This window comes from Mustela nivalis, assembly GCF_964662115.1.
Source record: "Mustela nivalis genome assembly, chromosome: 10".
Lineage (NCBI taxonomy): Eukaryota > Metazoa > Chordata > Mammalia > Carnivora > Mustelidae > Mustela > Mustela nivalis.
The window spans coordinates 29,691,439-29,795,589 of record NC_139029.1 but is presented as its reverse complement, the minus strand read 5'-3'; the positions used below and the strand labels follow the sequence as shown (position 1 = coordinate 29,795,589).

General features: G+C 44.7%; 3 protein-coding genes across 5 annotated transcripts; 1 reads left to right on the top strand and 2 right to left on the bottom strand.

The window, feature by feature from the left end:
• Positions 1 to 28,471: 28,471 nt before the first annotated feature.
• Positions 28,472 to 44,182, top strand: COL9A2 (collagen type IX alpha 2 chain). 2 transcript variants are annotated; one of them, XM_082686130.1, is made up of 33 exons: positions 28,473 to 28,743; positions 28,833 to 29,065; positions 30,264 to 30,338; positions 31,643 to 31,678; positions 31,763 to 31,825; positions 33,237 to 33,290; positions 33,404 to 33,439; positions 33,543 to 33,566; positions 33,848 to 33,901; positions 34,202 to 34,255; positions 34,361 to 34,408; positions 34,615 to 34,671; positions 34,785 to 34,838; positions 35,120 to 35,173; positions 35,540 to 35,593; positions 35,691 to 35,744; positions 35,862 to 35,915; positions 37,047 to 37,100; positions 37,532 to 37,585; positions 37,817 to 37,870; positions 38,776 to 38,820; positions 39,162 to 39,215; positions 39,862 to 39,915; positions 40,208 to 40,261; positions 40,348 to 40,419; positions 40,678 to 40,713; positions 40,816 to 40,860; positions 40,956 to 40,988; positions 41,150 to 41,296; positions 41,547 to 41,601; positions 41,908 to 42,096; positions 42,882 to 42,959; positions 43,389 to 44,182. In XM_082686130.1, exons 2-33 carry the CDS (start codon positions 28,994 to 28,996, stop codon positions 43,586 to 43,588), a joined length of 2,067 nt encoding a protein of 688 aa, XP_082542256.1. In that variant the 5' UTR covers positions 28,473 to 28,743; positions 28,833 to 28,993; the 3' UTR covers positions 43,589 to 44,182. The 2 variants fall into 2 exon arrangements, with proteins under 2 accessions (XP_082542257.1, XP_082542256.1); XM_082686131.1 differs by lacking the exon at positions 34,361 to 34,408 and having other exon boundaries at positions 28,472 to 29,065.
• A 5,956-nt stretch (positions 44,183 to 50,138) lies between these two features.
• On the bottom strand, positions 50,139 to 93,127 carry ZMPSTE24 (zinc metallopeptidase STE24). Of its 2 annotated transcripts, XM_082687063.1 has the most exons (10): positions 92,640 to 93,127; positions 90,477 to 90,623; positions 82,056 to 82,142; positions 79,281 to 79,397; positions 78,372 to 78,524; positions 76,947 to 77,088; positions 70,995 to 71,179; positions 58,327 to 58,431; positions 54,867 to 55,010; positions 50,139 to 51,863 (listed from the first exon to the last, which is right to left on the bottom strand). In XM_082687063.1, the coding sequence occupies exons 1-10, from the start codon at positions 92,760 to 92,762 to the stop codon at positions 51,639 to 51,641; spliced, it is 1,428 nt and encodes a 475-aa protein (XP_082543189.1). In that variant the 5' UTR covers positions 92,763 to 93,127; the 3' UTR covers positions 50,139 to 51,638. The 2 variants fall into 2 exon arrangements, with proteins under 2 accessions (XP_082543189.1, XP_082543190.1); XM_082687064.1 differs by lacking the exon at positions 54,867 to 55,010 and having other exon boundaries at positions 92,640 to 93,095.
• A 7,664-nt stretch (positions 93,128 to 100,791) lies between these two features.
• On the bottom strand, positions 100,792 to 103,819 carry TMCO2 (transmembrane and coiled-coil domains 2). Its single transcript, XM_082687078.1, has 2 exons — positions 103,481 to 103,819; positions 100,792 to 101,186 (listed from the first exon to the last, which is right to left on the bottom strand). The coding sequence occupies exons 1-2, from the start codon at positions 103,724 to 103,726 to the stop codon at positions 100,875 to 100,877; spliced, it is 558 nt and encodes a 185-aa protein (XP_082543204.1). The 5' UTR covers positions 103,727 to 103,819; the 3' UTR covers positions 100,792 to 100,874.
• Between the last annotated feature and the right edge of the window lie 332 nt (positions 103,820 to 104,151).

The window sequence follows — 104,151 nt, the reverse complement described above, 5'->3', positions numbered from 1 at the left end:
ATATTTATCGTTCTTATGTAACCTGAGGGTTGCAGCTACTCCAAAGTCATCCGTTTATTCTTTTCTTCAACAACCAAATGCAAGGCTAAACCCCCTAATCCAGGATAAGGGGGACAGCACGTCCTCCCCAAGTTTTCAGAGGATTCTGGTTACCTCTTGCTGCTCCCACTGAATTCTGGGTTCCTCTGTTCATTAGATTTCCTGCCGTCTTTAGACATTGTTTACCTGGTGCCTGGATACTTTCTTTCATTTCTTAAATCCTCCCCAAACAGCGCAGTTTTGTGCAGCGGACTTTCACTGAAGGTTATTTGGAGGGTTGTGGTGAAGAGGAATGGTGATTACAGCAAAACACACAATAGAGAACTACTTGATTGACTAACATCAGTGTTCGGGGACTCCTGGATGGCTCAGTCAGTTAAGTGGCTGCCTTCGTTTAGGTCATGATCCCAGGATCCCGGGATCCAGTCTGGCATGGGACTCCTTGCTCAATGGGGAACCTGCTTCCCCTCTGCTTTCTGCTCCCCCTGCTTGTGCTCTCTCTCTCTCCTAAATAAATGAATAAATCTTTTAAAAAATAAAACTAAAAAATATAAACATCCCCAAACCACCCTCACTACACAGAACTCCTCCACAAAAGTCCTTTTCTTGGAGCACCTGGGTGGCTCAGTTGGTTAAGTAGCTGACTTTTGATTTCAGCTCAGGTCATGATCTCAAGAGTCCTGAGATCAGCCCAACATGGGGCTCTGCTGTTTCTCTTTCTGCCCTTGCCCTCATTCACCCTCTCTCACTGTCTATCTCTAAAATAAATAAATCTTTAAAAAAAAAAAGTCCTTTTCTTTGGGGATTCACCTGCTCCCTGGAAATGTTTTCATTCATTCATTTGTTCACTCAACAAATTGTTACTGAGAAACTCCTAAGTCTCAGGCACTGGGAAAGGGAACAACATAATCTAATTAATGGTTTTAAAAAGCTTACTCTGGCTGCCAGGGGAAGAATGGATCAGGGAAACTGATTAAGACCAGATGCTCATAGTTCTCTCCAGTGAAAACTTCCCCTCCGTCTTTACTTTTTCCCAAGCCCAGGTTTCCCTCAAAACTTTCATCTCACCAGGGGAAAACCAAAATTTTCTATCACTTTGTTAATCAAAATTATTTAATCCTCTGGTCTAAATCTCTTCCCTTCTTGTCATGCCTCAGAGACTTGACTTTCGTAAACACATAAGTTCATTAAGGTATTTTTCCTAAACAAAATCGTGGTTATTTTTCTAGAAGGAATTCTGCATTTCTCTTGAGCTAATTTTCTCAACCTGCAACCAGTTTGTAATCATTTTTCTTACTTTAACTTATTTAATGTTTCTGACTTAAACACGTGTTTTATAAATGAACAAACTGAGACTTAAACTAATGATCTAGTGAGTAGTAGAGCTGGGATTTTTAATTCAAATGTCTGTAATTTCAGAGCCATAGAACTGTCAGGTTTTGCTTATGTTATTTTTATAACCCTCAGAAAAACCCACTAAGAAAGGTATTACCATAATCATATTTCAAGAAATGATGAAACGGAGGCTCAAGCTGATGGAATGGAGGCTCAAGATTATTCAGTTAATTGTAGTAAATGTGCCTTAGTTTAATCCTCCTCATCTCCATCCCTTCACTATGCAAATAGACTTCCTGCCTTAGTTTAACCCTAGTTCAATTCGATTTTTCACTCTACTCTCTGGAGAGAGCTTTCTCAGTAGCAAATCTGATCAAATCATACCCTCCTGTTTAAAAATCCTTTAGTGACTCTCCATCACCTCTGACTGTGCCTCTCAAATTTTCCCATCTAGTGACAGACTCCATAGTCCTGTTACAGGACCAAAATGACTGGGTTTAAGTATTCATTCAACTTCACCTTTATTGTCTGTGTGACTTTGATCAAGTTACTTAATCTCTCTGTACCTCAGTTATTTCATCTATAAAAGGAGATGATGATGATATTAATGGGACATATTTCATAGAATTGTTATGAGGCTTAACTGAGTTAATGCCTGTAATATATTTAGAACAGCTCTTGCTGCAAAGTGAGTGATAGACTATTAATTCTCTTCAGTAAATATTACTGACTTTCTGCCTTCTGGCCACATGGTAGAATTTTATTTCTTGGCCCTCTTATGTGGTCAGTGAGTTTAAGCAGAAAGGACATGTGTCACTTCACACCCAAATCACTCATTTGCTACTTTGAGACTCTCCTGATTCTCTTTCCCTCTGTCATGGCAACCATCAACGTTCAAAATGGTGGTTTTTCTTAGTTCAGAATGCCATAATGATAGACTTGGTGGGCTATAAACAACAGAATGTATTTCTCAAAATTCTAGAGACTGGAAGGCCAAGATCAATGTAGCAAATGATTTCATGTCTGGTGAAAGCCCACTTCCTAGTGCATAGGCTGTCAATGTCCATAGCCTGACACTCTTGGAAGAGCCTTGATTTTCCATTGCTGATGGAGCCCACTATGAGAAAGCTGGTATCTGTGTCAACAGTGCTATTTCTTAATGTTCATAGCACCAGGACTCTTCCGGATTCCAGGCAATCCCTTGCCGAGGATTGAATGGCCTCTCCCCAACTCTGTGTCACACATTGTAGTTTTGGTCCTAGATGACTCGTGTGCCATCTCACAGTCTTTGTTAAAGACAGCTTGGCTGGCTTTTGAACCTCTCCCTCTAATCTAGGGCCTCAGGCCCTACACCAGGGACCAGAGGAGCCTGATGGGAACAGACTCCAGACCATACCAACCTATCACTTTCTTCAAAAGAGTTTGTGCCCCCTACTCCAACCAAATATCTCCCTCTTCCCTCCTCACCCTTAGTTTTACAGTATCATCGCCCATTACCATCAACCAGCACAGATTCTGGGAGAGGGAGGAGGCAGAGTTGTCTATAGTAGTGCCCGAATCCCAGCCTCACTCCCCACCATGGCAATCTTGCTGTGTTGTCCACAGGTGCCTAATAATGAGCAGACATCACACATGAGCACTCGCATTGAAGCTATGTACTGATGCAGGAGAGTGGGCACCTACATTTATATTTCTGGCCTTTTCAGGGCCTTCAAGGGACTGAGGAAGTGTACCCGATCTGGGCCTACTCTGGGGACCCTGTTGTATAATGAGAGAAACTCACCCCTCACCACAATGGAGAATGCTGGGGGAAAAGACAAGATCTTAAGTTTCCAGGAAGGCAAAAACAAGCTACATGAAAAGGATCAGGAATCAGAATGGCACAGAGTTCTCAACAGCCACTCTGAAGCCAGGAGACAATGGAACATTGCCTTTAAAATTCTGAGGAAAACAAGAGTCACCAACCCAGAATTCCACATGAGCCACACCATTTCTCTAGAGGCAATGTGTTGAGTAGAGACAGTTTTAGATACACTAGATTTCAAACTTTTACCTCCTGTGCTGGCTGTGCTCTGTTGCCCCTCTACTTCCATTCCACTCTTCTGGAAGCTCTGTGCCCCCAGAGGCAACCTCTGGGTAAGACATCCACTGGCTTCTGATTTGGTTTCAGCCAATGGGAGGCATGACTGGGAAGTCAGAGGCAGAGGTGGGGAGAGGTAGAGCTATTTTCTCTGCTCGCTCCCTGCTGACAGAAACATCGCATCCCTAAATGACAGCTAGAGTCCTGTGAGTGTGGCGTTCTCCTACAGCCGAGGCTGTTCTGGGAATACCCTCTCCTCTCACCCTTTCAGGCTTTGGGGATAACAGCTTTTTTGCTGTTGCTAGCCCCAACGTACATCGTGCTGTTTGTTGGCGTTTTTAACCTTGCCAATACTTTTTAAAATGGTCCTTTCTTTAGGGTCACCTGGGTGGCTCTGTCAGTTAAGTATCTGACTCTTGATTTCAGCTGAGGTCTTAGTATCAGAGCCGTGAATTCAAGCCCTGCATTGGGCTCCATACTGGGCATGGAGACTACTTTAAAAAAAGAAAAAATCCTGGGGCCCCTGGGTGGTTCAGATGGTTAAGCATCTGCCTTAGGCTCTGGTCATGATCCTAGGGTCCTGGGATCCAGCCCCGCATCAGGGTCCCTGCTCAGCTCCCTCTGGCTCTGCCCTCTCTCCCTGATGTGCTCGCTCCCTCTCTCTGTCAAATAAATAATAAAATCTTTAAAAAAAAAAAAAAAGACCCTTTCTGCAAACTCTTCAATTTCCTCTTTAGTATCAAGCTACATGCTTCCTCTTGGAACTCTAACCAGGTCACCTCCCCTGCATATCAGAGTAAACAAAACAAAACAAAACAAAAAAGGAAAACATCAAATCCAGAAAACAGAGCACTTAACACAGGAAAAGACAAAGGTCATTCCCAGTGTGCTGGTGAGGGGAGGTTCCTGGGTGATGGTTCCGCAGAATGCCTACTCCTGCTTGGACCTGCAGGGCAGAAACTTTAAAACAGATGGCGCCAAGAAAATTGAAACATATAGGTGAGCCGATATGCTGGAACTAAAAGGAAGGTCTCTCTGTCAGAGGATACGTGGATGGATTCATCAGAGATTCATAAAAATGAAGCGAATAAAAATATGGGGTGATTATTGACAAGTCTAACCAAAAAAGAGGTGTAATTAAGGTTCATCTGCCAATACTATTTAGTCATAACATCACAGACCTCAAGCGCTAATGTAACAACATAAATGTTGTTACCTGACGTTGGGAAAATGTGGGAGAGGACATTTATGGCACGGTAAGAGGGGAGGATATACAAAAAGGAATCTGAATTCTTATCTTCCAGAGCAGAAAGTGAATAAAGACAAAAAGGTAGGTAATGGTAGTATAAGCATGTCATTTAGGTAAATCTGTAAATTCCAGAAGAAGCATTACAAAAGTTGAGAATGTCTGCCTTGGAGGAGTAGGCATCAGGATGGGTTAAGTGTGGGGCAGGGCACTATCATGTGTCATTATAAACGTTGTATAACTACTTGACTTCTTAACTATGTACAAGTTATACTTCGACTTAAAAAATTTTAATTGGCCCTAGCATTTTTAAAACCCCACAATCTTACCTTTATCAAAGCTCAGTGTTGCTAAGAGAGGTTTCAAACTACTTCCTGTTGAGGCAGTTTTGACTCCATGCTAAGTTAGCCCAGGATGAGTATTCCTCTGGATTTTTCTCTCCTTTTGCCTGCTCCGCAGTGCCCACCTCCCTGAAAGTTCTGAATGCTTTTGAATGTACATCTTGAGAAACCCAACTAACCATAGCTTCAATAAATAGTGACTTTTTGGAGCACCTGGGTGGCTCAGTGGGTTAAACCTCTGCCTTTGGCTCAGGTCATGATCTCAGGGTCCTGGGATGGAGTCCCACATCAGGCTCTCTGGTTGGCAGGGAGCCTGCTTTCTCCTCTCCCTCTCTCTCTCTCTCTCTCTGACTGCCTCTCTGCCTACTTGTGATCTCTGTCAAATAAATAAATAAATAAAATATTTTTAAAAATAATAATAATAAATAGTGACTTTTTGACAGAACAAGAAATCCAGAAGCAGGATTTGGTTTTGTTTTGTTTTTACATTTATTCAGCTTTCTGATAAGGCCATCAGCATCCAGACTCTATTATCCTGTTTTGCCATCATTAGCCTGTGGAATTTTTATCCACATGTTCAGGGGATCTCAAAGTGTGTTCACAGCCTAACAGCAGCAACATCACCTGGAAATTTGTTAGAAGTGCTTATTCCCAGGCCTACACTAGACGTAGAAACCAGAAACTCTGGGGGTAAGGCATAGCAGTCTATTTATTAAGAAGCCCTCTGGATGATACCAATGCACCCTCAAGTTTGAGAACCACTTCTCATGCATATTGCCTTATGGTCACAAAATAGTTGCCACTGCTCCAAACATCACAACATCTTTGAAGGCAGGAAGAAGAGAAAAGGAATGTCTCCAATCTGGATGTTCCTTTTATCAGGAAAATAAAACTTCTAAAAATTCTTAGGACTCCTGGGCCAGAACTAGGTTTCATGGTTCAATATGTAACTACAGAGGCAACCAGGAAAGCATGTATCTAGCTTTCCAGCCCCTCCAGTGGGAGGCAGCAGGAGAGAAAGAGCTGGGAATGGCTGTGGCCGGCCAGAAGATAACGTCTGCCACAGGGCCTGTGGCGGTCAGAGCCACAGATAACATCATTCCTGACTTGCACCTGGGAAAGCAGCAAGATTGATCTTAACACTGATCTGCAAGAATAGACTTAGAACTTCCAAATTCTTCAGATAGGAGAATCCAAGGCAGAAATCTCATTCTTACTGATGTTATCAGTCTCTCATGGAATAGTGGTTCTGGTCATAATTCATTTTGTCGAAAGCCTCCCTTTCCAACAGAAATGACCAGGGGAGAGAACGATGGAGAAGAGAGGACAGAAAAACCTGTCTTGCCACATTGGCTTAAAGAAAAACTTTTTACATTCTAACATGGAGATTTGACGTTGTGGTTACTTTGCTATCATTGGCCAAATGACCCATCAAAATGCCCCATTTTCATATCCATCACACAAAAAAAGAAGTGCTTAACTCTTCCTTAATAGAGTTAATCACAGTTTCCAGGCAATCAGGGAGAACATGTCAGGCAGGGAAATTAGCATGCATGAAAGTGCAGAAGTGAGAAAGGAGAATTGCAAATTGTTAGAGAGGATGTATGTGACGGGCATCAAGAGAAGCTGGAGAAGGAGCAGAGGTCAGATCACAAAGGGCCTTGTGTGCTGTGCTGAGGAGGTTAGACTCCACACTCTTCCTAGTATCTTTAAGGGTCAGAGAGTATCTTTATCTGGGTCCACAAATGGACTTTGGCACTTTGTCAATGCTCTGCAATCATATGACAAGTTTCTTGGCTGTGTGGGTATGTGTACTTTTCTGAGGAGTGGGTGCTAGATTTGCAAAGACATGTGTAACTCAGACTAATTTAGGAATCACTTCTTTAAGAAGTCAAAGAATTAGTCATTATTTTTTTTTTATCACCGGAATAAATTCAGACTCTAGATTCTAGATCCAGGTTAACTAGAAAAGGACAGACCTCACACTAGAACCAGGATTCCATTTTCCCATCCAGAGCCCTTTCTTTGCAATTTCTGCAATGGACAATTTCCAACAAGTGTCAAGAGAGGGACAGATTCTCCTCCAGTATGGGAGAAATGCTTCCCAGGTCACAGAGTTCCTCCTCTCTCCAAAAACCTCTCAGTCCTGACACTGTCACTATACCCATACAACGAGAAATGAAGGAATGGGACACCTGTGAAAAAGATCTACCAGCTTTCCTTCATAGCTGGGACACTCCAGAAAGGCACTCCAGGAAGGCACCAGATAATGGAACCAGAGTACCTTTTTCCAAGGGGAGTGGGATGAGTGCAAGAGAATTTGTTCATGATTTGCCCTTGTGGTTCCTGGTAAAGTGTGGGATCATTGGGTCTGCTCCCAACCTTGAGTCTTCAGAGGTCTCAACTCTGGAGGCTTGCAATCATTTTTCGTAATGAGTGGGCAATCATGGTGGGTGGGGCAGAATATTATCACTTAGTTTTCTTAACTCAGAAAGAAATTTCTTTACAAAAATCACAATGAACAACAGAACTTTAAAAACATTTGTTTCAGAAGAGGACACAGAAATGTCCTTCACATGGCTAAGCCTGCTCACCAATGATGTTATTTGGGTTCTTTGGGATTAATTCCCGAGTTTTATGTTCTTAGCCCTTTGGGTACCACACATTGGAAATATTCATCCAAGTAGACTCAAAAGACCTCAACAGTTAGTGCCCTTGATTAGGTAAGGACTTCCCTAGACCCAGCTAGTCGGGACCCCACTTACCCAAACATGTGATCCAACTAGTGCCTAAACAGGAAGTGGCCCAGATTCGCAAACTATTGCAAAGATTCAGTTTTGCACCAAGAATACCATCTTCCTCTTGGTTTTGTCTCTTACCAGAAAGAGACAAGTCAGCCCACTTTCCTCTATTCCCAAAGTCCTCACTGGTTCCTGGGTCTCTTCTGGTCATGCTCTTACGGTGTCATGGGGCAGGGACCTCAGGTTTGCTCACTGCCCTTTGTTCCCTTTGCTAATCTCCAACATGGTGTGATGGGTCGGATCTGAGTCCCGTGTATCTGGCACTGATGCACCCTGAGGCACGGCTGGTTCTGTTTGGGTACCTTGCTGATCCCTGCCGAAGGTCATGGCTGAGGAAACCACTGATTTCTCTGCTGGGTCAACTGGCCTGGTCTCTGGTACTAACGATGTATAGCTAGCTATTGGCTTCATCCTGTGGCTCATTCAGTAAATTCAGAGCACCTAGCTAGGCTACCATTTCATGGCTTTTTGAGACTGGGATCCCATGGACACATACCTGCTTGTCTTCACTAGAGCAAGATTCACGCCCCAACACAGCCTCTTAGAGGGCTAGAGAGTCCACCCCACCAACTTCAACTCTATGGAATGGTTGGCGACAACACTTGTCTTCTTTCTGACTTATCAGCCCTTTGCTTTCCAACAGCTCCCTACAAGCTACCATGTTGGGAAAGGTTCTCCTGTTAGTGGCCTGAGAATGGAGGGGGGGAGGGTGCTTGAACTGCAGAAAAAGAACATGAGGATTAGAAACCATAAAGTGCACTCCACTTACTCGCTGTGTGACCTCAGACAAGATATTTAACTTCTGTGAGCCTCAGTGTCCTCCTCCCTACCATGGGATTAAAAGAGTAGTTACAAAAATTTGAAAGAATGTATGAGATGGATCTGGGATATTGTGGGTGTTTAACAAATGATGCCTGTCTTTATCTTAACTATGAGCACTGGGCTATTTTGACCTCCACTTTATCACTGAAGTCATAAAATCTTATGCATTAAATAACATAGCAGCAACATCAACAACGAAAAGCAGAAATAATGATCTCAGAAAAGGTCACAGAAACGCAATTGAGAGAAAATTTTATAAATTAAAAGTCCCAATAGAAAAACAGGCTAGGGGATATGAGCAGGCACTTTGATGAAAGAAAAACAAAATGACGGGGCGCCTGAGTGGCTCGATTGTTAGGCATCTGCCTTCAGCTGAGGTCATGATCCTGGGGTCCTGGGATTCAGCCCCACTTTGGGCTCCCTGCTCAGCAGGAAGCCTGCTTCTCCCTCTTCCACTCCCCCTGCGTGTGTTCCCTCTCTCACTATCTCTCTCTCTGTCAAATAAATAAATAAAATCTTAAAAAAGAGAGAGAAAGAAAAGAAAACAAAATGATCAATAAATAAAAAGTTTGCTCTTACTAGAAAGAAATACAAATTAATGGAATAATAAAATCAGTTTCATCTGTCATTTTGGCAAAGGTTTTAAAATTACAATACCCTCTTATGGGCTGGAAAGTAGAAAACCAGTAATCTTATATATTGCTGGAGGGGCATGTGCCTTTTTTTTGTTGTTTTTTAAGATTTTATTTATTTGACAGACAGAGATCACAAGTAGACAGAGAGGCAGGCAGAGAGAGGAGGAAGCAGGCTCTCCACTGAGCAGAGGGCCCAATGCGGAGCTCGATCCCTGGACCCTGGGATCATGACCTGTGCCAAAGGCAGAGAGGCTTTAACCCACTGAGCCACCCAGGTGCCCCACAGGCATCAGGCATGTGACTTATTAACCCAATTCTGGGGAACAATTCATGAATATATGTTAGATATCTTAGAATAATGCATATCCATGATGATTCTGGTTTCAGGAATTTATCCTAAAGCAATAAATATAGCTAAATGCAAGGATACTCTTTAAGCACTATTTATAATACTGAAAAATTGGAAACACACCAAAATCAATTTTTAAAAGGACTATCTGGAGGTTACCACCACAGTTTCCTAAGGATAAAAACTATAGTAGAATTCACATTGCCAAAAGAATGAAATCTGTATGTTAAAAAAACAAAAATTATGTTTAAAAGCAAGCAACAAGCTTGTTTTTGAATATGCACCACAAAATTGGCAAAATAAGATCCTACCACTACAAATAAAAAAGCCTCCAATAGAAAAAAGACAAAGAATTATCTGAAGGCAATTCACAGAAAAAGTATAAATGGCTAATAAACATAAGAAAAATATTTAGCTTTATTAAGAGAAATGCACCAAGTCAGCAAAAGAAGTTTAATTATAATACTCAGTGTTGTTAAGGTATATAGGGAACTACATATTTTCCACTAACTGTTGTTGGAAGTTTAAACTGGCTTAAAAATTTTTTCTGGAAAACTTACAGCAGTATATTAAATAGCTTTAAAAAAATCACCCTTGGGGCAAATAAAACATTATAAGTTAATTAAAATAAAGTAAAAAAAATAAACATGTAATATTAAAGATTAAAATTGTTGCCCAGCAATTCCACTCCTAAGTATATATATCATTAAGAAAATGAAAATATAAAAAACAGATCAGACCACGTGCTCCAATTCTAGCACTATGCGAAGGAAATGATCCCCCAAATCCATTAATAATTATGTTTTGTAACTTTCTTCACAGCATTATTCACAGTTTTGTGAATGTAGAGGCTAGTTAAGTAATGTGTTTCTGTAGGGGTGTAGGAAGAGGGCAAGGAGGAGATCAGTTGAATTGATCTCATCTAGTTCCTCATGCATATTCTAGTAGATACCACAGATAGATATAAAAATGATTTCAGGATAGTCTGTGTGGCTCAGGCGTTAAGCATCCTTCAGCTTGGGTCATGATCTCCGGGTCCCGGGATTGAGCCCTATGTCAGGCTCCCTACTCAGCAGGGAGCCTGCTTCTCCCTCTGCCTGCCTCTGTCCTACTTGTATTCTTTCTCACTCTCAAATAAATGCATGTAAATGAATCATTTTTAAAAATGATTCAAAAAGTATGACATACAGTGTGAAGACTATTTTTCTTTTTAAAAAATTTTTAAAAGATTGTATTTCTTTATTTGACAGAAAGAGAGCACAAGCAGGGGGAGCAGCAAGCAGAGGGAGAAGCAGTCTCCCCGCAGAGCAGGAAGTCCATGGACCTGATCCCAGTAACCTGCAATCATGACCTGAGCCAACAGCAACTGCTTAACAACTGAGCCACCCAGGCGCCCCTGAAGACTATTTTTCTAATAGGATATTTAAGAGGAGGGAAAAACTGACTTCACACTTTTCCCTACCTCTGCCCTCCAGCCAGATGCAATTTCAGTTCTTCTAAGGGTCAGGATTCTCCTCCCTTCTGGGCCTCAATTTGCTATCTTCCTGCCTGGAAGACCACACCTTACTTCACACCCCTCATCCTTACCTCATCTCTCCTCTGCCCTTGGCCAGCTCCCATGCAGATCTAGACCCCAAATAATAAGCAGAAACCCTGGAAACATAAATACTGGTTGTATTAAAAAAGAAAAAGAAAAAAAAAAGTCAAACTCCTTTCAAGAGAACTGTGTATAATTGTTGAGTGTACATGTAGGGCTTGAGACTCCAAGACTTTGCTCAAGTAACCACTGAAGGTGATGCAAACACACGCACAAAAGATTTTATTTATTTGAGAGAGAGAGAGAGCAAGTAAGCATGAGCAAGGCAAGTGGCAGAGGAAGAGGAGAAACAGAGTCCCACTGAGCAGAGAGCCTGATGTGGGGCTCCAGCCCAGGACTCAGAGATCATGATCTAAGCTGAAAGAAGACACTTAACCAAATGATCTACCCAGGCACCCCACAGAACTTCTAAAGAAGATGGGTGAGGGGCTCTTGGGTCGCTGTCAGTTAAATGTCTGCCTTTGGCTCAGGTCATGATCCCAGGGTCCTGGGGTCAAGCCCTGCATTGGCCTTCCTGCTTGGCCGGGAGCCTCCTGCTCCCTTCTCCTACTCTCCCTGCTTTTGTGTTCTCTCTCTCTCCTTCTCTCACAAATAAATAAATAAATAAACTCTTTTAAAAAAAGGATAAAGAGGGTGGGTAGGTCTAGTCAGTTGCAGAACATTTGTTTTGCAAGTTTGGGGCCAGAGCTGAATTGCTTAGGATATAATAAGAGAGAAAGAGAACACTTCCCCCAAAGATCTTCTTTTCCAACCTTTTTTTTTATAGTATTCATCCTCTCTGCTAAATAAATTTAGAATAAATGTTTAAAGACTATTGGCTTGAGTGATGCCAAATTAATATCCTGCTCCAGACACTCAAGGAAATGTCCATCATGTTTCTGCTTATCTGCACAGTACTGCCAAAACATCACTTTCATTGTTGCAGGCTCAGTACTGAGCACTCTAAAAAAAGCTTATAGAATGAATAAGTAATGGGATGCAGTCAAATGGAGACATGACTGGTTCTTTCAGAGAGATTTAATAGGAAACTTGGGACCTGAAAAAGAAGTCTGTGACATAAGCTTATTTTGTAAACTGGAGTGTTCCACTCTCAGCCAGCTGCTTCCTGCTGGGGGGGTGGGGGTTGGAGGGGTGGGGGTAGTCAGCATGACCTGGTAGAAATAGCCTAGAGCTGAGTGAGATTCAAAAAAGCGGATTTCTTTCTTCTTTTAAAATTTAATTCCAGTACAGTTAACATACAGTGTTAAGTTAGTTTCAGGTGTACAGTATAGTGATTCAACAATTCCATACATTAGGGCTCATCACGATAAGTGTCCTCTTCATTCCCTTCGCCTATTTCACCCGTCTCCCCCACCCACCTCCCCTCTGGTAACCCTTGGTTTGCTCCCTCTAGTTAAGAGTCTTGATTTTTGATTCATCTCTTTTTTTCTTTGTTCATGTGTTTTGTTTCTTAAATTCCATGTGCAAATGAAATCATACAGTATTTGTCTTTCTCTGACTTATTTCACTTAGCATAATACCCTCTAGATTCATTCATGTCATTGCAAATGGCAAGATTGCATTCTTTTGATGGATGAGTAATATTCCATTGTGTGTGTCTGTGTGTCTGCATGTTTGTGTGTCTGCATGTATGCACACACATACATACCACATCTTCTTTATCCATTCAACTATCAGTGGACACTTGGGTTGCCTCCATATTTTGGCTATTGTAAATAATACTGCAATAACATAGGGGTGCATATATCTTTTCAAATTAGTGTTTTCATATTCTTTGGGTAAATAGCCAGTAGTAGAATTACTGGATCAAATGGTAGTTCTATTGTTAATTTTTGAGGCATCACCATACTGTTTTCCACAGTGTCTGCACCAGTTTACATTCCCACCAAAAGGTTCCTTTTTCTTCATATATGCACCAATTCTTGTTGCTTCTCATGTTGTTGATTTCAACCATTCTGACAGGTGTAAGGTGATACCTCACTGTGATTTTGATTTGCATTTCCCTGATGATGAGTAATGTCGAGCATCTTTTCATGTGTCTGTTGGTCATCTGTATGTCTTGTCTGGAAAAATATGTGTTCATATCTTTTGCCCATTTTTTAATTGGATTATTTGGGGGGTTTGGTGTTGAGTTGTATAAATTTGTCATATATTTTGGGTACTAACACTTTACCTGATATGCCATTTGCAAATATCTTTTCCCGTTCAGTAAGTTGTCTTTTAGTTTTATTCATTATTTCCTTTACTCTACAGAAGCTTTTCATTTGGCGTGGCTCCAATAGTTTATATTTGCTTTTGCTTCCCTTGCCTCAGGAGGCATATCTAGAAAAATGTTGCTACAGCCAATGTCAGAGAAATTACTGCCTGTGCTCTCTTCTAGGATTTTTATAGTTTCAGGTTTCACATTTAGGTCTTTAATCCATGTTAAGTTTGTTTTTGTGTATGGTGTAAGAAAGTGGTCCGGTTCCATTCTTTTGCATGTAGCTATCCAGTTTCCCCAAAACAATTTAAAGAGACCTTCTTTTTTTTTTTAAAGATTTTATTTATTTATTTGACAGACAGAGACCACAAGTAGGCAGTGATGCAAAGTGGGGGTGGGAGAGGGGAGGCAGGCTCCCTGCTGAGCAGAGAGCCCGATGTGGGGCTCAATCCCAGGACCCTGGGATCATGACCTGAGCTGAAGACAGAGCCTTTAACACACTGAGCCACCCAGGCGCCCCAAAATACCTTCTTTTTCCCATTGCATATTCTTGCCTCCTTTGTGATAAACTGGCCATATGATCATGGGCTTACTTATTGTCCCTGCTTTTCTATTGATCTATGTGTCTATCTTCGTGCCTGTATCATCCTGTTCTGATTTCTACAGCTTTGTAGTATATCTCGCAATCTAGGATTGTGGTACCTCCAGTTTTGTTCTTTTTCAAGGTTGCCTTGGCTATTTGGGGCCTTTTGTGGTTTCATACAAATTTTAGGATTATTTGTCCTGGTCTTGTGAAAAATGTTATTGGTATTTTGATAGGGATTGCATTAAATGTATAGATTGCTGGAGCCCTGGGTGGCTCAGTCTGTTAGGCGGCTGACTCTTGATTTTGCCTCAGGTCACAATGTCAGGGTTGTGAGATGGAGCCAAGGCCCTCATCAGGCTCCACACTCAGCGTGGAATCTCCTTGTCCCTCTCCCTCCACTCCTCCCCCACTCATGCTTTCTCAATCTCTAGAACAAATAAAATCTTTTTTTTTAATGTGTAAATTACTTTGGGTAGTACAGACATTTTAACAATATTTGTTTTCCCAATCCATGATCATGGAATGTCTTCCCATTGATGTGTATCATCTTCAAACTCTTTTGTCAGGGCTTTATAGTTTTCAGAGTTTAGTTCTTTTACCTCTTTGGTCAAGTTTATCAAGAAAGCTGAGGGGGGGGCGCCTGGGTGGCTCGGTGGGTTAAAGCCTCTGCCTTCGGCTCAGGTCATGATCCCAGGGTCCTGGGATCGAGCCCCACGTCAGGCTCTCTGCTCCACAGGGAGCCTGCTTCCTCCTCTCTCTCTCTCTGCCTGCCTCTCTGCCTACTTGTGATTTCTCTCTCTGTGTCAAATAAATAAAATCTAAAAAAAAAAAAAGAGAAAGAAAGCTGAGAGGGGACGTTTTTTAAGAGGTGGGAATATGAATGCTAATGCAAAGTAAAGCAAATAAGCACAACCTTTCAAGTCCCTTTCCAGCAACAGAAAGGAAAATCCTCCTTGACTAATCTGGAGTGTGACAGCAGAAGGTCACCGTGTTGTCTCCTGAGCTAGGAATGAGCTGAAACCAGCACCGTCATTAGTGAGTGGTCTGGCCCGCAGCTCAGCCTTCTCGCTTCTGCCACTCCCATTCACAGCTCAGATGGCTCCCCACTAGCATGATGATTGCCTTCAACACCTCTGCCAAAGTCCTTGAGCAATGAGGATTTTGTCCTGCCATTAGACCTCACAGAACGGAAAGCATGAACTGGGAGGAATCCTGCCCATTAACGTCTCAAAGCAAACACCCATGAAGAGCCTCTCTCATAGTGGACCTGGGTTGGGCCCCCGAGGACGTAGCAAAGAAGCAGACACAGCCCTGCCCTCATGGCATTTGCGGTCTACCAGAGGAGGCTGAGAAGTTCATGGTCATGCCAATGCCATACAGTACACCCTGATGGGGAAAGTGCTGGAGCATGTTGCAGAGGAGGGAGGGGGGGGTCACACAACCCAGGGAAGGTTTCTGGAAAAGGATGAAGCCTAAACTCAACCCAAAGAACAATAAGAGTGAGCTAGCTGAACCATGACCTTGATAGCATGGTGGAAACTGTGAGGCTGCCAGCAGGCAGTGTGGCTGCAATGCAGGGTGCGTGGGGCAGGAGGGAGGGAAAGATGAGAGGCAGTGTTTAACAGCAAGAACAACCAGATCACAAAAGTTGCTCTAGATCAGCCAAGGTAGGAATTTGGTCTGTATCCCGAAGTCCATAGGGAGTCATCACAAGTTTTAAAACAGGAGACAAATATGACTGAGTCTGTTCAGTGAGATCACACTGGCTAACATTTGGAGGGTGCAGTGGGCAGAACAGTGCTCCATCAGATGTCCACATCCCAATTCCTGGAACCAGTGCATATGTTCCATGACAAGGCAGAAGCGGCTTTGCAGGGGTGATTACATTAAGGCTCTTGAGAAGAGGAGACTGCCCAGGATCAATGAGCTGGGCTCAATGTAACCACAAGCATCGTGACAGGGGAGGAGGGAGGAAGAAGAGAGATGCAGAGGAGATTTTGTGATGGAAGACAAAGATGTATGGTTGCTGGCTTTGGAGATGGCAAAGGGGGCCACAAGCCAAGGGATGTGGGAAGACTTTAGAAGTTAGAAAGAGAAACAAAATAGACTCCCCCTAGAGTCTTCAGAAAGGAAGGCAGACCTGCTCATATTTTTATTTTATCCCAGTTTGAAAGAACTATGGATGTTAAAGGATGTTAAGGCACTGCCCATAAGAGCTAAGAAGGAAATGAGGAACATGTTATTGGAAACCCATTTCACGGTAGCAAGCCTCGAATTGCATGTCTGCTGTCATGTGGAAAGCAGAATTTATGGACAACGAACTTGGGTATTTTGCTGAGAAGATTCCAAACAAAGCCTTTAAGAGTGTGGCCTGGCTTCTTGAGGCTGGCAGTAAGCCGGAGGGGACAGAGGTACACTGAGAAAAGAACCATCAGACCAAAACGAACCGGGGCTTGGTGCTGTGGAGAAATTCGCAGCCTATCTAGATCAGAAATTATATTAATATGAAGAGAGTCACTGTCAGGAAAAGGGTATTCTAGAGAAAAAGCTGAGGGTGTGCCTGGGCCACCTTTTGTTAGCATCTCTGAAAGATGTGAAGGTCCAAGTAGGTGGTCACGTAAAAAGGCTTTTTGAAGAGCTTTAGCGTGTGACTCCTAGACCACATCAGCGGTCTCGATGGAAGCCAAGAGCAGAAATGGAATCATCCAGAGAGCGTCTTGTGAAGGAGCCTCTGGTGGGAGGGAGCGAATCCCTGAGACACACACGAGAGACCCACCGGGTTCTTGAGACTTTTACACTGGGTGAAACTGGGGGCACCTGGACTGAAAGGGACGGAGAGAGTCTGAAATAAAAGAAGGCAGCAGGACTCCCCAAATTCTGCAGGCAGGAGACAGGTTGATAAAACGGTCCAGCTGAAAGCAGGTGCTGTCTTTCATGAGAAAGAAAAAAAAAAAATGACTCAGAGAGCTGAGCCTTAAACTACAGAGAATTATCTTAGGACTTGAAGCCTAATGGAGCTTGACCAGCCTAATTTTGAAATTACATGAGACCCAGGACTCCTTTATTTCTTCCCTTTGCTCTCTGTTGCTACAGGAATGTCTCTGACCCTGGCCATATGCAGGTCCTGACATTCTATTCTGGGAGAAAGAAGTTGTTTCTAGTTTCTTGGGTCCACACAGAGAGAGGAGCTCTACCTCAGCATAGACCACACTGAGTCTCACTGTCTACCTAATAGAGATGATATTGATGATGAGACCCGGGAAAGAGAGCTGATGAGGTTGGTTTTGGACTTTGAGTTGATGCTTTAATGGGCTGAGACTTTGAGACAATTTTGGGAACTCTTTGGAACGAGGTAAGTGTATTTTGCATGCAGGAGAGACATGAATATTTGGGGGTCAGAGAGAAGACTGCGGCAGGAGAATAGGAGCCCTCCAAGGATGTCCATACCTTAATCCCCAGAATTGTGAATTTGTTAGATTACACTGCAAGGGGGTCTTTGTAGATATAATCAAGTTAAGGATCTTGTGAGGGAGAGATTACACTAGATTAAATGAGTGGTCCAGTGCAAACCCAGGAGTCCTTAAAAGTGGAAGAGGAAAGCAGAAAAGTAGAGGGAGCTCCAACCAGGGGAGAATGATAAGAGAGGTGTAACTTTTTTGCTTTAAAGATAGAGGAAGGGAGTCATAAATCAAGGAATGTGGGAGGCCTCTAAAAGGTAACAGTGTTAGGAAATGGACTCTCTCCTAGAGCTTCCAGAAGGGAACACAAGAAGCAAAGAAGCCTACAGTCAAATTCAGAGGCAGCTGCAATGAGCAAAAGATGATGGTGTCCAGGCTGAGGCAGAGGCAGGGGGAGAGAGAAGAGGAAGAATGAGATAAACATACATGAGTATAGTGAGTGGAGCATGGTGATAAAGCCGGGGGAGGAAAGAGGGTAGAGTCAAGGCTGACACCCATATTTTTGATGTAAGCAATAGGGCAGAGAAACCATTGGCTGTGCAGGCCAGACAGGAAGAAGAATGGGTTTGGGAGCCAACAGATAATTTCATTTTGAACGTATCAACTGCCTATGGTACATCCAAGAGGCTGTTGGATAAGCGGGTCTGAGGCTCTACAGAAGACACAGAAGTGATAGTAAAAGTCAGAGGAGGGGGTAAGATGGCCCAGGAAGAACATGGGGAATAAGAGAAGGACAGGACAGGATGCTTCGGAGTGGTAAGTGAGGGTGTGCAGAGAAAGGAAACCTACAAAGGAACATCAGAAGGAACAGCCAGAGAGGTAGGAGGAAAACTAGGAGAAAATAGTTCTTGGGAGCCAGCATCACAGTCTGTCAGTGTTGCACCAGCACTGGGAGAGAATCGGATGGAACAAATAGGGGGTCAGGTGGAACCAGGAGCAGTGTTGGGCAGCTTAGAGGAGTTTGGAGGAGCTCTGCTCCAGTGCAAGAAGAGAATACAGAGGTTGGCACTTTCTGCCCAGGCATATGACAGCAGCTGGAGTCCACAGTGAGCAAACCTACTTAGGACTGGAGCTTAGCCTAGAATGGGCACCAGGTTCCCTTCCAGGAAAGGATTCTAGCAGGGAAGGGGGATCAAGTCACCTACCCTGTGTTCTAAACACTAGCCTTGTACCTTGCCTTTGCTTACAAAGTTCCTTCTGCCTAAAGTAAATATCCAAAGCTTGCTTGGCACTGTGCTAAGCGTTTCCGGGACATCAAGAGGCATTGGTGTTTTCCCCCATCTTGCCCGTGAGGAAACGGAGACTCAAAGAAGTGAAGGGACTAGTCCAAGGTCACACAATTCGTATGCAGTCGGATCAGGACCCAAGGCTAGCCGAATACAAACTCTAAGCTCTAATTCCCCCAAAGCTATGATCGCTCCCTCCTTGAGTTCCCACCGTGTTTTATTTTCTTCTCTCCCCATTTCACGTCCCCGCGAATTTTTCTCCCTGAGAAAGAGGCTTTTTTCCAACTTGTCAAGTTGTCGGCACTGTGTGCTGCAGCAGCGAGCCACTAGGTGGCGCCAGAGTATCAGGTAGCCTGATTTCCTGCAGACCAGGAGTTGGACTACCTGAAGAATAGGAACCCCGGTCTGGGCGAGGCGGGGACGGTAAAGGGGGGGGCGGGGCGGTGGACAAGGGAGCCCGGCCTTTTCTTCTTGCTCTCCACGCCCACCCTCCTCCCTATCAGAGCTGGGGAGAAAAGAGCAGGAAATCCGAAGGTTAGAGATTAGAGGTCTGAGGATCGTACACTGGAGTGACCCAATTGAAGACCAGCAATTCAATCGAGGACCAGCAAAATAAAAGCTTGTAGCAAGCTTGTGGCTGGGACTGGATTTCAGCCCCCCTATCCTCTCTGTCATCCGTTTTCGCACAGAGCCCAAATTGCTGTGATCATTGGGGGGAAGGGTGGGGAGGAGGAAAAGCACATAATTGGTACTTACCATGAGCCAGAAATGGTGGAAATACAACTGGATGCCCTTGGGAAAACCATTTGTTTCTCTAAGCCTTAGACTTTACATAAAATGGGGATAGTCACGAGACCTACTTCACTGAGTGTTGTGAGGACTTAGCAACAAACCCCACAGAACGGACTAGTACAATGTCCTATAACAGGTGCTCAATAAGTATGATTATAAATATAAAATAATTATAATCATTTAACTATGTAGATGATACATTTTATTAGCAGCAATTAGTAGTTCCAAAGGGCACCTGGCTGTCTCAGTCTGTGGAGCATGGGACTTTTGATCTCGGAGTTGCAAGTTCAAGTCCCACATTGAGCGTAGAGCTTACTTAAAAATAAATGAATAAATAAAATCTTTGCAATAATTAGTAGCTCCTAGCTACCCTTTTTATGATTATGTCAATTTGATCATTTCCTCACACTATAGACCTGATACATAGCAGGTCCTTGGGAAATATTAGTGGAATAAAACATTTTAAAAATGAATTTCAATCCCATTCTCTGGGCCGTAGAGTTTGTAGAGTCTGGAAAGGCTTTCTGGAGGTGGAGTCTTTAAGGACTAGCTAAGGACAGTGCCTAGAGACAGACAGAAAAAAAGACAGGGAATGAGGAAGGAAAGAAAGAAAGAAATGAAATGAGGGAGAAAGAAAGAAAGGAAGGAAAGGAAAGAGATAAGAATGAAAGAAAAGCTCAAGGTGGTTTTGAGTTTCACTAAGGATCTCTGAGAAGGGACTGCAAACAGGATCCCTAGCAAAATGCTTAGTAGAGAGTTGGTATCAATATATTCTAGGTCCCCTTAGTCCTCCAGATTTCCCCAAATACAGCCCCCAGCACACTTCTTTCTTACTTGAGCCCCTGTCTCCCAGTGTGAGCGCTGTCAAGGCAGAAACTGTATCTATATTACTCAAAAGTATACATACCTTATACAAAGCAGATGTTCACTAAATAGTTGTTTAATTGTTAAACAGGGCTGAATTCCAGTTCTGGTCATGGTGCAGTAAATTGTCAAAATACGTAACAAAAAACTGTAAAGTGACCAAAAGCAACCATGAACTGGGGGAGGATTCAACATTTTAAAGAAGAGAACCACATTAGATATGGTCCACATTTATATGGATTTTCTGCTAATGGGGATAACTTAGTCTTCACAGAACAGACAAGCTAAAAATCAAGTAAAAAGCTAGGATTCTATTGGTTTGATGAATCAGAAGACAGAGTTCAGGGTTGCCACAGTGGATAAAAGATCGAGGGAAAAACCCCAGATACAAAAAAGCCACAAGGAGAGATGGCCAAAAATCTATCCATCAGCTAACTCCCTTTGAATTCATGGTTAACCTCTGAGCTGCACATGCACAGACAAGATTCCAAATAACCCATGTGGAAATCAGTGATTGGAAGGATCAAGGAACTGAGCCAAGATTTCAGCTACTGCCTAATGCAAGGAAGACAGTTTGGAGCTTAAGTTATGTCAATGTAGAAGTGCTTGGTAAACACCCAGGGCATTCTGTTAAAGTCCCAGAAGGGTGATACCTTAGGAGAAAATTCTATATCGTGTAACTAAAAGATATACCCAAGGGTTAGGAGCAAAGCGAAAAGTAGAATTACCCTAAAAATGAGTAAAATTCAGCATACACAAGTTCAAGATAATCCACCAGTAAATTGACTGTTGGCTGAAAAAACATTGGACACTCTCCAGAGGACTATAACACAATTCAGAGTTTCTACAACACATCATTTGTGCCCAATATACAATAAAAACTAAGAGGCTTGCTAAATGAGCAAACAAACAAACAAAAAAAAAACAGGAAAATGTGAGGTCAAATACAAAAGTACGTCAATAGAAACAGAGCCATAGACAACCCCCAGATATTGAGATTAGTAACCAAGGACTTAAAAATAACCAGAAAAATATGGTTAAATACAACCTAGAAGAAAAGCAAAATTCAAAGCAAGAACAATGAAGTAATCAACAAAGATAACAAGAGAAATAAAATTGAAAGCAGAAAACAATAGAGAAAATCAAGGAAATTAGGAACTAATCTTTTGCGTGAACAGACATTTCTGCAAAGAAGACATCCAGATGGCCAACAGACACATGAAAAAGTGCTCAACATCACTCGGCATCAGGGAAATACAAATCAAAACCACAATGAGATACCACCTCACACCAGTCAGAATGGCTAAAATTAACAAGTCAGGAAATGACAGATGTTGGCAAGGATGCAGAGAAAGGGGAACACACCTATACTGTTGGTGGGAATGCAAGCTGGTACAGCCACTCTGGAAAACAGTATGGAAGTTCCTCAAAAAATTGAAAATAGAGCTACCCTGTGACCAGCAATCGCACTACTGAGTATTTATTCTGAAGATACAAATGTAAAAAAAGGGGTGGGGGGTGCCTGGGTGGCTCAGTGGTTGAAGCCTCTGCCTTTGGCTCAGGTCATGATCTCAGGGTCCTGGGATCAAACCCTGCATCGGACTCTCTGCTCAGCAGGGAGCCTGCTTCCTCCTCTTTCTCTCCCTGCCTCTCTGCCTACTTGTGATCTCTCTTTCTCTGTGTCAAATAAATAAATAAATAAATAATCTTAAAAAAAAAAAAGATACAAACGTAGTGATCTGAAGGGACACATGCGCCTAAACGTTCATAGCAGTAATATCCACTATAGCCAAACTATGGAAAGAGCCTAGATGTCTATCAAAGGATGAATGGATAAAGAAGAGGTGGTATATATATATATAATGGAATACTATGCAGCCATCAAAAAACCCAAGTCTTGCCATTTGCAAGGACATGGATGAACTAGAGGGTATTATGTTAAGTGAAATAAGTTCAATCAGAGAAAGACAATTTTCATATGATCTCTCTGATATGAGGAATTTAAGAAGCAGGGCGGGGGGTCATGGGGGATAGGGAGGGAAAATATGTAACAAGATGGGATTAGGAGGGAGACAAATCATAAGAGACTCTTAATCTCAGGAAACAAACTGAGGGTTGCGGGGGGGGCGGTGGGAGGGATGGGGTGTCTGGGTTATGGACATTGGAAGGGATGTGCTATGGTGAGTGAAGTGAATTGTGTAAGACTGATGATTCACAGATCTGTAATCCTCGGGCAAACAATACATTACATGCTAATTTAAAAAATACAATACCACTCACAATCACTTAGAAATTGCATATTTAAAGATTTTATTTATTTATTTGACAGAGATCACAAGTAGGCTGAGAGGCAGGCAGAGAGAGAGAGGGAAGCAAGCTCCCCGCTGAGCAGAGAGCCTGATGCGGAGCTCGATCCCAGGACCCTGAGATCATGACCTGAGCCGAAGGCAGTGGCTTAATCCACTGAGCCACCCAGGTGTCCCAGAAATTGCATATTTATAATATATAACAAAACTACAGAGCTACTATCTGAACCCATGCAGTACATGTTTGCTGGAAACCACGATGCGTGGGGACCATGCTGTTACCTCCTGATTCGGTTATTGCTCTGTAGTTATGTAAGATGCTATGATTGAGAGAAACTGGGTACAGGGAACATGTGACCTTTCTGTACTATTGTTGAGGTTCCCTGTGAGTTTGTAATTCTTCAAAATAAAAAAGGTTTTGAAATCTTTAAAAAGAAAACCTCACAATTTTTTGCATGAGGAATTAGGGCTTAAATGGGCAATTCTTCTATCCCCTGTGGTGTTTGCTCAGGCCCTCAGGCGCACTTAGCAGGTGATCTGTCTGGTCTGGAAGGTTCAAAATGCCTGGTGGTTTGGTGTGGACAGCTGGAAGGCTGGGCTCAGCGGGGCCTCTCTCTCTGTGTGGTCTCCCCAGCAGGGGGTCAGACTTCTTACACTGCAACTCAGGGATCCCAGGGATATTGATTTTAATATCTCAGAGATGAGGCCTTCTAAATGAGACCAAAGCCCCAGGGATGGCCTTGAGAATATCGCTGACATGGAGTGGAGGAGACAGTCACTAGAAAAGAGGCGGTTAGGGGCGCCTGGGTGGCTCAGTCAGCTGAGTGCCCGACTCTTGGTTTTGGCTCAGGTCATGATCTCAGTGTTGTGAACTGAACCTCATGTTTGTCTCCGGGCTGGGTGTGGAGCCTGCTTGGGATTCATTCTCTCTCTCTCTCTCCCTTTGCCTCTATCCCCGCTGTCTCTCTCTCTCTCTCTCTCTCTCTCTCTCTCTCTCTCCCTCTCAAGAAAGAAAGAAAGAAAGAAAGAGAATAAGGGAGGTAAAGAAAGAAAAGAAGGAGGTGGTTAAGGCACTGGGAATCGAAGGTGTTGGAGTCATTCGAGAAGATAATGAAGAACCCCAAATGGCAGGACTCTGAGAGGAGGGGAAGGTGTGACCCAAGTGCCCGCATCATTAGTGAGTGAGGAAAAGTGACCCACAACCTTGAGACTGAGAGTCGCACTCTCCACCAACTGAGCCAGCCAGGTCCCCCTAGATTTTCTAACTTTACAGCATCCTTACTTTCCTGCTATGAAACCAACTTGGTCATAATGTATCTTTCAATAGATTGCTATATTCAGTCTGCTAATACTTTACATGACTTTTCCATCTGTGTTCATAAGACAGATTGGCCACTAATACCCTTTTTCGTACTTCCCATCACTGGTTTGAAAATCAAAGTTATATTAGTCCCACAAAATGAGCTTGAGTGTTGTATTCTTTCATTATCTCAAAGCTTGTAGAAGATTCAAATTAGATATTCTATTAAATGTTTGCTAGAGGTATGCCTGGGTGGCTCAGTCAGTTAAGTGTCTGTCTTCACCTCAGGTCATGATCTTGGGGTTTGGGGATTGAGCCCTACATCGGGCTCCTCCCTTAGCCCAGAGCCTTCTTCTCCTTCTCCCTCTGCCCCTCCACCCTGCTGGTGCTCTCTCTCGCTCGCTCTTTCTCTCTCTCTCTCTCTCTCTCGCTCTAGCTCAAATAAATAAATAAAATCTTAAAAAAAATAAAAGTTTGCTAGAGCTTGCCCTATTGACTTGTAAGACTTCTTTATAAGCCATCCATATTAGTTCTTTGTCTGGTAATATATATTATAAATATTTCCTTTCTGTCTTTTAATTTTCCCCATACTTATTTATTATAAAGACATGTTTAAAGGTTATGGAGTCAAACTTCAGCATCCTTTAATGGTTTTGTGTATTGCTCAGGAAAGTTTTTCCTACCACAAATTTATTTTTATTGATTTATTTTAACTACAAAATTAAAAAAAAAAACACTTTCCTCCAGGTTTTAATAGTTTGTTATCATTATATTTAGGTCCCTAATTAATTTATCCAGGAATATGTTTTTGTATACTAATATAGAAATTTAACTTGAAAATTTTTTTAAAAGATTTTATTTATTTATTTGACAGACAGAGATCACAAGTAGGCAGAGATGCAGGCAGGGAGAGATGGAGAAGCAGGCTCCCTGCTGAGCAGAGAGCCCCTTGTGGGACTCGATCCCAGGACCCCCGGGATCATGACACGAGCTGAAGGCAGAGACTTTAACCCACTGAGCCACCCAGGCACCCTTAACTTGAATTTTTAAAAAATCTTTTATTTATTTATTTGAGAGAGAGAGAGAGCATGAGTACAAGGAGAGGGAGAGGGACAAGCAGACTCAGTGCTGAGAGGGAGACTAACGTGGGGCTTGATCCCAGGACTCTGGGATCATGACCTGAGCCAAAGGTAGATGCTTACTTCACTGACTGAGACACCCAGGTGTCCCATAACTTGAATTTTTTTCTGATTATGTATTCAACTGCGTTAACATGAACTGACTGGGCTACTCTTTCCTCAGTGACATTTATTTATTTATTTATTTAGTTAGTTAGTTAGTTAGTTTTTAAGTAAGCTCCATGCCCAGTGTAGAACCCAAAATGGGGCTTAAACTCACAATCCTGAGATCAAGACCTGAGCTGAGATCAAGAGTCATAGGCTTGGGGCACCTGGATGGCTCAGTGGGTTAAGCCTCTGCCTTCGGCTCAGGTCATGATCTCAGGGTCCTGGGATCAAGCCCAGGACCGGGAGCCTGCTTCTGCTCCTCTCTCTCTGCTTGCCTCTCTGCCTACTTGTGATCTCTCTCTCTCTGTGTCAAATCAATAAATAAAATCTAAAAGGAAAAAAAAAAGAGTCAGAGGCTTAATTGACTGAGCCCCCTAGGTTCCCTTCCTCAATGACTTCAAATTTAACCTTTATCATAAACTAAATATATACACCTTTCTCATAAATTAAACATGATAAGTGTGTGTGTGTGGTCTTTCTCTTTTTTTGTTTTTTAAGAAAAAATCTAATCTTGGGCTGATAAAACACTATTTGGATCACTCCCTTATAGTATGTTTTGATCTGTGGTGGGGAAAAACATTTCTCTTTTGCTTTTTCAAATTTTCTTGACTATTTCATGTCGTTTCTCTCCTATAATACCTACCCAACATGGGGCTTGAACTCACAACCCCAAGATCAAAAGTTGCATGCTCCACCAACTGAGCCAGCCAGGTGTCCCAGGTTAATCTGACATCTTTGCAACATTGAGTCTTCCTATCCAGGAATATGGGTATATAACTTTCCATTTATTCAGGTTCTCCCTGCCCCTTAAGAGCTATATAGGACTGGCCCAACCTCTAGTCCATGATTTGTGGGTCCAAAGCCCTCCCTACTATTTCTCTTGATCAGCCCCTGCTTTGAGTTTCACTTTCCACTGAAATGGTTCAGGTTCTAAGCCCAAGTGTGATAGGTTACATTATCCAAAGGTGGCTGCATCGGTATATGTTCTATCCCACTCCCCCACACACATATACTCCACGCTCCTCTTGAGATGTTTTTACATTTTTTTAAAAAAATTATTTTATTTGATAGAGAGAGTGCGCGTTTGTATGCAGGAGACCCAGGGAGAGAAAGAGAGAGACAGAGCAGGGGGAGTGGCAGGCAGAGAGAGAAGGAGAAGCAGCCACCCCACTAAGCAGGGAGCTGGATGTGATGTGGGACTCCATCCCAGGACCCTGGGATCATGACCTGAGTGGAAGATAGACGCCTAGACACCTAACCAACCCAGCCACCCAGGTGCCCCAAAATGTTGTTACGTTGATACTGATTCATCAGGAGGTAGAGTCTCTGTTGCCTCCCCTTGAAACTGGGCAACCCCTTGAAATGGCCTGGACCAAAAGAATGTGGTGACATTGATGCTGTGTGACTTCAGTCCTCAGAAGCAATTCTGCTATGGTCTGGTGTTTCCCTCTCTCTTTGAACCGCAGTTTTGGAAGTTCGGCTACCTTGATGCTGCCATGCTAGAGAGACCCTATGGAAAGCCCACAAACAGATAAAGGAGAGAGCATCCCAAGAAATCCCAGCTGTTCCAGCTCCAGCTGTTGGAGGCTTCCTAGTCCAGACATCAGACACACGAGTGAAGAAGCCTTCTAGACGAGCCAAGCCCAGCCACCATCTGGCTGCAACCTCGTAACAGACCTTGATCAACAGAGACATTCCTGAATTCCTGCTCCAAGAAATTGCTGCTTTGAGCCACTATGCTTTTCAGAGTTCCTCCTATGCAGCAATAGACAACTAATACACTCATGTGTGCTATCCAGATGTAAGGAGCATCACCTTTCCATAATTTACGCACAGACACAGAAGAAAGCCTACTCCCATGAGGCTCTCGTGTGTTTAGCCCACAAAGAGATGAAGAAATGAGCAATGTAAAAATCAACAACTTTGGCCACCCTATTTCAGAGAAGTCCCTTCCACCTGTTACCCTCCCACGTGGGGCAACACCCACCATCGCTCCCCAACTCCTCTCATCTTCCTATAAACTCCAAATTCCTCCTCATTCTGTTAAGCAGAGCAATCAAGTTCTCTCAAGCCCCCTTTTTCCCAGCTCAGCTCCAGGAACTCCTCTCAAAGCCCAGCGCCCTCTGTTCACGTGCTGCGTGGGACTGTACTTTCCTAGGTTCCTGAGGGTTTTCTCCTTGTCTATTTTGGCTGATCTTCTGGCTTTCTCCCCCACACTGGGTACAGGGCTGGTAAACACAGTGTCCTCCATAAATCATAATGAAAGTGGGGTGCCTGGGTGGCTCAATCTGTTAAGTATCTGCCTTCAGCTCAGGTCATGATCCCAGAGTCCTAGGATGGAGCCCCCTCCCCATGGGCTTCCCACTGAGCGGGAAGCCTGGTTCTCTCTCTCCCACTCACCTTGCTTGTGTTCCCGCTCTCGCTGTGTGTCTCTGTCAAATAAATAAAATCTTTTTTAAAAATCATAATGAAAGCTAAAATTTATGAAACACCTACTATATGCTTCAGCAAAGCTAACTACTTCATAAGGCATGATCTCATCCAATCTTCACAAAAACCCTGTAAGGTGGGGACTATCATTATCCCCTTTTACAGAGGAGGAAACAGACACTATCCAGTTTTAGGTGCCTGTGGTCTTAGTGACAAATTCCAAAGCACTTTACCAATATCGCTTAAGTGAATGAAAAGGAATTCTTAGAGACTGGGAGAGAGGAGATGCTGGGCAGGTGGGCTTTGGAAACTCTGAATAGGGGGATGGTGGTTTCATGAAGGTCACACACACACCCCGAGCCCCGCGAGAGAAAACCAGGCCGTAGAGACTCCGGGGCCTAAAGAAGTTGCCGAGAAGCGACAGGAGAAGGAGGAGGGCTGGACCGTGGGGGCCTGGGCAGGGAAGGCTTCACGGAGAGAATGGCCAAGGGCAGCTCCAGGAGCAACGAAAACACAGTGCTTCAGGGGGCACTGAAGAGGGGCTGGGCCTCACCGGTGGCCTCCAAGAAGACTGAAATCCCAACCTGGGGGAAGCAGGAAGGAGAGAGGGAGATGAGGGAGTTTGGAGGTAGGGCACAGACAACTCCACTATGGAGTTGGCGGTGAAGCAAGAAGGAAGAGGTGGATGGGGGTGTTCCCGGGATGGCCGATCCAGGAAGGGCTTGCGTGGGTTTTCACACGGAAGAGGCCTGATGGTCTGTGGAATTGGGCGAGGTGGGTGGAGGCCTCTGCTCCAAGGTCTGTAGGACCGAAGACTCGCTCTCGGACGCCTGGGCCCTGGAGGAGAGACGACGGACCCAGGCCGGGGCTCTCGGACAGAAGTGGCTGAGGACGGCTCAAGTGATCGGGCGCGGGCTGCGGGTCAGCGGGAAGGTGCCGGGCCCTGGAGGTCAGGCTGGAGGGAGACCTCGGACGGCCCTGCGCCTCCTCCCAGAGAAACCGGACCACGGTCTCAGTCCTGCGCCCCGGCGGCTCCTCGGACCGCAGAGGGTGGGCGCCGGCGGCGGGAGGGAGCGGGGCGGAGCTGGGCGCAGGGCGCCGGCCGCCCACCTCCGGCCCTCCTCCCCTGGCGCTCTCAGGTGACAGACCCCGCGGCCCCCGCCGCGCCCCGCCCCGCCGCATATTCTGGCCGCCCGGCCTGCCCAGTCGGAGAGCAGCCAGCGCCGCCGCGCCGGGAGCCTCTGCGGGCCGGTACGAGCGTGGACCTGGGCACCCGTCCTCCGCGACCCTGCTGCCCGCCATGGCCGCCGCGGCCGCTCCCCGCAGCCTCCTGCTGCTCCTCCAGGTGCTCGGGCTCGCCCTGGCGCAGATGGTAAGTCCCGCGGCCGTCCCTGCGCGGGAGCCGGGGTGCCGGGAGTGGGGTTTAGGGTGAGGGACCCAGGAAGGCTGGTGAAGGGCTCGGCCTGTCTCCCCGCTCGCCTGGCAGGCACCCCCCGACCTCGGCTGGGCGCAGCCCCGAGGCGCCCGTCCCCTCCCTGGGTGCGCATGCAGGGCGCGCCCGGGTGCCGCGAAAGGAGGCAGACGAGCCGGGGAGCCGGAGGGACCCTGTCCGCCGACGCTCGGCCCAGCCTGGGACACGCAGCGTGGCCAGGAGCTGGATGGAGCCCGGTCCTGGCAGCCCCGAGAGCCCAGGTGGCGGGGGAGACAATGGTGCCCATTCACGGGGCTCCGGAGCCTCCGCCCCGCCTCCTCTCGGGGGGCGCCGGCTCCAGCCAGACGCCGCTTGGGCCGGGCTGCTGCCCCTCGGCCCCGCTCCGGCTCCCGCCCCAGTCGCGCTGCCGAGAGTCGCCGGGGGGTTGGGGGGCCTAATGGGCCGGGGGCACGACGGGGCTGGGCGCGGGCTCCAGGCTGGCACTTCTCGCCCAGGAGGGCGAGGGCACCTGGCGGGCGCAGACCCCCTGCCTGGATCGGGCTGGTCCCCGCTAGAGGACAATCCAGGGGAGGACGGAGGAACGGTGCTGGGAGAGGGGTGCTCTGAGGGGAAGGGAGAACACACTTCCCTTCCCAAGTCCCCTCTCCTTGCGCCTCCCCCCCCTTTCCTTTCGGGTTTACCCGCACTGGGGAGGGGTACCTGTTTTTCACCTAAAAAAAAATAACACGAGCAACCCTTGATTGGAGCCAACCGTCTGCTGGGCACCGCCTCCCCTGCCAGCCGTGACTCCTTGCGCCATCAGCATCTCCAGCTCTTCCCCACCGCACGACGCGAGGGCAAGAGGTCCCGTGGAAGGAGGCGGGCGTCCCCAGCCCGGAGTCCCGGCTCCACCGCTTACTCTCCGCGATCATTCCTAATCTTTCTGAGCCTGTGTCCTCAACTGCAAACTGGGGCTCGTCCTAGTATCCGCACCCCCGGTTCTGAGCATTCCGTAAGATGAATATACTTCGGGGTGCACAGTGCGGGATACAGCAGGTTCTCAGTTCAAAGAAGGACGCAGCTTTTTCCCGGGGAGGCTCACTGCTGGGACGCCCGGCTCCCTGCACAGTCTGAGGGCTGCACCCCTGTGTGTTTTCAGAGAGGTCCGCCCGGAGAACCGGGGCCCCCGGGCCCCCCAGGGCCGCCGGGAGTGCCTGGATCTGACGGCATCGACGTGAGTCTCTAACCTGGGACGGGAGGGGGAGGGAAGCTGCGGACAAAGGGAAACTTTGTGAGCCCGGGGGTGGGGGTGGGGGGCTGGAAGCCGCGGCGGTGGGGTCGGTGCCTGCAGATGCAGCGCCCCCCTGTGGTGAGTAGGCGGCGCTGGCCTGCGCCACAAGGAGCCCGTTTGTTCTTGGAAAACCTCAAACCAGCCCTGAGATGAGGAGCCCGGAGCCCGTTATAGCCGCCCGCGGACAAGGAGCTGCTGTTACCGTCTGCCCGCCGGAGCTCCCAGCGATCCCTTATCCGCCACCCCTACTCTCCCGTCTTTTTTGGGACGGGAGACGCCTTAACATCTCGCTCTGCCCCCTGGCACATCCGGATGCTTCTTCAGGGTGGCTTGGAAGCCTTGGTCAGACCGCTGACCAGCCGAAGCTAGACTCCTGTCTCTCCCTTTGCATTTTTCTCCCCGATTTAGAACCAGCAGGCCTTGTTTGTTCCCTGCTCTCCCTAGCATGGGGAGGGTTAAATGCCTCATTCAGGAGGCTCCCCCGGGAGGCCAGCTCCATGTTTACCCGTCTGGACAGACTTCTATTTAACCTGGTGCGGGCCCCCCTTCCCCCCCAACACAGGGCGCTGGGTCCCGGCCAGGCACTCTGGCTGTTGCAGACCCTGGACGGCTAGAAGGCCTCTCTGCGGTGGACTGGGCCTCCACAGGCCATGTCTATCTGCCACCATGAGTCCTTTGTCGCTGGAGGAGGACATCCTGCCTGCCTTGGGAACAAACTGAATCGGCCCCCTGCGCAGGCCCTCTCCGTCCTTGTCTTTGCCCCCGTCTCTTCTTTTCCTGACCCCAATCCAAAAAAGAGGGGCTGCCCACCCAGCTCTCCTCCCCTTCATGTTTTTCGAAAGTCCCAAATTTCTCCCACATTTGACCAAATCCAAGAGGCACCTACTCTCTGAGGTAACTTGGAGCCGGCAGCCCTCTCTGCAGGCCTGTCACTGGCACCTCAGCGACACCTGTGTGCCTGTAACCCGCAAGCCTGTGGACAACCTCCTCTCCGACCTGGCTGCAGGTGGTCTCAATCCACCTAGGATTGGGGGTTTTTTAGTTTTGTTTGTTTTTTGTTTTTGTTTTGAGGGAAAGGAAGGTATTAAAATTTTTTAAAATTTAAAAAAAAAAAGCAAGGCTGAGGGGACCGGGGCAGAAGAAAAGAGGGTGAGGAGAGCAGCATGTGGGAAGAGCCAGGGCCTATATGTGTCCATTGGCCGTAGCACGAGCCACAGCGGGCTGTCTGACCAACTTGTATCTTTCAGGGTGACAAGGGGCCCCCGGGGAAAGCTGGCCCTCCGGTGAGTGCTTTTTCACCTTTGACCTTTGACCCTTCCAGTTCTTGGCCTCCTCTGGCTGATATGTGGCCCACCTCTGTCTTTAAGGGACCTAAGGGAGAGCCTGGCAAAGCGGGGCCAGATGGGCCTGACGGGAAGCCTGGGATTGATGTGAGTACCTGAGTGTCGGCTAAAGCACGTTTGGGGGACGCCTATGTGGCTCAGTGGGTTAAAGCCTCTGCCTTTGGCTCCGGGTCATGATCTCAGGGTCCTGGGATCAAGCCCCACACTGAGCTCTCTGCTCAGCAGGGAGCTCAGTGCCCACCTCTCTGCCTGCCTCTCTGCCTACTTATGCTCTCTCTGTCAAATAAATAAATAAAACTTTTACTAAATAAATAAATAAATAAAGCAGGTTTGGGCTCCACTCACTGACTTCCAGAGCCCCATCCAGGCATCTTCCCTGCTCTCCTGTGCAGAGCAGGACAGCAGGATGGAGACTGTAGAGCTATGAGTTCCCTTCACCTTTTTATGACCCATGACTTCACGGCTACCCCAGAAGCATGAGTCATGGGCACATGGGGGCCCAAAGAGGGGTTTCTGTTCACCTGTAGCCGATTTAGTCGGATGGAGCTGGCCTTTCTTTCCCCCTTCCCTGCCTTACCCTGCCCCCTCGCAGCCCCAGGAGCAACTCAGGAAAGGAAGATTATTGGCTGATACCACAGAATTCCCAGGGCCTCCAAGGTCATGAGCTTCTGGACACAGCCAGGACCGTTGGGACAGTCATCTGATTGAGGAATACACTTGGGTCCATCACTAAAAGATGGGAGGGAAAAGAGATCCCATGAAGTGCCTTTGTCCTGCTGTCTCAAGAGGGGTCACAGGGGCTATGAGCAGCCCCATGGCCTCTCCCGATTTTCCCAACCCTGCAAAAATTAAAAAGTACATGGCCTTGGGCGTCTGGGTGGTTCAGTGGGTTAAGCCTCTGCCTTTGGCTCAGGTCATGATCTCAGGGTCCTGGGATCGAGCCCTGCATCGGTCTCTCTGCTCAGCAGGGACCCTGCTTCCCCCCCCCCCCCCGCCTGTCTTTCTGCCTAATAAATATCTCTCTATCAAATAAATAAATAAAATCTTTAAAAAACAAAACAAAACAAAACATGGCCTTCCACTAGCACAATGGTTCTCACATGTATGCAGACAGGTGAACATGATTAACCCATTCTGCAGATGTGAACAATAAGGTTCAGGAAACGTTGCCAAGGGCAGATGTCAAGAAATGGCCCATCCAGATCTACATCTAGGTCTTCCAGGCTCCTAAACTGGGAGGTGTGAAGCCTATGCAGATAAATCTTTGGGCCTTGGTTTCTCATCTTTTGAAAAAGGGTAATCGTTCTGCCTGCTTGCCTCCCAGAGTTGCTGTGGGAACGGGGGGAAGAGAAAACAAGGTGTTGAGGCCCCTCGTCCTTCATGGAGTGGGGTAAAAGGCAGCTTGGTCCCACCCAGGAGTGATCTCAGGCCCTGGCTTGTCCCATGTTTCAGGGGTCAGGTTTGCCCTTCACTGTTCTACCTTCTTCTTCTTCCTCAGGGTCTAACTGGAGCCAAGGGGGAGCCTGGCCCCATGGGGATCCCTGGAGTCAAGGTTAGTGGCCTGCTGGGGGCTTGGCTTGGGCAGTCTTAGGGAGGGTCTATAGTTAAGAGGAGGGGGTGACACAGGAGACCCCAGCCTCTGAACCTCTCCCATTGCTCTTTCAGGGCCAGCCCGGTCTCCCAGGTCCCCCTGGTCTACCAGTGAGTGTAATCTGCAAGGGTTTCAAGGAACCCTTGTGGGGGGGGGGGGCAGGGGGACTTGCAGAAGGAGCCATGAACCTAATCTCCTTTCCTTCTGTTCCAGGGCCCTGGCTTTGCTGGACCTCCTGTAAGTCCTCTTGGATAGGGCAGGGCCCCTGGGACTCTTGGGGAAGGAAACAGAAGGGCTTTGGGGGGACTGGCCATCCAGGGGAGGGGCCAGCACACTGTGATGGTGTCAGGAATGGGCAGACGTGCCCGAGAACTCTGGGCCAGCCACACACGTCCTGTCTGCAGGCCCTGGAGTTCTCTGGGCTTGGTTGCAAAGTAAAAGTGGGGAAGGGGCTTATCGTTGTGTCGGGGTGGGCTAACCCTCCGAGGCAGCCTGGCCAGTGATGCCTCTGCTCTTAGGGGCCACCCGGACCTGTTGGCCTCCCAGGCGAGATTGGAGTCACAGGCCCTAAGGTGAGCCCCAGCCACCCCTCTGCTCACTCCGCCTCCTGCCCTTTAACTCCAAGCTGGCAAGCTGGGTAGTCTCACCAGTAGCTCCTGGGCCTCCTTCTGGCCAGCAGAGGGGTCTGAGCCCACACGCCTCTAGGTCTTTCAGGGAAACCAAGGGCTGGGGCCATCCCAGATCACAGAAAGTGACCTGGAGGATAGGGTTAGCAGGGACCTGGGGGTGGGGGGTGGAGGGAAGATGGGGAAGGGAGAATGCGGGAATGGCAGAGCCAGGTGGGAATATGAGTTGGCCCCTCTTGCTTCCAGGGGGATCCTGGGCCAGAGGGGCCATCGGGGCCCCCGGGGCCACCCGGCAAACCGGTAAGTGTCCTCAAACTTCCCACGTGGGTAAGAACAAGGGTCTCTGGCACAAACCCGGGGTGGGAAGATTCGGGTCGGGCTCCATCTTCATACATCTCCTCTCAGGGCCGACCTGGAACCATCCAGGGCCTGGAAGGCAGCGCGGAATTCTTGGTGAGGAGGCTGTGGGGCGGGGCTCATGGGAGGAAGGGGTGGGTCCTCTTCCGAGGTAGAGTCGGGGCGCTGCGGAGGGGCTGCGGCACAGAGGTTCCACCAAGTCGGGTGAGAGGAAGATCTGGGAGTTGGCAAGCTGGGGCAGCACTGCCCAGCCGACCTGAGCAGGCCGGTGAGCACAGAACCCGGTGGGATTTTCTTTCCAGTGTCCAACCAACTGTCCGGCGGGGGTGAAAGGCCCCCCAGGGCTGCAGGGAGTGAAGGTAAGCCACTGGCGGGAGTCTTTGTGGGGGGCAGAGCAGGTGTTTGGTCTTTGTGGGGGGCAGAGCAGGTGTTTGGGAGGGGACCCCACATGGACTTCCCTCCTTCCCTCCAGGGGCATCCTGGCAAACGTGGGGTTCTGGGAGATCCTGGCCGCCAGGGGAAGCCGGTGAGTGTGTAGAAGAGGACCTAACCAGAGTCTGCCTTCCCTTCTTCCTCCCTTCTCCTTCCCCTGTGAGTCTCTGGGGACTGAGCTTTGAGCTGAGAGGCAGGAGGCCTATGTTCCAGGTCCTTTTGCCCCAGGCAAATGTCCTTTCTGTCCCAAGGGCCTACATGGGTTCTAGGGTCCTTCCTGTCTGCTTTTTCTGGGAAGGGGATGGTATCTTTGGTTGTCTGTATGTTTGTCTCTCCATCTGCCTGCCTGTCTGATCACTCATTCCCGCCCCATAGGGTCCCAAAGGAGATGTGGGTGCCTCCGGAGAGCAAGGCATCCCTGGACCGCCGGTAAGGAACACTTCCCTCCGGCCCTCCCCTCTCCATCCCAGGAGATCTTAGTGGAGCCATTCCCAGGGTCTGGCCTCCAACCTGTAGAAGAAACACCTGTGTCCAGTTGGCATGTCTCCCGGTGGGGAGGGAACTAAGGCTTTCAGCCAGAAGACCCAGCCAAGGTCCTGGCTTTACCACTGCCCCCCACCCCAGTGACCCTGGTGAGCCCCTCCCCCATTGCTGAGCCTCAGGGTCCCCTCTCTGAGATAAGGACTATGCTGCCTGCCTCCTAGGGGCATTGTGAAGATCAGGGGTGGGGATCAAAGAAGATATGGTGAAGTGGGCCTTGAAATTGCCATTGCTGTCATTCTTCTGTCTTGACAGGGTCCCCAGGGCATCAGGGGCTACCCGGGCATGGAGGGACCCAAAGGAGAGACGGTAAGTAAGTAGGGCATGGAATGCAAGGGTTGTCACGACCAGCGCTCTGGCCTCTGGGGTCAAGCCTGGACTGACTGTGACCCTTTCCTCTCCCCAGGGTCCTCGTGGGTACAAAGGCATGGTGGGCTCCATTGGTGCCTCTGGGTCACCAGTAAGTATCCTCTTGCTCCTGCACACATACCTCCTCCTGCTGGAGCTCCTGGGGCTGCAAAGGGAATGTGGCTCCCCGGAGCCCATGTGATCTAAATTCGTTTGTCCTTCTTGCCAGGGTGAGGAAGGTCCACGGGGGCCACCAGGCCGAGCAGGGGAGAAGGGCGATGTGGTAAGTACTCAGCAACCCGTTGTCCAGTCAGGGGCCCTAGAGAGTCCTGGGAGAGGCTCAGCTCCCCCGCAGGGCTCATGTGTGAGTGGGTGTGTGCATTAGCCTGTGTGTCTTTGAGGCTGCATGTGTGCGAGTCTGTGCTACTCTGTGTCTGTGTGGCTGCATGAGTGTGTGTGCAAGCATTACTCTGTGTGTCTGTGCAGGTGAGTGACCAGTGTGGGGCAGGAGCCTCTGTGCTAGGGGCCCAGTCACCCCACCAGCCCCCACTCCTGCAAGCCCAGCCTGTGCTGATCAAACTCACTTTGGGAGAAGCCATGGGATCCCGTCCCAAGCTCGTAGCGACCAGACAATGAAATTCCAGCGAATCAGCCATGGGGCTAATGGGATTTGGTCCACATCCCAATTCTCTTAACTTTTTTTTTTTTTAATTAATATACTTCATTCCTGAGAAGTTTTGAGTTTATAGAAAAATTGAGCAGAAAGTAGCCTTTTTATTTATTATGGAACTTTTTAACATACTTAAAAGTAGAGATTTATATAATGAACCTCCATATTCTTGTCTCCCCAAATTGACATTTTGCCACCACTGTTGCTCATATTTTCAAGCAAATTCCTTAATATCATGTCATTTATCCCTAAATACTTCTGTATGCCTCTCTTAAAAACAAGGACTTTTCCTCCTATAATGCCAGTATCTTTATTATCATACCAACAACATTATCAATGGTTCCTTAATATCAGCAAATAACCAGTCTGTATCCCGTGTTTCCCAGGTACCTCAAAAATGTCTTTTCATGGTTCTTGTTCAAATCAAGACCCAAACAAAGTCCACGCATTGTATTTAGTTGTTGTATTTCTTCAATAAGTGGTGCTCAGAGCTCAGGTGAGGGAGGTCTCAGTGAGCACTGGATTCTTCCCCTGCACTGCCCATCCTGGCCTAGGCCCAGGTCCATCAGCTCAGCACTGACCTCGACTCCCTCCCAGGCCTCTCTCCTCCAGCCCCTGCAGTGTGGGTTATTCCAAGAGGGATCCTGGGACCTGGAGGTCACTCTTTTCAGCTGCTTCCCTCTCTGAACAGGCAAATGGGGGTTCAGCATCCTGAAGGTGACCTCATTTCTATCTACTTTGCAGGGCAGCCAAGGTGTTCAAGGACCCCAGGGAATAACGGGCCCAAAGGGAGCAACTGTAAGTGGCCTGGGCCTATCCAGACAGAGAGCAGGGTCAGCTCTGTCCAAGCTCTTAGAGGATGAGGAGCCTGGGACTGTAGACTGAACTCTTTTGCAGGCGGGCTGCTCTATGACCTTGGGAAATGTCCTCTTGCTGTGCCTTACTTCTTTCACCTGTAAATAGGGCATGCGGTGATGTAGTAGAGGTTTGGGGAAGCTTGTGGCCATCTGGAACACCTATCACCCACACAGAGGAAGGACTGTGGTCCATTCCCCAAAATCCTCTTCCCTTTTCTGCTCCCTTCTCCCAGTTGGCTGGTGGGGGTTCTCGAGATAACCAGACCCACTTCTGACCTGCACACAGCAGCTGTCACAGAGGGATCCGGCTGGGCAGCCTGACCCCAGGCATCTCCTCACTGTGAGTCTCCCTTTAACTTTTCTTCTGAGCAGGGCCCTCCAGGCATCGACGGCAAGGACGGGACCCCAGGCACACCTGGCATGAAGGTAGGTGTGGAGACTGCTGGTTGGTTGTGGAGGGTCAGGGCCCCTCCCGGCTCAGGCCCTGAGTCTCATCACACGGATCCCAGAGACCTAGGAGACTGAGATCCTCAAGTGTGTCACTGACACATCCCTCCTCATCTCTGGGCCTCAGTTTCCCTACTTGCACTTGGGTTGAAGCCATGGACTCTCTAGCTGGAGCTTTCATTTGTGCCTCTGGTTCTCTGTCTCTCCCAGGGCAGTGCAGGACAGGCGGGGCGGCCGGGAAACCAAGGCCACCAGGGCCTAGCGGTGAGTGTGGGGTGGAGCACCGGGGGCTGCCCCATGGGCAACTTGCTTCTCCTCCTCCATGTTGCCCACTTCCCCATGGTGGGATGAGTGGCTGATGAGGCGGAAATCCACAAACCCAGGGTCCTTGCTGTCGTCCCTTGTCCCTACCTAGCCCAGGCCTCATCACCACCTCTGTGGCCTCTGGCCTGGCTTAGGCCTCTTCATTTGGACAGTTGCTCCAGCCTTCTCCTGGACCCTTCTAGTTCTCCATGTTGGCTGCTTCCTGCTCCAGCACCTTCCATGGCCCTCTTTGCCTCCAGGAGAGTCATTCCATCCAGTCATCCAAGAAGTAGTTACTGAGTCCCCAAACCACAATGCTTGTCCTCATAGCTCATCTTCACATTCAAGGACCACCACAATCTGACCCCACCCTTGCCTTCCATCCTCATCAGCCACTGTGCCTCTGTGTCCTCTCCTTTCCCCACACGGCCTTGCCTTTTCTACCCCCACGCCTTCAGGCCTTTGCGGGTGCCTCTGCCTGGAATGCCCTTCCCCATCTCTCTCGGCCTTCCACCTCCATTGCACACCTTCTGGGAGCCCAGTCCGTGGGAGCCCCCCTCCCTCCCTGCTGGGGGTATTGAGGCCAACGCCAGATATCACGCCCAGGTGCAGACTATGTTCCCATATCGCATGTGCCTGTGAGTGCGGGGTGTTCCTCTTTGCCCCATAGACTATAGGCTCCCGTGTACACAGGGCTCAGGGCATGGTCAAATTTGTGATGCCATGGCTGGGCCTTCTGCTGTTTGGTTTCAACAGACAAGCACTGAAGAAGTGGGGGAATCTGGATTGGGGGTGGAAGGTAAAGCAGCAGGTGCCTGGGGCTCCCCAATGCCGGGGGAGAAACTGATATCAACTTCTTTCTCCAGGGTGTGCCGGGCCAGCCCGGGACAAAAGGAGGTCCAGGAGACAAGGTAAGGTGACTCCAAGCTGGGGACAGATTTGGCTTCATATCAGCAAGGGAGCCTGCAGGCAGGGTCCAGGGGTAATGGCTAAAAGACTGCAAGACCCGGGCCTCACCCCAGGTTCAAAGGCATGGCCTGGACACAAATCCCTCGGGCCTAACCACCTCCCTCCTGCTGCTTCCCCCCAACCTCTGTGGAGACAGGATGGCATGGACCCACCAAGAATACTTTCTACCCAAGTCATGTGGTTCTAGATTCTGTTTAGTGTTGAACAGCCTTCTCCAAGGTCAAGGGCTTGACTGTCCCTGCTCCCTCCCCCAGACTCACCTTAAACCTGTGTTTTTCTGCAGGGTGAACCAGGCCAGCAGGGCCTCCCTGGATTCTCTGGTCCTCCTGGGAAGGAGGTAAGTGTTCTTCCCCTGACACAGGGCTCTTGCTTTGATCCCCCTCCCAGGCCTGAAGACCCTGCACCAGCATGGGGGCCTGAGTGAGAGTGTGGGTGAAGCCCTAGTTTTGGGGGTGATCAGGAAGCTAGTCTGGGTTGTGCCACTGACCCACTGACCCACTGATCCAGGGACACTCCCTTTTCCTCTCCGGGTCTTTGTTTCTCTATGTACAATGCAGTGATGGTGGGGATTGCTTCTGCCCCGTATGGGCATGATCTGTTCAGACAGCCAAGCTGACTGGGGCGAAGAATCCAGCAGAGTCATTCATTCATTCATTCTTTCCATAAACATTCACCAAATCCCCGCAACATTTTAGATGCTGAGATAGTCTCCTACTCAGACAGAGCTTTCGGTTTGGTGAAAAAGATCTTAAATATATGATCACATGATGACTGACTACAACTGTGTGGGGTCCTACTGAAGGAAAAGTACGGGGACCCTAAGAACAGGGGATAAGGGATGGCTTCCCTGAGGAAGTGAGTTAGCTGAGACCCAGGTTGGATACGGGGTTAGTTAGGCTGCCGTGGAACCCAGCAGGTTCCATGGCGGTGGGGGGGGGGGGGCGGGGCACCAGGCTTGCTCATTCCCAATTTCTGTCCCCCAGGGAGAGCCAGGACCTCAAGGAGAAATCGGACCCCGAGGCATCATAGGGCAGAAGGTAACAGTGGTTCCCCCTCCCCCAGGGGCCTTTGCAGCAGTTGGCACTACTAGACCCAGGATCTGGGTCCCCTCAATGGCTCCAGCACCTGCCTAGTCCTGCCCAGCCTATGTGAGGCCTTCCCACAAGGGCCCCAGTCTGCTGGTCTGTGAAGTGGAGCAAGGGACCTCTGTGCTGGGAGGATGGGAATGGAGGGCATCCTGGCCAGCAGGGGCTGGGGGCTGGAGAGGGGGTGGAGGAGGGGGGTGCCCCTGCTGAAAGTCCTTGGATCATCCTTTTCTTTCTGTTTCAGGGTGACCAGGGTGAGAGAGGGCCTGTGGGGCAGCCGGGCCCTCAAGGACGGCAGGTTAGTGGAGGCCAGCTGTGAGGGGCAGTGGGGAGCAGGTCTGGGCACCTCATTTGATTTCCTGCTCTGGATTCTTTTCTCCTCAGGGACCCAAAGGGGAGCAAGGCCCCCCCGGAATTCCAGGGCCCCAAGGCTTGCCAGGCATCAAGGGAGACAAGGTACCAAACGGGGTTGGAAAATACCTGAAAAGAAGCCCCAAGTCCTGAGAGGGAGGTGGGGGGGTGGGGGAGAGAGGGCATGGGGCTGGTAGGTACTTCCTGAGCCCTCCAGGGCTAGAGCGGGTCCCGCGCAGCCCTGCGGGAGCGAGGCAGAGCTGCAGAGGGCTGTGGCCAGGACCGGGGTTTGCGGGAACCCCAGTGGGCAGCGGTCCGGGGAGAGGGGAACTCAGCAAGTCCCTGACTCCCCGCTTGCTGCAGGGCTCCCCAGGGAAGACCGGACCCCGCGGCAGCGTGGTGAGTACCAGCGCCTCCCTTACCCACATCCCGGGAGGCGTGTGGGGCGGCGGCGGCGGGCAGGGGTCCCCGGTACCCTGACTCGCTGTGCTTCCTTTGCAGGGCGACCCGGGGGTGGCCGGCCTCCGGGGAGAGAAAGGCGAGAAGGTGAGCCGGCTGCGCCGGGACGGGCGGCGGGACGGGGGCAGGGGGCGGGCCCCAGGGCTTCCGCGGGTCGTGACAGAGCTGCCTTGTGTCTGCAGGGCGAGTCTGGCGAGCCGGGGCCCAAGGGACAGGTGAGTCCAGCCCCTGTCCCGCAGCCTCTCCTTACCCCCGCCGCCGCTGTTTCTGACCAGCTCCCCTCCCCGCCAACCCCCCTCCCCGCCAACCTCCACTCCCCCGCACCGGCGGTCTCATCCCTGCTATGGACCCCCCCACCCCCAACCCCCTTCCGCAGCAAGGAGTCCGCGGAGAACCCGGCTACCCGGGCCCCAGCGGGGATGCGGGCGCCCCAGGGGTGCAGGGCTACCCCGGGCCCCCCGGCCCTCGAGGACTGGTTGGAGACCGAGGCCTGCCCGGACTGCCCGGAAGACAGGGAGTGGCGGTGAGTGGGCCCGGCCGAGCGGGGAGCCCGTGGGGGGAATCCCTTTGCGGGTCCTGCTGATCCCCCAAAGGCCGGGAGTTTCTGGAGCCAGCTGGCTTCCCCGAGGCCGGTTCCAGGCTCCACAATGGGCAGGCTGGGGGCGGGAGGGGGTGCGGCAGGAGGGATTTCAGTCCGATGCTGCATGGACTTCCGGTGGGAGCATGGGGGGCCAGCCAGGGGCTTCTTCCTGGAAGGCCTTGTCCGCCCGCAGGGTCGAGATGCCAGCGACCAGCACATTGTGACCGTGATGATGAAGATGATGCAAGGTGAGAGGGCGCGGCAACCCCTCCTCTTCCCAATCCAAGTCCGAGCAGTGCCACCCTTCAGCAGCTTCTCCGAGTGGTCTTGCCCAAGGGGCTGCAGGCCCGGGTACTCATTCCAGCTTTGCTTCGAGAGGCCGGGATCCTCTGTACATCTCCGGCCTCCCTGGATCTTTCCGCAGACCGTGGAGGAAGGGGAGATGAAACACACAGCTTTTGCCTCTGCACATCCAGGGGCTGGGCCTAGGGATGCTCTGTTTCACGGAGCTGACCCCCATGCCACAGACCTCTCATCTCCCTCCCCTCCTCCAGAGCAACTGGCAGAGGTCGCTGTGAGTGCCAAGCGGGAGGCCCTGGGTGCAGTCGGGATGGTGGGTCCTCCAGGACCCCCTGGGCCTCCTGGGTATCCAGGCAAGCAGGGACCCCATGGGCACCCTGGCCCTCGGGGTGTCCCTGGCATCGTGGGAGCCGTGGGTCAGATTGGCAACACAGGGCCCAAGGGTGAGTGCTGTTCTGTGGTGGGAGTGGGGGCTGGGCGGTGTGGACTAGGCCAAGGCTGGTTGGGTTGGGTTATGGGTTATGTGGACTGATGGCTCGGCCTCTTGTTTTCTCTTTCATCATCCCCCGTCTCAGGATGAGGTACACTTTCCCCCATTCCCACAGCAAAGTTTTCCAGAAGTCCTATGTGACTCCTGGGCTTGCTTTCTCAGTAGCAAATTGATGGAAATGAATGTATTATTTTATAACCTGGGTTTTTTTTGGGGGGGGGGGGTTGTTTTGTTACAGATCTGCTTAGTGGTGCCCCATAAACATCATTCTGTGCCTCTGGAAGCCCAGAGGCAGGTCAGCAATGTAGTGAAGCAAGCAAACTCGAATCACAAGACAGCTATCTGTCTAGACTCTACTACTTTGTCCTTGTAGACTTGGACAATTTACCTGATAATCTCCCTGAACCTTAGATTTATCACCTGTAAAATGGGGGATTTAATAACAACCACCTCATAGCATTGTCCTGAGGATTACATGTGGGGGTAATTTATGTAGAGTTGGCACATAGTAAATGCTATGGTTATTATTAGATGCTTTCCTGTAATGAACTTGATTGGCTGTCGCCTTCCATCCTGCCTGGACCTTCCTTTATTTAACTGCAGACATTTCCAACTTTCCCCTAGTATAAACTAGCACAAATCAGGAATAATTGCTATATGAAATAGAAATGAAATAGCAACCAAAGTAGGAAAAAAACATTCTCCAGTTCTGAAAAATGACCGCTTCTTTCTTGACAGGAAAGCGCGGAGAGAAGGGTGACCAGGGAGAGATGGGGCGCGGGCACCCTGGGATGCCAGGGCCCCCGGGGATCCCAGGTAAGACTTTGACCCTGCCTAGCAGCCCTGGCCCTCAGCTCTGGGATTCCTGACCCGCAGACGCCTGGGTCTCTGCCATGGAGGCCTTCTGCTTGGCCATCTCAGTCCCATGCCTCCAGCTTTGGCGTTCCTTTGAGGCACCCGAGGAGCACTGGGTGGGGTCTGGCTGGGAACTGGAGCACTGAGATGCTGAGGAATTCCTGGCTTGCACCAAAATCTGCTTCATGGAGGAAAATGAGAAGGCATTTGCTCCCCAAACTCACTGAATGGGAGTTGGGAGTGATGGACAATGTCATGCGACTCTCAGACCCTGTGTCTAGGCCTCAATCTCGATCTCATCCGGTCCCCACCGCCCTGAAAAACGGGACTTGGAATCCTATGGCTGAGACAGGAGAAGGCCTTGATGTCTTGGTCTTCTCCCTTTTACAGGACTCCCTGGCCGGCCCGGCCAGGCAATCAACGGCAAGGATGGAGCTCGAGGGTCCCCAGGGGCTGCGGGAGAAGCAGGCCGGCCAGGCCTGCCAGGCCCCGTGGGGCTGCCAGGCTTCTGTGAGCCTGCAGCCTGCCTTGGAGCCTCAGCCTATGCCTCCGCACGCCTCACGGAGCCTGGATCCATCAAAGGGCCATGAGCACGAGGCCAGGATAGAGCCTGGCGGGCATCCCGGGGGGAAAGGACTGGGTTCCCTCTGGGTGGACATGCATCCCAGCCCTCAGACCAGGAAGCCAGCCTCCCCAGGACCTTCCATCTTGGACCCTGGGGTTCTGAGAAAAAGGAAATTCTAGAATCTGGGGGAAGGGAAGGGAGGGCATTGAAATGAGAAGGTGAGGCCAACAGACAGGGCAAGTGTCACGGGAGAGTCCCAGCTCCAAAGGGATGGGTGGCTTTCCTTCCCAGAGCCCAACTCAGAAGTTACCAAAACAAATGTCTCCTTAATCTTGCCATCCTCCAGTGGCCGTCCTCTTTGGGGTGGGTGTACTGAGGTCTCTGACGGTCGCTGATCCCACCTCCTTCCCCTGGACTTGCTGGGTGACTGCTGGTGGGTGACTACCCTGAGGTGGCTGTCCTGAAGCCAGCCCCACTACTTCCTCCCTGCCTCCCTCCCATCTGAGTATTTAAACACCCATCCCCCTTCTCTTCCTGGCATGACCCCCTCCCACCCACCCACCCTGAATCCATCCGGGCCTTTCTGTAAATAAAAGCCCCTGACTTGGGTACAAACTAGGATGGGAGTTGCTGGGCTTCAATCCTGGTGGACCCAGGGTGGTGGGCTGTCACTGGGCCACCATTGTCTGGGCGGGATGGTCAGGGGCTCCTCAAGGGGAGACATGTACCTTCCTCTGGGAACACCCTGAACTGTGAGCTTGAGGACAGCATGCTGCCTTTGAGGAAGGTCTGTGGGAAGGACCTGGGCTGGAGTCAGGATGTGACCTGCTGTGTAACTTTGGCAGATCCCTTCACAGCCTTGGTATGGCTCCGCAGGGACTCAGCCGTGTCCCAGTAGGACACACCCAGAGTCTTGCCAGGGCCCAGCACACAGAAGGTCCTCCTGAGACCCAGCATGCACCATACACTGGCCCTGGGGAGGAGCTGGTTGTGCAAGACTCAAAGACTTGGTTTTTGCCTTCAGGGGTTCGCAGGTCTGTGGGACCTGGATGATAGCAGAAGTGACATGCATTCACGCCACTCTCGCTCGGGGCGTCTAGGGGAGACTGGCTTAGATCTGATGGGTACCCCTGCACACACTCCCACATATAGCTTTGTAGGCCATCAAAGCTGCTCGGAGCAGCAGGAGGGGCAGGCAATGGCAGGATGGGCACCTCGGACTCATGCAAGGATGGGAACTTTTCCTATTCAGGGAGTAACCAGCCCTCATGCGCCTATTACTGATTCGGGCATTTGTTCCCAAAGGAAGCATTCTGCAGGTCTCAGCCCCTCCTGAAGGCATAGGACTCCAGTCTAAGATCCAACCATTTGACGGAGTCCAGGCTCTCCTACACCTCACCTTAAACTCGGCACTAGGTCCCCAGCCAAGCTGGGACACCCTTCTCCAAACAGCAGGACAAAGAACTCCTCTCACTAGCCCACCCCGAGTTGTCCCTCCCCTGCCCCCCACACCCACACCCACACAAACACATGTGACATCTTAGTCCGCTTACCCCAACTGAGGGACAAACAGGAAAGATAAGCTGAGGCAGAGGTGGCCTCAGTCTCAATGCTTGGAGAAATCTTGTATCACAGCATCCCAGGCCGCCCCCCCACCACGTCCCCCAGGAGGCCCACTTTCACCGTGGCTACTGGAGCAGGCTCAGGGGAGGAAGGGAAGAGGGTGGGAGTAGCAGGGAGGCAATTTGTACCTGGTGGGGAGGAGGGACCCCCTTCCTAGGCGGAGTCACGTCGCTGCGGGAAGCCTTGGGCTTAGCCAGTGTACCCCTTGAGGTGTCCTCAAGTGCTGGCCCTGGGCTTTCCGTGGGTTTCTCTGCAACTTTTCAGAAATCAGGTCCACTGGAGGATTTGATTTTGAATCTTAGGCAGAGTTATACCTCATTCCTACGACTCGGGCATCAAAAAGGGCTGAAAGGGGGCTGAGGATTCCTAGGCACCAGTGCCTGATAGCCTTTCTAAGACTTCCTGGAGGCTGAATTTCCCCAAGGAAAATTCCATGTCCTTAGTCTGATGCACAAGACTCTGCTAAGCCTCTCTGACCTCATGTCTACACTGCACTCCAGCCATGCCAGCGCCCGGGCAGCTCCTCACACAGGTTATGCCCCTGCTGGGATTGCTTTTCCCCACAATCCCTTCCCTGCCAGTGTCCTCACTGCAGGTCTTTACTCTGGAGTGACCTTCTCATCCCCACCCTGATATCCCAGATTCCCTTCCCGGGCTTTAGTCTCTCCCCTTTGTACTTGTCACTATTCAACAACATCATGGAAGCTCCGTAGGGCAGTAATTTGGTCCCTTGTTTGCTGCTCCATTCCCCGGCACCTAAAACTGCTTGGTGTGAGGAGCTAATCACAGGGTGATTATAGCAGGGAACCATGTATGGTATAATTAAAGCTTGCTAAGAACTTAAGGGTACACACACACACACATACACACACATACACACACAAACAGAAAAAGCACCTGAAAAGAAAAAAAGTTTCAAAACTGAAATCAAAACCAAACAAAAAGACGCCTGGCATTTGGTCTCAGCTTATGTGAGGCTGAGGCATGCTCCAAGATGGCACTTCTTTCATCATCAAGAAGGAATCTCCCCAACTGAACCAAGAGACAAAGTCTAGTGTAACAAAAATGAAGTAGGAACTCAACTCCCCTGTTTGCAATTAGGAAAAGGGGGATTCAGGATGCCTAACAGAGCATTGCATCAAGTCAGCCCAGTTCCCTCCAAAGGTTCAGCAGCTTCTCCTCCATCATGTAGCCTGTGAGGACTCAAGGTCCCAAACTTGCCCCTGGCAGAGCTCCAGGAGCCTGGAAGTTGGGATTTTGTTTCAAGTAACTTAGTAAATCACTAATCTTCCAACCCAAATGGCCAGCATCCAACCCATGCTGCTAAAATCAACAGTGACCAGGGCTTTCAGCCAGAGCTCTGGTGTTTTACTGACACACAGGGTCTCGGGGTGGCTGCTGGGTATTTTGGCACTTTCTGAAGTGGGCATCTATCTGGTGGAACCCGATGGGCTCAGAAGCAGACGAGGTCCTCTGCCAAGTAAAGCACTGCATAAGAACAGCAGAGCAGCAGAGAGGCTATGCTTAACCAGAGGTTAAGCTTAAGTATCTGCAGAAGGGCAGAGATATTCCCAGGATAAATGGTGACCTTGTTTCTCATCCACAGGACAAGGACCCACACAGCCAGCTGCTTTGGTTTCTGGGCCTGTCATGTCACCCATGAGGTCACAAAGTCTAGTGGGTCTAGCTCTAGGTGGATTAGGAGAAATCTGTCCTATGTCCCTTTGCCTACCCTATCTGATAAAGACAACATACGCAACCTGTCCCAAACCGAAGACTCCCCTGCCACCAAACCGCTTCTTCACCATACCCTATCTCAGTAACTAGTTCTACCATCTACCAGGTGTCCAGACCTGAAACCTGGGTCATCTTTAACTCCTTTGGCTTTCACCCCATCACTAATTCATCGCCAACCAGGTCGATCTCTCCTTTCCACTCATTTGTTCAGCAAATATCCCTTTATTCCACAAATACTGCTGTCTCCCCAGCTTGAACATAGGCTCTATGAAGACAGGGTGTTTTTGTCTGTTTTGCTCACTGCTGGATTGCTGGATCCTCTGCGCCTTCAATGATATACAGTATTTAGCAGGAACTTAATACCTATTAAACGAGTATTATTTGGGAAAATATCTGCTTTATTATGGCACACATGCCCCTTGGGCCTGGCCCATCTTCCTGTGCAGGCTCATTTCATCTAACTTCTTACAATTCCTAAAATGCCCCATGTTCTGATGTTTTTACAACTGCTGTTCCCTGGAATACCACTTCCGCCCTTTTTTAGTGGATTCCTACTCCTCTTTCAAAACTTGGATCATGTCCTTTGGTGAGCCTCTCCTCCTTCCCAACTGTCAGCTCGGTTAGGCACTTTTTTTGCTACTTGTGCTTATTTGCATCATAGCAATTATGCTAAATTATTAACAGTAACTATTACTATTACCCACTTACTGAGCTTTTATGATCAGATATCGTGCTAAAGCACCCTGCCAACGTGATCTCATTCTGTCCTCACAGCAACCCTGTGACACAGGTGTTATCCCCACCTATCATGTTAAAAAACACAGTAACTCTCTCAACCCCACTTCTACCTACTGCTACCATCCCATAGTTTTGCTCTTTTATGGGAACAGAGTGTTGTCTGATTTGGCTACTAGCTTTCCACACTGTCCTTCTCAGACTGCTTTGCTGACTTCTCATCTCCCCCGTACACGAAGGTCAGAAGGCTACATGGCTTGTCCTTGGACTCTTGTTCTCTCACTCCTCCTGTGATCTCCTTCAGTTTCATGGCTTTAAATTCCACCCCTACGTCCCTGACCTAGACTTCACCTCTTAAATCAATCCATTTCTCCAAGCGCCTCCTCAACATCTCCCCTGAGAGTCTGGTAGGCAAATCAAACTTAAGCGGTCCGCAGTGTGAGTCCCCACCTGCCCCTCCAGAATGCCCGTCTCCTTCCACCTTCCCCAGCTGTTATTGGCAATTCCGTGCTTTCAGTTACTGAGGCTAAGTACACTGGAATCATCCTCTATTTTTTTTTTCCTCACGCCCCGTATCTGCTCCATCAGCAAATCCTGTTGGCTCAGCCTTGAAGATACATCCAGAATCCAACCACTTCTCACCACCTCCCCGACTACAACCCAGGCACCATTTTTAGTGCTTGCCAGAAGTATTGCAGAGAGCCTCTTAACTAGTCCTCTGGTGGCACCCTCGTTCCTCAACAGAGCAAGCATAGTGATCCTGTTAAAACAGAGATTAGATCCTATCACTTCTTGGCCCCAAACCCTTTGATGCTTTCCTCTGCATTCTAAGAAAAGCCGGAGTTCTTACAATGGCCTACAAGACCCTGTAAAATTTGCCTCATCCCTACCTCTGATTGTATCTCCCACTATTTCTGTCTAGTACATTCCATCCCAGCTGCTCTGGCCTTCTGGGGTTTCTCAAACACACCAGATTCACTCTTACTTGTCAAGCCTTTATACTTGCTATTCCCTCTTCCTGGAATGCTCTTTCCCCAAATACCTGCTTCCTGCAAATCACCTACTCACTTCCATCAGGTCTTCTTTGTTTGGACATTATCTCTAGCAACATCTTATGATCACTGTATTTTATTTTTTTTTTTTAAAGATTTTATTTATTTATTTGACAGAGATCACAAGTAGGCAGAGGCAGGCAGAGAGAGAGAGAAGGAAGCAGGCTCCCTGCTGAGCAGAGAGCCCGATGCGGGACTCGATCCCAGGACCCTGAGATCATGACCTGAGCTGAAGGCAGCGGCTTAACCCACTGAGCCACCCAGGTGCCCCTGATCACTGTATTTTAAATTGCAACTCCTGGTGTGCCAGGGGGGCTTGCTTGGCATCCGATTAAGCATCCGATTCTTAGTTTCAGCTCAGGTCATGATCTCAGGGTTGTCAGATCGAGCTCCACATTGTGCTGTACGCTGACTATGGAGTCTGCTTGAAATTCTTTCTCTTCTGTCCCTTCCTCTGCCTACATGCCAAAATACCAAAATACCTTTATAAAAAAATCTTTAAAACATTTTTAAATAAATTCTTTAAAAAAATAATTGCAACTCCCACTCCCCACACATATGCACACCTGTAAAAGGCTCTTCTTTTCCTCCAAAACATGTATCACTGTTTAATATCTATTATATACATATTCTATTGCCTATCTCCTCCACACTAGAATGTAAACTCCATGAGGGAATAATTCTTCTATCATCTATTTACTAGCATATCCCCCAGCACTGAGAGAACACACCTTGGTACAGAGCAGGAACTCGGTATTTGCTAAGTAACATGTGGAGAACTGAAGGCTCAGTCGTGTTTTCTTTGCACAGCACCTAGGACAGAACGTAAGGCTCTCAGGTAGTACTTAGTAAACTTCCTGCTAGTGATGAGAAAACACTCAAAACAGTCAAAGCAACACAGTGCATATACGTGCAGAAGAATCCAAAGGACTGATGAAGAAGACCAAACGGAAAAAGGCTTCCTCGGGGAGGGGAATGCCACACAAAGGATTAAGGATGACAGTGAGACTATAAAGGCCAAGGGCAAGCTGGCACCATCAGTGGAACTAAAATTATTGACTTAATCCTAGGAACTCTATTCCTATCCTAAACAGAGGTAAGGTTTACTAGAAGCTCTCAGACTTCTGCAAAGGGCCAAGATAGACAAAAGCAGCGTATACTCTACCTTCGATTCGGAGATCAACACGCTGAGGTCGTGCCATTTTACCTGAGGCCTGGATCTACTTTGTCCTGCCCCTGCACATGCAGCGAGTATCGGTACAGCGAGTATCGGAGCGGCTGAGGCACGGGTGGCGCTAACGTCACTCAGTGGTGGGGCTGCTGCTTCCTACTCTTCATGACTAGCCCTCAGCCCTTCCAGGGTAATAAACATACATCTAGGCCACAAATGACACACAATTTTGTCAAATCAAAGACAAAGTCCATCAATCTGCATTGGCAATTTTTAATGTTTCACTTGTGCAGAACTGAAATTTGTATTTAAAGGCACAGAAGGAAGGAAAGGCAGTTATCACAGCGTGAATTCATGGATAAAGGATGCTGGATAAAAGCAAAAGACTGCTCCTCTTTAGCTTTAGGAAAATAAATAATGCAGTACTAAACTAGACCTTTATTTTTATTGTATTTCCATGTAAAGACATTACCTAGTATGAGCTGAGTAAAAGACTTTCTGGCCAGATACCAAAGTGCAGTTGATTCCACTTTGGAATAAATGCCCAGAAGGGAAACACTACCAGAGAGTGGGAGCTCTAGGCAAAGTCAGTTCTCATTCAGAAAATGGACAGAGATTTGAAGCAGTCAAACACACAGCTCTGAAAACTGGAAATCTTTCATGATACTTGTTTTGAAAATAAAAATTAGCTGCATATCAAGAACTGTAATTTTCAAAAATGGAATCAGGCCTGATTAAATAGTACTTATGACCTCCTGATAAAAATTACAAAAATAAAAACCAAATCTCTTCTGTCCTTGAAAGAGATATAAAACTATATTTTTTCCTGAAATACCTTAAGAGAAACATCAGTATTTCACCCTTAGGTCTCTTAACATTTCCTTTCTTCTTCTTTCCACATTCTGGCACTTTAAAAATAGCAAAACCTGTTCAATAGGGCAATTTCTGCTAAGTGAAAGGATGTACTGTTTTTGAATAAAAGAGTATAAATGAGGAAAAAGCTGAAGGTTCTGAAAAATACTAGTTTACCCTAACGGGATCATATCCACCTTGTAGAAATAAAGATAAAGACTGATATTTTCCTAAAAACAAAAACAAAACCCAGTGATTTAAAACATTCTAAACATAATTTATAATTTCAAAGTAGTATTAGAAGCTCCTGATCAGTGTGAAGCAAGAGAGGGAACCCAGAAATTTGGTAGAACAGTAGAACGTATTCCTCACTGCTTTCATTTAATTAACACCAGCCTTACCGATTATTTTCTTCCTTATTTAAAACATTGATTGGCCACGTTAGATCACAATAGCATGAAAGCAAAAAGAAATCTCAACTTAAGTATGAGCACAATGATTTGGGACCACTGTCTCTGCCTCACACAGAGGATGCTGAGGAGGTGTTCCTCTTTTCAACATATGCCCCTAAACACATTATATGCAGATTCCATATAAGTGTGAAAATAAAACAAGTTTTGTATTTTCTCAAGTAATTTTAAAAGTTGATGGTAAATTAGATGCTAAAGATAAAATCATGCCTTTTAAAAACATTAAGCCTCAAAATTTCTTCTGGTGTTTTTTTTTTTAAGAAATGGATTATTAAAATCATTTTTTGACATGAGATAGTAAATGTATTTAAATCTGGGTTTTTCTGTACTTAATAATTTTCCTTTTAAAAAAAATGTTTAAAAACATCAAGAGCTGGAACATGCTGCCAGGACAGAAATAATCAGAAATGTCTTCAGCCGCAGACCCTGGGCACCTCAGTCTTGTTTTGAGTTTTCCAAAGCTTGAAGCCTCTCCAGTAGTGGAGGGTGAGAGTAATGCCACATTGAAAAAAGCCAGTCCGAAACAGGGAATCCCAAGTTATCTTTGTTTAGTTTGATTAAAGCAGAATATAAGTCTTTAGCTTTCCCAAGTTTCTTGGCAAATGCATCAGCTTGGAACTCAAATCTGCGGCTTAGGACGGTCAGGCAGAAAGAGAGAACCTGAAAAAGTAAACAGAAGAGTTTTAACCACTGCCCCCGATGGCGGCATGAGCAAGGCTGCAGGGGAGGTTAGCTCAGGATAAGCACAGCAGCAGGCCCAAAGAAAGATCACTCATATTTAAGGAATCTGAGGTGGGGAATTATTAATTGAGCTCCCCCAACCCACACACAAGCAAACAGACCAGTAACAGATATATATCCCAATGAATGTGATTCTGACAAACACACACATGAATTTTTAAGAATCTGCCATGTGCCAGCCACTGAGGGAGGCACTGTACATATTCCCCAACGACCCCACATGGTCATTACTCTTACTGCTGTTTCACAGATGAGGAAGGTGACATTCAGAGGAGTGAAGTAACTTAGTGGAAGTCACAGAGCTAGAAGGTGCTGGCACTGAGAGTCTCGGTGGCTCCACCGACCACGCATACTGCCTTCCTCAGTGTCAGCGTTAAGTCGTGGTGATTTCCATTCAGACTCTTTCTTTCTCTATTGAAAACATATTTTTGCTCACTAATTCCACATAAGAGGCTACAGCCTCCAATGACAACCTCAAAATTGAGTTTTCTACAGTGTCCTGAGCTATGGCAGCATTGCTAGAATATGTATCCAATCACTGAAGATGAATGACCATTACAAAGGAGTCAAATTTCATTTGAAAATACAAATTTCTAGGAAAAAAACAATTTCTTTGTACACTGAAGAACTTCAGGATGAATGACGTGAATTCTAGTTCTTACCTTGAAATACTTCAGCATTAAAACAAAAAATAAGTCTCTTATTTGTACCTCTCACTGCTACTAGCAGATAGAGAGCTTCAAAATAAAGTCTGGGAGATCCTAATACCTTCTTAAACATATATAAAGCTATTATCTGAATTCTGCCTACAATTTCTTTCTACATCTTGAATGCTTTTTTAGGACAGGATCATTATGTGGTTGGTCCCTATCGACCTATCTGATCTCTTATTAAACATGTAAGTAAAAACATAAGAAGATACTATACCTGCACCTTCTTGCTTTGCTATAGGCTTCCAGACTCTTAATAGGGCAATTTTCCCAACTTTCCCAGGAAAACAGCTCTTTCCTATCATGCCTCTTTTTTTTCTTTTAAAGAAAAAATGTCATATTGGGTTCTTTTTTAAAATTTTATTTATTTACTTGTCGGGGTGGGGGCACATGCAGGGGTAGTGGAGGCCCAGGGAGAAGTGGGTTCCTCGCTCAGTGAGAAGCCCAATGCAGGACTCAATCCCAGACCCCTGGGATCATGGACTGAGCCACCCAGGCGTCCCTCCTATCATGCTTTCTTAAACACTGACATTAAGGATACGTTTTTTTGTTTAAGTATCTAGTCCTTTTGAAACAAATCTTCTGGGCTAAGTAAGGTTTTTTAAGCAGTTGCTAGCATCTCTGCAGATTAATCACACTTCCAATTACTCTAATACCCAACATTTATTTAGGTGGTTTTGAAGTGAACTCAACCACTCAATATAAGGAAGCAACAGCAAACAAAAACCCTCTGCACAGCCGCATTAGCTGCCACAAAGGATAACCACTAATACTGTGCACACCTCTACTTCGAATAGGACCCTTCAAATCAGGCCAGATCTAGTAACTGCTACTTCATGAGTCTGATGATCTGGTTTTCCCATCTACGGTAGGTTAAGGATGAAAACTAGAAAAGGATGACAATAGGCAAAGTCACATTGAACAGTACTGGATTATCAGCCTGACAGTAAGGAAGAGACAAAAAAAGTTAAATAAACAGCATAACTGCTCAAAAAGCAAAGTAGTGGGGGGTCATTTAGTATACATAGCTCACTGTCCCAAGGCATGCCTGAACTGTGACAGAAGACAGAAATGGTAGACAGAACATTAAAAAGTGTTCTCTCAGGGCACCTGCCTGGCTCACTCGGTGTAGCATGCAACTCTTGATCTCGGGGTTGTGAGCTCAAGCCCCACATTGGGTATAGAGGTCACTTAAAAATAAAATCTTAAAAAAAAAAAAAGTGTCTCTAACCTCTTTAAGCAGTAACAAACTGCATAAGGAATTTTTATAAATATTTTCAGTAAAAAAAAATTAAAAAAAGATTTTAAAGGTAGTAAATCTCAGTGCTCTGGAAAACTTTTAAAATTTAAAATTTAGTTTATGTGGACAATGCTACGCAAATATGATCTATTCCTCTCTATTTTTCTTTCCAAACTTTTCCCCCTCTGTAATGGAGAAACAGGATACATTTGGTTTATCTCAAAATCTTTATAATCTGTCTCAAAGAAAGAATCGTTCTGAATGGAGACATCTCAAAATCCCCAATATTATTTCTTGGCTTAATGATTTCTTGGCTTAATTTGGCTTAATTTATCAAATATCATACATGTTGTCACTATAAGATTTGTTAATACACAGTCGCATCAATCCATGCCTTACCACCTGCATAGAGTCCCCCTACTGAGCAATCTGAGTAGTGGTTCTTAAAATCTACTTATCATCATACACCCAATTTTGATTTAAAGGGCCTGTGGTGGGACCCCCATGGCTGTTCTGAAGTGGGCAGTCAGAGAACAGACCAGAGGAACAGTGTCATACAGCCTCCCAGACCTAGCCATATATATACTCAACTATCACTGTTCCATTCCCTCACACACAGAACATGTTCTGCCAAGCATGCCCCAATATGTGATTGAGGGCATAGCATTCCAATAGTTAATCTCCATCTACCAAGTCTCGGAGATATAGGTTAGATCAAGGTTTCTACCACCACAGTCTAGTCCTCCACTCCCCTGCCCCTGCTCCGCCCACTAATAGTATGCAAGCATTTGTTCATTTGGGCTTGGCTTTTTCTGCTACTTTCTTAGATCCACCAGTCAGTCAAGGGACTAAAACACTTTGTTTCATCTACTTGTTAACACTATAGCTTTCTTTATTTCTTTCACTATCCTAAAGGTACTAGATTTGAAATGCAAGGGTATATGTGAGATAATTTTAACGATTATACATTACCTCATTATAAGGTGAAAAGATAAACTGGAAGATGATCAATAATCCAATGAGAGTGGGCTGGCTGGTATGAAAACCAAATGCAGCAAAAAGCTCCTTTCGACCAATTAATACGGCAAACAAGAAGAAACAGAGGAAAGAATTCATCTAGAAAGAAAGACACAAAATTTCTAACTACATGATAAGGCTAATTTCACTGTGGCATCAGAAGCATGAAAAAACTAGAATCAGACGTCAGGGTGTGATTCTAAGAATGGTGTTAGTGTAATCACAGAAAAACTTATTCTCGAAAGATAAAGTAAAACTTCCCCAAATGTCAAAGCTGTATAGTTTTCTATAAGAACAGGCGTAAGTGGAGCCTCCTATGACTGAGGGTTTGAAGTGGCCAATAGCAACTGAGTATCTTCTTTCTGTAGAAAATTGAAGGGATAGAATGGATTCTGGCTTTGTTTGCACTAAATCATAATCAGACACAAGGCCTTCCACCTCACCTTGATATGGAAGCTGCAAAAAAACAAGATTCTTGAATCTTGAATACTGTTTTTTTATTTTTAAAGATTTTATTTATTTGTTAGAGAGAGAGCACAAGCAGGGAGAGCAGCAGGCAGAGCAGGCAGAGGGAGAAGCAGGCTCCCCACTGAGCAGGGAGCCTGATGTGGGACTTGAACCTGGGATCATGACCTGAACTGAAGGCAGATGCTTAACTGACTGAGCCACCAGGCATCCCACCTTGAATACTCTTTAGGATCACTGGAGCTGTACTGAGTAGTTAGGTGCAAGAAAAAAGTGTAGCCGTATCTTTAACAATAAACGAGAGGAAAAAAAAAATCAAAAGTCTGCACCAAAATATGAGTAAAGGGGTACTGGAGTAAGGTTGGAGAACAAATACCATTCTTCCCCTTGGCAGGTCAGGGTCTTGAAGGCCAGAGGTACCATATGTGAATATGCTGCTCCAAACCATTTGCCCGATGACCCCAAAGCTATCAGCTAAGAGTGCAGCTAGGCACAAGGTTCACCAGCTGGCCCAGGGAGGAGTGCAAGCAGATCCATTCAGTCCTGGTAACTCAGTGGAGCCAACATGACAAGCTCCAACAGAAAACTTCATGCACAGGGAAGGCCCCTACGATTATAAGCTATGCGTGCCATTTATGTCAGTAACTACCTGCCTTTTGAAAAACAACTTTGCTTTGCTACTGGGCCCATCCAGAGACTGATTCCTGACCATCGGACACTACCATCCTGCATTCTGAGCTGCCCCTCCTGAACTGACCCAACTATAGCCAGGAAACTGCTCCGCCCTGAAGCACTCCAACATCAGGCTAAGTGGTATACATGCAAGTAGGAATGAAGGATGCCACGAAGAGAGAAGTTAAATGAGCAAGTGGCTCATAGTCCCAGTATCCCAACTCCTGCCACTCTTCACCCCTCCATCAACCCTTACTCATGGGGAACCCCCTATGATCATTAATTGAGGATAAAAAATATGAGCACATTTTACAAATAATACAATATGCTGGCACTGGCTGAAAGGGGACTGCTGTGGCATTACAGAATCACTTGGGGCTTGTCTGGAAAACAGCGGTGAAGGAAATACTCTCAGTGAGGGAAATTTTAAGTAGTTTATCTAAATTTTAGGTAGTCTGGAAGGATAGAAGGTCTGACCTAAGACTATATAAGCACTGGCAAATAATGGTATGGCTGAATGATCAAGGCCTTGGAATGAACTCCAGGATGGCTATTAAGATCTGGAAAAGAGGTATGTGGAAAAAGTTCCAAAATTATCCCAGAGTACGATAATACTTTGGCCCAAAGTGGATGTTCACTAAAAGAATCCACAGTAGGGGGCGCCTGGATGGCTCAGTGGGTTAAAGCCTCTGCCTTCAGCTCAGGTCATGACCCCGGGGTTCTGGGATCAAGCCTCACATCGGGCTCTCTGCTCAGAAGGGAGCCTGCGTCCCCCCTCTCTCTCTGCCTACTTGTGATCTCTGTCAAATAAATATACAAAATCTTTAAAAAAAAAAAAAAAAGAATCCACAGTAAAGGAGACTGTCAATAAGGTACAGAAGATACCCGCTCTGTGGATGTTAATCGGCTTCTCTCCCCAGCCACTCTAGGACTTGGTCAAGGAGCTCTTGAACAAAGTGGCCAAGATGCCAGGGCTGGAGTCAGTGCATTAGTCAACAACCCAGACATCTCCCCACTGGCTTTTGCTGAGTGCACAGTCTATTAGAAGGGGCAGTCAACTCCACCCTGGATCAGGCATCACACAACACAGACCAGCCTACTACCTCGAGGTAGCCTGATTCCACTGCACCCCTTCCTTTATGAAAACAGCACTGATTTTCCTCTTTAGACCAAATACTTAAACTTGGATTTAGACTTATTTACTGTCTTACTTATTGCTATCTATCCACACAACTAGCCTCAAGCCACAGATTCATTTTTCTACTGAAAGATGCAAGGCAACAGAAGGGCCCACAGAGGCTCACAAGCCTTCTCATGCAGACCGTCACCAGAACCGGTGGGCCTTTAGAAAAGTACGAAGACCCACTTCTGATCCTTATATAGTTCCTCAGTATGGTGATTGGACAGTTACGCTGTTGTGTGATATCTGCCTCCCTCAAATCTTGTTACCTTGGCACATTACCCCTCTGACAGGAAAACAAAACAAAAACAAACACCCACTTCAGACTGGGTTTAAGGCCACATCTGCTCAGAAGCCGTCAACAGGATATAGTGCTATTTTGCCCAAAGCCTGACAACTGTGGTAACTGCTGCTTTACAGCTGATTTAGACCCCAGAGGAGGAATGTTATAGGAACTGTTACTTTCTTCTCTATAGCCACTACAGGTCTCTTCAATAGTGGCTTGTAAATGAGAAAGAAAGTTTAAAAAGAAAGCATTTTAATTAACGTCCAGCTTATCAAGGCACACGGCTTTTGATCTTCGCAGTTCCTAGAGCTGAGTGACTCCGGAGGTGGCCACAATGGTGGCAACAGCAATAAACACTCACACGGTCCTTACTGCTTCCACACACTACTCCAAACTCTTTACATGCCTTAGCTCATTTATTCTCACATCAGTCAAGATGTAAGACTGGGACGGAGACAGAGAGAGCTTAAGGAACTTGCCTGAGGTCACAGGTAGTAAGTCAGGGAGCTGTGGGATGAAGCCACCTTTCCACCAGACCACCTCTCCTGCCTGCCATACCTCCCCTTCGTTGACTATCATGCCATAAAAAGAGAACTGTCAGGGTGCCTGGGTGGCTCAGTGGGTTAAGCCTCTGCCTTCAGCTCGGGTCATGATCTCAGGGTCCTGGCATCGAGCCCTGCATCGGGCTCTCTGCTCAGTGGAGAGCCTGCTTCCCCCTCTCTCTGCCTGCCTCTCTGACTACTTGTGATCTCTGTCAAATAAATAAATAAAACCTTAAAAAAAAAAAAAAGAGAACTGTCACTACCACTTACCTGGCTGATAATGATATTTTTGACTGTGTGTCCCAACTTCCAGTGCCCCAGTTCATGGCCAAGTACAGCAAGCACCTCCTCATTTTTACATCCTTGTTTCTTATTCTAAATCAAAGAACGCATTGAAAATAAATTAACAACCTTCGAAAAGTTTATGACTTTTAACCCAGTAAGAGGCCTTCTTAAATTCTAACTAACTTAAGAAAACAATCAGACCTTTATGTAAAAACTTCTCATCCACTTAGTAAAACATTCTCTGAATCACTCCATGGTAGACACTGGGTTAAACATTGGAGAAAGAATCATGAACAAGACAGATATTCCCTGATTTCATGAAGCTTACAGTCTAATTTGGATTAGGAAAAAAAAACGCTAAAAGTATAAATATCAATAGACAATATTTAAATAAATCATGACAAAGTTATATGACAGCCATATTGTTTCCAAAATTATGTTCTGACATGGGGAATGGTTTATTAGGTGAAGAAAGCATGATACAAAACCAAAAATAATGATTCCAATTAAAACTAAAAATAATGATTCTAAATGTAAAATAAAAACACAAATACAGAAAACAAGCTGGATGTTTATCAAATGTTAACAGCAGCTTTTTCTATAAGATATAATTATAGTGATGTTTAACTGTTCTGAATCTTTCCTATATTCCAAATTACCTACAAATAAGCACGTATCACTTATGATATCCCCCCCAATACACCATGAATTGCCCTTTAAAAAACTGAGACTTCCAAGTTAAGATGGCAGAAAGAACATTCACAATTCGCAACTAATGTGACTCCTTCCAAAATCCCCCATAAAACTACAGTCAAGGGAATTTTTTAAAAAGATATTAACCCGCATGGAAGGGGAAAACATGAAAGGTGACTACAGCAACATTCTGGAAGCAGGAAAGCAGATGGGCTTATGAACAGACTTAGCAGATAAAGAAAGCTGACTCACAAGGCAGCAGTAGACCAAACAGAACCAGCCTGATTTACACCACACAGTATGCAAAGGGCTTGTGAACTAACAATACTAGGTACTTCTGGAACTGGGAGAAAAGGGGAAGGCCCTACAATAAAAATTGGGTACAAGAGGCTTCAGAAGTGGTTAAAGCTCCAGATTCCTTCTTCAACTCCACACCAAAAGGGAACTGCTCCTCCCTCATTGTGGCAAGAGCCCAAACATTTATTTTCTCTGGACAGGGCTAAAGAAGAGAACCTTTCAAACAAGGGTTGGGGATAGTGGGGGGCTAGAGTGCACTAGCAACAGACTATGTATCTTGTCAGCTGTAGGCAGGGTATGCTGAATTCTGACAACCCTCTCTCCTGACCCAGTCTTCTCCCTGCACCTGGCTCCCAGAACATTACCCTCCAGGCAGAAGATCAAAAGAGTACTCCCTGGGAACTCTGACCACTCCACCAGGAAAGGCTGGAGGATAATAACACCAGGTGTTGTCCAGCCAAGAAGCCCACCCAGGCCAGCCTATAGCAAAGCCCAAAGTGAACACGCCTTATCGACAAGCTCAGAGATTCCAATCAAGTTTTTAATCCCATTCTCCTACTAAGGAGTAGACAACCAAGAATTACTAGATATATGAGGGAAGTTGTTAAGATGGGAGATCCAGAAAAAGAGCAGTATGGAAGAAATAGACATTATATAAGGAGAAAATTTTAATTTTTTCGAAATCCTTCAAGACATATGAAGACTGGGCCAGGAAAGGTGAAAAAAATAAGTACAAAAATTGCTAACATTTATTAAACAATAACTACATAGACCCTCTGTGCTAAATACTTAATTATCTCATTTATACACCACAACCGCCATATGACATAATTCTTATTATTTCCACTTTATGGTTGAGAAAATCTAGGCACTGAGAAGTTAACTAATTTTCCTCTGGCCACACAGCCAAAGTCTGGCATTTGAAGCCAGGCAGTCTGGTGCCAGAGACCTGTGCTTTCAACTTCTACACAACTACGGATGTAAAAGGAAATTATTCAACATTCATTAATCAAATACAGTAATTTTAGTTGACACATGTGTAACCGCTTGCATATTATTACAGTACCACAAAATAATTAAACATAAATGGCAGATGGTCCTATTAATGATGAAATACATTTACTAAGCCACAAAAAATTGTTTATAAACTTCTCAGATTCAATGTAAATAGTGGCAATACACAATGAACAATGTAATCTTTCACACACTCACACATGTACACACACATAATCACTCATCAACACAAACATACACACATACCCACCACTAGATGCTAGCTTCTGGCAATGTTAGTAACTAAATAGTCTGAAAAACTCTCAGATATCTAAAAATGCTTATTAACAGGTTACAAATATCTCTTTAAAATTTTTTTTAAAGGGCGCCTGGGTGGCTCAGTGGGTTAAGCCGCTGCCTTCGGCTCAGGTCATGATCTCAGGGTCCTGGGATCGAGTCCCACATCGGGCTCTGCTCAGCGGGGAGCCTGCTTCCTCCTCTCTCTCTCCTGCCTCTCTGCCTACTTGTGATCTCTCTCTGTCAAATAAATAAATAAAATCTTTAAAAAAAAATTTTTTTTTAAAGATTTTATTTACTCATTTATTGGAGAGAAAGAGAGAGAAAGTGTGCACACAAGTTGGGGGGGGGGGGGCAGAGGGAAAGGGAGAAACAGGTTCCCAGCTGAGTAGAGAGCCCCACATGGGCTCAATCCCAGGACTCTGAGACCATGACCTAGCCAAAATCTGCCACTTAACTGTCTGAGTCACCCAGTAGCCCCATAAATATCCTTTTAGACATATAGTTTAGTTCATTAGAAAGTAAGGGAAAGTCAAAGGTGAGGAGTTGAAATTGAGATCCTTTGCACAAATCCATGAAGAACTACACTCTGAGTCAGATCACGTGAGCTAGAAAAAAATACGGTGGCAAAATCATCCAAACGTGTCAAGTCTTACATAAAATGGGGGAAAAAAGCACTTCTGATTAAAAATCATGGGGCGGGGGCGCCTGGGTGGCTCAGTGGGTTAAGCCGCTGCCTTCGCTCGGGTCATGATCTCAGGGTCCTGGGATCGAGTCCCGCATCCGGCTCCCTGCTCAGCAGGGAGCCTGCTTCCTCCTCTCTCTCTGCCTGTCTCTCTGCCTACTTGTGATCTCTCTCTGTCAAAAAAAAAAAAAAAAAAAAAATCTTTAAAAAAAAAATCATGGGGCGCCTGGGTGGCTCAGTGGGTTAAAGCCTCTGCCTTTGGCTCAGGTCACGATCCCAGAGTCCTGGGATCGCATCAGGCTCTCTACTCAGCAGGGAGCCTGCTTCCCTTCCCCTCTCTCTGCCTGCCTCTCTGCCTACTTGTAATCTCTGTCAAATAAATAAATAAAATATATATATTTTTTAAATCAAAATCAAAATCATGGGTCAACTAGGTGGCTCAGAGGGTTAAGCCTCTGCCTTTGGCTCAGGTAGTGGTCTCAAGGTTCTGGGATCGAGTCCCGCATCAGGCTCTCTGCTTGGCAGGGAGCCTGCTTACCCCTCTCTCTCTGCCTGCCTCTCTGCCTACTTGTAATCTCTCTCTCTGTGTCAAATAAATAAATAAAATCTTGAAAAAAATCAAATCAAAATCAAAATCATGATTGGTATGGTCCAGAAACATCCCAAGGTGACAGATTAAAGTACTTCTGGTTTGGTAGCACTGGGGACAAATGACAGAAGCAAATGCAAATCCTCTAAATGAGGACTGCACCCTAAACTCAGACCCCTCAGGATTCCTAAAGATTAAAATCAGTGACGCATTTTGAGCTCAAAATAAAAACTGCCAAAGACTTCAAAAAATGATGGAACAATGAGTAAGAGCAGAAAAAATAAAGAGCATCATTAGCTCCACAGGACTTTAGATAATGGAACTATTAGATACAAAATACTTTTAAAAGCACCCGGGTCGCTCAGTCGGTTAAGAACATGAATAAGAGGGGCGCCTGGGTGGCTCAGTGGGTTAAAGCCTCTGCCTTTGGCTCAGGTCATGATCCCAGAGTCCTGGGATCGAGCCCCACGTCGGGCTCTCTGCTCAGCGGGGAGCCTGCTTCCTCCTCTCTCTCTGCCTGCTTCTCTGCCTGCTTGTGATCTTTGTCTGTCAAATAAATAAATAAAATCTTAAAAAAAAAAAAAAAAAGAACATGAATAAGAATAGGAGATATCCATAAACAACCAAACTGATTTGAAAAAGAAACAAACAGAGCTTTAAAATTAAAACACAATGGGCTGGTTAAAGAATGGAATAAATATACCCAGAGAAAGAATCAGTGCACTGGAATGTAGAGACCAAAAGACGGAAAATATAAAAGAGTGATTACCATTTGTGGAAGACAGAATGAGCTATGTATGTATCATTCATGTAAATGGATATGGATGTAACATTCACCTAACTGGAATTCCAGAAAGACAGACTGGTGAGAATGGGAAAGAGGCAACACTTGAATGTGTAATTGGCTTAGAATTCTCAAAACTTCAGGAAAGATCTAAGTTGTTCGATATAGGAACAACAATACATCCCAAGTAGGACTGAGATAAAGAAGTCCGTACCTACAGAACATGAAAATCAAAGAGAAATCTTAAGAACAACCACACAGAGCTATAAAGAAATGACAATAAGCCCAGAGGAGATGTTTTCAACAGGAACAAAGTAAGCTACAACGTAATGGAATGGCATCCTTTTTTTTTTTTTTTTTTTTAATTTATTTGAGAAAGAGAGTGAGCACAAGCAAGGGAAGGCCAGAGAGAAGAGAGAAGTAGACTGATGTGGGGCTCTATCCCAGGACCCTGGGATTATGACCTGAGTCGAAAGCAGATGCTTGGCCAACTGAGCCACGCAGGCGCCCTAGAATGGCACCTTTTTTTTTTTTTTTTTTTTTTTTTTTTGGTCAGAGAAAGAGCAAGCACGGGCAGACAGAGTGGCAGACAGAGGCAGAGGGAGAAGCAGGCTCCCTGCCAAGCAAGGAGCCTGATGCGGGACTCGATCCCAGGACGCTGGGATCATGACCTGAGCTGAAGGCAGCCGCTTAACCAACTGAGCCACCCAGGAGTCCCTAGAATGGCATCTTTAAAGTGCTAAGATGGTGGTTAAGTGCCCACCTTTAGCTCAAGTCGTGATCTCAGTGTTCTGGATCAAACCCCAGGTGGGGCTCCCTGCTCAGCTGGGAGTCTGCTCCTCCCTCTCCTTTTTCCCCTCCCTCTATTTGTGCTCTCTCTCACTATCTCTCTCTCTCTAATAAATAAATACTTAAAAATAAAAATAAAGTGCTAAGATAACTCAATAAGAGAGTCTTGAATTGACATTCAAGAATGAGAATGAAATAAAAACAAAACCCAGAAATGTCCAAATGTCCAAAAACAAAACCCAGAAATGTTTTAGCAACATATACTTCTAGAAAAAGTAAAGTTATGTCTAAAAGGAAGGTGTAAGATGAATAAGGAATGATAAGCAAAGAAACAGGTAAGCATAGGGATAAGTCTAAATAATGACTGTATAAAATAATAATGCTAATTTGTGGGGTAAAAATTAATCAAAACTAAAACACAAGATGAAAGGAATAATTGGGTTAAAGTGTGTATGGTCCCTGGTTTGGTTAGGTAGCAGTGAAGATACTAGAGATTTTAAGATTTTAAGTTATATATTTTAAGATATTTAAATTGTAAATTAAGTTAAGCTAAATTTTTAACAGCAGTCATTGAAAGAACAATCATACAACAACCTTCCAACCTGAATAACAACTCAATATATTTTTTTTAAAAACCCTGATACAGCTCTAAAAAAAAAAAAAGCAGGAAGGTGTACGTGTATATGTTTGGGATTAGGGTGGGGGTATGGAAAGGACAGAAGAAAAGGGCATAAAATAGTATGGTAGAAATAACCCCAAACATATCAGTAATTACAATATATATAAATAAACTAAGATTAAAAAAAAAAAGATAGTGACTCTCAGTTTGGATTTAAAAACAACCATAAGGGGTCGCCCGGGTGGCTCAGTCGGTTAAGCGTCTGACTTTGGCTCAGGTTATCTCAGGGTCCTGGGATAGATAGAGCCCATGTGGGGCTCCCCAATCAGCGGGGAATCTGCTTGTCCCTCTCCCTCTGCCCTTCCCCACACTCATGCTCTGTCTCTCTGATAAATAAATAAAATCTTCAAAAGATAAATAAATAAAAATAAAAACAACCGTAAAAACAAAACCTATGTATATGCCCTGTATATGGCATCTAAGACAGAGGACGGTAAGGTGGGAAGTAAAAGGATGAATGAGATTGTGGTGGATGGCTGTACAACATGACGAATATACTAAAAACCACGGCACTGTACATTTAAAAATAGTAAGTTTTACCTCAATATTTTTTTTTAAGTAAATGGATGACATCTAGCACACTTTAGCCAAAAGAAGATTGGTGTAGCTATATTAACATCAGACAAAATCAACTTAAAAGACGACTCAAGGGGTGCCTGGCTGGCTCAGTTGGTGGAGCATGGGACTCTTGATCTTGGGGTGATAAGTTCAAGCCCAATGTTGAGGGTAGAAATTACTTAAAAATAAAATTGTAAAAAAAAAGATGACTTAACAGCATTATTAAAGAAGGTCACTACAGAATGGTCAAAAGTTCAATTTATCAGGAAGATGCATTAATTCTGAATTTATATGTACCTAATACTATTTCTTTGGAATATATCAGTTCTGACAAATCTATTAATAGAGGATGTTAACATACCTCTCTCAATAACTGAAATGTAAAGCAAATAAAGTATCAAAGAGATACAAAGATTGGAACCAAATAATAAACAAGCTGATCTACTGACATACACAGTATATTGCAACAAAGAATTGGAGAATATGCATCCTAGGAAAGTGAAGGCTAAGGGTTTTGAAATAAACAGCAGCTACTTAAAAGGGTACAAAAAAAGTACAAAAAAGTACAAAAAAAACAGATGAATATGGAAACTGATTTTGTTTTATACAATTCAGAAAAATGTAACCTAATGGGAACACAAAGGGCCACATTTATTCTACCACTTTCCCCCTCCCCAATTCCTCTGGGTAGATACATGAGAAAGAGGATAAACAGATTTGTAAGATAGTATTGACATTTATTATCTCTTTTCTTTTCAAATATTAGAATTTAGGTCAGAGCACATCTGGTAGGCGAAGAAAAGAATGAGAAAACTGACCTAGTTCTTTAAAAGGCAGAGAGACACATGTGTACCTGTACCTCCAGGGCTGTTAAGCAAGAGTACCAATTTTAAGCACCAATTAACAGACATCTATTCTAAGGGGGAAACAAAGAGTGAGAATTCACATATGAAGATATTCACAGAATTATTAAGATAATATTAAGATATTCATAATATTATATTAAGATAATATTAAGATATTCACAGAGTATTTTTAACAGCCAAAAACTGGAAACAATCCATACATCCAGTAGGAGAATGATAAAAAAAATGATAATTTATAAAGATGAGAAATACATAGTAAGATACTTATGGTCAGCTGAATTATTCATGTTTTCTAACTTTTCTATTGCTTTCATAATAAGCAAAAATGTGGCTGTTTGGTTTAATAGTAATAATAATGGTAATAGCTCCCATTCCATAATGGCCTATGTGCAGACACTGGATGTATTAGGCATTTTACATGCAGCTCACTATTCTCCACTACAGTAAGGCAGCTATCAGTAGCCTCACTGTAGATAAGGTAGCACGGTGCACAGACTGTTTTCACTAGCTGCCAGCTTCCCGATATGAACTATGAATTCTTTCACAGAACCAGCTCTCTGCTAGATAGCACAGGCCTCTGTGTCCTAGCATGAGGCTGGTTTTAGGACACTATTAGAAAGTACACAGAGTCACAAAGATTTGGAATGACGACAGCTTAATAAAAAAGGGTCACTTCCCACACAAAGAAGACTTGCTTCCTTGTGATAGATTCTTGGACAAAATTAGATTTCCTTTACTTCCCAAACTAACTTCAAGTAATGGAATAAAGAGAACTATCACACATCTTCTACTTTTCTCTATCACTTTCTTTTTCACAAGATTTACCCACTGACTTGTTTGATCCCAATACCACCAAACTGGGGGAGGGGTATTATCTTCATTTTAGAGATGAAGAAAAGGAAGCTGACAAATTTAAAATGTCTTGCTTCAGATCATCTTGCTAGTGATTAGTGGGTAAATCCCGACCCCACATCCCTGGGACCTGTGCCTTTTCTATTACTCTTATTAACTGGGAACACTACACATAACCCTAGTACTTGCTGGGACATACTTCTTTTCTTCCCCAAAAGGGCAGCTTTTCTATAGTTTTATTTTCCCTTTTACTCAAACTACTTTCGAGACAGGTTGCTCCAAACATTGTCTGTCTCCAGAAGGATAAAATGCCAGAGTTAAGTTTTGTCAGAATCTTTTAAAATGTTAATAACCAATACAGAACCATTCACCAAAATGTTACTAGCTCTCTCTGAGAGGAGGGATTTCAGATCACTTAGTTTTCCTTCTTTAGACTTCTGTTAAAAATGAAATGCTGGGACGCTTGGGTGGCTCAGTTGGTTGAGCAGCTGCCTTCGGCTCAGGTCATGATCCCAGTGTCCTGGGATCAAGTCCCACATGGGGCCCCTTGCTCAGTGGGGAACCTGCTTCTCCCTCTGCCTCTGCCTGCCGGTCTGCCTGCCTGTGCTCTCTCTGACAAATAAATAAATAAATAAAATCTTAAAAAAAAAGAAAAAAGGAAAAAAAAGAAATGCTTCATTTTCTCTCCCTCATCCAGATTGAAAACCATCTTTGCAGCCTCCCACCCCACTGCACTGTACACAGGAGGCGTTCAGTAGCAGGTGACTAAACCACTGTTTCCTAAACTTCTGCTACATCTGTGTGCTCTCTGTGTGATTATTTACTCAATAGCTTTCTTTAAACCAATTCACTTCTTTAAAACTTGGCCTTGTCCTAAATGGCCATATTCATGAAATCGCTGTATGCTAGTTCTATCTCTGTCCTAATGTACCTTAATAAATATACAGCTTTTCAAATTTAAAATACTGCTATGCTACCTAAAACAGAGCTATGGCACATGCACTGGAAAGCACTACAGTTAATGAGTGTTGAGTCCAATTTGTTGTTGTTGTTTTTATGAAATTTTTTATTTCAATTCCAGTATAGTTAGCATACAGTGTTATGTTAGTTTGTGTACAATGTAGTGATTCAACACTTCCATACAACACCGAATACTCACCACAAGTGTGTCCCTAAATCCCCATCACCTATTTCACCCATCCCCCTGCCCACCTCCCCTCTGGCAACTATGAGTTTGTTCTCTATCGTTAAGAGTTGGCTTCTTGCTTTGTCTTTTTTTTCTCCTTGCTTGTTTGTTTTGTTTGTTAAATGCCACATATGAGCAAAATCATATGCTATTTGTCTTTCTCTGTGTTGAGTCAGTCTTTGACTTCCTTCATTCCCCATAACAGCAATCATCAGGTACTTTAAATCCATTTTTTACCATGAGTCCTGCACTTATTCTGATTCTCACTCTAGTGCAGACCCTCATTATCTTTTTTTTTTTTTTTAAAGATTTTATTTATTTATTTGACAGAGAGAGAGATCACAAGTAGACGGAGAGGCAGGCAGAGAGAGAGAGGAGGAAGCAGGCTCCCTGCTGAGCAAAGAGCCCAATGTGGGACTCGATCCCAGGACCCTGAGATCATGACCTGAGCCGAAGGCAGCGGCTTAACCCACTGAGCCACCCAGGCGCCCCAACCCTCATTATCTTGATTACCTTAATGCAATAGGCCCCTAGAAGTCACCCTGCCTCCAGTCTGCTCATCCTGTATGCTGCCACTAAACTGTAATCTTCCTAAAGAAAGCTTTGGCTCCTACCCAAATCAATCTAACCCTTCCAGGCCACTGGAAACCGCTTGATGTCTTCAGGAAGAATTTTACAAACTGATCCTAGGCTACCTTTCTATCTCCATCTATAAAAATCCATATAATTATTAGTCTTAGGAGAGCTACCATGTTGTTTTGTTTTGTTTTAAATCTCTATAGTTTTATTCATTCCATACCTTCAACCCGAAAAGCCCCATTCCCAGTCAAAATTCTACTTAGGCCAGTATCTTCTCTTTTAAGAAAACTGTCTGTTAGAATTCTCAGTAATTTCTTAACTTCTAAAGGCCACACTATTACAGTCACTTTTACCACACCCTGCTTTCATTTATGGGCTATTTGTATTCATGGCTAGTCTCCCCTACTACAGGTTCTTCAGGGCAGGATATGTCTAATGTATCTTTGTTATGTAATCTATATCCAGATGCTAAAAATTTGTAGTTAATCAATGAAATTAAGCAGGCTTTTCAAGTCAGCAAAATAACTCAAACTCCACTCAAAACACTTCTAAAGACTATCTAATCTTTTGTAGGATTTAAGCCAAAGAATAATGTTCCCCTAGATACTAAAGGTCAGTAATTTCATTACATTGTTTGGAATGGACCACTACCTAACATCATTGTTTGACTATGATGTTATCTGCCCCCATCCCCACACCCCTGAATGTAGTTACCTCTTAAGCAGCCTGACTTGCTCAACTTACATGATTCCGCCATGCTGCCTCTGGGTTACCCTTTCTGGACTTCAGTTTTCCTACTGATAAGATGACCTTAAGAATCTCTTCCTAGCTTAAAATCGGATGCTTATTCAGACCAAAGTGACTTTTATTCCATCATCCTAACTGGCAGGATAACCCCACTTCAAAAACAAGCAAAATCAAAGCAGTTAGCCCTCTCCCAATGCTTAATCCCTTCACAGACTCTTGCCTCCTGTACATATTTATGATAGGTTAGGCACTTTACTTGACTATTTTTTTTAACATCAAAATGGATGTTCAAAAGATAATAATTATTTTCTGGTAGTTAAAATGTATAAAATGGAGTACAAGGTATTTCCCCTATACTGTTTCATTTACCTCCCAACCCTAAAAGGCAGGCATCTATAGCCCAGTATTTCTCAACCAGGAATGACCTTGCCCCACAAACCCTACCCTATCCCCCACCAGGGCCATCTGGCAATGTCTGGAGATATTTTTGGTTGTAACAATTGTCGGGGGTAGGGAAGGTTGATACTGGCATGTAGTGGGGAAAGACCAGGGATACTGCTATACATCCCTATGATGCACAAGATACCCTCCCACAACAAAAATTACCTGGCCCAAAATGTCAACAGTGCCAAGGTGAGAAACCCTGTTAGTATCACCCTTTAGTTAAGAAATCCAGGGGCACCTGGGTGGCTCAGTGGGTTAAAGCCTCTGCCTTCGGCTCAGATCATGATCCCAGGGCCCTGGGATCGAGCCCCGCATGGGGCTCTCTGCTCATCAGGGAGCCTGCTTTCTCCCCCCCCCCTCTCTCTGCCTGCCTCTCTGCCTACTTGTGATCTCTCTCTGTCAAATAAATAAATAAAAATCTTTAAAAATAAAATTGTTTAAAAAAAGAAATCCAGGGGCGCCTGAGTGGCTCAGTGGGTTAAGCTGCTGCCTTCGGCTCAGGTCATGATCTCAGGGTCCTGGGATAGAGCCCCACATCGGGCTCTCGGCTCAGCAAAGAGCCTGCTTTCTCCTCTCTCTCTGCCTGCCTCTCTGCCTGCTTGTCATCTCTCTCTGTCAAATAAATAAATAAAATCTTTAAAAAAAAAAGAAAAAAGAAAGAAATCCAGAACAGAGCTTAACCCAGAGTTACATAAACTCAAAATCATCTCTGAATGACACCAAAGCCAATAGTACATTCCCATACATATACAAATACTGGCAGCTGTCTCTGATTAAATCTGGGTTGTTTCTTATCACTATCCCTTCTCCCCCATTTAGTCTTGATACTTGAGATCTTGCTTATCAGCCTCAGCTCACCTCATCCAGGAAAGAAATCAGAAAAAGTTTCTGAGACTTAAGTCAGATTTAAGAAATGTCTTCTCAAAAAAGAAAAAAATAATAAAAGTCTTCTCTTGTGCTCCCGCTGCATCCGGGATACACAGCTTCACTGTTACAATTATCATATTGTACTGGGCTTCTTCTCTTTATACCATAAGCTCCTTGAGAGTGAAGTTTCCCTCTTATTCTTACACTTCCAGTGCCAGGCAAAGTGTCTCAGCACAAAATGTGTTTCATATATATTTGTCAAACAAACAAAAGAAAACTGATCACACACTATACAGTGTACCCAAGGACACACAGCTACTAAATGACAGAACCAGGATTCAAATCCAAGTCTCTCCAGTGCCAAAGCCTATCATTAGCGTGTCTCAATGAGCTAAAAATCAAATGTTTATCTTCTCTTTATCCTGCTTGGGAGAATTCTCTGAACATAAATATATAAGGAATATATATGATGTCCCTGTTTTAAAGATAGCTTATAGTCATAAGAATTTTCCTATCTTCTGCTTCCAAGTTTCATGTGTATGTTCTGCAAAAGCTTGCAAGGTAGTTAGCATATAATAATAGTGATAATCTCTCCCAAATACCAGAATTATAAAGGGGCCATGGGATTCTTATCTGACAGTCTCCTTGAATTTACCGCTCACTACATAGAAACTGGTGTTATTTTGAGTTGTCATAGGAACTGTTTAGAAAAACGAAGCCAGGGTCTCTTAGGAAAAGAAGAACTCACTTTAACTTTAGCTTTTATTTCTTCACTGTCCCCTTCTCCATCTTTGCGGGGTTCCATGCCAGACTCCTCCAGGATGTCTTTGTTTAGTACAGAATACTCTTCTAGTAGAGTGTCAAACAAAACTATTCGCTTGTTCTTGAAGAAGCCATAAAAATAAGCATTGCTGTGGGAAGAGCGTTTAGATCCTAAGGAAAAGACAGTTCAAAGCATGGAAAATAATTAAAAAGTTTGGGGTTCTTTGGAGAGACTCCTAGAAATTGCATTACCGGAAAGGACATTAACATTTTCAAACTGTTTAATACCTGAAAAAACTGTTATCAACATAAATCACCACCTGCAGTGGAGAGCGTCTGCTTCCCTAAAGTTTTGCAAACAAATACTTGTGCTCGTCGCAGCTTTATAGCAATAAGTAAATAAGTCTAAATATCCAATAGTAGTGGAATGATTAAATTATGGTAGAGCTATGAAATGGAATTTTAACCAGCCAGAAATAAAGCAATACTTCTGAAGAATCTTAACAAGACAGGAAAAAGCTCACCAATATACTGTGGAGGATATAAAACATATATATATGTAGTTTTATTATTGTCATGGAAAAAAAGTATATGTAAATAGAAAAGCATAAGGTCTATAAAGACATATTTCAAAATAGTGAAGTGTTTACCACTGGCTTCTAGAACTATGGATTTTGTTCCCTCCTTTATACTTTTCAAGGCTTTTAAAAATAAGTATACTTACTTCTATTAGAAAAAGTTAAAGCTATTTTTAAAAAGACTGAGGAAAAAAACATACCTAACAGTATATGGCTAACAAGAGCTTAACTGTGGTTAATTTTTTAATTTGCTTCTTTATATTTTTCTTTATTTTCTAAATGTTCTACACTGTGCAGGGACCTGTGTGGTTAAGAGCAGACTTTGGGTTCAAATCTTGGCTCTGCCATGTAGTAGTTGTGTAAATGTAAGAAACTTCCTTAACTTCCTTGATCTTTTTTTACCAGTTTATGACATGAGGCTAATCTCTACCTGACTGAGCTGTATTAAAGATTACATGATAAATTCTAAGCGAATCAATCCATATACTGCCTGATCCACAAACTATTACTATTACTTATACACATTTTTTTTAAATAAATGATAAAACATTTGTTTTTCTTGAGAACTTGAGATATCTCACAGAAAATACATATTCTATATCTACTCATACTTCTAATATAAATTATGGTTAGCAGTAGGTTTAAAATACATATTCTACATATATAGCAGTATGCTTGAAGTATGTTTAGAATTTAGGAAGGCTTTAATAAGTAGTAGTTTATTTATTTTATTACTATCTCATTTTTTGGTTTCATTGCCTAGAAGAGCCAAACATGTGGTCCAATTCTGACAGTGGTATAGGACCTCAGTATCTGGAGTATCAGGTGTCATCAGAGGTCTTACAGTTCTCTCTTATTTCTCTCTTCTCCGATTCTAATTTTTAAGTACAAGTATTTCTTAAAAGCTGCCTTAAGTTATTTATGGAAACAGGCAAACTGTATACTTACAAACAAAATAAAGTTAATGTCTTAATATCTCCCACTGGTCCAAATTTCTCAAAGTGTAGCCCAAGGAATACTTATACGAGAATCATCTAGGGGCACTTGTTAAAAGTAGATACTAAAACACCTGGGAATGGAGCCCAAGATTCTGTCTTTGAACAAACTTACAGTCACTAAAGCTTATAGGAGTCCCTGCCCTATACCATAAGCATTTTGTATCACTGTGCTGGCATATAATATATATTCAATGAGCGTTTACAGAACGGGTTGATGAGGTCACTTGAAGTAATATACTTAAGAACTCTGAAAACCAATGTAAGGCATTGCCATCTATGTCTTTCTGTTTAATGATGTCTTACCTTCACCTCTCAGCAGCACTTGACACAGCTCCCGCTTCGAAAGACTTTCTTCTCCTATCTCGAAAGAAATACCACTTTCTCCTGGACTTCCTACCTCCGTGGTCTCTCCTCCTCAGCCACCATTACTGGCTCTTCCTTTCCTGTTGACTCCAACCTGAAGCCCCTTCTCTTCTCTAAATGCCCCCAACCATGGCATTAAACAGCATCTGTGTCAGATGCTTTCCTATCAATATTCTGGCCCTAACCTCTCCCTAGAACTCCAGGTTCATATATCCAGCTGCCTATCTGCCTTCCCTACATCTCCACAGGGATGTCTGTAATGCAGATTTGTTGTTTATATTCCTGTGTGTGTATGCCTGTGTGTGTGCTTTTCCCCTGCCTAGTGTCAAATTCTCCTTTCAGTGTACAGAGACTTTCTCACCATGTAAGTGTTGTGGGAGACTCCTGGCAACTGGCCCACGCCCTGGCTCAGTCAATCAGATACATGCACCCACTGGGGACTCTGAAGATTGAGCTAATTACGCAAAGAAGCAGGGCAGTGAGAAATTAATGCCATGGGTGCTAGTGGTAGGATGTTAAGAGAGCAAACTGCCAATTTCGACAGCAGGAGGCAACAGCAGGGTTGTCAGCAGACTGGTTCTACAGTGAGATTCTGAGCTCCGACTCTCCCTGGGAATAGCCCACTTTCCAAGCTTGTAAACTTAACCTTCCTGATGATTTTGTGAGCTATCAAAGATTGTCTCGATAAGAAATCTTCCTGCTTCACATGGGGGCTTAAGTGGGTAGGAGAAGAATAAATGAAACAAGATGGGATTGGGAGGGAGACAAACCATAAGTGACTCTTAATCTCACAAAACAAACTGAGGGTTGCTGGGGGGAGGGGGGTTGGGAGAAGGGGGGGTTATGGACATTGGGGAGGGTATGTGCTTTGGTGAGTGCTGTGAAGTGTGTAAACCTGGCGATTCACAGACCTGTACCCCTGGGGATAAAAATATATGTTTATAAAAAATTAAAAATTAAAAAAAAAGAAAGAAATCTTCCTGCTTCGATCAGCCATAGTTGGCTCACTGCTTACTCGGAGTTAACCACTGCTTGAGGAACTCTAATACAGTGTTCAACAGATACCTCAACATGTAACAGAACTTAATCCCCCCACCCCCATACCTGCTCTTCACTCAGTTTTCCCATCTCTGTAAACCACCATTTATCCAGCTGCTCAGGTCAAAAATCTAGGTCATTACCCTTAATGCCTCTGTTTCCCCAATTCCTTCACAGGTAATCTGTGAGTAAATTTCTTCAACTCTCCCTCTGAACCAGATCCCCAGTGCATCTACTTCTCTGCATAGATTACTACTGTAATATCCTAATCTAAGCCGCCTGATCTCTGCACTGACCATGGCCACAGCCTCCGAACAGCTCGTTGGCTGCCACTCTAGCCCTCCCACTACAATCTCTTCTCCAGAGAGCAACCCACAGTATTTAAAAACTACAAACCAGACCATGTCACTAAAACCTTCAACGGCTCCCTCCCCCCACCCCCAATTTACAATAAGACCCAAGCTCTTCTCCTGATTCACCAAGGCCTATGTGTTCTGACTCCTGCCTGTGTCTCACACTTCGTGTCCTCACACCCTCCTGCTGTGCTATAGCCACACTCGGCTTTCTTTTGTTTCCTGCTTTCTTTTGTTTCCTGCCGACACAAAGCTCTAGAAGGTCTTCCCACTGATCTCAGCATGGATGGCTTCTTCCTTTAGGCGTCAGCTCAAATTCATTTGTTCAGAGAGCTCTTGCCTGATGACCCAATCTAAAGTATCTCTCTACTCAGTCATCCTTGATCACATCACACTAGTTTCATTCTCTGCACAACACTTGCTATCTGATAATTTTTTAGAATATAATGTTGGTTTTTCACGACAATATCCCTATCAACTTACAGATCCATAATGTATGTTGTTATTATTAGTAATAACAATCATTCAAAATATTTCTAAGCATTATTACTATTGTTTTTAAAATTACATTACAGACCAGTAAACTCATGTTTAGCAAAGGTAAGCTACCAAAGTCACAACAGGTAACTTGTGATAAAACCAGGATAAAAGCCTATTGACCCCACAGCCTCACCTCTGAAATGCTACCTTCCAACTACTCAATGTTTTTTTCTTTTTTTTTTTTTTTTTGAAGAAAAAACGAGCTCTGGCCAGTTTTACTAAAGAAAAAGCCTTGTATGACTCACTTTTCACCAGTCTGTCCTGGCATGCTTCTAATGATATGAGAATCACTTAGAGCAATGACAGGCAGGGTGCATACTCCACGGTACTTCCCATTTTCTAAGCCCAATTCAGTAGTACTACTGCCACTGTAGTGATGGACACCAGTTCTGACCAATATGGCATAATATTCTATGTGAGGTTTCCTCAAGGCTGGCGGTTTCACTTTGCCATGTCTGATCATTATCAGAGTCTGCTTGCACCCCAGCACATACTTTCCACTCTTCATAATGATTTGGAGCACAAAGATCAAATCCAGTGGCTTTTTTGTCTTCCTGCCTTAAGTGTGGGCTGGCCCTGAAAGATGGTCAGGGAGCGATGAATAAAAGGCTAAATCCTGATATTCCATAAAGTACCAGCTCATGTTATAATTCTCCATAAAGCCTTCCCTATTTCATCTAAAACCACATGGCACTGACAGTATATATTACACATCTTATCAATTACCTCTATTGTGATATCATTAGCTGTCGTTTCATATTATCTGATTATCCCTTAAGTGATAAGCAACTTAGGTTGCCCCATCAGTAAAAGTCCCTAAAAGACAGTCCTACTGTACTGATTGATAGACTTCTAGTTTACTATTAACTAAAAGCAGTGACCTCAGGGCCTAAAAAATAGTAGGAATTGTCATTCTACCATTTCTGCCAGATATGTCCCAACTGTGCCATTAGCTGGGCTGTTACCTCAGAACCACTAGATGTCTGAGACTTCTATACTCTTCTAGTCACTGTTAATTCATTCTTTCCCATTGTGGCCATCTCTATTCTCCCCAATCCCATGATTACTTCTCAGTTTCTACTCCTTCATCCAATACAGCTGTTTCTCTGGTGATATTTTTTTGTTGTTGTTGTTGTTTTTTAGTTTAGAGAGGGGATGGACAAACTATTGTTTGCAGGCCAGATCTACTCTGCTACTTATTTTTATAAATGAAGTTTTATTAGAACACAGCCATGCTCATTTGTTTATGTATTATCTGTGACTGCTTCTGTACTCTAAAGGAAGGGTTGAACAGCTGTGACAGAGACAGACCATGTGGCCCACAAAGTCTAAAGTATTTATAGACTAGACCTTTACAGAAAATGTTTGCCAAAGCACGGGTTAGGGGACACAAAACTGAAACCTGGAGGGTGAAGGGATTCATTAAAGATTCCACAGGTGCTAAGTGGCAGAGGCAGAACCAGTCTCACGCATTTACGTGGATTTTAATTTATGGATTCTGAAAGTCATGGTATCATACAACAGTTTTACTCTACATCTTTTTGGGCTTGAGACTTTAGTAGTCTTATGTAAGCTAACATATAGCTTAACTCTCAAAAGCAATTATCATAAAAGCAGAAAATAACTGATCTGAAGTCCAATGGTACTACATTTTTGGTAATGTGCAAGTGAAATCAGACGCCTCCAGAACACTGAAAGCTTTGCTGGATGAGACAAAGCCAGTAACATTGGTTTTCTTTATGAGCCCCCAAACTAGTGCTAAATGGAACCTGACTATGCAAAAGTCCAGCTTAATTACCTGAGGGGGCCAGGCAGGTAACGTTAAGTTCATAAATCAGTCCAATATACAAGATATAAGAAGGAGTGAGGAAGGCCTTAGCCAAACAACACTGTAATACAGCCAACCAAACACAGCTGTAGGCAACAGCAGGATTGTTATTAGGCTACCAATTTCTATCCCTGAAGTATGCCACCAATTCCTAGAAATCTGGCTTTTTAAAGCCCAAATATAAAACCCTAACAAATCAAATCACTTGAATAAAACTTCCTTACCCCCGGGTAGCCTTACCTTCAACAACATACACCTTAGTCAAAGGGAAGTCAATACTCTTTGCCATTACTTCAATTTCTTGTTTAAGCTTTCCCTCAGGCAGAGGTGTGAATTTGTCAAATAAAGGGGCAATATAATCAGCATAAATTGTGACAAGCACCTGAAAAATAAATGTCAGAACAACCTATGAATATGTTCTTAAAGAAAAACTGCTATTTATATAGATTATATTAAAACAACTGTGTGATCCAGCCTTGAGAACATGGATCTTTTCTTATTTGCTCTGGTATTCCCAGCCCCAAATAATACCAGATAGCAAGTGCTCAAAATCTGTTTGTTAAATCAAATCAAAATGAGTAGTCTCTATGTGGTAATAGCTCAAAAGTCAAATGATCCATTCAAAACTATCTTGGGAATTTCTGACACTTCATAATCCCATCATAACTTAGAATTCTGCCTTTGAGAGTAATCATGAGAGACCTGCAGTCTTTGCTAGAAAATAATTACGAGAGCTTGACTGTGTGCTGTTATTTGGTTGGTCTGCTAAAATTAATTACCTGCACTGCACAACTATCCATTGTGTTTGAAGCAGCACTTCTTTAAGCATTTCTAGAGCATTTCCTCTGTTCTCTTTCCTCTTAATTCATTTGCCATACACAGATGTGTATAAATCCAACTAGCACCTGTTTTCAGAGCTCAATCCCACCAGTGGAAAGTGAAGCAGTGAGTATCACGGCAATTCAGACTAAAGTAAACCCCATCATCAGGAGCTGAAGAGCTAACAGATGCTATTTTCTGGAGGCTGTGAACAGACCATTTTCATTGTGTCGTAGTGTGTGTTGTGAAGTGGTTTACAATATGGTAGAGAGAAGAGGCAAAGATGTGAGGAAGGGAAGATGGGGAGTGAGGGGACAAGGGAGAGAGGGAAGGAGAGAAAAGAGAGAAAGGAAGGGAGAAGGGAACAGAGAAGAAGGGGTAAAGAAGGGAGAAAGGAGGAGAGGAAAGGCAGGGGCAAGAGGGCAGAAAAAAATCAGGTAAGTTTATAGTATCTTTTTCTCATCCCTCTCAAATCTAGTCTCTTCAGAATATCCACAATGTTTAGGCATGGGAGCTCAATGAAGAGTCATTACACGATCAAACTCAGTCATCCATTCTAGTGACAACTCACAAATGTACAGCCCAAAACGGCCTGACAACTGGACCATTAACAATAACTAATAACCAGCTTCTAGGATCTGAGTCAGCATAAGAAGAAAATCTACGGTCAGAGTCAGCTCTCCTAGTTCTATACCCAAAAGCAGAAACCAAGAGGGAAATTTATATGACCACTTATTTATATTTCATTTGCTTCCTAAGAACTGTTCACATGCTAATGAAGATTAAATCAGCATTATCTCACCAAGGAAATTTTATAAAAGAAAACAAAACAAAGATTTTACTCACCAGAGAAACAACTAATGTGAATAGCCAGGCATATATAAAAAAATAGTCGCCCCCAATTTTAATAATGTAAAGTAGAAGTGAAGACACAGGCAATAAAATGCACTGAGTCACAACAAATTTCTTGACTGCATCTTTCATGAAGAATCCCAAAGTCTGAAAAAAGAAAAGATCACAAGAAACTGAGAAAAGAAAACCTGAAAAATAAAGTATATGCAAAGGATACATTATTAAAGCAATTTTAAAAGTTAAAAGGTAGTGAGTCTATATAATAGGTCACTAGGGGTAGCCTAAGACCATAAGTAAATGTCTGTCAGAGTTGGGTTTTGGAGGGGAGAAGGAGAGGGGAATGGGTGAGCCTGGTGTTGGGTATCAAGGAGGGCACGTATTGCATGGAGCACTGGGTGTGGTGAATAAACAGTGATCTTGGAACACTTAAAAAAATAATAAAATTAAGATGTTAAAAAAAAGAAAAGCAAGTGTCTGGCATTTTATAGTTCAAGATACACCATTTCAACATTAGCAGAAAAACACTAAACTTTAGTACTAGAAGAGCTTAGGGCAAGACTTCAAGCTATCATCTTTACCATATTTGCAGTTCCTTTTCCCTCAGTTAATTCTTGCTCCAAAATAGCAAATTATGGGGGCACCTGGGTTGCTCTGGATTTCAGCTCAGGTTATAATCTCAGGGTCATGGGATGGAGTCCCAAGTCGGAATCTGCACCCAGTGATGGGTCTGCTTGGGATTCTCTCTCCCTCCCTCTTCCTCTGCCCCTCCCCCTGCTCTCTCAAATAAATAAATAAATCCTTAAAAAATAAAATAGCAAATTATGTTTAATTATTACTAGGAGAGGGAAAAATGCACAAAAAGTCTTTATGTTTAAAAGAGAACATATGTGTTCTCTAGTTTACCTGCTGATTGAAACCATGTTTTTCTTCTATCACAAAGGTATTATAAAGACTCCATGGCAAACCAGTCAATGCACTGAAAAGTGTAGCCAACAGGAGAAACACCAAGGACTGAGTGATCTAAACACAGGAAGAAATAAACGGCAGTTTTTATAGTGTAATACTAATTCATTCTTCAAATGAATAATTAGTGAACAAATGAAAAATACATCTCAAGCCATGTGCTTGATTCTATGGGTAATACAAGGTCTGACAACATCATCTCTACTCTCCAAGTTGACTTGCGAGAGAAGGAAGCAATAAAACAATGTCTCTTTTATTATACAGGCACTATGTGAAAGTTACCTAAAGCTACAGAAACAAAGAACTAAAAAATGAGAGACAATCACATACACTGGTGAATTCAAGCAAGGCTTACTAGGGCTAAGAAGACCCAGGATGCCACTGTGAAGAAATAAGTAAATTAATGGGACAGGAGAGACAAGGAAAGGAGGAGAAATGTGTTCCACTTTGCAAAATAAGCACTCTATAAGAGGAAGAGGACACGATGACAGGCTTTGGGAAAAGGCCTGGATAAGGCAGAAAAATTTATCCCAGAGCATCAAAAAAAAGCTGGACTGGGGCAGGTGGGGTGGGGTGTCCTAAAGTTTTCACAAGAAGCCAAAGACCAATAGAGAAAATTACCGTCAAGAACTACTTCAAGTGCCTTCACGATAGATCCTCAGGAAATCAAAAGCCAAGAACTGCCTCATTTCTCTTTCCAAACTTTTCCTAGGATAGTAGAGGAAATGGGATACTTAGTATGAAGGGAGCTGGGGGAGGGAGAAAGAGGGATGAGATAAATAGAATCCTTGCTCTCTCCCTCTCACCAGATGGTGTAAAATGGAATTCTTTTAAGGTAAATGTGAGTGTACTACACACCACCAAAACACATTTGATTTGGTAACAAAGATGCAGCCAATGTAAGTTTCTAATCAGAGGAAGAAGGGAGAGGGGATGAGAAAGGAAGATTTGTCTGGCTGTAACATGCAGGGTGGTTCATTTCAGCACTGCTCCCAAACAGGTAATGGGGGAAAAAATTCAAAAAGAGATTCTAGGACCTTCCTCAAAACTACTGAATCGGAATTCCATCCCCCAAAAATGCAATCATTATGACTTTATGAATACTTATTTTCTCACATAACATTTCATAAAAATTTTCCATATCAATATATAGTTATTTCTTCCTTATTAACAGCTCTAGAGTATTCCATTGCATAAGTGGACACCTAGGCTACTTCCATGATAGCAGTCATTCTAATACTACAGTGACCACTTTATACATGTGTCTGTGCACTCATTCTTCATGAATTAAAAAAAGTTAAATATCTGTATCAAACTTTTTGAAGACACTGGTGACACAGCAGTAAAGAAAATATATAGGGTCTCTGTCCCCTTAGAGCTTAAAATTCTTAATAAAAAATAAATAAACAAGGCTTTTACGTATAAATAAAAAATAAGGTAACTGCAGAGAGCGTTGAGTACTTTTATATAGAAAATAACGTGATGTGTGTCACTGAAGAGTGACAGCAGAATTGTTACTCTAGATGGAGTGGTCAGGGAGGGTCTCTCTGAGAAAGAGACATTTAAGAAGAGAAATGCATAAGGAGTCAGTCATGATGTTTACATGAAACCACCTTAAATAATTTCTGAAACAATGGGGTGCCTGGCTGGCTCTATTAGTACTCTCAGGGTTGTGAGTACAAGACCCACACTGGGGGTAGAGATTACTTTAAAAAAATAAAATCTTTACAAATTTCTGAAACAGGGCAGAGAATATGTAAGTAAACCACAATGCCACATAGAACAGACCAGGACAAGAGTCAATGAAGATACAGAGATATCCCAGGAAGAAGAGGACTTCAAAGGATCTGGCTGCTTTAGAAAAAGGTATATGGAAACGGGACACAGGAGGAGTTGAATTAAACCCAAGATACCTTATACATGTAGAAAAGAGCCATCGTTTAAAGTAAATAATCAGGAAAGAGGGAAGAGACTTGGCAATTTCCAAGAAAAAGTCGGGAGACAGTGTCCTCTCATCCACCACGGGTGGGGAGTCTCACACTTAATGCTTTGCCCAGTAAATGGAGCTTCTGTAAGACTGGGTAGTCACCTCAACCAGCTCCATGGAGATTCTGAAGTTACACTCTCTGTCCTTGTATGAAGTTATCTCTAAGTGATTATGGTACAGAGTATCTGCTTAGCGGGTTCAACAAAATTCAGGTTTCTCCTTTCACTGCAAGGAGTTGTCCCTGAGAAATGGCTACCTAACCGGGGACCACCATTTCCTAGTTCCCTTCCATCTGAGACTAAATTACTGGTTTGCCAACAAAACGTGAATGCAAAGGATACTTCAGAGACAAGGGAGTTAAGAAGAGGATGTTCTTTCCCCACCCCCTCATTCCAGCTGCCTGCTGGATGCAGAGAACTGTGGGGCACTCAAGGGACTGCAGGGCAGTAAGATGAAGAGAGACCAGGTCCCTGACATAGAAAATGTCACCTGATGACCAAAATATACTCACACTAAGCTATTATGTGATTGAGAAATAAACTATTGTGATAAGCCACTGGAATTCTGGAGTTTGCTACAATAAGCAGCATTATCCTAACAGAGTATGTGTGGACACGGACTGTACAAACAGAGAAGCAAGCCTAAAGTCAGAGCCAAAAAATTAACTTTCACGTAAAGCTAGCCAAGCAAAAAGTCTCTAAAAATATATATGCTAATGAATCACATACCTCATATTCTGGTCCAAAGCCAGCATAGCCACAGAATCGTCCAGAAAGTCTCCAGAGATAAGGAATTCCTCCAAAAAGAAGAATAAGCTATAAAACAAGACATACTTTGGTTACATTTGAACAGAATAGAAACTATGAGATGAGAGCATTTTATAAAGAAAATAAGAAAAAATAATTATCTCTACAGAAAAAAAAGAGATCTATCTTATTTAGGATAAACTATGCATTTAGATGAATACAAACCAACAGAGATACTAGGTTTAGACCTGTAATGATTTTTGCCTGTACATTTTATTTTATTTTTTTAAAGACTTATTTATAGGGGCATCTAGGTGGCTGAGTCATTAAAGATCTGCCTTCAGCTCAGGTCATGATCTCAGGGTTCTGGGATCAAGCTCCAAGTCTAGCTCCCTGCTCAGGGGGGAGCCTGCTTCTCCCTCTCCCTCTGCCCCACTTGTATTCCTTCTCTCACAGTCTCTCTCTCTCTTTCTCTCTGTGTCAAATAAATAAATAAAATCTTTGGGGAAAAAAAAATTTATTTATTTATTTGAACAAGAGAGCATGAGTGTCTCAGAGGTGGGGTGCAGAGGAAGAGAAAGAATCTCAAGCAGACTCCCCACTGAGCATGGAGCCGGACCTCACGTCCCTGAGATCATGACCTGAGCCGAAACCAACAGTCAGACACGAAACCACCAGTCAGACACCCAACCAACTGTGCCACCCAGGTGCCCCTTGCCTGTACATTTTATATGGATAAATTATGGCATGTGAATTATATCTCTATAAAGCTGCAAGGAAAAAAAAAAAACTTGCCGAAGACCACAACAAAGGCCTTCTGAATGAGGAAAGAGGCTTAGAGAAAAGGTAAGCAATTTTTCCAGAATGTCACACCTAATGAGTAACATAAATGGGATGTGAACCAGGCTATGTGGCTACCTAACTGGCTTTTCCTTGAAAGGAAATAGTCCCCATCAATCAGGACAAAGTATTCATATCAGTGTAAGTGGACAGTCAGGTCCACTTACCAAACTGAGAGACAGAATGGGGTATCTGTGCTTTCCCCAGGTAATGAAAAGGGAATCCTAAGGTAGGAATCAGGAATTCATAGGAGACCCCCTTTTTGGCACCACCCTTTGTCTTGGGCAGATAAAGTAAATAAAGACATTCACCAAATCACTATGTCATTCGGGGCGCCTGGATGGCTCAGTGGGTTAAAGCCTCTGCCTTTGGCTCAGGTCGTGGTCGAGGGTCCTGGGATTGAGCCCCGCATCAGGCTCTCTGCTCAGTGGGGAACCTGCTTCCTCCTCTCTCTCTCTCTGCCTCCTTCTCTGCCTACATGTGATCTCTCTGTCAAGTAAATGAATAAAATCTTAAAAAAAAAAATCACGTCATTCGAATGAGTGAGCTGGTCTTAAAATCTGAAGAGAATACATGCTTATAAAATAAAACTTCCCCCAACAGATATTAAATTTATGGAACTCAAAAGGATCAATTATTTTTCCTTTCTGTGGAGCCTCAGGAACACAACGATCACACTCCTTGGTTAGAAGCACAGTTTTCTCACTGGTTCACACATGGTTCCTTGTGGTTTTTGAGGAGTTCTGGCACTTATTATATATCTCATGGGTAGGCGTCCAATGTACTTTCCATTTTTATGTATATATCCATAAATACTATGGTGGTTTATATATGCTTTTTAAGACTATATATAAATGACATCATATTGTATTTATCATTCTACAACTTGCTTTTTATACTCTACAAATTTTTAGATCCAGCCATCGTGATCTGTAACTTTATTCAGTAAATATACATTTTTTGTTTGTTTGTTTGTTTGACAGAGACAGAGTGAGAAAGGGAACACAAGCAGGAGGAGCAGGAGAGAGAGAAGCAGGGTTCCCGCAGGGCAGGGAGCCTGATGCGGGGCTCTATCCCACATGACCTGAGCCGAAGGCAGACATTTAACAACTAAACCACCCAGGTGCCCCCTTTATTCAGTAGATTATCAGCCTGTGCTTTCTCTACAGTGTTTATACCAAATTACACTCTCATCAGCAGTACCTGATGGTTCCTGTTCCCCATAATCTCAAACATCTTTTAGATGTTTTCCTGTATGCTGGCTTGGTTTAATACCATGGGTCTTAAATATGGTATCTGAGAAGCAGCAGCAGCATCACCAGGGAATGCGTTAGAAATGCAAATTCTCAGGCTCCACCCCAGAACCACCGAATAAGAAAACGAAGTGGAGCCCAGCAGTCTCTAGGTAAAATGATGTACACCGAAGTCTGAAAATCATTGGTTTAATAACTTGCTGTCTTAAAGGCTTCCTTAACCCTATGTCCAGCTGTTTCCACTTTTCTTCACCCAACTCAATCTTGGATATAAACCCTGTTTTCCCAAAAGACATGCTTTGGCACCACTGTATGGTATAAGCTCCACTTGTTGAACTAATTGACTTGAGACACTTCTTTCATCCTATTCTCAAAACTAATAAATAATGCAAAATTAAGGATTTATAAATCTCCTAGTGAAAGGTTGAAACACCTATTATTAAAAGCCCAGCTTTTAAGTATGCATCAAGGGTAGCTTTAATATGAACTGTGCGTGCATCTATGAATGCTTTTGGAAACTGCTGTTGCAAGCCTTGTTCAGTATGCGCTGGGGAATGAAATATAAAGCCCAGTGAACAGTAAACTTTCTTCCTATTGATAATCTCACTGAGCATGCTGCTGGGGCTGTCTCAGAACAGAACTAATGAACCCAACAAAAACAAGTCCAGTACCTTTTAAATACACGATTTCACTAGTCTTAAAAAGCAGGCATGGCATACAGTCATCTCTACTTTCTAGAAGAGACAACTGAAACTCAGGGAGGTTAAAGTCACTGCTATGTACTGAGCACTGTACTAACTGCTTCATTTACATTGTCTCACTCATCTAGTCCTTGCCACAAATCATGTGAGACATAGTTTAAGATGGATCAACTTTTCATCTTTTTTTTTTTTAAGATTTTATTTGACAGAGAAAGAGCACAAGCAGGGGAACAGCAGAGGGACAGGGGGAAGCAGGCTCCCCACTGAACAAGGAGCCCAATGTTGGGTTCAATCCCAGGACCCTGGGATCATGAATAGAGCCAAAAGCAGACGCTTAACAGACTGAGCCACCCAGGTGCCCTTCACCTTCTCATGTTAAAGAGGGAAAAAATGAATTTCAAAAAGTCTAAGGTGCTCACTCAAAAATGTGCAGAAATTGGAGAAGCAACAATTTGAACTTTTCTACACTGCCCTCCTTGACTGCCCAGCCATTCCACTTCCTGACGGGTCTTCACCGACATCTGTGGGGTATTAGGAAAAGTCTATCTCAGAAAGGCTGGCCATCCTCTCTGTGGGTGCTCTGTCACATTTGTGTGAACAGCGGCACCTGTAATTGGTCACAGAAGACCTCTGCTTATATTCTCTCAGGTAGAAAAAAGGAGGCAAAAAAAAAAGTCTAAATTAATCTTTGTACTTGTTCTTTATGATAAAAACCTATTAATTTTAATCAATACAAAACAGGAATTAATGAACCTCCTTTCAAACAGAACAGGATTTCAAAGTAACACAAAATGCTTCCTGTCAAATGACAAATATAGCTATGAATTCTCCAAGAATAAATGCAGCACATTTAGGATGTAGTCCCTGGAGTTTTAATAGTTTCTCCAGGGTGCCTGAGTGGCTCAGTTGGTTAAGCACCCAACTCTTGGTTTCAGCTCAGCTCATGATCTCAGAGTTGTGGGCTCAGCAGGGAGTCAGCTTGAGGATTCTCTCCCTCTCTCTCTGCCCCTCCCACAGCTCTCTCTCTAAAATAAATAAATTTTAAAAGAAGAATGGTTTCTTCAATGTAATTTTAAAGACTCAGAAGAGGGGTGCCTGGGTGGCTCAGTGGGTTAAAGCCTCTGCCTTCGGCTCAGGTCATGATCCCAGGGTCCTGGGCTCAAGCCCCACATCGGGCTCTCTCTGCTCAAGGAGGAGCCTGCTCCCCTCTCTCTCTCTACCTGCCTCTCTGCCTACCTGTGATCCCTGTGTATCAAATTGGAAGAAAGAAAAAAAAGACTCAGAAGAGCAAAGTTTGAAAACCAGTTCTCCCACTTATTAATGTCACTTGGCCAGTAAATGGACCAGTCATTTAATTTCTGAGTCTCTGCTTTCTCGTCCATAAAATGGGACTAACAATGCCTATACTTTCTACCTCCAAGCACTCTTGTAATATCAAACAAAATAATAAATATAAAAACAATATATGAAGTGAAAATCACTACTACCCATATGATGGTGATGATGGTGACAATTACTGTCCCCAGCTTTAGCCCAGTACTAAACCAGTACTGCTTCTGGTTTGAGCCACAGAACACTATGAAGCTCTCATTCTATTTGTGTTCTCCCTGCTTCTGTCCTCTCTTAGAACAAACTAAGCCATCCCCATGCTCACCAACCAAGCCATTGCCCATCTTTCCTGAACTGTTTACTAGTGACAACCAAGGAGACTGACAAAATATTCTGTCTTTTTTTCTTATAATGAACCTGTGATGCATAAGACAAAGAATTTCACAGAATCAAACATTAGTGAGGAAAGAGGATGATGTCTAAATTCACCACCTCTACTTCCATGTCTCTCTAAAGGCTGATTATCTACTTGGATAATCTTGAATTTATCTGAAGCCTATCTTGAAGAAATGCTTCAGATAAATTAAACGAAGCCAAATATAATCCACAATAAAGCTACTTTTCCTGGCTTGGTTGGAAAACATCAGGTTTCAATACCAATCTTTCAATGTCTCAGTAACTAAACCAGGCTTGTACTAGTAAAATATAATTAAAAAATCAATATTGGGAGGAAAAAATCAACACTGAAAAGATTAATTACTAGTAATTGCTATGTATGCTAAAAACCAAAGCAATTTTTTTAGATCATTTACTAATTTTCCTAAAATACCAAGATTCAACTCTACTTCTTAACTCTTTGCAACTTTTCATCACCCTGAGGAAATGGGAAAGTCTTCTAATATTTGGTCCTAACCATACTAGTTCATAACTGTCAGAAAATTTTGTAACTAGCTAGATAATATTTTCATCACTTAACAAAGCCATGAACAGCTGGTTTCTTCTCTTTAACTAACAAAACAGTCGTGATAGCCAATCTCATCTATTTTCAATAGGAGTCTTTCTCTTAGTGTTACTGGGAGATCTAAGAAAAGTTCTGGAGGAAAAGTGATGATAATCATGATCCTGATGATAAAAATAATATTACCCAACATTTACAGACCACTTACAATAATCAGGCACTGTTCTAATCATCTTACATATATTAACTCATTTAATCCTCTCAACAACACTATGAATAAGGAATTATTACCACACAATTTTTTTTTAAGATTTTATTTATTTATTTGTCAGAGAGAGAGAGCACAAGCAGGGGGGAGTGGCAGGCAGAGGGAGAGGCAGGCTTCCTGCCAGGCAAGGAACCTGACGCAAGGATCTTGGAATCATGACCTAAGCTGGAGGCAGACCACCCAGGGGCCCCACTACCACACAAATTTAACAGATGAGAAAACTGAGGCACAGAAGTGGTGACTTGCTTGAGGTCCCATAGCTAGTGCGGAAGAACTGAGATTCAAACTCAAGCCACCTGAATTCAGAGTCTGCTCTTAACCTCTGCACCATGCGCTTTCAATTATTCTTAGAGATGGAAAACCAAGAACTGGCTTTTGGGAACGGAAAAAAATCTTACTCATTTTATTCATAAAGCACAAATACACATACATATAGCTCAGAAACAGATACACAATATATCTGTGGTATCAAAATTTCATGGAGGGATGATTAAGAAAAAAATATCCTAGGGTACCTGGCTGGCTCAGCTGGTAGAGCGCATCCAACCCTCAATCTCAGGGTCGTGAGTTTGTTAAGTCTGATGTTGGGCATGGAGCCTACTTAAAGAAAAAAAAAGTCTAAAAATATACAGGGCCAGGGGCCAGAGTTGATCATGAAAAAAAAAAACCGAGAACACTGCTCTACACTACAGAGCTTTTCTTCTTTTAGCATGGGGGTAAGACCGGGTCTGTTTTACTAAGTAAAAATGAACGGTCACTTCTTTCACTCAATAAATATGGATTAAATGCTTATTTTCTGCCAGGCACTAAGTACCAAAAGATTACAAAACCTTAAAGCATCCTTTCTTTAAGGAACTCCCAGCCTGTCAACTGAACAGGAAAATTCAATACAATGTGGTAAGTACTCTGATAGGAATAATGATAGGATGCTATCTTATTCAGTCCTGAGGGACAGGGGAAGTTTCAAACTGTTTCTTAGAAGAGATACATCTCAGCTGGAACCTAATGGGAAGAGTGAGGATTAATCAGCCTCTAGTGAGAGTGAACTTAAAGATGCTGGAAAATACCAGCATGTGAAAAGAGTTAAAGTCATAGGAAACCAAGCTGGGTTTGAGACGGACAAAATAAAAAGATGAAGCTGAGGGGCGCCTGGGTGGCTCAGTGGGTTAAGCCGCTGCCTTCGGCTCAGGTCATGATCTCAAGGTCCTGGGATCGAGTCCCGCATCGGGCTCTCTGCTCAGCAGGGAGCCTGCTTCCTCCTCTCTCTCTCTGCCTGCCTCTCTGCCTACTTGTGATCTCTGTCTGTCAAATAAATAAATAAAATCTTTAAAAAAAAAAAAAAAAAGATGAAGTTGAAGCAAGCAATGGCCAGGTCAAAAAGGACCTCAAAAATCCATACAAAGAAATATGAGCTTCACCCTGAAGGAAACAGTGATAGGTTTAATATAAGAGAATAAGATGATCAGAAAACTGTGCTTCAGAATTCCTTTGGCTGCAATGTGGAGGACAGTTAAGAGTTGAGGCAGGAAGATGGGGCGCCTCTGCCTTCGGCTCAGGTCATGATCCCAGAGTCCTGGGATCAAGCCCCATATCGGGCTCTCTGCAGGGAGCCTGCTTCCCTCTCTCTCTCTCTGCCAGCCTCTCTACCTACCTGTGATCTCTCTCTGTCAAATAAATAAATAAAATCTTAAAAAAAAAAAAAAAGAGGCAGGAAGGGTTGCCCTTCTCAATGGGGAGTTGGCTTCTCCCTCTCCCTCTGCCCCCCCCCTTGTGCTTATGCACATTTTCTCTCTCTCAAATAAATAAGTCTTTAAAAAAAAATTGCTAAAAAAAAAAAAGAGAGAGAGGCAAGAAGGGGATGTCTGGATGGCTCAGTCAGTTAAGTGTCTGCATTTGGGGACGCCTGGGTGGCTCAGTTGGACGACTGCCTTCGGCTCAGGTCATGATCCTGGAGTCCCGGGACCGAGTCCCGCATTGGGCTCCCAGCTCCATGGGGAGTCTGCTTCTCTCTCTGACCTTCTCCTCGTTCATGCTCTCTCTCACTGTCTCTCTCTCAAGTAAATAAATAAAATCTTTAAAAAAAAAAAAAAAGTGTCTGCATTTGGCTCAGGTCTCGATCCTGGGGTCCTGGGATGGAGCCCTGGGTCAGACTCCCTGCTCAGCGGGAAATCTGCCGCTCCCCCTGCTTATGCTCTCTCTCTCTCTCAAATAAATGAATAAAATCTTAAAAAAAAAAAAAAAGAAAAGAAAAGAAAGAAACTATTATGAGGGGCATCTGACAGGCTCAGTTGGTGATCAAGTGACACTTGATCTTGGGGTAGTGAGTTTGAGCGCCATGATGGGTAAAGAGCTTACTTAAATATTTTTTTAAAAAGAGAGACAGAAACAGGAGGAAGGGCTGCTACTTTAAGAAAAAAAAAAAAAAAAAAAAGAGGGTGAGCCAGTTCAGCACCTGCCTTTGGCTTGGGTTATGATCCCAGGGTTCTGAGATCAAGCCCCGCACTGGGCTCCTTGCACAGCAGGGAGCCTGCTTCTCCCTCTCCCTCTCAAATAAAGAAAAAAAAAAAAGGCAGCAGGAAGACAAGGAGGGACTGCTACAAGAATAACTTAACAAGGGATGCCTGGGTGGCTCAGCTTTTTGAGAATCTACCTTCTGTTCAGGTCATGATCCTGGAGCACCAGGATTGAGTCCCACATCGGGCTCCCAGCTCAGCAGGGAGCTTGCCTCTCCCTCAGCTGCTCCCCCTGCTTGTGCTCTCTGTCAAATAAAGAAAATCTTAAAAAAAAGAAAAAGGATAACTTAACAATATCATGTCATTTTTCATGCCTGACCTATGACAGTTATCACACACCACAGTTTTCAGCTCCCTTACAATTACGTTTCAGCGTCTTTTGCTCTACACCCATTACTATTGATAACGAAGATTAAGAAAGCATTCTGGGATTTATAGGTACAGTACCCTCTTTTGTGTCACAACAATACAAGATGAAAACAAACATTACAAAGTATTAAACAATACGATAGATTATCTCTCCAAGAAGTAAATTACTCACAGTGCCTTCAATCTCTGAATAGAGTCCTGACCAGAAGCTGAAAGTACTTTTATCCAGCTGATACAGTCGGGACTTCTCAAAGGTTTCTGAATCCATGATCTGCCCTAACTCCGGTGGTACATGAGTTGTTGTTTTATATATCCGTCTCTGAAATATTTTGAAGAAAACACTCAGACAGTCAAATCAACTCATTTTTTATTACAGCAGTCATTTATGATCAAATACTGAGTGGTTTATAGCATTTATTGTCACTGAAGCCTACTGAATTTGCTTTATATACACAAAAATATTTCATTTAATCAAGTGCATTGACCACTAAAACAACTGATTCAGGAAAGTAAAAGCAGAATGAGAAGTTGAGGCTAGCTCTCTAGGTAAAATTAAAATCAGGGCTGTCATTACACTTCAGTATGCATATGTGAACCAGAACGGTACAGGGCAAAGGGTTCCACTCACTCCAAGCAAAACATACCTCCTATATAATTTAGAAAACAAATTCATGGAAAGGAGAAGGAAGCAAATATGCCAGCCATAAGTATTAACAGATATTGTAACTAGTTATTAAACATGGTCCTAGAAACCAAATTAAGGGAAATTTGAGGAATGACAAATAGAAACAGACCAGGTCTTCAAGAAAGACAAACTTTATAATTACACTAAATTCTAGACAGCAATTCCAGCCCATGGGACATAATACAGGGCACAGAAACTAAGCAATATAATGGATTGCATCTCCCGCAATGGTTTCATGACACATGGCTTCTCTATACATTATTGGGCACTTTACCAAACCCTCAATAAAAGGCATTACATTAAAGCATAAGAGAGTAAAGGAGACATTAATGAAAAGTAGTTACTGTAATTGGGCTTATCATTAAAGTAAGACATAAGTTCAATAACCCATCCCCAATTCTAACAGTATATACTGTGTTTTTACTTTATGCAAAGGATCTTCTTAAGCCCTCAAGATTCTGGACTAATGAATTAGCCAATCGTATCTGCGTCAGAGAATCTAGTGCTACACTCTTGGGCGAGGGGCACCTGGCTGGCTCAGCTGGTAGAGCATGTGACTCTTGATCCTGGGGTCTTAAGTTCCATCCTGGTGTTGGGCACAGAGATCAATTTTAAAAAGACAAACAAAATGACTCAAAATATTATCTAAAAATAAATAAATAAAGATTCTGGCCTAAAAGAAGAGATCAAGATACAGCTCTTGATGAAGAACTAAAAATTTCAATTTAAAGACTCACACAGAATGTAATCCGAGAAGAAATTTGCAGAGGAAAATGGCTGTAATGCTCAAAAAAAAAAAAAAAAAAAAAAAAAGAGTGCCAGCAGTTAAAAAGAGGAAGGCTCTCATAAAATAACCATCACGGTTGACACAATTCAATGACAACACAGAAGAGGGTAGGTAAAGGACATCAGCAGTAAGAGATGGCAATAAAGCAGACAAACTTAAAATCTCATTTAGAAGTTCAGATCTCTAACCCAGCGAGCAGTTCATTATGATTATCTCCAGAAATTTATTAAGTAATATTCACTTCCAATATTAGAACTGCTTTACAGTTCTAATCGCTTAAGCCATGATAAAGACGTTTTAAGTAAAACAAGAAAACACTGCTCTTTGGGCAAAACAACATACTGTATCCTTTTTTTTTTTTTTTTTTTTTCTTTTAAGAAAAAAAGTTCCGGAAAGGCTGTTGAAGTCTTTATAAATTTTCAGAAAATGGTTTCCCAACCCCGTGGTTGAGCATGGTTACACGAATGTCATGGGGAAGTTGTGATTCTAAAAATTTTGCCTCTTCCTTTTGAAGGCACATGCGTCGCTGCCAAAGTTAAAGGAGGTTAAGTCCGGGCCCGTGGGCCCTAAGATAGCTGTGGGCCAGGCACAGCCCAAGTCTGACCAGGCGTCAGCCCTGCCTTCGCTTTCATCGGGCCCTGGGAGGCCTGGGTCCCAGGATCACGTTGCGGAAAACCTCCCAGAGCACAAGAGACCCTCATGGCCAAGCCTGCCCTCGGGGCCAAGTCAGGAGGCCTCGCAGGGACCCACGGGGTCGAAGCGGGTGCTGGGGCCGCAGCAATCCCCCAAGGACCCGGGGTCGAGATCGACGCTGGCCCGGGCTGCCCAGGTGTCGGGGTCGGGTGGGCCCTGTCTAGGCTCACCTGCCGCTGTGCTAGGAAGCTTTCCCAAAGATACACTGTCCAGGAGAAGAGCAGCACGGCCCCGAAGATACGCTTCTCAGCCGGCATCTCCCACATCGCGTCCAGCGACGCCCACATCCCCATGGCCACCCGGTTCCGCCGGCTCCTTCAGCGTGCACCAGTGCCACACCGTCACCAGTCCCCTCAGAGCGTCCCCGCAGTGCCACAGCGATATCCGTCCCTTCCGAGCGCCCCTACACCGACACCCGCCTCCATCCCACCCCCTCCGCGCACCCCGCAGTGTTACACCAACACTCTGCCCCGTGGCGGCGCCCCCAGGGCCTCCTACTTTCGGCCGGAAAAGGACAATCGCGCCTTCCCCACTTCCGGCCCGAGGCCGGCGGGAGTCCCTGTGGAGAGTTCCGGCCTCAGCCAGTCCCGGCTCGGCGGCGTGCTGCGATCGCGCTGAGCTGCGTTACACCAGCTTTCTTCCCCTGCCCTCCCTCGCCCTCCCGGTGCCGGCCGAGGGGGTTCCGGCCTTCCTCCTGGGGCCGGCAGGGCGGTGGAGCTCTCGCTTTCTCTCGGGCGGCTGGCGCATCCGGGCGGGGGCTCGCCCTGGCTTAGCCCGCCAAGGCGAGTCCGCTGGTAGTCCGGACTCGGCGGGGGCTGACACAGACCCGGCCACCGCCGCTCCGGCCCTGACGCGGCTGGAAAGCACGATCCGTGCCCACGCCCGGGAGACCTGAGAGCCAAAGGGATACCTAATGGCGGGAATAGGGACTAAAAGGTCAGGCTTTTGGACCCCACTGGTGTGTTCCGAGTGCAGGTCTGTGGGGGAGTACGCGGTAGTGACCAGATGTTCATTTAAAGGCGTCGCCTTTGCTCCTCCCAACCCCAGGTGAAGGTGGGGGTGGCATTTTGCCTGAGTGTGTGTTCTGGAGCAAACCGGGAAAACAGGTTAAAAACACCTAAACTGAAAGGGCCTTGCCTTCTCTAAGGACAAACCCATGTTAAAGCCCAGGGCCCTGTTTATCTTGGAATTGGAAAGTGAAATGGGGTGACGGGAACACCTGTTAACACATTTATTTGACTTGAAAAGGGAAAAATTTTTCTCACCAAAGAAAAGCCTAATTTGGTTAATTGGTTTGTCGAAGAGACTGGCAGTTGCTAATTTGCATAATTATTATTTGCAATAAATTGAGCTAAATCTGCAGCTGCAACTAAAATATATTTAAATTACAGTAATATTGTAATGCGAAAGATGGTTGAAATTAACATGTCCAACTTCCCGACGCTTCCTAAATGCCTCTAAGAGAAAGTAATCAGTATAATTAAAAATCACTTGAGAAAGTGAAGGACTCTAATGACAGGATAACATTCTTTTTCTAGACAGATTGTTTCCGTTTTGGTTTTTGGTTTTTTGCCTTCAACAGAATTAGTAGTAGACCTAATTGACCTGTCAGCGAATGAAGGAGAGCTATTTGACTTTTGGCTTACCACTCAGAAGGAAACCAAAGAATTGATTGGCATTTCTTTTTTTTCTTTTTAACTTTTTTAAAAACTTTTATTTATTTATTTATTTATTTGACAGAGATCACAAGTAGGCAGAAAGGCAGACAGAAAGAGGAGGAAGCAGACTCCCCTTGAGCAGAGAACCCCATGTGGGGCTTGATCTCAGGACCCTGAGATCACGACCCAAGCTGAAGGCAGAGGCTTTAACCCACTGAGCCACCCAGGCGCCCCTTGATTGGCATTTCTACAACAAAATTACCAGCATTCCCATTTACTTATGTGAGTAGTATTTCTTGGCACTGTGTCTACGGAAAGGGAAAACTGAAACTGAACCCTGTTCATCTAACCTAAGAAATAGTCATTTTAGATACATTCATTAATTGGTGGGGAGGTCCCATCCATCTCACTGAGAGAGCATTTACAGTAGAACTTTACCTTTTATATTTGTGTATTATCAAAACTAATAATTGTATCATTTTGAGCAGGTGTATATTAAAGATAATAGTAATGACTACTCAATTCGCAAGAATTCTGATACTCAGAGCTATGCAATGACAGGAAAAAATTTTAAATTCCCTTAATACATATTTTTATCAGGAATAAGCAATCAATAAAAAGTCTTTGAAACATAAAAATTCTTACCTTTGGATAACATGGGGGAGTAGAAAATAATATAATTTAGAGATGATGAAAGAACAATACAGAATTACCAAATGTTAAAGAGTTCATTTGTGTCATTTTAAATGGATGATGATGGTCATTGTTATGTAGAGTCTGTTGCCTACATTATAAAAAGTGATTTAAAAGTTTTATCTCGGGACGCCTGGGTGGCTCAGTTGGTTAAGCAGCTGCCTTTGGCTCAGGTCATGATCCCAGCGTCTTGGGATCGAGTCCCACATCGGGCTCCTAGCTCAGCCGGGAGCCTGCTTCTCCCTCTGCCTCTGCCTGCCATTCTGTCTGCCTGTGCTCGCTCTCTCCCCCTCTCTCTCTCTGATAAATAAATAAAATTTAAAAAAAAAAAAAGTTTTATCTCAAATTGTCATTTACCGTTTGCCAGAGTTTACATTTATTGCAACTATTTAAATTTACGATGGGGCACCTGGGTGGCTTCAGTGGGTTAAAGCCTCTGCCTTCAGCTCAGGTCATGATCCCAGAGTCCTGGAATCGAGCCCCACCCGGCTCTCTGTTCAGCAGGAAGCCTGCTTCCCTCTTTCTCTCTGCCTGCCTCTCTGCCTACCTGTGATCTCTGTCTGTCAAATAAATAAATAAAATCTTTTTTAAAAAAATAAAATAAATTTACGATGAAAAAAAATTTTTTTTTAATTTTTAGAGAGGGAAAGAGTGCACACACATGTGCAAGTGTGCATGAGTGGGAGTGCCAGGGCTGGGGAGAAGAGGGAGAGAGAGAATCCCAAGCAGGCTCCGTGTCCAGCGGGGCTCCATGCTCACAACCCTGAGGTCATGACCTGAGCTGAAAGCAAGAGTTGGAGGCTTAACCCAATGAGCCATCCAGCTGCCCTTATGATGAAAATTTTTAAATATCAACGTAAAAATATGAGGGGATAAACATTTTTTCAAAATTCTCTCTCCCTAGTGTGTCGTTGCCATGCCCTCTTTGGTCTTCTTGTCTTCATCTATCTGGGTCCCTCCAGCTCCATCCTGCTGCAGTTGTCCAAAAGCCTCAAACTGTGGCTAAGAGCACAGATTTAGAATGAGGCTGGTTGAATGACAGTCACAGTTGCACCAAGTATCAGCAAGCTACTTATCCTCTCTGTGCATCAGTTTCTCATCAGTAAAATGAGAATAATAGTATTTACCACCGGGGCACCTGGGTGGCTCAGAAGGTTAAGCCTCTGCCTCCGCCTCAGGTCATGATCTCAGGGTCCTGGGATCGAGCCCCACATTGGGCTCCCTGCTCAGCGGCGAGCCTGCTTCCCCCTCTCTCTCTGCCTACCTCTCTGCCTAATAAATAAATATAATATAAATATAATCTTTAAAACAATAGTACTTACCACCTCCTATTGTGAGGAAAAAATGAGAAAAATCATATATAGCTTTTGGCAATGTGTCTGGCTCTATAAAGACTAGCTACTAGCTCCCTGTAATGGGAGAAACGTGTCACAGTGTTATCTGTCACCATGTCTGAAGAGAGAAGGGAAGAGGGAGCTGGTAAGAAGTTTCTAAAAGTGAAGACTGGAATTATCTCGTTCACTCCGTGAATGATGAATATTTGCTAAGTACCAGGCATTGTTCTGGGTTCCTGGGATATAGCAGTGAACTAGACATGAACTTTGTCTCCTGAAGTTTACATTCTTAGTGGGCTGGGTAGATGGAGGGGAAGATGGATAATATGCAAATACATAAAAGTGGAGGTGATAGGTGCTGGGCAGAAAAGGCAGGGAAAGGGGAATACACCATGTTGGCATGAGGGGCACCTTGTTTATATAAAATAGTCAAGGAAGGGGTGCCTGAGTGGCTCAGTCTGTTGGCCATCCAACTCTTGATTTCAGCTCGGGGTGGTGGTATCAAGTCCCGTATTGGGCTCCAGGCTCAGTGAGGAGTCTGCTTGGTATTCTCTCTTTCCTTCTGGTCCTCGCCCTGCTCTCACTCTCTCGCTCAAATAAATAAATAAATAAATAAAATATATTTTTTTAAATAGTTTAAAATAATCAAGGAAGGGTGCCTGGGTGGCTCAGTGGGTTAAAGCCTCTGCCTTTGGCTCAGGTCATGATCCCAGGGTCCTGGGATCGAGCCCCACATCAGGCTCTCTGCTCAGCAGGGAGCCTGCTTCCCCCTCTCTCTCTGCCTGCCTCTCTGCCTACCTGTGATCTCTGTCAAATAAATAAATAAAAGATTTTTTTAAATAGTCAAGGCAGACCTCTCAGATTGACATTGGAGCATAAACCCAAAGAAAGAGAAGAAGCCACATGGGTGTGTGGGCAAAGTGTGCCACAGAGAATAGCAAATAAAGGCCCTAAGGCCAGACAAGGTTAGCATATTTGAGGAGTAAGAGGGTGTGGAAAGAGGAGAGTAAGAAGGAGGGGGAGGGCAGATCACGTCAACATGCACAATCCTTCAGTTCAACATGCACAATCCTTCAGTTAAGAGCTTGACTTTTACTCAGAGTGAAATAAGAAGCCATTGGAAGGTTTTGAGCAGAGAAGTAATATCTCTTTGCTCACTGGGTGGAGAATAAATTGAATGGGGACAGAGACGGAAGCAGGGAGTCCAATTAAGGGGCCATTTTGAGAATCCGGTTGAGAAATGAGGGGGGTTTTGCCTAAGGTGGTATCAGTGGAAGGAGAAGTAGGGAAAGTGATCATTTGTTCCCCTGTGCAGAAAGATAGTGTTTGGGGGCGCCTGCATGACTCAGTGGGTTAAAGCCTCTGCCTTCAGCTTGGGTCATGATTCCAGGATCCTGGGATCAAGCCTCACATCGGGCTCTCTGCTCATCAGGGAGCCTGCTTCCCCCTCTCTCTGTGCCTGCCTCTCTGCCTACTTGTGATCTCTGCCAAATAAATAAAATCTTTATAATAAAAAAAAGAAAGATAGTGTTTGTAAATAGAAGGGCTGATGTGTGTGAAGATCGAAATGGGAGACTCAAAACAGGTTATTGGCAGGGCTTTGCCAGAAGAGACCGACTGAATTTGGAGGATAAGGACTCTCCTCTGTAGAGTGGTGGACGCTGGTGTAGGATAGTTCATCTACTCCATCCAACTTGAAGGTTAAAGTAGCTCCCAAGCCCTTTCTCCATTTTGCCTTAATTCTCTTCTTACCACGTGTCCGAATTTCCTTAACTGATGCCTTGTACCTAAGTGCTTCGGTCTTAAGAATGATCCACCCCCCCACGCTGGGAATGAATACTCCGTGTCAATCTCTTGTGATTGTGGTGTGAATTACACACCCTTTCTGGGGAGCTGAGAACCAGAAACAAGGTGGCTCCCTCAGTTTCTACCACCACAGTGCCTCCTCAGAGAAGCAGCCAGCCTGTTCTGTCTTCTACATCTAGTTCATTCTGTTCTGTCTCCCACACAGAATACCGTATCTATGTTACTCCCCTGTCTAAAAGCCTACAGTGATCCATTTCCAACAATATGGTATGACCTTTAAGTGCCTTCATTATCTGACATCAGTCTATTGTCTAGGCCCTTCTTCTGACACTTCCCTTTGAAATACCCCAGAAACGTAACTAAGACAAGATGACTGGAACTATAAGGGAAGACACTGAAATGTAGACAGGGCAAAAAGTGAGACACTTCAACTTGTCCAAATTTCTTTTAATTTTTTTCAGAGTAATCTCTACACCCAACGTGGGGCACAAACTCATGACCCTGAGATCAAGAATCACATGTGCCACTGACTGAGCCAGCCAGGCGCCCTGAGAAACTGACTTTAAAAGATTGCGTGGCACTCCTTCAGCGGCAGAGTTCACAAACTTCTCACCTACACTCCAGATAACGCACATTGTCGGTAACTTCCATCTGTTCTGTTCAGCACATCATGAATTAGAGCTGATTGGAGGATAAGATCAGTGTCTTACCCTGAAGCCAAAATTCTTTGTTGTAGTTTAGGAGATAGCCAGGGCTTCAGCCACCCTGAAATTCTTCTGTTCTCCAGCCAAGCCACCCTCTTTTTTATGTCTCCAAGGTAATTCCTGAAGCACGAATGCCTTCCATTTCATTGTCTGCCCATGTAATCCTTTACAGGACTACTTTGTGTCACTTCCTGGTCCTACTCTGTATTCACTGACCGTTGTTTACACTGAGTACACTATAGTACACAGAGGTTGCATTTTGATACTAGTACACTGGACAAAAATTATGATCAAAATTATCCTCATAATCCCTTAGGAAGATGGCACCAGGGAGATTGTTATATTGTCTCCTGTTGGATTGCATAGTCACTTTTTCTTCAGCATGGCAATAAATCACTGCTTCTTTCTTTGCACAAATGAAATATTTCATTTGGCTGTCAGATAGTTACAAAGTATTTCAATGACTGTATAATCACATTTACTGTGGCAAAAATGCGCACAGTATAAGGCTTGTGGACTCTGAGACGCACCCACTGAGGGGATGGTCTATGGACATCCGCCCCGCCCCTTGCCCCGCCCCATCAGAGTACACACTCATCAAGTGAAACATCAGGTAGGTACCTCCCTGCCTCCCCAAGCTGGGATTCACAAAGGAGAATTCAGCTAAGTTCAAGATGATGTGATCCCACTGTATTATATATAACTCCTTGTTCTGAAAATACCTGCCCAACCAGCCAAACTGGGTGTTCCTGAAGCACAAAGGCCAGATTCCCAAGGACTATCATAATGCTTAGCCCAGAGTAAGTATCAATAAAAGTTGGATAAAAGTAAAGTGGCCCTTAGGTCCATCCCATCCTTGTCTATCTCTGGGTAATTAATGCAGACAGACTCATAGGCCACATATTTCCCCTTAGGCTGAAGGCCAGCACAAAACTGGCCTACCTGTACAGGACAGTACACAGCATTGCCCTTCAACAGCAAAAAATAAAGAGGAACATTTGTTATCATTAAAAATTTTGCTGTTTTTATTATTTTTCTGTTTTTATTATATCTATTTTGCTGTTTTTATTATATCTAATCCAACCTCTTCAGCATGGAGCTCAAGGCCATATTCTCTGCCCACTTTTCCTTTTTTTCCCATGGATTCCAGTTTGGCTCTCCTTTTCCATATGGATGTTTATGGCCTCCAGCCTACTGAGTAGCGTGATTATCTCTTGAGACTTTTTTTAAAGATTTTATTTATTTGACAGACAGAGATCACAAGTAGGCAGAGAGGCAGGCAGAGAAAGATGGGGAAGCAGGCTCCCTGATGAGCAGAGAACCTGATGCAGGCCTTGATCCCAGGACCTTGAGATCATGACCTGAGCCAAAGGCAGAGGCTTTAACCCCCTGAGCAACCCAGGTGCCCCTGAGACTTTTTTTTTTTTTTTGTCAGAGAGAGAGGTAGAGTGAGTGCAAGCACAAGCAGACAGAGTGGCAGGCAGAGGCAGAGGGAGAAGCAGGCTCCCTGCAGAGCAAGGAGCCCGATGTGGGACTCGATCCCAGAACGCTGGGATCATGACCTGAGCCGAAGGCAGCTGCTTAACCAACTGAGCCACCCAGGCGTCCCAAGAGACTTTTTTTTTTTTAATGATAACAATTGTTCCTCTTTATTTTTTTAAAGGATTTTATTTATTTATTTGACAAAGAGAGATCACAAGTAGGCCGAGAGGCAGGCAGAGAGCTCAGGGGAGCAGGCTCCCTGCTGAGCAGAGAGCCTGATGAGGGAACTCGATCCCAGGACCCTGAGATCATGACCCAAGCTGAAGGCAGAAGGTTAACCCACTGAGCCACCCAGGCGCCCCTCTCTGATACATTTTTAAGATTGTACTTATTTGAGAGAAAGAGTGAGCGAGCGAGAGAGAACACAAGATGGAGGAGGGCCAGAGGGAGAAGCAGACTCCCCGCTGAGCAGGGAGCCGGATGTGGGACTTGATCCCTGGACCCTGGGATCATGACCTGATCCCAAGGGAGAAGCATCCCTCTCTGAGCCATTTTTGACAAGTAGTACACCCTACATTACCCCACCACACACATAAGTAGAAGCTGAGCCCTACCAAAGAGAGAGCCAGTCCTTGCAGGGTAATTTCAATATAGTTCTCTATCTTTATTGATACACCACCACACACATGAGAGAAAAACAGCGCTTTTCTGGGAAAGATTGGAGTCCATCACATTTCAGATGTAGAAGTAAACCCCGATGTGGGCAAGGGGCTCTGGCAGTCAGAGCAGCTGCAGTAAGGCTCCGAGGAGCAATCCCTCTTCGTGGCAGGTTTGTGGGAAATGATCATTCCCTCGAGGTCCTTCACTTTGTTTTCCACTGCCTGAAGTTTTTTCAAAATTCTCTCTTGCAGGCCCAAGGACAGGAAGAGATTATTGTCTTGAACTGGAAGATTTCCTTCTGGGCTGACCAGCAAAGTCTGAAAAAAATCTGAGCCCTTCTTGTAAAGTTTGTAGAGGGTGATTATAAACAACAGTATTTTCTAAAACAAAACAACAGAAGTTGAGCGTTACTTGTTTATTCATAGCAATGCCTCAGATTCAAAACAAAACAAAAACTTCATAGTAACAATAATCCCTCATTTCTATGCCAAGCCTCTGTTTCACAAAGCATCTTCACATCTATTTTGTCTTTTGATCTTTCTCACAAAACAGAGTGATAGGCAGGTCAAAGATTGTTATTTGCATTTAATTAATCAAGATGATAATAACAGATACCATTTGCTAAAAATTTGCCACACGCAGGGCTCTGTGCTAGGAGGTTATTTTGTCTACGAGTGACCTATTTACGTAGAAACAGCCCAGAACTGGGTAGCCATTTAAACATCTTCCAGTTTAGACCCTGACATTGTCCAAGGTCATATACTTGGAATGACAGAGCCAGGACTGAAATCCAGGAATTCTGACTTCCATGTTAAGTTCCCTCAGGATACAGTGGTCAGAAAAACTAGATTTGCTGGTCGTAGGGAAAAGCTTTTTTTTTTTTTTAAGGACCTAAGACAGATTCCTGTCAGGAGACAAATTAAAAACCAATCATCTTTTTTCCTTATATGGTAACTGGCACTGCTTATTGAGTATTCATCATATGCTGAGCTTCTTCTTCTTTTTTTTTTTTTTTAAAGATTTTATTTATTTATTTGACAGAGAGAAATCACAAGTAGATGGAGAGGCAGGCAGAGAGAGAGAGAGAGAGGGAAGCAGGCTCCCTGCTGAGCAGAGAGCCCGATGCGGGACTCGATCCCAGGACCCTGAGATCATGACCTGAGCCGAAGGCAGCGGCTTAACCCACTGAGCCACCCAGGCGCCCATATGCTGAGCTTCTATACACATAGTATCTCCTTTAACCCTCATGACCACCCTAAGGGAGGCACTAATGACAAACCCATCTTATAGATGAGGAAAGTGGGGTTTTTGGAGGCTGGTTGCTCTCCATTCACACAGCAAGTAATAGGACCAAGGTTTGAGACCCAGCAGTCCAACTCCAGAGCTTGTGCTATTAACCACTTATTATACTACCTCTCTCTTGGCTGAGGTGTCTGGAGGGCTGCAAATTCATCTAACTGAATTGAACATTAACCAAACAAGAGCAGAACCCAGAATTATAGATAATAGTGTGGGTTATTTATTTATTTATTTTCTCCCTTATAGTCTTCTATTAGCTAATTGAAATGTGTATATACCCACATATCCTTGTTGGGTATTTAGGTTAGTTGGGTTATAGTAAATAAGATTTTGGAGAAGATTTGAATTTGGAATTCTAAAAATTAGGTTCAAATCTCAGATTTGCCAGGTTTTATCATCTGTCACCTTGGTTCAGTGATAACTAAGCTCCCTTGCCCACAAGACAGACATGATACTCTCTACCTTGCTTACCATGCAGGGTTTGGAAAGGTTAAAAGAATGCATGTGACCGTGATTCCTCGACAGTAGTGATATATGAAAAAAGTGAATGCTACAAAATGATCCCAGTAATAACTTCTCTCAGCATTTACTAAATAAACCTTAAGAAAGTCCTTTTAAAATCCTACCCCCTTAAGATTTCCACTGAAATTCAATGGACCTCAGTTTACTTGTTTGTCATATGAAAATAACCTCTATCCAACTCACAGAATTGTTGGGATTCTAAAAGCGTTTTGATTATATTGTAAATATAGCTATTTTGCTGGTGATTAAACTATCAAGTTATTATTATTGGTGATTAGAAGTATGTAAAATCCTAAATGTTTCTGACAATCCCAGCCAATTATACTTCTAGTCCCCAAAAGAACTCCAGTATATATATTGAGCCTGCTATTGTTAAAACAAGGAAATAATGAAAATATTTTGATGCCTAAATGAATATACATGCCTTGGCATCGGTTACAGAACAATGTCACAGTAAGAATAGAAAGGCCAAACCCAAGATCCCAATTATATTTGCAATGCCTATTCTTTTAAAAGGTACCCCTCATGGTCTCTGGCACATAGTAGGAAATCAAAGATGAATATGTGGTCAAATAAATTTGGGGTTAGGCTGTCTTCTCAGTTTGTGAATTTTTTTGATCTATTTTATTCTAAAACAAGCCAAAGGCCACTGCGAGAAAGAGCATTCTATGCTCAAAACCTAATTGGCAAAAGTTTTTAAGGTTAACCTGGTTTCAACCAATTTCAGAGATTAGGGTTCACCTTTGCTCATCCGCATGGTCTTAAAATTGGGTAGCAGCAATACAGACAGGAGAGAGATAACCAAATTTCAATTTAGAACTATTTGAATTCCTTTGTAACAAAAGAGTATGACCTGAATTGACTGAATACTTCGTTTCCATAAGGCATATACTCCTATTGCCAACAAAATCAAAAAGAAAATCCCCAGGATAACTTGCACAGTTGGAGCAAGATTATCTAGTAGACCCAAATTTGTTTGCTGAGGTGGACTAGTGTCTCCCAGAAGACTTGCTTGCAGCCAATTCCATATCGAGCTCAAAGAAAGATAATCTACGATGCTGTTCCAGACAGGTGAAGATGAAGGAGATGTTGTTGACATTTTAATAAGAGAACTGCTCCAAGAACTACATGTGCAGAGGCTTCAGGAACCTAGATATGAGTTAGCGAGAGCAACCTGGGAGCCCAGGTGTTCTAGAGCCATTGTGAACTGTGCATTATGATGTCACTGTTCTAAAGGTCAGCTTGCTTCCCACTCACCCGGTGAACTTTCTCACTCAAAACCAACCAGACACTGGCTTGGATTTTCAGTTCTGTCATATTGCTTTTCTTGATTTTTGACAAGTTCTAGCTATAGCACAGCACTGTCCAATAGAACTTTCTGCAATGATGGAAATATTCTGTATCTGCTCTGTCCAGTATGGTAGCCACTAGTAAATTGGAATGTAAATAGTGTGGCCGAGGAATTGAATTTTACATTTTATTTAATTTTAATTACATTTAAGTAGCCAATGTGGCTAGTGGTTA

What these genes read in the sequence shown, in the direction of transcription:
- COL9A2 (XM_082686130.1), top strand. Translation starts at nt 28,994, where the DNA reads ATGGCCGCCGCGGCCGCTCCCCGCAGCCTCCTGCTGCTCCTCCAGGTG. An exon ending in TGGGGATCCCTGGAGTCAAG is followed by an intron (nt 33,291 to 33,403) that starts GTTAGTGGCCTG and finishes TTGCTCTTTCAG; the next exon opens with GGCCAGCCCGGTCTCCCAGG. An exon ending in GATGATGAAGATGATGCAAG is followed by an intron (nt 41,602 to 41,907) that starts GTGAGAGGGCGC and finishes CCCCTCCTCCAG; the next exon opens with AGCAACTGGCAGAGGTCGCT.
- TMCO2 (XM_082687078.1), bottom strand. Translation starts at nt 103,726, where the DNA reads ATGTCAACAACATCTCCTTCATCTTCACCTGTCTGGAACAGCATCGTA. An exon ending in GAAGTATTCAGTCAATTCAG is followed by an intron (nt 101,187 to 103,480) that starts GTCATACTCTTT and finishes GTTTTGTTTTAG; the next exon opens with AAAATACTGTTGTTTATAAT.
- ZMPSTE24 (XM_082687063.1), bottom strand. Translation starts at nt 92,762, where the DNA reads ATGGGGATGTGGGCGTCGCTGGACGCGATGTGGGAGATGCCGGCTGAG. An exon ending in TAAGGTGTATGTTGTTGAAG is followed by an intron (nt 71,180 to 76,946) that starts GTAAGGCTACCC and finishes TCTTTTCCTTAG; the next exon opens with GATCTAAACGCTCTTCCCAC. An exon ending in AAAATATCATTATCAGCCAG is followed by an intron (nt 55,011 to 58,326) that starts GTAAGTGGTAGT and finishes CTTTCTTTCTAG; the next exon opens with ATGAATTCTTTCCTCTGTTT.